This window comes from Eschrichtius robustus, chromosome 18 (genome assembly GCF_028021215.1).
Source record: "Eschrichtius robustus isolate mEscRob2 chromosome 18, mEscRob2.pri, whole genome shotgun sequence".
Classification (NCBI taxonomy): Eukaryota; Metazoa; Chordata; class Mammalia; order Artiodactyla; family Eschrichtiidae; genus Eschrichtius; species Eschrichtius robustus.
In genome coordinates, this window is record NC_090841.1 from 21,322,820 (window position 1) to 21,444,715 (window position 121,896).

Sequence of the window (121,896 nt, forward strand, 5' to 3'; positions counted from 1 at the left end):
CAAAAACACTGCCAGTCGTGTAGTAGACGCTCAATAAATATTGGTTTAATTGAATAACAGACTACAAGCAATGTGGCAATAAGCAACACAACCAGCAACCATATCTTGGTATCTCCTGAATTATCTGTTGCCCCAAAGATCAAGAAATGGAGATGATCTGTCATCACCAGGGTCTGGACTTTATTTCCAATCATTGCTCTCTCCTCTGTGTCAGTCTGCATGTCAGAGAAACTCATGCTCCTTAATGAGTGTCCAACCTGGCTTGTCATCCTTTCTCTGCCACTACCCAGCTGTGACCTTAGATATGGCTTTGAATTTCTGTGGGCCTATTCCAGCTCTAAAATGTTCTTATTCTATAACCTGGCAAAGCCAGCAGCTGCTGGCTATTTGTGTGAAGCAAGAACACCTTTCTAGAAGGAAGTAGAACAAGCACCTGCTTCTGAAAATTACTTTTTATAAGGAAGTCTGGTTTTGCCCAGTGCAGTTGATTCCATATCTGGGAGGCTCATAAATAACGTCGTTCTCTTTGAATTATTAACTTTAAACTGTTTATAAAAACACAGGTATCACTACTGCTTACCATTTGTTTGAGGTTGTGTGTTTTTCATATGATTTCATATCTGTAATCATCTCTCACACACAAAACCAGATACGATGTGCAGAAAATTGAAAATAAAACATGACTGACATAGCTTCATTCTCTTGGAAATAGTGAGATTATCATGGGCTATGGACTCAGAACTAAAATTGGCACTAGTGAAAGAAAAGATCTAGTAAAAGAAAGTCAATCAAAAGCAACATGAATGAAGATGTTCATTGCTGTATACTTTATAATAGTGAAAAACTGAAAAGTTTCATCAATAGGAGTCTGGCTAGGAACTCATGATACATTTGTACCATAAAAAGTGGTAAAATAGTTAAGGTAAAGAATATACACCCTCAACGGGACTTCCCTGGTGGCGCAGTGGTTAAGAATCCGCCTGCCAATGCAGGGGACACGGGTTCGAGTCCTGATCAGGGAAGATCCCACATGCCACGGAGCAACTAAGCCCATGCGCCACAATTACTGAGCCTGAGCTCTAGAGCCCGTGAGCCACAACTACTGAGCCCGTGTGCTGCAACTACTGAAGCCTGCGTGCCTAGAGCCCATGCTCAGCAACAAGAGGAGCTACCTCCCGCGCACCGCAACAAAGAGTAGCCTCCGCTTGCTGCAAATAGAGAAAGCCCTGACGCAGCAACGAAGACCCAACACAGCCATAAATAAATAAATAAGTAAGTAAGTAAGTAAATAAATAAATATTAAAAAAAAAAGAATATATACCTCAAGACATGTTGCTGAGAGAAAAAAAAGGTATGTTTAGAGTATGTTTACTATGATCTCATGTGTATATAAAAAAGAAAATAAGACATATCTTCTGATCTGACATATGTATGTTAATTCACAGAAAAAGGTCTGGATGGAATAAAATGGTTGACGGTGTTATTTCTGGGAAAGAAGTAGGATTGGTGGGGGCTTGGTGCAGTGACACTGCTTCACTTTTTACTCCAGGCTTCTGTGTTTTTGGCATTTTATAAAACCATAGTCATGAGTGGGTTTTTTGGTAATTATAACACTTGAAATTACTGGAGAGGAAAAGATGTGTGACAAAGAGAAATTGGGGCACAAAGTGAGATTTGAGGTCGGGAGAAGGAAGATGAAACACTTCAGGTAGTGAGTGCTGGCCGTTATCACCAAATCCTGTGATATTTTGTGACTGGTGATATGGAGCTTGTGCCGTGTTCTCAGGATGATATATATATATATATAGATGTCCTACATCACTCCAGAAACTATGATCTACAATGGAGGACCCACAAATCAAGAAAACCCAGTTTCCACATTACCTTCTTTTGGTCTATTTGCAAGCACTGGGTGAGAAAAATTTTGTACCTTTAGGAAACATTGATTCATTTCCATCCCTGGATGAGTAAGTCTGCTACCATAATAGAGCAGTTGTATCGACCACAAAAGTCTTTCCTCTACCCGTGACTTTATTTCCACTTTGTTGGATTTATTCACTCAGTCTGTAACTTTCACTGAGCCCCCATCTGCCACTCTTGGACAAGGGCCCTGCTCTCCTGGAGCTTCTAGTCAGGGGGGTAGACAGAGATGACCATAAGTATCAGGAAGTGGGAACTACTGTGATGAAAATTAAGCGAAGTGATGTGAGAAGGCGAAACCAGGGAACTACGTTAAGAGAGGTAGTTAGGAAAGACTTCTTTGAGGAAGTCATTCATAAACCCAGGCACGCATAACACAGGAAGGAGCCAGATGTGTGATCATTTGAGGGAAGAGTGGTCCAAGCAGAGAGATTACGACGGGGCACAGAGAGGGGGCAAGAGCGTGTGGGACCCAAGAGTTTGCTGCGTGGTTGGGACTTCCGGAGGTTGGACAGGCGAGAGAGGTCTGCAGGACAGGATCATGTCATGCCTGGAGGACAAGGTAAGGATTTTGGATTTTATTCCAGATTTGATGGGAAGCTATGGGGGCGGGGGTCGATTAGGGGAATGATTTAGGTTTATAAAAGATGTCTCTGAATAACTTGATTATAAATGGGTTGAGAGTGGAAGCACGGAGACCCTTGGGAAGATGGCAGGAGGTCCAGTGGGAGAAGATGCTGACTTACACTAGGGTGGTAGCTGTAGATATAAGCTTGCTGGTAGGTTAAAGATGGAGAGCCTGGGAAGGTAGGGTCAGTACTGACTCCTACATATGGGGCTTCAGCAACTAGGGGGTTGCTGAGATGGGGAAGACCAGGCAGGAGCAGATTTGGGGGGGAAAAATCAGTGTCTATTTTGGATATATCAGGTTGTGATGCCCCCTGGACAAACGTCAAATAAGCAGTAAGATACGCTAGCCCAGAGTTAGGGGAGGTCAGGAATAGAGATCCACGTGGGAGCCGCCTATATATAATGACGGTGTTTAAAGCCCTGGAACTTTATGAGGACCAAAGTCTCAGGCTCACTGCAGTGTGCCCATGGATTTCACCCTTCCTTTAGGGTCAGTGCCCAAGCAGACACCTCCATCTCTAAACCTTCCCCCTGCCAACCTTGCTTTGGCTGTTGAAGGCTGTTTGGAGCTTTACAACGTGAAGGACAGTGGGAGAACGTTAGGAAGACACATGTGCTGGGCCTGTAATTAGTGACGAGAGCGCGTTCCATTTGTGTGGCTCTCAACATTGTAATCACTACCTAATTTACTAAAGCTACAAACGGAGCTGAAAAGTGAGCGGACCATTTTAAAGACAGAGTCTAGGTTTGTAGTGTGGTCTTTAGATATTATAAGCTAATCATAAATTCGTATTGCTGTTATAATCTGAGTAAGTATTACAAACTCATGTAAAGTTATACAGAAGAAAGTTTTCAGTGCTATTGGTTGTTGTCAGTTTCACATGCCACTTGCCTACTTTGTTGAAATACAAACACAAACTAAATAAAAATAAGAAACTATGAAAATGTGTCTTTACTTCCAGATGGCATTCCCATTTTGAGTTTATTTAATTTTATTGGAATACTGCATGTATGTATTACATTTTTACCTGTTTTTTTATCAGCAGTATCCTTATACGACTTTATCCTGGTATAAAAATAATATTTTTATGCTTTGAAATCCCTTTCCTATCCCAATGTCATATCCCTTACATTTGCTTCTAGTTTTACGGCCGATTCATTTATTAATTTTTTCCTTTTAAATCCAAGCGGAATTTACTGTGTTGTATAGGGCGAAGTACAAACTTTATTTCTTGTTTCTTTGCTTCCTTAAAAGAATTTGGGGTTAAAAATATGATCGAGCCCTTGTTTATCGTGAATGATTCTTGCTCATTGCAGATAAGCTCCCCAGCCCTCTAGCTGACCAGGTGGTGAGTTCAAGGTCCTAATCCAACAGCACAAGGGAATTCATACCAGCCCTGAGCCTCGAAGATGGTGTCACAGTCTGCGGGCCGGCAGGACTCTCCTGTGGACCCCTGGGAAGGAATCAGCAATGACCCTGGTGACATTGATGGCTCGCCCGGCCTCCTGGACATGGACCACCCCTCTTGCGCATCAAACATCAGGTTTACGAGGCACAGAGCTGCCTGGATTAACCCCCAGTGTGTGCAGCAACAGGTGCAGGACTCGCCCCCCCAGGTGCCAGCAGTGGGGAGCAGAGAGAGCCATACTGCTCGGGACGCTGCCTCTCCCTTGGGCCCTTCACCGTTACCTCTTGGGGACTCCGTGGCGGAGACGTCATTGTCGAAGGGCACTGTGGACTCCATGGGCAGCTCCCCTGCCCGGGGCTCAGCTGAAAAAGGCAGTGCCTCCTCTCTTACCTCAAAGGAAGAATGGGCAGTGCTCCCAGGACGCTGTCCTTGCACGGCTCTGTTCACAAGCTCCAAGATTGATTTGGCTGCTCGCCCGTGTCGTGAGGCTGACAATGCTTTTTTCAAGCCTTCCCAGCTGACAGCTTCCACTGATGCAGGTAACTCTGGTGGGGACTGCCCTCCTTCCTGTCTGTTCTCACACCAGCTCTGCCGGGGGCTGAGGCCAGGTGTTCCTCGCGAGGGAAAAGCTCCTGGGTTTCCACTTTGCCCACCATCCAGGGCATGGACTCAGTTCATGCTGTCTTTGGCCCAGCGCAATGGGTCACGATGGGCAGAGTCAAGGATTCCCCTTCTCCTTAGACTGCAGGGAATGTCATCTTAGCTCAACTTAGTTGATAATCAGTGTCACCTGCCATCTTGGAGCAGGTGTGTGCCCTGCAGGAGAGCACCAGAAGGGCTCTGCATTCAGTGTGGTGATGGAAGGTGGTCCAGACAGAGTGGGCTCCAGTTCACACCAGTGCTGAGGTAGGAGAGGAGCTCGCCTCCCCTGTTAGATTTACCTGGACAGAGTGTGGCTAGAAAAAAAAGTAAGACTTAAAAACAGTAACCACCATTCCTCCAAACTGGACAAAACCTTTTTCTGTTAAAACCAGGGCTATGAGGTTACACACATATTCCTAAAATACTGAAATTCCTAAAATCAGATAATCTATACCAAACGCCACTCAAGAGTCAATAAATTAGCAATTCTTGTTAGAATTGGTGGCACGCTTAGTTTATTTTTAAATATTCATTATGCTATATTCACACTTTGCGTTAACGTGTATTTCTGTTGGAATTCTAGTTCAAATAGTCAATGAAGTTTTTTCTTTCAAAACAGTTTTAAAAGCTGCCTGCCTTTGTATGTGTGTGTGTGTGTGTGTGTGTGTATGTGTGTGTGTGTATTTATTTCTCACTAGCAGGAACCAGTCCTCCCCCTTTCCTAAAATACGGGGTTTATTTGTTCTATTGAAACTTTTGAAAAGTCAAAGACGGTGACAATCTTTAACATATTATTAATAGTTTAAGAAGAGCAGATTTTGGACAGTGTTTCAGTGGGCTAACTTTGAGTTAAGAACCAAATTTGAGCAAAACGGCACAGTCTGATTATAGACCTTTTTTCTCTTTTCGCTTCCCTGGCCGGATAGTTCTCAGGAAAAGAGTGACTTGTAAATTCACTGGTTGAAAAGTGAGAAATTAGTTTCCTACTAGGTTGTCTCAGGGGAGAGTGAGGAGAAAACAGAGAAAATTGAAAGCCCTCTCTCCCACAGGCCACCACCACGACAACTTATAGAGTGACGGAAGATGACCTGTAGGGCCTGGTGTACCCCTGCCCCAAATCATTTTTTGTATTCCTCTACAGGAAGTGGTTCTGCAATTTAAAAGTATCCTTTCTCCAAGAAAGAAAACAGGCACCCCAGCCGCTTTGTCCAAAAACAGTGACTCCCAGCAATCTCTCTAAGTACCTTTAAAAACCACTCTGTCTTTTGAGAGTATCTCTTAAACTTGGTAAGGGGATTCATTCCATGGGCTTAAGAAAAAGAAGTCCCGAGTGAGATGGTTCTTTCTTTCTTTGATATGGGGGCAGCAGTGGGGCGAGCAGGCATTTGCCACAAGGCCTGGAATTTTCCTGGATCTGCTGCCTCTCAAATGGCAGCAGCAGGGCCCTCAGATCCTACAATATTTACTACCTAGTCCTTTTCAGAAAAAGTTTGCCCACCCCAGATGGCTTCTGAAGCAAAGAGGTCCAAAGTTTTCCATGCAACAGTGGAGTTCTTGAGGACGAGGCAGAGGGGTTGGAGGGATCCTGCTTGCCTCTCTGTTTGCCACCTCGAGAGCTTTAAAGCCTTCAAAACATCTGTAGCATTTTGTTCTGATTCACCAGGTTGGGACAACAGCGCTTATGGCTCTCACAGAAATATTTTGCCGTACATGCTGCAATAAGATGTCCCATGACAGGCCTCATTTTTGTCTTGGTGGTGTTCATTGCCAGTAATGGAGTGGCTTAATAAGGTTGCAGAATGGATGAGTCAGCCGAATATATCCTCTGCAGCTTCTTCTTGTTTTTGACTGGAGGAAGAACGTTTTAGAGAAGCAGTGCTGACCTTTTTCAGATAGATTTTGTTTCTGTAAACAGGAAGTTTTAAGTCAAATGCAGTGAGTTGGAGGAATGATCCCACAGTTCTTAAGGCCCTGCTTCTAGACTGTTCCTTCTCACCCTCCATCTCCTGTAGGTAGATTCCATGATCCTCTTCTCTTTCTACCCTCTTTCTTCATTGGTCTCCTCCATTCCCATGGCTCTCTGGGAATCCTTCTCTGAGGATTCCTCCCAAGTTACTCTGGAGGCTTCTTGCAGAAATAATGACCCTCTGCCATCCGCAGCGTCTACCATCAGAAGGGTCTTTCTTCTTCTGTCGTCCTAATTTATTCTAGAATTGTGCTGATTTTTATTTTTTATATTTATTTATTTTATTTTTTATTTTATTTCTTTATTTATTTGGCTGCGTCGGGTCTTAGTTGCGGCATGCAGGATCTTTCCTTGCGGTGCACAGGCTCTTTGTTGCAGCGTGAGGGCTTCTCTCTAGTTGTGGCGTGTGGGTTTTCTCTCTCTAGTTGTGGCACGTGGCGCACGGGCTCCAGAGCGTGTGGGCTCCGTAGTTTGTAGCATGCGGGCTCTCTCGTTGAAGCGCGCGAGGTCAGTAGTTGTGGTACTCGGGCTTAGTTGCCCCGCGGCATGTGGGATCTTAGTTCCCTGACCAGGGATCGAACCTGCGTCCCCTGCATTGCAAGGTGGATTCTTTACCACTGGACCACCAGGGAAGACCCTGTGCTGATTTTTAAAACAGCATTTAAAAGCCACTCCCTAGAATTGTTCTTAGATAATCTTTGAACTTCTTTTTCTCTATTTTTAATAACTTGCTGTATTAGCAGGTGCTATTCAAGTCGGCGGAAGAACCGTTTCTTCAAATTCCTTCTCACCAGAGGCATTCGTGCTCCCTGTGGATGTAGAAAAGGTGAACATAGCTTATTTTTTCTTTTTAAAACCACCAAGAGTGTTAATCCCTTAGAATGTGCTGTTCTGATTTCAATCTGGAAACTTCACTGGATGAGGCATGGCAAATAAGTTTCATTTCAGCATTTGATTGGTAGTGTGTGCACTCAGCTGGGAAGTTTTCCATGATTGATGAATGATGTCTCCCACTGAGGCGCCACCAGTCTAGGGTTTCCTATCACAAGAAATTCAACTTGGGTCTTCTTTTGGTTGCAGTGGGCTAAATCTTCTGTCTCTGGAAGGTGTGGGCTGTACTTGATGTAATGACCTATGATAACGCGGTTGAGTAAACATTTATATGTCTACGCATTAACTCCACTTAAATACAACTTCTTGATTTTTCAATCTAATACACCCTCAGTGGAAAAAAAAGTTGATTATTCTTGTGAGAATTTTAACTGATCATCTTTTCTTCTGCAGGAAAATGCTCACTTTTACATTGCAGATATGATTATATCAGTCATGGAGAATATGAAGTGTAGTATTCTGAGTCAACAGCACACAGAGACCTGGAGTCCAGGAGAGGCCAGCGGGTCGCTTGGGAAAGAGCAGGCAGACTCGGAAGTGACGTTTTATAGCCACATAAAGCAGGAATCTGGCTCTTCCACTTCGGACAGTGGCTCTGAAGGCAAGTGGGGCAAATATGCGAAAGCTTCCGCTGTATTTGCCACGTGCATCCCCTCTGTCAAACCCTCTGTCTAAAGCTTCTGGAGTAACCTGTACAATGCCCACCATTTCTGCCGCTTGGCTTGGAATTGGTCACTGTGCTCCGTTCAGTTATGAAATCGATGTGCTTTTTTCTTGGGCGCCATCCTGCTTTCTCTCTTCCTCTGTCTTGTCACTCAGCATCCCTCTTCTTACACAGGCTTCCTTCCCCCCGTAGTCCTCTTTCATTCATTACGATAACAAGGAGCCCATGATGCGCTGGGTGCTGGTGCTTAAGCACAGGTTAAATATACTTAACTTTATCAGTTATGTATATTTCTGTGCCTGTACTAGGTTGCTATGTAAATTGTATGTTACTGCTGATCGTAATCGAAAGAGTGTGAGAAACACAGAGGTGGGTGACATTGCCCGCATTTAACCCATGAGGAAACCAAGCTGAGAAGTTGATTGTCCCCCAGCTAGAATGGTTTTTCAATGATCACATTTTTCAGTGAGGGTATTTCTTGAGGTAATAGCATGATTTGCAAAATCATTTCCCAATTATTTGGCATTTAGGTAGCTTTCAATATTTTAACACTTTAAAAGGACTGCAGATAGCTCCTTTGTGATCAAAACCTTCCCCTTTCACTTTTTTTTCTCTGTTTAATGACATTCTTAGGATAATTCCCCAAACTGGTATTAGGGATAGGAAAGCATAAACATATTTGTATTAGCTTCCTGGGGCTCCTGTAGCAAAATATGACAAACTGGGTGACGTAAGACAACAGAAATTTATCCTCTCACAGTCGTGGAGGCCAGAGGTCAGCCATGAAGTTGTTGGAAAGGTTGGTTCCTTCCAGAGGCTCTGGTCCACGCCTGTCTCCTGGCTTCTGGCAGTTGCCGGGGATCCTTGATGTTCTTTGATGTGCAGACGCATCCCTCCAGACTCTGCCTCCGTCTTCACAGGATGTTCTTTCTCCGAATATCTGTGTCTGTGTCCAAATCTCCCTCTTTTTATGACACCAGTCGTATTGGATCTAGGGCTCGCCCTGATCCAGTATGACCTCAGCTTAACTTGATTACAATGCAATGACCCTATTTCCAAATCAGGTCGCATTCACAGGTTCTGGGTAGACATGATTTTGGGGGACATGTTCAACCCAGTACAATGTTTGTCACCTATACTCTTTGCCTCACTGTGAAAAAGAAAAGTGTTTTTCCCCCTCTTTCATTTTGTAAAACTTTGTATTATGGAAATTTTCAAGCTTACATAAAAGCAGGCAGAATACTCCTATGGACCCCAATAGACTCAGCAGTCTGTTTCACTTAATCATGTGAATATAAGAACAACACAAAAAGAGCTCCCTGTACTTTTTAATTCTTACAGCTGAATTTTAAAATTTTTAAAAAATCAACTAGCCCTTTCATTCCCCATTTTCGATTTAGCTGGGTGTTGCAGGTTGGGCAGTCCTTTTTCTTCTTGTTGGTGAAAACTCCTTCCTTTCTTCTTCTAGGTTGTGCTGTGTTACAGGTCAGCCCAGTGGTGGAAACACCTACTCACTGTGATGTGATGAAAGAGGACTGCAAATGTGACTTGGATGAATTCGTTATCGTCGGTAAGATTAGGAAACTCATGATCTGTGACTAGATACCCCCTCCCCACATACATACTGACACTCATCACACACAGTACCGCATTACGTGGCATTCAGAGAAGCTCCTCCCAAGATCAGACAATGTCCCTGATATAAAAAATAAGATGTCTCGATATTAATCTCTCATCTCATTTGTAGATTTGAATGCAAAAGCAGGTGCTCGTTATGGTCTGATATCTGTTTGGCGCCTCAATTATATTATGATGAAATTTCACATGGGCATATTTTGAAATCCCATCTTTGGTCATTAGCTGTAGTCTCATAGTAGAAACGCAAAAGAATGTGAAGTATGGAGATGCTGAATAATTGGTCCTTTCTGAGATGCAGGCAGCTATTTCTGTGTTCTCATAAACTTGACTACGATTAAGTGAAACAGATTAAAAGACCTCACTACCCTTTCTTTGATTTTCCCACAGAACTTGGAGATTTCAGCAATGCCACAGAGACCTGTGGATGTTCCTGCAGCTCCTCTAAGAGGTATCATCTGCACACAGGCCCCCGGGCCATCACCTCTGAGGCACTGTGGACCCCAGGCCTCTGACATCTTGGGCCAAATTCAGCCAGTTCCAATAACAAGGATTACTGCTTAGAAATGAAACAATCACTACTAAAGTTCCTACAGTGTTTTTAGAGTGTTTAAAAGACTTTTGTGCACATTCTTATTAATCCTCATGGGTGGGATGGGCGGGTTTTCTTATACCCATTTCTTAAACCCATCCATTTTATGGATGCAGAAACTGAGGTTCGGACGAGATTGTGCCTCAGGACGCCGTGCTGTTAAATAGCAGAGGTTGGACTTGAACTCAGGTCTTCTGACTCTACATCTGGTGCTCTTTTCACCACCCCTCCCCACCTTGGTACCCTCAACAAATACAAGCTGCCCTGTTGAGCCTGGAGGAATTGAGTCGAGTAAGATAACCGGCGGTGGGCGGTTGACGCACGGTCTGCTGTATGACACCTCCTCTGGTTTTTGGAGAGGGAAGGATAGTTGAAAACCTGAAGCACAGGACCCTTAACACACTTCTCATGAATATAGTGTTCCATTTCTGCATCTCTTACATTTTAGTGTCATTTATGAGCCAAACTTCAATTCGGCTGAGCTAATAGCCAAAGAGTTATACCACCTATTCAAGAAGTGCTGGATGTCAGAAGTTAATTATCAGCTGGCAGGCTCCCTGAATGCAGCTGGCTCCATAGTAAGTATCAACAGAAGTTGACCTTGAATCAAAAGTTCCTAAATTCTCATTTTGCCTGCTGTTCACATCAGATGTTTCTGTCTTTCTTTGTTGCTGGGTGCTGATGAATCTGATGCTTATTGAGCGCTTGTGATGCACCAGGGCCTGTGCTCAGCAATTCATGTTTTTGTTTTTTTTTTAAATTAATTAATTAATTAATTAATTATGGCTGTGTTGGGTCTTCGTTTCTGTGCGAGGGCTTTCTCTAGTTGCGGCAAGCGGGGGCCACTCTTCATCGCGGTGCGCGGGCTTCTCACTATCGCGGCCTCTCTTGTTGCGGAGCACAGGCTCCAGACGCGCAGGCTCAGTAGTTGTGGCTCACGGGGCTAGTTGCTCCGTGGCATGTGGGATCTTCCCAGACCAGGGCTCGAACCCGTGTCCCCTGCATTGGCAGGCAGATTCTCAACCACTGTGCCACCAGGGAAACCCAGCAATTCATGTTTTAATCCTCACAAGTCTCCTATTAGGTAGATGCTATTGTTATTTTAATTTTCAAGTGTTAGTTCCAGACCCTCAGTGGGGCTGGTCAGTGGTAGAGCGGCGGGAGTCGAGCCCCAGGCTGCCTCGTTTGAAAGCCCAGGCTGGTTCCCTTCCACACTGCCCGCCGAGCAGGCCACCCACTGGGGCAGAGGACTGTGTGGCAGAGGCTAAAGTCGGGGTGGGAGAAAAGCACTCTGGAAGTGCAGGGAAGGCAGTGTTCCATTTCATCAGGGGAACTTGGGAAGGCTGATAGGCGATCTCAGAATTCAAGTTAAGCATCAGGCCCGGCAGAACTGTAGCAGGTAGGGGCACGTGAAGGGCACTCTTGGCAAAGGGCAGCCGGAGCAAAAGTCAGGGAGGTGTGGGGTGTGTTTCCCTTTTTTTTTTTTTGGCCATGCCGCAGGGCATGCGAGATCTTAGTTACCCCACCAGGGATCAAACCCGTGCCCCCTGCAGTGGAAGCTCAGAGTCTTAACCACTGGACTGCCAGGGAAGTCCCTGTGGTGTGTTTCTTTTTTTCTCTTAATATTTTTTAAAATTAATTAATTAATTAATCTTTGGCTGCATTGGGTCTTCGTTTCTTCTGGCGGGCTTTTCTCTAGTTGTGGCGAGCGGGGGCTACTCTTTGTTGCGGTGCATGGGCTTCTCATTGTGGTGGCTTCTCTTGTTGCAGAGCACGGGCTCTAGGCGCACGGGCTTCAGTAGTTGTGACACGTGGGCTCAGTAGTTGTGGCTCGCGGGCTCTAGAGAGCAGGCTCAGTAGTTGTGGCGCACGGGCTTGGTTGCTCTGCGGCATGTGGGGTCTTCCCGGACCAGGCATTGAACCCGTGTCCCCTGCATTGGCAGGCGGATTCTTTTTTTTTTTTTTTTAAATATATTTATTTATTTATTTTTGGTTGTGTTGGGTCTTCGTTTCTGTGCGAGGGCTTTCTCTAGTTGTGGCAAGTGGGGGCCACTCTTCATCGCGGTGCGCGGGCCTCTCACTGTCGCGGCCTCTCTTGTTGCGGAGCACAAGCTCCAGACGTGCAGGCTCAGTAGTTGTGGCTCACGGGCCTAGTTGCTCCGTGGCATGTGGGATCTTCCCAGACCAGGGCTCGAACCCGTGTTCCCTGCATTGGCAGGCAGATTCTCATCCACTGCGCCACCAGGGAAGCCCTGGCAGGCGGATTCTTAACCACTGCACCACCAGGGAAGTCCACATGGCGTGTTTCTTGAGCAGAGTGATTCGGTGTGGTTGGAAAACGTGTGTTTGTGTGTAGCTGGGTGTGTTTTGGGGACAGTTCATCTTAATCTTCCTTGGAAATTAAGCTCAAAAGCGACCAAACTATGGAGGGCATAGATGCTAAGTTCAGGAGTTTGGATTTTAGATGCTAAGAGGAAAGTATAATGGTTGGGAGAGGGGCCTCTGCACCTGTGTAAGCCGGGAAGTGTCTGCAGAGAGCTGCTTCTGGAAAAGTCTGACTGCGACAGGGGATTCTGATCCGCAGCATTTGTCAGCCTATTGACTAAGCAGGGTAAGGTTCTGCTGTGCACGAAAGCATTCCAGGTCACACTGACCTACTTACAGCAATTCGAAGTCTGGAAACAAAAGAACTAACTGAAAATACCAAGCAAAGTGATCTCAGCTGCGTGGTGTCTTAAGCAATTCTCCTGCAGAGGGTTTTAGACCAGGGCTCTCTGCCCAGGTCCTTTAGTTCAGATGAAAGCAGTTTTCATTTCTCAAGGTAAATTTTAATGTTGGGAACACATCTGAATGTTCTTTTATTTCAGTTCCTGAAATATGCTTGCTGCTCCTAAATCCTCTTCTGGGTCATTTATGCAGGTTGTAAATGAAGAATGTGTCCAGAAAGACTTTGAATCCAGCACGGATGTAGTACAGGAAATTAAATTGAAGTCGAGGATCAGAGAGACTGGAGACTGGGCGCCCCCTAGGTTTCAAATCATATTTAATGTTCATCCACCACTCAAGTAAGTCTGGGTTGCTGCTTGGACCCTCCAGTCACGTTAAAACAAGTGGTGATGGGTCCCACCTGACTCGTTCTGAAAATAGGTGAAGGCAAAAAATAATACACCAAGGGACAAAGAAAAATTTGTTTTACGAAGAGTAAAGTTGGGCATATTTTTTCTGAGTTAGCTTTCTTGGCACCCTGTTTATCATGGGCTTTTGGGTTCTGTAAGTTTTGACAACTTGAGAATTTAACGATGTGTCCTTAATTATGAACATTACATCACAATTGAAAAGTAAATAGGCTCATATTAAGTGGCTAATCGTGAGCCTTAAGAATTACATACAATAATTTTAAGACTAGACCACTCTATTTTCCAGTGCAATGTGAAGTAAAAATCAATGAATTACTTTTTTTTAAGGAAAATTTAATCTTGAAAAGCGCACCTATAGTTAAACAGAATGCAAATAAAAATATCTTTGTTCTCTATGAAGTAACAAAATCCTAAAAGACAAAAAAACTAAGATGGTGCAAAAAACAGGAAATAAATACATTGTATATAAATATATTTAATAATTTAAAGTAGTGTTTATTCTGAGAGTAGATGACATTGTAGACAAAGGGACGTGTAACGAAATACAGTTATTTTCATTTCTCTTGGTTGGTATTTAATACAGTGTACAAACTGCAGAGTTATGAAGGGACTGGTAAGGGTCATTGCCTTCCCTGTGGAGGTGCCTTATAGACTGTTTATTTTTTTCTTTCGAGAGAATGCCAGGAAGTTCTCTGGGGCTGCTTGGGCAGAAGAGCCCCCTCTCCGAGCCTTGTTGAGGGGTCATTTTCCTTGGTGTGGGATGTCTTTCCTCTGGGATTTCCCTGGGTCCTCTCAAAGGCACATGAGTAGGGCTCCACATATTTTTACCGTGGCCACTTTTGCTGACCCTAAACTGTATTAAAATTTTACAACTTTCTCCATATTTCCAAATCCCATGTGGAACTGTGACACTAACAGTTCAATAGCAAACACTTCAATAGACTATCTTTCAGCAAAAATGTTTGATAGCATTGTCTTCTATTACCTCTTATTCATCTAAATGTCTTTGGATCCATCTGTAAACCGCCCAAGTGCATCATGTCTAGGTGTCTCGTCCCCCTGAACTTTCTCCCACGTATTACGTGCCTCTAATTCTCCGTGGAGAGAGAATTCTGTGTATGCCCAGTGAGAAGTCTCTAAAGACCCCTTGGTGGAATAGTTACTTGTGATACTGACTTCTGCTTTGGTGGCAGCAGGGGCTTTTAAAAGACCTAGAGATTTCAACTAGAAAACTCTATTGAATAATTCTATTTCTTTCCCAAATGAAAAATGATAAAATTAAGCCCCCATGCCAAGAAAAGTATGATGATGTCAATTTCTCTTCCAATCAGTGAAAAATGCCCCCTTGGCCTTTTCTGAAATGTAACTCTTACCATTTTCTGCCCTCAGGAGGGATCTCATGGTAGCAGCCCAAAATTTTTTCTGTGCTGGCTGTGGAACTCCAATAGAACCTAGTAAGTATGGATAATGGGTTGCCTGCTTATTAGGTGATAACATTTTTTTCTTAAAACATAAGTATGGGTATATTTTTCTCTCAAATGCATACAAGCAATAATTACACAGCAACAAATCTTTTGTTCAACAATGATTTGAGTCATAAGCATGTGAATGAAATTTACATAATTTCATATCCATACCCTTGCATTTTTAAATACTGTAAGTTAAAAAGCACCCCCAAATAACCAATTCTTATATTTCCTTTTTATCCCTCTATACATCCAAAGTTGGGCGGTGCATCGTTTTTGTCAGACGTGCCTTTGATGAGAAGTTATAGGCGCTTCACGATGCTGCCCTCTCTTTCGTGAAGGGGCCACCGTGACCTACAAGGCTCTGTGACTGCCCATTACCTCTCCGACTCTTCTCTCCTAGCTTTCTCCCCGCCCGGCATTGAGCTCCAGCCACACGGTCTCCCTGTTTATCCTTGAAGGCGGCAGCCTCTCTCCTGACTCAGGGATTTGCATTTGTGTTTTTCTCTCCCTGGAATGCCCTCCCTACAACATCCCCCTGACTGGTTCCCTTCCTTCCTTCTTCTCTTCATTCACAGATCTTCCCTGGCTACCCTATCGAAACTGTCCACCTCACCACCCTCCTGGCCACAAACACACACATATACACTTTATATTCCCCTTTCTTTCTATTTTTTATTCAACCACTTATCTCCCTAAAATATTCTTTCCTATTTTACTGATTTTTCTTACTATTGTCTGTCTCCCTCAGAAGACTCTAAGTTCCATGAGGACAGATATGTGGTCTGTTTTATCCATTGCTTTATCTGTTGCTCCTACAAGCGTGCCTGGCACACAGTTGGGACTCAAAAGATATTTGTTGAATGATTGAATGGCTTACACAGGAGCTAGCCAGACTCCTCTGAGAGGGTTTGAGGGAGTGGCCCCAGGGCCTAGAAAATTAGGTTTCACCCCATCAGAAAGGCGAGTTGCTCACTTGAGACTGGGAATCACTTGTTTTGCTGTGAAGGCATCCATAGGTCTAACCTGAGAAGGCTGGGAAGAGGAGCTTTGTGGGAAAGGGTTCCTTTGATAGGCAGTCTTGGAAGGAAAAAGACTTTGAGCATCTCCACCTCAAGAAATAAAAATAGAAAGCAGAAATCTATCTGAACTTCCTTCTGCCATGTTGAATGATAACGCCTGCCATGTGTCACAGTTGTAACTAATTTTCTTTGAATGACCCTCTTCCCCGCTAGTCTAGTGGGGACCATGTCTCTTTGCTTAACCACTGTATCCTGGTGCCTCAGTAAATATTGAATGCATGACTCAGAAACTGTGAATGCGTGACTATGATTCCACCAACTTTTAAAGTACTTCCCAGAGTTTGTTCACATGTGGAGACGTAGGCCTGCACCACTGATAATAGCATGGTCCTTCCCTCATGGAGCTTGCTGACAGGAAGTCATCAGCCAAGTAAATAACAGGGTGATGCCTGCGACGAAAGAGAAAGGCAAGAGTGCTATGGGATTTACAGCCAGGGAACTTAATCTGGGCTCAGGGGGCTGGGAGTGAAAGATTTCAGAAGGAAGTGATTGTCCCCATAGCAGAGAGAGAGAGAGAGAGAGAGAGAGAGTGTGTGTGTGTGTGTGTGTGTGTGTGTGTGTGTGTGTGTACGGGTTGGGGGGGGTCACCATATGTAAAGGGCCCAAGGCTACTGCAAAGAAGTCCTGTATGACTGGAGAGTAGGAACAAGAGCAGACAACATGCTGCAGAGGTAGGCAGAGCACAGAGGGCAGAAGCGTTAGCAACCGTGGAAATCATTTTGGACTTTTCCCGTGAACTTCCTATAGTTCTTAGGATAATTTTAACTTTTCATTTCGAGATATTTTTAGACCTACAGAGGAGTTGCAAAAATAGTACAAGCACATCCCATATACCCTTCACCCACCCTTCACCTTGTAATAATCATAGTATAATTATTAAAACTGATACATTAGCATTGATACAATCCTAGTAACTAACCTACAGGGTTTATTTGGGTTTCACTAATGACCGCTATCCGTTCCAGGGTCCAATCCAGAATTCCACATTGAATTTAGTTGTCGTGTCTTCTTACTCTCCTCCAATCTCACACAAACGGAATCATTTGAAACGTAAGCAGCAGAAAGGATGGTATTTTACCCTTTAGCAGGTCCTAAAAACAAGGATGATGAACAGTTATCCCACCAAAGAAAATTCATAACGATTCTCTAATATTGTCTAATATTAGTCCAGATTCATTCGCGGTCCTCGAGCTGACGTTTATAGCTAATTTGTCCACCCAGTTTCCAACCAAGTTTCATACATTGCATTTCGTCATTATTTCTCTTTAGTCAGCTTTATTCTAGAACTGCACTGTCCAGTGTGGTAGCCACCAGCCCCTGTGGCTACTGAAAATTAAAATTAATTAAAATGAAAAATCCAGTTCCTCCAGCACACGGGTCACATTTCAAGTGCCCAGCAGCTACCTCTGGCCAGTAGTGACTGTATCGGACAGCACAGATCAAGAACCTTTCTGTCCCCACAGAAAGCTCTGTTGGACAGCGCTGTTCTAGAATTTTTCCCTCTTATTTTTTTTCTATGACACTGACTTCTCCTGAGATGAGAACAGCTGTGGTTCAGAGCAGAGTTTCTCAACCTCAGTGCTGTTGACTTTGTTATGTGTGGGGGATGGGGTGGAAGAGACTATACTGTGCATTGTTGGGAGGGGCATGGGGGAGACTACCCCGTGAGTTGTAGGAAGTTGGGCGGCATCACTAGATGCCTCTAGCAGCTCCCCAGTTGTGACAACCAAAATTGTCTCTAGACATTTCCAAATGTCCCTTAGGGGGAAAATCACTCCTGGTCGAGAACCACCCAGGTTTAGGGTGCTTTGTTTTGTTCTGTTTTAATTCAAGGACTGAGGAAACCAGAAGAGATGGACGTAATTCATTCTGTATCGACAGTATAATGCTTAGTATCTATTCAATGAAATTTGGTTAATGAGTGGCGGGATGTTGAAACGTTAGGATTTTAGATGTTAGGGAAAGATGCATTCTAACAGGAAAATGCATTGGCCCCTTCTGTCCTCCTCTGTCTTCACATCTTGCTAAGTTCGATCAGAAAAATAGAGTTTAGGGGCCAGGATATCCCTGTGTTTTTCCCGTTTAATATAAAATGTGTTGAGGCCCTATCATACGCAAAATAATACTCATTATTCTTCATATCAGAGATCTTAATAGATCTCTGGGAAATAGACACAGTACACTAGACTTCTCAAAGTTTCAAATTTGAGAGCTCAGACATAAATCATTAAGCACTTAATAAGTTCTTCACAAATAATTTGTCAACCCTAGAGAAGTGTCATGTGTTAGAGTTTGACAATAGCGTATGTACCTATGTACTTACTGTTGACCCTCATCATTCACGAATTCCGTATTTGCAAATTTGCCTACTCCCTAAAATTTACTTGTGACTCCAAAATCAGTACTCAAGGTGTTTTCACAGGCATTCACAGGTATGTGCAAAGCACAGAAAAATTGATCGCCTGAAATGTGAGTTGCCCGATGCACTTGCTCCCAGCTGAAATTGAACAAGGCAGCTCTGCCTTCGGTTTCAGCTCTCATGCTGTAAACAGGTCCTTTTCACAGTTTATTTAGTGCCATGTGTTTTTACATTTTTGCATTTTGGGGTGGTTTCAGCTGTTTAAAATGGCCCCCAAGCATAGTGCTGAAGTGCTGTCCGGTGTTCCGAAGCATAGGAAGGCTGTGATGTGCCTTAAGGAGAAAATCAGCTTCCTTCATGAATGACAAATGTCAGCCTCGGCTCGTCTTAGACCCTAGGCGTGAGGGAGGAGCACACAGGAGGCTGAACTGAACTGCCATTTTCTTTCTTAAGCCGGGTGGTGGGCACCCACGTATTGGTTGCATTAATTTCTATGCCTTTTGTTTGTCAATATGTTTTATTAACAATATTTCCAAAAGCAATGCATGTTCATTTTAGCAAATTAAAAAGTGCAAAGAGCAAAATTCCTTTCTTTCCCCCACCCTCTAGAAGTATTCAGTGCTGGCTTTTTGGTGGGCACTTTTTTGGACTGTGTGTGGTTATTTTTAAAAACAAAATACAGATCACATTATACACACCTATACCTGGACGTCCACTGCCCACACTCTTCCCTGTATTTCATAGGCCCTCGGGCATCTCACTGTTGAGTGCGTCATGCTTATTCAACCGGTTGCTTCTTAATGGATATTTAGATCGCCCCCCCCCCCATCTATTATAAATGTGCTGTAATGAATACTTTTCTCTATTGCCACACGTGCAAGTTAGCATTTCTGTCTAATGCTGCAGAATTAAGATTACTGCCTCACGTTTAAGAATTGAACTATATCACGGAAATGTCCTACAAGGTAGCCTCTCCTGTCAACCCTGTGAGTGAGTGCCCACCACTCTACACTTCACCAGCTCTGGATCTCTTAAATGTGTGACAGTCTGAGGCAAAGCCAAGTATTTCACTCATTTTATATGCATGTCTTTGTTACTGAGACTGAGTGTTTTTTACATCTTTACTGGTTGTGTTTCCTCTTCCTATGTATTCCCATCCTTTGTGCATGTTTTTATTTTTTTCCTCACTGATTTATTCAGGAACTCTTTGGGGTGCTACTTCCTAACAGTCTACATAGAGTGCGTTATCATTTCCAAAGTGTCTTTCATATGTGTGATATCACGGAATCCAGTTCTGAGTTGTTTTTGTGGCTTCAGGACAGTTAGCCTGAAGAGATTCGGGCTTGTAAGAGTCTTCCTGCCAGTAAGGGGTTGAGTCTGGACTCCCACCAAATCCCCAGACCCTGAATCACATATTCTTTTGGCCACACGTCAGTTTAAGAGGCCCATCTTCCAAATCCAAGAGTGTTTCGGGAGGGTTCTATTTCCCAACATCTGTTACACGAAAGCAAAGCTCATGAATGGCCATGACTCAAGGCCTCCGGTGTCTGCCAGAGCTTCCCCAGCGCGGCTTCAGCGTCGTGAAAACAGCGATCTGAGTCTTGCCCTTGGGTGGGACTTGGAGGTGGGGGACAGGCAAGGGTGGGTTTCCAGCGTCACGTGATCAGCGCTTATCCTCCTGTGTGTCCCACAGAGTTTATGAATCGGCTCCGGTACTGCGAATACCTGGGCAAGTATTTCTGTGACTGCTGCCACTCGTACGCGGAGTCGTGCACCCCTGCCCGGATCCTCAGGATGTGGGACTTCAGGAGGTACTATGTCAGCAATTTCTCCAAACGGCTGCTGGACAGCATATGGAACCAGCCCATCTTCAATTTGCTGCACGTCGGCCATGGCCTGTATACGAAGGCCAAGGAGCTGGACAGAGTGAGGGTGAGTAGTAGCTGCCTTTCCGGGGAAGGGAGTCCAGCGGCTGAAAGGGTCCTGTGGCTGTAAATGGACATCTCCCCCAGCTCAGGGCATCCAGACAGACCCTCTAAGGGGCAGATTTACCATCCAGCGGATGGAGCTTATGCTTCAGAGACCCTCGCCTGCTTGGGCTCTTTCCGTGGTCCCAAACCGAATTTCACATTTATGCGTAGTTTTCATTTATACCTAGCTTTTGAATTTTATTATCTTTTGAATAAAAATTGTATGTGTTTAAGGTGTACAACACGACGATTTGGTATACGTATACATGGTGAAATGATTGCTAGTCAAGCTAATTAACCTATCCATCCCCCCACACAGTTACCTGTTGGGTGTGTGTGGTAAGAACACCTGAAATTTACTCTCTCAGCAGATTTCCAGTATTTAATGTAGTCTCGTGAACGGTAGTCATCATGCTGTACATGAGGTCTCTAGACTTTTCCTACATAACTGCAACTCTGTACCCTGGACCAACATCTCTCCATTTCCCTCACTTCTTCCCCCCTAGGAACCACCCTTCTAGTCTCTGCTTTTATGTACTTGACTTTTTTAGATTCCACATATAAGTGAGATCATGCAGTCTTCGTCTTTCTGTGTCTGGCTTATCTCACTTAGCATCATGTCCTCCAGGTCATCCATGGTATCTTAAATCGCAGGACCTCCTCCTTTTGTACATAGTTTGGTGTTTTTTTTAAAGAAGTCCCCCAACATTGTATAAGCTTCAGGTTCCCCAAGACCTGGGTCCCTCCTGGACCCTCTGTAGATCTCTGGACTCAGTAATGAACCCCTGCTATAAAGACTGTGTATTTCAAAGGCTTATTTTCTAGAGTTGTAGCATTTCAAGGTTAGAAATGACATTTAATTTTGACTTATACATTTCCAGTGTTATTTTTTTTTTAAACATCTTTATTGGAGTATCATTGCTTTACAATGGTGTGTTAGTTTCTGCTGTATCACAAAGTGAATCAGCTATACGTATACATCTATCCTCCAGTGTTCTTTTATCACATTTACTTTTCCCCCTGTTTGGTTCCTCACATCAGGAAATCCAGGAGCAGCTATTTCATATCGGGAAGCTGTTGAAGACCTGCAGGTTTGCTGAAAGGTGCTACCGCTGGCTGGGACTGGCGGGCGGGCCTGTGAATGGGAGGTCTGATAACCCGTTGCACTTGCTGATGCTTTGTGCCTCCAGGCCCAGCTGCTCCAGTACATAGCCGTCACCTTGTGACTCTCCTTGGGGATGTGGACCCCCTCTTGAATGTTGCTAAGCCTTCTAACTCACTAGCAGGGAATTTAACATGTTAAGAAGAATGGACCAGTATAAGGATGAAAGAACTCTAGCCAGTGGGCTATTATTATTCTTATCATTATTTTAAATTGTGATAAAATACACATAACATAAAATGTACCATCCTAACCCTTTGTAAGTGTCCAGTTAAGGGGTTAAGTACGTTCACATTGCTGGCCAACCATCACCACCGTCCATCCACAGAACCCTTTTCATCTTGTAAAACTGAAACTCTGTACCCATTCAACACCATCTCCCCAGCCTCCATTCCCCCAGCCTGTGGGAACCACCCTTCCCTTTTCTGTCTCTATGATTTTGACTATTCCAAGTACCTCATATGAGTGGAATCAAACAGTATTTGTCATTTTGTGACTGGCTTATTTCATGTAGTATCATGTCTTTAAGCGTCACCCCACGCTGTGGCCTGTGTCAGGATTTCCTTCCTTTGTAAGGCTGAATGACATTGCATTGTATGTATATTCCACCTTTTGTGGATCCATCCATCCTTCTTGGGTTGCTTTCTTTTGCTTATCGTGACTAGTGTTGCTATACTGATAGAGAGGCATGTCAACTTTTACTGGCTGTGTAACAGTCTGTGCTATGATGTGGTATTAAGTATTGTCCTATTACTGAACGCCTCATACATTTTAAATATCTTTTGTTATTAAAAAAAAAAAAAAAGCACTAAGCTTTAGCTGAATCTCTGTCCACATCCATAGGTATGGCCTGAGGATGAACTTCTGAAGACCATGGCCATAAAGGCACAGTCATGAATTCATTTAGCAGAGATATTTTTAAGTGGAGGAAGAGTAGGTTACTCAAGGAGTTAACTCAAGGAGTTAGGATCATAGGTTTTAAAAAATTGTTGTTCTGTTTCAAAGCTGCTTTCCGTTTCTGATCTTTATTGGGTGACGCTGCATTGCTTTTGAATTACATTTCTCCTGGAGGAACTTGTTTTCTGTAGTGGTTTGTCCTTGAGCTCCACCTCATGGCGTTGGGGTGAGAGGTTCATTTCTTCTCAGGACCTCAATTTTCTCTGTAACATGTAACAACATTCACAATCTTACCATCTACGAAAATTTCTTGAATATCCACTCTGTGCTTCAGATAAACAAGCAACAGTACACATGTTAAGGGAGAGTCTGGGGAGAAAGTCGGCACAGAGACATTTGTGCCAGAATGTGTGTCCGTCACTGTGCACGTGCCCTGAGAGTGCTGGGGGCGGGCAGCATGTAGTTCATATGGGGCGAGGTGGGGAAGCGAGCAGACAAGGCTTTCTGGAGACAAAGCCTGAGCTTGAAGAGCAATTCAGAGCGAAGATGAGGGGTCAGGGATCCTTTGGCCGACGAAGTAGTGTGAGCAAGGACCCTGGGCTGGGCAGAGAATTAAACATGGTCTGGCATCCCTAGAATGTCAAGTCCAGTGTAGGCAGTGGCTGGCTTGGGAATGCAGTGCTGCTAACAGATTTAGGGTGTTCCAGAGCAGATCAGGAGGGCTCGGAGAAGATTATGTTCAGTTTTGAATGCCCTTGGGACATCCAAGTGCCTTTGACCAGCCTGCAGTTGGATGCCTGAATCTTAATCTCAGCGCTGGACCAGTGGTTTGGGAGTCATAGTAACTCTCCTGAGGCATCACTCAGTGATGCTGATGGACTTGAAATTTAGTGGAAATGAATCAAGTGGTAACTTTTATCTCAGTACACGTTTTCAGGACTGGAAACACAAAATTTCAGTTTTCTTTTGCTCAACGTGCACATGGGCAGGCTGCCAGAGACAATTTTCTTGTTCAGCTTTTTGAAATTCGGCGTTTATGGAATTTTAACTTCCTGGCTTCCGAGCAGATTTGCAAAATGTAAAGCGGGGAGTAAAGTTAACTTGTTCCCGGGGCTATTTTTTAAAAAGTTGCGTTCAAAATATTCAGTGTGAGTGCCAGGAAAAAACACCCCCCTGTTTCTGCCCTGGCCTGTGTCGGGGGTGGGGTTTGATTTCCCCTTGGTTTCCTTTCCGGCAGCACATTAAAGGAGTTTGAACAGGTGCCAGGACACTTGACTGATGAGCTTCACCTGTTCTCCCTGGAGGACCTGGTCCGGGTCAAGAAAGGGCTGCTGGCGCCCTTGCTCAAGGACATTCTGAAAGTTTCCCTCGCGCACGTGGCCAGCTGTGAGGTGAGGTTTGTCTGCCCTGGTGGGTGCATCCCTGAACTGTCCCTTCTGTGGCCAGGCCTGGGCAGGGTGTTCTGCACTTGCCTCGTTTAACCCTCACAAACTCTGAGGAAAGTGCCAGCAACACTATCTGCAGATAAGAAAAATGAGGTTCAGAGCTGTTAAGTACCAGACCAAGAGCATCCTACTGGGATGCAAGCCTGGGCCAAGCGACTGGTAGTCTGGGCACCCAGCGCTGCGTGGGACCTCCCTCGACTCCCATCTGCCCTGACGTGCCAAATGCAGCCATGTAGACTCAGGATCCAGTGGATCAGGAGCTCTGTGTCTTCACAGACTGACGAATTACAGGGGAGCTATCAGAAACAAAATGAGATCCTTTAAGAACACATGTTTAAAATCGTGATCATTCTCTGGTGCCTCAAACTGCCCTGATGTGCAATTTCTCCAGACAAAACAAATGCACATTTATTGTTCTGATTCTTCCATTGTGGCAGGATATAGCATCCCGTTCCTTCTAGAGGCTAGAATCATAGACATTTAAAAATTGGTGTTTACAGAACTCTGTCTCATTAGAACTCTTGTATAGTTAAGAGTAATTTACAGTCTTGGCTTATAGAATACCAAACTGAAATCTTTACATCATCTGCCGTAGACAAGCTTTTTACTTGTTACGTATATCCATGACATTCAGTGGCCTTGTGCAAATATGATATGTTGCTTGGGCATATCTTTTGTCCCATGCAGAATGTTTCATTTGACTTCTATGAAAATTGCAATTCACGAATTTATATAAACGTTTTAAATGCAGAAACTTGTTACTTCCACAGTCAACCTGGGGGATGCTAGAATAAAAGATTTCAATACCTGAGGGAAAAACTGGTGTTTATAAAGTTCTGTGAAAGTTGTAACTCAGCTTCTGTGTCAGGAGAAACATTACCAATGAGGACTCTCACTTTTTGACTCCTATTCCTACAGCTGTGTCAAGGAAAGGGCTTCATTTGCGAATTTTGCCGGAGTACAGCTGTCATCTTCCCATTTCAGACCGCAACGTGTAGAAGATGTTCAGGTATCATAATGCGATAATACCTTAAGCTTTATAGTAGCTTAATAACTTAAGCGCAAAGTTAAGTTTGATGACTTAAGCACAAAATTAACTTAAAACAGCTTAATAACTAGAGCACTGTGTTATTTCTTTAAAGTATAATAATGCTGGTGTGTGCTTCTATGCTGAATTGGAGCCAATAAAGTTTTGGGTGCATAGGGAGGAGTATTTGAGTGGGGCAGAGATAACGGATGATGTCTTATGGAACAGGGTTTGGAGAGAGGCGGTGGTCCCTGTTTGGCCTGTCCCCCCAATTCTTCCACATCAGGGCAAGTTACAGCTGCCCCTGTTTTGTAATTGAATCACAGTCAATCCCAAGTTCACCAGGGCACTTCTCAGGTTCAACACCTGCGAGAGTATGAAGGCAGCAGGGTTGGGCAGAGGGAGAAGTTGAACTGTGGTGGGGGTGCCATGAAGACTCAGTGCATCTCAGGGGGAGCTGGGATGGTTTTACGGCATTTTCCCAAACTGGAGACAGAGAGCCAGCCAGGCCTTTAAACCTCATATTGACCAGTCACTAGATGCGGGCTGGGGCCAGCAAGGGGGCATGACCTTGATCAAGCCAGCTCTCTTTAGTCAGGGCCATTTCCAGAGAAGGGATGCCTCCTCCTGAGCCATCAGCCACTGACACTCTTAGCACCCTGGGGGGTGGTCTTTGGACGGATCTGGGACACACTGCAGCATCCACTACATCAAGCTCTCTGAGCCTCATGTTCTACTGGCCCTCATGACCTACTGGGGACTTTATTAGTCCCTCTGAGTTTCAACCTGCCTGATTTCTCTTTGGAAGACTCTGGTTTCTGGGTTCAGGTCCCCTCTCTCCCCGGGATGGGGATGAGCGTCTGTACATATTTGAGAAAACCAGCTACCTGTTTGCTGACGGTTGTCCTCCTTGCTTGCAGCATGCAGGGCTTGCTTTCACAAGCAGTGCTTCCGGCCCTCCGAGTGCCCCCGGTGTGCAAGGATCACAGCAAGGAGAAGACTTTTGGAAAGTTTGCCTTCTGTGGCGACGTCGTGCCCTTGACTATCGTGAGAAAGACTGTGAAACACTTGTTATGATCACGTCTCCTATTGATAAGACTGTTTTATTATTGACTGTTGTCTATTAAGAAAAAAGATGGCCAATATTCTCTTTATTATATATATTTAATATTTTACAAGAATGCAGATTCTTTGTTATTAAGCGTAGGGTTGTTACTGGTGATTTTGTTTACAAATGTTCAATGTTTTTGCTGCTACTGGTTTTTTAAGGTTTTTTTTCTTTTGATACTTCTTACATTGTATTTGAATAGTTGTATTTAGCTAATGGTGGAGCCTATTTTTTATGAATTGTAACTGACAAGACAAATTACTCAGTTCCTCTTCCTGTAAAGCTTGTTTTGTGAAAGGGATTGGTACTTGCAAGGAACAAAAAGGCAACCAAAAATCTGTTTGCTCAGGCTTTTTTTTCCAACTTAAATTCCATTTTGTAATTGTATCAGTCTTACAGATTTACTTATTCCAGGGTTTGTACAGAGGGTATGTATTACTTCTGCGGTTACATCTGTGTCAAGATGAGTTTGAGATGCTTAGCGGGCATGCAGGTGCCGTTTGAAGTAGTTGCCTCTAGATGGCGCTCTTCCAGGTGGCACAACCTGTACTTGTCACCTCTGTTCCACGAAGTCAAGGGACGCATGGGTGGGTAGAACTTTATCCCTGGCCTTCAGGGTTTTGTCTCATAGGTATAAAATTGACCATAAGATATTTGAAGACTTAAATACGCTGTGGGGAAATGCTGTTAATGAACAATGTGATTCTAGTAATAACTTTAAAATCATAGACATTCCATTAACAAGGTTAAGTGAATCACTAAGCCTTTATGAATTTCTTTTTCCTAATATTTCTTATGTTTACATGCTTTTCTTCCACCTCCTATATACTTTCTCCTGCCTGAGAAAGGGCCCTGGGGCTGGGTCCCTTCTCGGCACATCTTTAGTCTGGAATGTGGTGTCATGTCCCCAGGATTCTCACACCCTAAGTAAACCTACTCAGAATGAACTTGTCAAACAGCACAGGCAAGCAATAAAGTGGGACAGGTCGTTCCCTCACCCCATCCAGTCGTGTGTGTGTGTGTATGTGTGTGTGTTTCATTCAGTGGGATGATATTGAGTACTTGCAAGAAATGAGTGTCTACTCTAAATCTGGTGTCTTCTCATCCTATCGTTTTCCCGTCCCAGATGCCTCTGCTGGAGCTGTGCCCCCATTCATTATTTAAGCTAGGCCTCTTTTATTTTTTTAAGTTTAAAAAAAAAATCTCAGTGTGTTTTAATTAATTAATTAATTAATTTGGCTGTGCTGGGTCTTGCAGCACGCGGGATCTTTGTTGCCACGTGTGGGATCTTTAGTTGTGGCATGCGGGCTCTTAGTTGTGGCATGCGAACTCTTAGTTGTGGCATGTATGCGGGATCTAGTTCCCTGACCAGGGATCAAACCTGGCCCCCCTTGCATTGGGAGCGGGGAGTCTTAACCACTGGGTACCGGGGAAGTCCACGCTAGGTCTCTTTTAAATAGAAATTCAGGCACATAGGATAAGATAAATGAGATGAAATTTAAGACACTTTCATTTTTACCCATAGCTTATATTCTGTCTTAGGAATCTAGGATCCGAGGGGCATGTTGATATTCCTCATAACAGTCCTACGAGGTTCATGTCAATAAATCCATTTTACAGGTAAGGGCACTGAGGCTTAGAGAAGAGAAGAGAAGTAACTTACCTAGGTTCCCACAAGTTATGCATGCTGCCTGCCTCCAAAGACCATGTTCCAACCCCCCACTTCTTCCGTGGTACCTTTTTTAGATTATACAAAAAAAAACACTTTAACTTCTAAGTGCTGGTCAAACCTCAGTTGGTGGCATTGGCTGAGTACTTTCTCACATTCTTCCCTTGCGTTGATTTGAGGGAGTTGCTGTGGCTTATGCATTGCTTGAAGGGCTTTGTGTTCAGGCTGCCAGGTCTGTAAGGCAGTGGTGAGTGGGTGTGTGTCTGTGTGTGTGCATGTGCGTATGGGTGTGAGACACATTTTTGATGTTGAGGAAGAGTGCACAGGAGCTACCAGGAAGTGATGCTTTTGGGGTTTTATTTTGAGGAAGAATGAGGCCATTTAAATAACCAGTCTACAGCTTTGACTGGGCTGTGGTTCCTCCCTGCCCTGGTAACAGACGCTCCTTCCCAGTAAGGTACCTGTTGGAACAGAGAAGTGGCCTCAGCCCACCCCGGAGGGACGAAATTCGTTGTCACATATATTGCTCTTTTTTTTTTTTTAATTTTTAAAAAAATTTTTTATTTATTTATTTATTTTTGGCTGTGTTGGGTCTTCGTTTCTGTGCGAGGGCTTTCTCTAGTTGCGGCGAGCGGGGGCCACCCTTCATCGCGGTGCGCGGGCCTCTCACAGTCGCGGCCTCTCTTGTTGAGGAGCACAGGCTCCAGACGCGCAGGCCCAGTAGTTGTGGCTCACGGGCCTAGTTGCTCCGCGGCATGTGGGATCTTCCCAGACCAGGGCTCGAACCCGTGTCCCCTGCATCGGCAGGCAGATTCTCAACCACTGCGCCACCAGGGAAGCCCCATATATTGCTCTTTAATGGGATTTACTCCTTGCCTGGTTTGCCCATGGCTGCTGGAAGGTAGATGAAGACCTAATGTTTCTCATCAGACCATCGCCCACCGTGAGGCACCGAGGTTCAGTCCCAGGATCTCAGGGATTGATTTTCTGCCTTTATACTCTTTACTTGGAAAATCGCAATAACATGTCCTTTACGGTTGTGATTCTCAGCTGCAAGTAGGGAGTTATCCCAGGGGACATGGGGCGAGGAGGCTGAGCCATCCCCAAGTCGTTCTGGTGTGATGACTTGGGTAAGAATCTTTGGCCAGAACTATGGACCGAATCCCAGATCTGCCACTTCCTACCTGTGTGACTTTGACCACGCTACTTAAATTATCAGCACCTGAGCTTCTGTTTGAAAACTGGGGGATAATAACGAAAGGTAGTGGATATGAGGATTTGACATGAAAATGAAGCACCCAGCAGAGGCAGGAGCATGGAGGCAGGCAAGCAGCAGGATGAAGGTCAGGAGCAGCCCTGGGAGGAGAGGTGCCTCGAGGTGCAGGCAGGGGCCTGACAAAGTGCAGAGAGAAGCACAGGATTTGCCTCAACTCTGGGGTTAATCCCTCAGATCCTTAGTCCTCTCGGCCAGGAGAGCTGTCCCTACGTGTGTGAGGAAGCGGAGAAGCGTGTTTTCTCGGTTTTAGGCTGAGGTTTTCCAGTTGTGTTTGCAGTCTGCCATCTGTGACATCACTCATGAAAGCACTATTTTAGTTTCTGGTGAAGTGAAAAAGAGAACTCTGATTCCTCTTTCCAAACCAGTTGGGGAATTATTTAAAGACAGAGATCCTTAAATGTTTGTTTTGGGGAAGCACCTTATAAAGGATGTTGACAATGAGACAGTGAGATTCTCTCCCACATCCCCCTTTGGAAATGACCTTGAGAAGTCTCGTGACGGAGGCTTCCCGTATGTGTTATCTGGTTGGCGTGAAACCAGCTGAGCCGTGGCGGCAGGGACTGAGGTTCCCAACTCCTCGCTGACGTGTCTACACTGTTCCTTTCGGCGAGAAGAGGAAGGCGGCTGCAGGGAGGCCGCCGGGATGCGTTAGGTCACCAGTCCTGGCATCCAGAGCCATGAGCCTGCAAAGCAGCCTTCCACCCACGGAGCCCTCCTGCCACACCCAGGCAGAGGCAGAGAAGCTTCTACTTGCTCATTTGGGAAGTGTCCCCTTCTGCCACCGCCCTATCCCCACTCTGTCGTTCTTGCCCTCGGTCCCATTCACTTTAAACAAGTTGCAACATTAAAAACAAATTAACGAAGCTATTCCATAGGCCATTTGTTGAGGGGGGTGCTTTCGCCAGGCACATAAAGGTACCTTTGGGAAAGGGCTAGACCCCAGACTCTAGTTACCTGGATCTGAACTCCTTGCCCTGAACTCTTCTCATTATGGACCCCACAAGTGGCAAACAAGAGCACCGTGCCTTCCCACTGAAGGCGGGAGGCCTCTGGGGACAGCTTCTCTATTAATATTGAACAGAAGATGGCTTATCAGTAGCTGGTGGGCAACCTTTATATCAAGTTAATGGACAGTGGTTCCCATGAACCATGAACCTATGAGAAAAACCAGGGAGGGGCTTCCCTGGTGGCGCAGTTGTTGAGAATCTGCCTGCCAATGCAGGGGACATGGGTTCGAGCCCTGGTCTGGGAAGATCCCACATGCCGCGGAGCAACTGGGCCCGTGAGCCACAAGTACTGAGCCTGCGCGTCTGGAGCCTGTGCTCTGCAACGAGAGAGGCCGCGATGGTGAGAGGCCCGCGCACCGCGATGAAGAGTGGCCCCCGCTCGCCGCAACTGGAGAAAGCTCTCGCACAGAAACGAAGACCCAACACAGCCGAAAATAAATAATTAATTAATTAATTAATTAAAAAAAAACAAAAAACCAGGAAGAAAGATGTGTTTACAGCTTGCAGCACGTCCGCCAATATTGCTCCTCTCTTCCTGGGCACATGGTCCTAGCCCCAGGCATCTGGCTCAGCCAATGTAGCAAAAGAGGGACCTGTGAAATTCAAGTGGAGGTGATACCCATTACTTCCGGTCTGGCCTTGAAATATCCTCTTTCCTTCCACTCTCTCATTTCTCTCTGCCCCAAGACCCCTCTCTGATGTTCAGCCTGAGAGGAGAGACCTAACCTGGAACCTGGAAACAAACAAACCTGTTTGTTTTTATAAATGTGGATTGGTGGTAGCAGTGGGGGACCCAGGGTGTGGGTAACTGTAAGGGAGAACAGGCAGGTGTGTAGGGGGAGGATGGCTGTGGACCCCGGCCTTCCCTTAGTTTAGTCCAGTTCCTTTAACGAGGTCCTCCGGTGCTCCAACTAGACCTCCCTGTTCTGAGGACCTCAGCCTCACACTGACACAAGCCAAACTCACCTTCTTATGACTATCCCCTCAGCCTTCCCAGCTATACTAACTTAGGCTAACAGGTTATTGTGTTCTCCCAGTTTTGTACCAACTTCAGAGCTGGGGGCAGGTAAGGACTTCAAACAATAATTCTTTCGCCCCCAGCTTTGTCTGTGTTAACAGCACCAGAGCCTGGGATGTCTGGAAAAAGGGAGAAAATGAATACTTACTGTGCATCTATTATGTGGTAGAGACTGAGATTTTCTATTCTAAAAATAAATGGCCAGAGAGATTCTCTCTGGGGAAATGACGTTGATTCTGAGCCTTAAATAACAAAGAGCAGAAAGACATGCAAAGATCTGTGGCCTGAGCATTCTTTGACAGGAAGAATGGCAAAGGCTAAAGACCCAAAGTACCAAGGAGCCTGCTGTGTCCAAAAACCAGAAGATCATGGCTAGAGCAACCCAGGCAGCGATCAGAGAGCAGGCAGGAGCTAGATCACGTGAGGCTGCCGAGGCCACGGGAAGGAGTCTGGATTTTGTTCTGTGTGAAGCAGAAGCCCACTGGAGGATTACGTGATTATTATGCTCTGCTCTACATTTAAAAGTGATCATCAATGTTATGTGGCAGCCCGGATGGGAGAGGAGTTTGGGGGAGAATGGGTACATGTACATGTATGGCTGAGTCCCTTTGCTTTGCTCCTGAAACTATCACAACATTGTTAATCGGCTACACTCCAATATAAAATAAAAAGGTAACTAAATAAATAAAGTGATCACCCCGGAGAAGGGCATGTTTAGGGGAAGAAATGGCGGCTGGGTGATCAGCTGGAGGCAACCCAAGTCCAGGCAAGAGCTAATGGTGCCGAAAACTGCAATGGCAGCAGTGGAGTTGAGAGAAGTTGATGGTCTGTTGTCCAGGCATCAATGCTGTGATTAAGACCTCGAAGTATACTTATGCTCAATTGTGAGAAGAAATGCAGTAACAGAATTACATCTTTGGCCATGACCGCAGCTAGGCACCCACTCAGCACTTGGGGAGATTGGTTGAGACTGATAATCTCCTCTCTCCCTCCTTTGTTTCTATGACTGTTAACATTGTTGAGGAAAGAGAAAAAAAGAAAAAAAAAAAAAATATCATCCATCTCAACAGCAGGTGGCAGCATTGCTTTGAGTTTGAGCCCAAGCAATGCAGCGTGCACACCAAGGCTACCACAATCAACAGCATTTCAAGCTCACTTTGGTGTCTCCACAGGCAAAGAAGCAGCGAATCAATCATTATCATCATCTAGAAAATCACCCTTTAGGAAGGTGGTCAATCCGTTTGTAATTGAAACATATCATTTTCCCATAAGGACAACATATCACCTTTTTATAAGGAAGAGCTGGTTTATCCTATCTTTCCAGCCATTACAAAGCACCACACTGCACCAGGAGTGATTTCCTGGTAAATCTACAGTATCTTTACCTCTTTAAAGGTGGAACTCCCAGGGCTGTTCTTAGACCTGGGGCTGGGGTGGGGGGGGTGGAGCAGGGGTGATGAGCAGAACAAAGCTTAAGAGCCTCAGGATCCAGACCACTTGAGTTTCAAGTGTCTCTTGTACTTACTAGTACTGTCCTAGTCTCTCATACTTACTAGTTCTATGACCTTGTGCAAGTTATGTAATGCTTGTGTCTCAGTTTCCTCATCTGTAAAATGTACATAACAGCAGCGTCTGCCACATGGGGTTGTTGTGAAGATTAAACGGGTTGTAAGTGTAAAGCATCAGAGCAGTACTGGCTGCACTGGGAAGCACGATACAAGTGATGGTGAATATTGTCGCTATTGCGTGTGTGCGTTTCAAGGGTGAGAACGGCTTTGCAGAGCACCAAGCACTCATCACCCCAAGCCAGGAGCAACTGGCCACAGAATACCTCCTTATTTTCCCAAGGGTAGAATCCAGGTGGTCGAAACCCCAAGTTGGAGTGGACAGAGAGGCATAAGGTGTGTCCCTGCTTCTAGAATGGGCTACACGTCAAGCCCGTGGAGAGGCAGAGTGGAACCTAAATTTGCACCTGGTCCAACCTCCCGCTCCTGTGGCGTCCTGGCCTCAGAAAGCACAGCGTGTGCTCTCCCGAAGTCAATTGACCCCCTGTCATGTACACCCTGATCCTAATTCCACATTCAAATCAGCCTCAGTAAATGGAAATCTGCCCCCCATTCCAAAGGTTTTTGAGGGAAAGAAGGTGTGAGATGCCAACTTTGGCCCCAACACTACCACTGTTAGGAAATCCACAAGGAAAAGTGGCTACTGGAGAATTCAGTAAGGAAAAGGGACTCTTTCTGAATTTGGCCTTTTTCTTCCTTTTGGTTGAAAAACAGAAATTCATTACAGTAGGACCACAGGGTCAGCCGTGAGCTGGTCTGTCCTTCAGTGAGTGTCTAAGTGCCCTGGGTCCATGAGCTGCATCAATAAGAGAGAGAAAAAAAAAAATGTGTACAGTATTTGAATATCTGTGAAGCAGCACCAGTGACAAAGATAGGGCTTCACAGAGCTGAGTGAGGGCTGTCTCCTGATCCCGCCCCCAGCCCACATTGTCAGTGTCACCCAAGAGAGGCTAGGATAGGCCTGAAGCCCAAAGGGCCAGGGTTGATTTGGAAACATAGGTCTTACACGCATCACTTAAGTTATACGACTGACATAAACAAGTCACCTCACCTCTCTGGGCCTTCATTTCCTTGCCTTTAAACTGAGCAGAAATGAACTAAATCAGTGTTTCCAGCAGTGACTTCCCTGGAACATTAGTCCTTTGAGTTGCTCCATGAAGAAAAGAGTTCTGTGGTCTAAAGCAGTCGCTTCAATCTTGCCCCTCAGGGGACATCTGGCCATGTCTGGAGACATTTTTGATGGTCACAGCTTAGGAAAGGGGGGCTGCCCTGGCTTCTAGTGGGTGGAAGCCAGGGGTGCTGCTATCTACCCTACAATGCATAGGACAGCTCCCAAGACAAAGAATTACCCCTCCCAGAGCGTTATAAGGTTGAGGAACTAAGATATAATGAGAAACCCTGGTCTAACGAGCTTGAGATTTACGGAGCGTATCCCATCACTTTCTTTCTCCACACACATTAGCATGATCACCATACGTGCTCTTTGACCCAGAGTTTCTCAGCCTCGTTTGATCATGGGACACTCTGCCTCCCTGTCCCCACCATCACAGACCCATAACTTTATTTTCCTCGTGCAGAATGACCTCCAGACAGTGGGCCCTTTGGGGAGATGCTGGCAAGATGATCTCCAAAGTGGCTTTTCCATTTTAAAAAACATTTAAAGGCATTTCCCTCTGATGAGGCAGCATAATGTCGAGTTCTGAAATATAGCTTGGAATCCTGCTTCTTGAGTGGGATCGCTCTGTGAGATGTGACTTTGGTGGATAGGTCTCTTCAGCCTGGGGTTCCTAAGTTTCATCTAAAGTGGAAGTTGTAGCATCGCCACCAGGCAGGGCTGCCACAGGGTTAACGGAGATAACGGCCAGCAGCCACAGTTACTAAGCCCTCAATTCAACGTTAACCATTATCATCTAAGTGTTTTTTGTTGGTGCTCTGATTTTGTGATTTCCTCAAGGCTCTGTGGCTGTTCGAGGTGTCAGATGTGCCCACGAGAGGGCGCCAGCCACACAGTTTTGCCTCCAAGCATTTTCAAATCCGGTTGGAAAGCCCTGCAGGCAGTTTTGCCCACGTCCTCCGTCGGATTCCTCCTGAGCTGCTGAACCACAGACGTGAGAACCGATAGAGACCCTGCAGATGACGGATTCCGACCACCGGATTTTGCAGTTACAGCCACAGGAGGCTAACTGTGGAGCTGGTGAGCATGACTTACAAAACCAACATAGTGGCAGGAAATCTACCCCAGGAACATTCTCTGTGGAGTTGGATGGCAGGACAGAAACAACCTTTCTGGAAGGAAGGACGGCATCAAATGGGTTAACAGCAGTGCCAAGCTGAGGCAGCTGCTGGTGTGTGTGTGTGTGAGAGAGAGACTGAAAAAAAAAAAGAGAGAGAAACACCGGATTCTGTACTGTTCCTTTCCTCCGGACGAGCTCGGAGGACTGCGTATTCGAGATGGCATTTGACAGGCTGAGCCTGAGAGCATTTTTCACACCCAGGGCCCCTTTAAGGGAATCTGCTCCACCCACAGTCCCTGGGGCTCGTTCACCCATATTTTGTCCTCCTCCCTCCTCTCCAGTCGCACCTGAGCCCAGGGTGTCCGGTCCTTCAACTGGCTGGACCTGTGGCTCCTCGCCCGGTGCGGTGGATGAGCTGGCTCCCCTGTTCCCTGAGATCTAAGTTATCAAAAGACAGAGGTGATGAGCTGTGGGAGTGCAGCTGGCAAGTCATGAGCAGAAAGGGGCAGGGGTGGCCTGAGTGACCACACCAAGCCGGCAGGGGAGGGGACGGGGCTGAGGTGTCACAGAGGAGTACACGCACCGCAAGGGGCGCAAGGGCCGTGGGCGGGACGAGACCGTGTGCCAGGGAAGGGCTAAAGGAGATGGGGGGTTTCTGCAGCAGCCTGTCCCCCACTTTTCTTCAAAGCAATTTGTTTGGGTCTCTAGTTTCCTACAACTAAATTCCTTAATGAAGATAAAGTTTTGAAGGCGGTGTCAGACTACAAACCTCATGGCAAAGGCAGCATTGACGGTGTGTGTTTATGGAGTGGAATCATGTTGCAGGAGAGCCTGTGGGTATGTATGTGCTCAGAGGGAATAATCCTCCTCCCCCTCCTCCCTCTCCCAGTCCTTCCTCTTCCCCCACCTCCCTCTCCCCCTCCTCCTCCCCCTCCTCCCTCTCCCAGTCCTTCCTCTTCCCCCACCTCCCTCTCCCCCTCCTTCTCCTCCTCCTTCCTCCTCCCCTCCTCCTCCTTCCCCTTCCTCCTCCTTCCCCTTCCTCCTCTTCCCCCTCCTCCTCCTTCCCCTCCTCCTCCTCCCCCTCCTCCTTCTCCCCCTCCTCCTCCTCCCCCTCCCCCTCCTCCCTCTCCCAGTCCTTCCTCCTCCCCCTCCTCCCTCTCCCCAGTCCTTCCTCCTCCCCCTCCTCCCTCTCCCAGTCCTTCCTCTTCCCCCACCTCCCTCTCCCCCTCCTTCTCCTCCTCCTTCCTCCTCCCCTCCTCCTCCTTCCCCTTCCTCCTCCTCCCCCTCCTCCTCCTCCCCCTCCTCCTCCCCCTCCTCCCTCTCCCAGTCCTTCCTCTTCCCCCACCTCCCTCTCCCCCTCCTTCTCCTCCTCCTTCCTCCTCCCCTCCTCCTCCTTCCCCTTCCTCCTCCTCCCCCTCCTCCTCCTCCCCCTCCTCCTCCCCCTCCTCCCTCTCCCAGTCCTTCCTCTTCCCCCACCTCCCTCTCCCCCTCCTCCTCCCCCTCCTCCCTCTCCCAGTCCTTCCTCTTCCCCCACCTCCCTCTCCCCCTCCTTCTCCTCCTCCTTCCTCCTCCCCTCCTCCTCCTTCCCCTTCCTCCTCCTTCCCCTTCCTCCTCTTCCCCCTCCTCCTCCTTCCCCTCCTCCTCCTCCCCCTCCTCCTTCTCCCCCTCCTCCTCCTCCCCCTCCCCCTCCCCCTCCTCCCTCTCCCAGTCCTTCCTCCTCCCCCTCCTCCCTCTCCCAGTCCTTCCTCTTCCCCCACCTCCCTCTCCCCTCCTCCTCCCCCTCCTCCTCCCCCTCCTCCCTCTCCCAGTCCTTCCTCTTCCCCCACCTCCCTCTCCCCCTCCTTCTCCTCCTCCTTCCTCCTCCCCTCCTCCTCCTTCCCCTTCCTCCTCCTTCCCCTCCTCCTCCTCCCCCTCCTCCTCCTCCCCCTCCCCCTCCTCCTCCTCCCCCTCCCCCTCCTCCTTCTCCTCCAAGGTCTCCTCCTCTTCCTCCTTCACTTTCTCTTTCTCTCCCTACTTCTCTTTCTCTTCCTTAGCTCTAATACCTTAATTTTTTAAATGTTTTTATTTTGAGATAGTTTCCAAATTACAGAAAGTTGCATTTTGCTGATCACCTGCCCTGATAGCTACAGGGCTGGTTCCCTTTGGTCATTAAAATTTGAGCTTAAACATCACCACTTTGAGACACCTGTCACTCTTAACTACTTCACCTTATTTTAATTCTTACTATCTGATATTTTCCTTTCTCACTTAAAAAAAAATACATTTATGGTCTATTTTATTCCTTCCTATACAGGGCTTGTATAGGAAGCTGCTCAATAGAGCTTTAATGAATGTTTGTTAAGTGAATGAGTGTGCTGACTTCAATTCCGTTCAGATCAGTATTTGCTGGTTAATGGTCCTAGCTTTCTTCTTGTTTGGTGTGTGTCTTGTCTTTCATATTGCTTTCAGTTTTCTCTTACATATTCTCCACTGTCTTTCTCTCCATTACTGTCCACTTATCTCTTTGTTCTCATTCTTACTAACTTCTTTCTTCTTGATGGGGTCTCTCTCTTGCTTCCATGCTTGTTGCCAGTCTTCAACCTTCAGGAGACCTTACTCATATCTTTCAAAGCCAACTTTTCAATGAATAACCCCTGTACTCAGCCCCCTCCCACCCTGTTTGACATCCCCTTGGGCCATGGTCAGTCAGAAGCAGTGTGGATTCTAGAAGACAAAGAAGAGCAGACAAAATCATCATTCATTCAAGTCATCTGCCAAGAACCCGAAGAAAGAGCCCTGCGGGTCTGTGTCTCTCGTTAGAGGTAATTTAACTCCAGAGACAAAAGGTACCTACTGTCTGGAGCTCATTTAAACTTAGCCCTCCTCACATATCCTGGCAAATTTCACAACACTGATAATGCAATAGCAGCAAAGGGGGGTAAATATACGTGGAAGATAGAGCTGTATATCACCCAACAAAGTTTTAAAGGCAAATGAGGAAAAAATATTACTTCTGTTCTGAAGCTGTGGAAGGAATCTTAATCTTTTTTTGTAATACCTTGTCTGAACTAAACTCCCCTGTTACATCTATATTGAAAATGCACTCAGAAAAATTTGGTTTTCATCGTATATTTCAAATATTGTTTTTAAAAAAATGACTGTTGTGTGCTGCATAAGCATGGCAGATTAACTACATGCTCCTTCCCACCCTCCCTCCTAGAATCTTATTAAAATGACTGTAAAGGTAGTAAAAAAAAAAAAAAAAATTACAAAAATCCAAGAGGACAAAGTGAATTGGATAGGAAACAGCATCAGATGAGAGAGATTTCAACACAATTTTGGGTGATGGAGGATTTGCAAAGAAGGGGGCAGGATGGGAAGCCAAGTGTTCCTCTTCGGACCCACAGAAAGGCTTCCCAAGGTATGCAGTCCCACAAGGCAACACGCTGAGAACGGGGATTTTCTGGAAGTCTGTCTCTGGAGCAGTTCGCCATCCTTCCCATCCTCGTGAAGTCTGGCAACTGCCCTCCCCACCCCTCAGAGTCTGGAGGCTTATTCTCTACAGAAACTGACCTTAAGAAACTCGGGAGAATCATAGTGAAGTGGGGTGGGGAGAGATGGGATACAAGCTGAAAACAAGGGAATTAAGTGAAAATCTGCCCATTGAATAGTAGGCTCTCATCCTCCACCCCACACTCCGAGGGTTCTTCTCTGAAGCCTGTGAATAAACCAAGAAAAAAGATCCCAGGCACCAACACCGGAGGACCTCCCTCCCCCCAAATGAAAACGGGAACTTGCCAATTGATCTCCCTGTGGTGACGCCCCACAAATACTCACAACTGAACTTGCAATTACTTCGTGCTTAAATGTGAAAGAATAGGCAAGATCACCAGACATTTTGTGGGTAGCTACAAAATGGAAGAGAGAGAGGCAGAAAGAGAAAGAAAAAGGAAGGAAGGAAGAAAGGGAGGGAGGGAGGGAGGCAGGAAGGAAAGAACAAACATGGAGGAAACATCATGCTGAAAACAGAAAAAAATAAATTAACATTCTATGGTGGAGGAGGGAAGGTAAGATTATAAAGGGATAGCACAGGCTGATCTTGGTGGTGATGTATCTTATGTGATAAAATAACAGAATTATACACACACATTGTACCAATGTCAGTTTCCTGGTTTTGATATTGTATTACAAGTACCTAGGATATAACCATTTGGGGAAACTGGGTAAAGGGTACTTGGGACCTCCTGGTGTTACATCTTCATACATCTTTGCAACTTCCCAACCATCTATAATTATTTCAAAATAGAAAGGTAAAAAACGAATATCCTCAGTGTGTTGAGAAGGTAGTGCATCCCAAACAACGAGATACTATAAAAATAATCAAAGGAAGACAAATTTCTTTGAGGTTAAAAAATGATACAGTTCCAAAAAATTAAAGGGCTGAAAAATAATAGTGAAAAAGTCTCACATAAAACAGAAGTGAAGGTAAAGCAATGAGAAAAGTTAAAGAGAAAAAGAAAAGAAAAGAAAAAAAAAACAAAAACTCTTGGCCGTAGGACAAGAATAAAGGGACCCACAGAGTATAGATAAGTCGTATTAAAACCAGAGCCCAAGAGTGAAGGAATGCCACATCTGCTACTCAGACCCCTAGGGTGCCTGTGGATCCAGAAACCCTCTCCAGATCCAGTCCCTGTAACAGCACGTGCTTTCAAGTTTGAAAGACAGCCCACCGTCCCTATTACTTTATTCGTATCCTTATATGAAGTCCCTTTACTTGAGTTAGCTTTAAGTCTTGGGTTGCTTGCAACCAAATGAGTCTCACCAGAACAAACATGAAATATGCTGCTGAGACTTCGTCGTTTCGATGTTCACAAAACAAAGTTTTGTCATGAGTTTCATACAAATGCAAGAGGAGAGTAAATACAAATGCATATGCAATAACTATGCTGGTACGAAGAAGGCATTGTACTAAAAGTATTGCTTTTCCCGGACAAGTGAACGGTACACGGTAGGTGTTCTCCTTCTGTATTGCTGATCTCGCGCGAGCTGGAGGGGCTTTGTGCGCAGCCGCCGCCCCGCCTCTGCAAGGCAAGCCGGCAGAGCCATGACAATGCGCATGCGCTGTGCCAGGCTCTGCGCGCCCTCAGTCTCCAGCGAGACTTGAGGGCTAATGCCTCGTGCAAATTTAACTCCTGCGGTTTCTCTCTGCCTGGAAACCTACCGGGAAGGAGATGCTGGAAGATGCCGTTTAGCTTAGCCAAGTTGACGCCTAGAACCACCATAGGTATGCCACTATTATTCTAAGTTTCCCCGGGGATTTTCTAAAGTAGCAAACTAAAAGATGGCGAATTTTGAGTTTGGAAAATGTTTGGTTTTAACAAAATCTCAGAACTGTGAAGGGAGTGGCTGGAGGATGCCAGCTCCAGTGATGAAGCTCAGGGGATGAGAACTTTCCAAACCCCAAGGCAGAGTTGAAGCTGGGATTTTGCCTAAGACAGGGAAAGGGCGGGGTTGGGGGGGGGGCAGAGTTGGCCGAAGGAGTCGGGGGTGATCCAATATGTTGCCTAACTGAGTCGTAGGGACCCTCTTCCGGGCCCCTAGCCCCACAGAGGCCCTCTGTCTCTGCAGGGGAGGGTTCTTTTTCCACTTGGGTTCAGTAGGTGAATAAGGAAACCGAAGCTGAGATAGGAGCACAGCACATGCTTTATTCAGTGGCCAAAGAATGGAGAAGCGGGAACAGAGTTCACAGATCAGCTTCTCACCTACCTGGGGAGAGTAGTTTAATTTAAACACTAAAGGCAAAGGGAGGAGGAGCGAGGGGGAGGCATATGCATTAGTCCGCTGGAGAAGGGGCAGGGCTTTTTCTGACGGGGAGGGGTGCTGCCCCCTTTTTATCCTTTTTGGGTCCTTATTCTTAGGTTTTGGCTGCAGGTGGGTGTGTTATTTTATGTGCTAATATAGTAAAATCAGCGTATAATGAGACTCAGGGTCTGTTGGAGGTCAGATTCCTCAGCATCTTGGTCCCAGCTGGTTCCCTCTGGTTTTGTTTGTTTGTAGCTTCCTTTCTTATCACTGGACCCTTTAACTTAAAGATTTATGGTACACTCTAATAAAGATGTTAAAAAATACAGAAAGAAAGAAAGAAAAAAAAACAAGAAAAAAAGTGTAACTCCCACATCAATGATACATTATTAATAATAATCCATAAAAATTAATAAAATTAAAAAAAAAAGATTTATGGTAACTACTGCTAAAGGTTGGGGAGTTGGCAGGTTTGGAGCAAGGACACTCTTGCTAAAAGTGGAGGTTGGAGGGTTGTGAGCAAAGCCCTGGAGCAGTTCTGGCAATAAATACAATATTAGAAAAATGTTGGCCACTTGCTTGAGGAAGTTGTGAGAAAATTAATCATACCTCTGGGCACGTGGGGGAAAAAGTCACCCATAAAAAATAAAAACTCTGGGCATTCACCACAAACAGGCATGACTTACCAATGTATCCTGCTTGTATGGATTGTGAAACTCAAGCCAAGAAGTGAACGTGTAAAATGATCCAGAGGCATCGAAAGCTCTAGAGTCATGGCCAAAACAAATGCAAGATTGTCTGAACCCAAGGCTCACTGGGACTCCCAGTGAAAAATTAGCTCCTAGTAAAGATGAGTACAATTAAAAAAAAAAAAATCTACTCAAAGAGGAAATCAGCGATCATGAAAGAGAGCATATATAATAAACAAGAGATTAACATGCTGAGAATTTTAAATAACAGGATAATCTGAAAGAAACTGTAAAATAAACATATTTATAGTGATCAAATTTTTAATAAGCTTAGAAATCATAATAACAGCATAGGTTCTATGAAAAAGAGAATTAAGAAAGAATCAAATAGAGTTTCTAGAAATAAGTCATTGAAAAGAAAAACTTGTATGAATTAAACAGCATATTAGGAACAGCTGAAATACTGGAAGATAAATTTGAGGAAATCATCTTGAATGCAGTACACCAAAATAAAGAGATGGAAATATACATGAGAAAAGTTCAAAGACATGGGGAACTAAATAAGAGATTTAAAAAAATTACATCTAGAAGGAAAGCATAGAGGGAAGGAGGGAGAGGCCAATGAAGAGCCAATGGCTAAGAATTTTCTAGAGAGGAACAGTATGCAGTCTCAATTTGAAGAAGCATTCTGAATTCCCAAGCATAAAAAATAAAACCAAGTCCACACTAAATATGTTAGGGTCAAACTTCAGAATATCAAAGACAGCAAGTAAATACTAAACACAATGAGAGGATCCGTAGGCTACCTACAAAAGAATAGTAGTCATGCAGAGAACAGACTTGTTACCAACAATAGATGCAAAAGATAAATGTCACAGTGCTGAAGTGAAATAGTCATCAGCCTAGAACTCTGTACTCACCTAAATTATTATATGAGAGTGAAGTGAAATAAAGGCGTTTTGTACATCAGTGCCTACCATGTAACAGAAAGTCTTCCTGTAGAAATTCTTCCTGTATTTAAAATATATATTTGTTTCTAGAAATTAGTGTTTCTCGTAATACACTTTATAAATGGTACTACTGTTGATTCAATTCCCTGGGCGGAACAAAAAAGCAGAGGAAAAAACACCAACTTTCCCAAGTTTACCTAACAAGTTAAAGACAAAAATCCTTGATCTTGGACTTGCAGCTCCAGAACTGTGAATAATAAACTTCTGTTGTTTACAAGGTACCCAGTCGGTGTTGTGTTGTTGCAGCAGCCTGAACGGACCACCAGATAGGTAACAAATAGTCTGTGGACTGACAGGGGTCCACAGAACATGCATTATGTAGCACCGTCCTGCAACACAGTGGTTTCACCCAGAGGATTCTTCGATTTTAGAATTTTAGAGCTGGAAGGAATGCTAGACCCCATCCAGGTCAAATCCTTGGTTTTACAGTTGAGGATACTGAGAACCTGAAAGTTTTAGTAAATTGCCCAGAGTCACACAGTGGGTGCAATTCAATATGAAGTCAAGGCCAAGTGTCCTAAGTCTTTCTCCTCACCAGCACTCCCTGAAATTCCCAAAGGAAGATGAATTTCCTCGGAGGTTCCTGCTGAATAGTCTTCAGGCTCCATCTGACATGGGATTTAGTAGAAGGGCCAGGGTTGCCTCCTGGATGGGGGCATGATGTGGAGGCTGAGAATGTGCTTTCAAAACAGACAGAAAGGGGTCATGTTCCAGCTGTCTCTTACTAGAAGAATGTCTTTGGGAAAATTACTTAAATTCTCAAAACCTCAGTTTCTCATATTGTAAACGTCCCACCTTGACGTTTACTGTGTGGATTAGAGATACAAAACTAAAGTCTCTGGTGTTCCCTCTTGTGGTAGGCAGAATAATGGTCCCCCAAAGATGTCTCGGTCCTAATCCTTGGAACCTGTGACTATGTCATGTCACATGGCAATGGGAGAATTTAGGTTGGCAGGTGGAGTTAAGGTGTGCTAATCAGCTGATCTTGAGATGGAGAGATTATCCTGGATCATCTGGGTGGGACCATTGTAAAGAGGATAAGAATCCTCAAAAGACGGAGAAAGAAGAGGAAAAATTAGAGATGACAGCGAGAGACAGAATCATTGCTGGCTTTGAAGATAGAAGGGTGTCATGAGCCAAGGAATGAAGGCAGCCTCTAGAAGCTGGAAAAGGCAAGAAAATGGATTCTCCCCTAGAGCCTCCGGAAGTAACACAGCCTTGCCGACACCGTGACTTAAACCCTAAACCCAGTGAGACCCATTTCAGACATAAATCCTCCAGAACTGTACGATAATGAAATTGTGTTGTTTTAAGCCACTGATTTGTGGTAATTTGTTACAATAGCTGTAGGAGACGAATATACCTTTCATCTGAGCATTATTCCTGCTTTCCTAGAGCAGGCTTTACTTAGCTTTTGGAAGACATAGCTGTTTGGAGGACATATCTCATAGTGGTATTTGGGGGCAGAATATGCTCTAACAAAGCCAGCCAGAGCAGAAAGCCAGCTTCTTTTGAGGGTGTAGCTTCTCTCCTGCTGTTTCTCAGTTGCTTTTAGCTATTTGGATTAGAAACAGTGATTTCATTTGGGAGTCATCACACTTGGGAATTCAAATGTACTCTAAAATAGCTAATAATCTGATTTTGTTTTTCTCTTGCCTGATCGTACATTTTAGTTAGAGCTGCCCTCTTGCAATGTGTCAGGCGCTGTTTGCCGGGAAAGGGTTAAGGGAGCAGCAACAGTGAGGTTCCGTGGTGCCTGGCAGTGGTGGCAGCAGGCGGTTTGTGGTCTCTGCCCCTTGCAACACCCACCATCCTGTTTGATGCAACCCTTTGATGCAGTGTGAAAGGCAGCGACTTGCTCTGTTTGACCCACTTCCTTATACTCGAGCACAGGTATTGGGATTTGCATGTTTCGTAACCGGGTACTCATTACATTGCATAAAATTCTCAGCATGTGGAGACACCATAATATGACCATTGCCAGTGATGAGTTTATATAAAAAAAGGAGAAAATGCAGCATGAGGCTCAACCTAGTTTTGACACATACTTGCCCGCTTGCTTCCAATCACATGGGTGTGTCGCCTTCAGCTTCTCTGGTGATACTGATGTTGGCGGGGACCCGCGCTGGCTGTTGAGAAGAGGAACAAACTTTTTTGTGGTTCCTCAGAGTAAAGAAGCTGTTTCTATTTCTGAAACAAGCTGTAGAAGTGTGGGATACTTCTAGCTTCCCCCTTTTCTAATTTTTTTAGAATAAAATAGCTAAGTCTGGCTCCAGGTAAAATAGTGAAGCATTTAATCCATTTCCTTAAGATTTATGGCAATCAAATTTATTTAATTTTATTACAAAATGAAACTAGTAGAAAATAGGAAATTTTAAACAGACAATTAAAATAACCACAATAAGATACCAGTTTCCCCTATCAAATGATTAAATATTTTAAATGACAATCCTCAGTGTTGTGGTGAATGTGTGGTGGAAACGGTGATGTAGATTGCTGGTGTGTATATGAGTGAGCACACAAATTTTCCAGAAAGCAGACTGGCTTTCTGTGTCAGGAGCCTTCAGCATGTTTGTATATGTAACCCTGAAATGATACTGTTCAGAATTCATCTTTTTTAAACTCATCCTTTCAGTTTCCTTATCTCTAAAATAGAGATATTAATAGAGGCTATTTCATAGGGTGATTTGAGAATTAGATAGTGGAAAACTGGCACACAATGTGTGCTAGACAAATGTTAGGCATAATTATTGATGAAAAAAATAAGAATCTTTCCAGATAAAAATTATTACAACATGGTGGCATAGGACTTTCAGATATTGGTACCCTGTGTGCTTGAACAAACCTAAAAAAATATTTTAGGAAGAGAGCTTTGGTCCACCCACTGCTCATTCAGCTCTGGAAATAGATCTCTTAAGATGTCTCAAAGTTACATAAACTGGAGCTTTCGATTTAATTCAGACATATTGTCATAAAAAGGGTTAAGGACGTCTGTGACGTAAGAAAACTACACATATAATTTCTATGGATTGCTTTTAGGGTAAACTTTGTTTTCTTTTTTTTTTTTTTTTAAGATTTTTTTGATGTGAACCATTTTTAAAGCCTGTATTGCGTTTGTTACAATGTTGCTTCCGTTTTATGTTTTGGTTTTTTTGCCATGAGGCATGTGGGATCTTAGCTTCCCAACCAGGGATCGAACCAACATCCCCTGCATTGGAAGGTGAAGTCCTAACCGCTGGACTGCCAGGGAAGTCCCTAAACTTCGTTTTCTGAGGGAACATTCTAGCGAGCACTCAGTGCCTGGAATTGTGTGTTTCATGTGGTCTGATTGAACTTTATCAGCAGCAGGTTTGTAGGGTTAGGATCTGGGTCTATTTGAAGGTTTTCAAAGGTCTTTGATGACGAGCCTTCCTGGCCCCTAAGGAACGGGAATTCAGATTGGTTTGGCTGGTAATGATTGGGCTGTAGTTTGGGTGAGCAAATCAAAGTCTGCTGTGAAAGAAAAGAGGAGAGTTCGGCTGTTTGGGAAGACAATAAAGGGAGTGTGCAACAGGAACTCACAGAAAATAGAGAAGAGAGCGCTGCAAGTAGTGTTTATGGGATGGAGAGCTAGTTACCTGGGACTTTAGAGGGGATGGTCAGAATGGGGAGGGGCTGCCCGGGGAGGGAGAGGGGGAATTGGGGAGGGGAGTAGACTGATAGGCCTGTCCTGGGTCCTTCTCATGCAGTTGGAGCCGCCTTGAATGGTGTCTCCATCACTGTCCCACAAGCGTTCACACATATAGAGATCTCCGTCCCCTCCACCGCTGAGCTGCATATAGGGTAAACCTGGGCTCCACCTGCCCTGTGCTTTGTCAGCTGAAAGATAGACCCTCAGGCTGGGACAGTGCTTAATGGCATCCCCATTACCATTATAAGGTAATATTGTTTTCCTATTTTTTAAAAACCTGTTTGTCTTTTACACAGGACATGCTATCTGCTTGTGTCCACTGTGAACTATAAATAGTTGTAATTCCATTTGCTCTGTAAAAAGGGGGTCAAGGAGATAGATCCAGTAGTCATGATAACAAACACCCTCTGTTATCATAATGGAATGAAAACAGCTGCAATCTAAATTCAGGGACGTTTGGGGGTTCTTTGAGAAATCACCAAAAGGAATACTGTACATCATTTTGGGTCTCTTTCTTGGTGTATTGCCAAGTGGACAGGGAAAATGGAATTGGACAGTTCCAGTTAAGGCAGTTCTTTCTATGACACATGATGTTACAAAAAAGTGCCCTTTCCTGGATGCTGTTTCAAGGACTGTCTATTATCGTGCTTTCTGGGCCAAGAGAATCTTCAGTTAAGGTCAATTGGAAATCTGGTGGCTGAGCAGATTTTTCCCAAATACATAATGACTTTTTGTAATTGTCTCTGTATCTGTCCTAGGCCTTGTGGAGACTATTGATCTGTGTGCTGAGCCAAGTTTTGCATTACTGTAAATTACTGGGGTAATTCTTACTTTTTAGTGCCTCGCTCCTTAAATTAAAAGTGTATGACCAAAGCAAGAGTGACTCAGGGATCAAAAAATGCAATTAGTGTGCATCTCTTTTTAGTACAGAAAACACCATTTAAAAGCTATGTGAAATTGAGCTAAAAAAAAGTAAAGGAAGAAAATCAAGCTGACTGTTATTTGTACAGTTTCAAGTAAGCCCATAGTTCTCACTGAACTTTGTAAACTTACGGTAAGTGGCTTAGCTGAGTTGCCAAGGAATATGCCACTTGTCCTCATAAAGTTTCAGCTCTGGCTTCTGCAGAATTTTCTAACATCAAATTTCTGTATTTGAAACCCAGTGGAAATTTCATTGGTTCAGGTTTTCCCAGTGATCAAACATACTCAGCAAATTGCTGTGGAAACGTTGTTAAGGCGGGTCAGACAGCGTTTCAGAACTGACGCTTTGAGGAGACTGATACTTATTCTTCTCACACTCCAGGAAACATCCTTTCCAATTTTCAGAAGCAGCCGGGGTGGAAATTCTCTCAAAAGGGACAGGTGGTCCCAGTGTCCTGCACTCGTGCATTGTCCTTGGGCCACGAGGGCCCGATGGCGAGGGGGCTGCAGCTGCCTTTTTGAGCGAGTGGGGCCCAGTGAGGGCGGAGGCCGTTGTCGGGAAGGGGGCGGCAGCGAGTAACTTGACCCTTTCTCTGCACAGCCCTTTATATCCACGTCCAAGGGCTGGTTCTTTCCCTGCCCCTGCATGGAATTTCTGCTGGATCCCAAAGTCCTCCTGCCCTCTGTGTCCTATGCAGTATCATTTCAGTACCAAAGCAGCCAGTCCAGTAAGGTAATCACACTCTGAACTCTTCAGCAAGTAAGAACATATAGGGTCAGGCCTGGAACCCATGGAGGGGAGGGGCTGTGACCCACTGCATCTGGCACCCCTCACCACCCTCCCCCACCTTGCTCTCCGATTGCTTAGCTACAGTTCCTGACCTTTCAGAGAGGTGCCCCAGCGGGGAGGGGATTAGGAGAAAAGGACACAGTCTCGTGTCGCTGCCATGATCTGGCATTGTGCCATGTGGGCTTGATGGATGCTCGAAGCCCGCTCTTTCTGGCAGTTTTGTGGGTTTCTTGGTGAGTCCGCCATGCCCAGGAATCCCCCATTGCGGCTCCCACTATTCAGGCAATGCTTCCTTCAGTTGCCGCTTCCATCTCCCTCAAGCCCTGTCCCTCCAGCAGTAGATCCCCCTGCAGAATCATTTGGCTCCACACCCCGGTAAAGCTCCCAGAGAGAGAACCCTTTCACAATGACCCCAGGCCTGATTCTCCCCCTGGTCACGTGACTCAAAGGGAAAATCCTGCATCCCTGCCCCTGAGTGTGGTCCTGCCGCTCGTGCCCAGGCTGTCCTGTCTCTTTTATCTTTGCTTGGCCACCTCAGGCCGGTAGCCACAGTCTCTTCCCTTTAGAATTCTCTGTGCGTGTCCTTCACCAGTGCCTTGTGTTCGTGAAGTTCCAGTGAACGTAAAACTCATCAAGCAGGCCCTAGAAACCTCTCCCAGTTGCCTGAAGGCCAGGGGGAAGCTACCTACCTCCACGATTTCTTTTGGGTAGCTGGAGGATACCTGTCTGTCTGCTTGTCCGTGACTATCACAAATCTAGTTTTGTCCACCTTATTTCCAAGCTCTATATAACGTTTTGACTTGAAATGTTATGTATAACACCTCAATTTGGAAACTTATTTTAAGCATTCAGGCCCCCGCAAAACAGAAACACCAAGAGTCCCACTTTAGCATCCTGTTACAGTTGCTAACCAGTATCAAACAATAGCTTAGAAACCAAGAAGTGATATCAAATGCATTTATAAGGTGCTAACACGTAAACAAAGAAAAGCTTAGTCTGGCAAGTTATACTGACAAGGATTCAGAGGCAGGTCAGGACCTAGCAGGTGTGAGTGTTAGGATTGATTAGTAATGTCTTCAGGGAGCTGGGGAATATGATGATGCGGGGCTAGGTGTCTGCCGTCCCAGAAGATGTTGGGGTCTCAGTAGCAAAGCAGATCTTACATGCTGTTCCCAGCCTATCTTGGTTTGCTATTTAGAAGATTTTTTTTCTTTGAAGAGGTGTACAGAGGTACAAAAAGGAAAGTAATTGGACCAGGAGTGGTTGCTTTCTTCATTGCCAGTAAGCCAGATAGACCAGTGTCTGGTGAGGTGAAAGACACGGGTCCCCTGCCCTACCCCACAAGTGGGATCACAGCAAATCAGTTTGCTTAACCTTGTTCCCAGCCTAACATATAAACCTAAGTGATATCAGGTTTAAAAGAGCAGCTTCAAGGGAAAAATAAGTGAGCTCAAGACAGATGACTTTAGCAGGGGGAATATTACTCTTTGCTGGTATCGTTGATTGGAGTCACACAACAAGCTATATTTGTTAGGGTTAGGTTTGGCTGGAGATAACAGCAAATGCAAAATATCAGTGGCTAAACCAAGCTAGAAATTAATTTCTCTCTCATATACAAGATTTGCAATACCAGGTCTGATATTGTGGTTTATGGTGTCATCAGATACCTGGGATCCTACTTTCTATTCTCACGGTCACCTCATGGCCCAAAATGGCTCCAGTCGTCTCGTTTTCATCCTAGGCTGGAGGAAAGAGGAAAGGGCAGAAAGGGTCTTCTCTTGGATCAATCTGGTCCCTTTAAACAGACTTCCTGGAGCCCTGTGGAAACTTTCATGTCTCATTGGCCATAATTTCATCATCAAATCTAGCCTCAAGGGAGCCTGGGAAATTGAGTATCTTATACTGGGAGGCAGTGTGCCTAGCTAAAAATCAAGATTCTGGTCCTAACGAGGAAAAGGAGAAAGGAAATGCTGTGGGTTATCAGTCTTCTGTGCCACACAGGTAATACTAGAAAAGCAATGGATTTAAAATCCCTCCATTCTTTTGGTATATGAAAATGCTTTGCAAATTATAAAATATTTAGGCAATGTAATCTGGTTTCTAATGGGTTGTAAGAGTTTGAAGTGATGCAAAGACAGGGCACTATTTGGTGAGAGATTAAATGAGCAAATTAGGAGTATTCAAATCGTAGTGTCTTTTTCTCCTGATAAATAACTTAAACATTGTGACCATATATCTGAATTTTTTTTTTTTAAATGAGAATGTATAGTCTGGCATCTCATCTGAGTCTGGCAATAGATCAGAATATTGTGAAGTCATTTTGCAACATGTTATTAGACTCACTTTCTGTTCTGTTGAGAAATTATTCAATTGAATAAAAACGTAGAAGGTGCCTGCTATGTGTAAGGCATTGTCGTAGAAAATACCTGAAAAACTAGCAGAAGGGAAAATGGCATACCCTATTTTTAAGAAGGCCAGTCCATTAGAATGTAAATTTCATGAGGACAGGAACTTTTGTCACTTTCATTCACTGCTATAACTGAAGGGTCTAGGACAGTGTCTGGCATACAATAGGAGCCCAATAAATATTTGTTAATTGAATGAATGACTGAATGCATCCTAGAAAATATTGACCTGTCTCCTACTCTAAAAAAACAAAACATTAATCAACTTGAAAGTATGTATATGTATGTTTTTCTTTTTTTTTTTTAGGCCACGTCATGCGGCATGCGGGAACCAGGGATCGAACCCATGCCCTCTGCATTGGGAGCACGAAGTCTTAACCACTGGACTGCCAGGGAAGTCCTTATATATGTATGGTTTTATAAAATACATATGTTTCTGAGGAGTGATATATTAAATCATACTTAGAGCTAATAATTTAAAGATGCCATATAAAGATTTTCAAAGAATGCTTTTATAAAGAGAATAATCACCCTTATTTTGTTTGTTTGACAAATCTAGATTTTTTTAATATGTGACACTTGCATAAAGTGGCCTCAACTCCACTTCAGTGCCCAGAAGAGAACAGAATATGACTTAAAACTAACATAGTTTTAAAATATCATATCAGCTCTATAAAACTAATTTTTTCCTATGACAAAGTTATAGGCTTGGTGAGTTAATGAATGAAATAAAGATTTTTTTCATACTTCTTCCTCCTATTAAGTATAAATCAAGGGAATCATTCTAGAGACTTCCCTCCCTCCATCATGTTCAACATCTACTAATTTTATATTTTTAAAATATTTCTATATATTTTATTTTATTTTATATTTATGTATTTATTTATATTAATATTGATTTATATTTTATTTATATTTTATTTATATTTTATTTTTTTATTTTTTATACTTTATATTCTAAATATTTCTTGAAAATTCTCCTCTCTGCTATTACTCTTGTGGCTAGGTAGAAACCTTAGCACCTTCTCTGGATTTTTTAATCTATTTCCATATTTGATCATGTTATTCTTCTGTTAAAATCTTTCAGTGACTGTTCAGCAGTTAGTGACCCTCCTTAGCATGGCATGGGAGTCTTATGACCCCACTCTGTTTATTTCTCTAGCCTTATCTCCCATAATGCTCTGCTATACACTTTACAACAGTAACCCTTTTCATTTGGTTCAACTAATGTGTCCTCAGGAAGTCTTCCTTGAATCCCCAGAATTGGCCTTGTGTGACCTCACTGTGCTCCTGTGGCATACGGGACACACCTCTGTCATAGTACATGCCACATTACACTTTATCCAAAGGACATATACTTCATGGTACCTGTCATCTAGTAGGTACTCAATAAATCACTGGTGAATTGAACTCAGCTGGAAAAAATTTGATCTCCAGAAAACATTAGTTTGAAAGTTTTATTTAAATAATAGTTAATGTGATTATTATTTATTTTCTTCTCCCATTACAAAACTACTAATCTTCAGGTCTCACCAGAAGTATGCAGCAGGACACTCTGAACCCTTTGGCCTCCCACAAATAATATGTTCCCCAACAACTATTTTCTGGTGAAACATATAACATTTCTTATTGGTGAAAAATAAGACTTCCTAATATGTTAGAGAAAGTGGTTAGATAGTCAAAATGGTTTGGCACTCCTGATTTGTTGGAGGTATGGATTTCTGAGATTAATTGCATTGGGAACATTTGTATTGCTGGCCTAGCCAAAGGAATCCTATTCAAAGATTAGAAGTGCTTAACTAAGTGCAACTTGGAGAAAATAGAAAGAAGAATCAATTTTTTGTCATTAATCTCTACATCATCCCCCCCCCCAAATGTAATGAAAACAACAAATAAGAATAATCAGAGGGGCTTCCCTGTTGGCGCAGTGGTTAAGAGTCTGCCTGCCAATGCAGGGGACACGGGTTCAAGCCCTGGTCCGGGAGGATCCCACATGCCGCAGAGCAAATAAGCCTGCGTGCCACAACTACTGAGCCTGCACTCTAGAGCCCGTGAGTCACAACTACTGAAGCCCACGTGCCGCAACTACTAAAGCCCACGTGCCTAGAGCCTGTGCTCCGCAACAAGAGAAGCCACAGCAATAAGAAGCCCGTGCGCCACAACGAAGAGTAGCCCCTGCTACTCTTCACTAGTGGCCCCGCTCGCCACAACTAGAGAAAGCCTGTGCCTAGCAATGAAGACCCAACACAGCCAAAAATAAAAATAAAAAAAAAATAATAAAAAGAATAATCAGAGATCCTCAACTGACATTCAATCAACTGGAAACGTCATTGTGTCAAGAATTTAAAAAAAGAAGAAATTGGAGAAATGTGTGTTTAAAATCCATTAAAAAAACAAACAAACCATAACGCCCTTGAAGGCAACCATCATGGTACAGGAGGAGGGAGAACTGGGCTGGGCCTGAGGAGACACATTCTGATGTTAAAAATAAGAGCTACCCTTTTCTGAGCCCCTATTCTGTGCCAGGTCCTGTACTAGGTCCCTTATCAGTACTGTACTGAGCCGAGAAGCCTTGGGCCTCTCAACTTTTCTTGGACCTATTGGAAGTAAGGACTCTGAATCTGGACTTTGGGAAGGAATCAACTCCCATCCCCGCACATCCTGCCCACGTGGCAGGGGCTGCTGACAAGAACAACTCCACACACATATGCCACCCTCACTGCGCCTTTCCAACTGGGTGTCAACCTTCACTGCTGGGAAGTGGGAGGAGAGAGAGGTTTGGGAGGGATGGAGCATTAGCGGAGGAGGGTGGTTGGGCTGTAGAAAGCCTATTCGCTCCAGGACACTTGTCTGCCCTTCGTGAGCAAGTCAGGAAGGACCTGGCCTCCCGAGCCTGCAGGAAGCAGAGGCCCTGGGTGGTACCACCTGGAACGCTCACTGCAGCTGCATCAACTTGGGCTGGAGGAGGCCCCGGGGAAGCCGTGGTGGAGGACTGGTGCTTCCCCATGCCTCCCTCTGCGATCTCTGGCAGACAGTGATACCATAGAGTATCTTCAAATTGTCGCTCATGGGGTGTTGTAGGAAAGGCAGTTTATGGGAGTCAGATTATCAAGAGTCCAGACTCAGGATGTATGATGGCGGGTATATGAAACTAAAGCTCTGCCTCCATGTGCAGGTTATGGTTAAAGAGTGACACCAGTGAGTGACCTCTGAGCGTCCGCTGCCCAGGAGATGTCACATGCTTCTACCTCCTTAGATTCCAAGCAGGAAATGACAATGTCCAGTAAAAGGGGCTTAGAAGGCCCTACTTGCCTATCCCCACCCCCTGCCTTTCGCCATAGCTGGCGAAAGCAGACTGATTCCACTTGTGGCTGAGAGAACAAAGCAGAGAGCAAGCAGAGCTGGCATCCAGTTTTTCAGAGCAAGGTATAGTATTCCTTGGAGCTATATTGATCAAAACACTGAGCTTGAAAATAATATTTTTTGAATAAGTGCATAAGCACTTATATCTATGATTAACTCCCAAATAAGATGCAGACATTTTATCATAAACAGTATGGGTCACACAGAAACAAATGCCCCAATAACTGAATTATTACGCTTATTATTACATGAATGAAGTCACAGTGTATGTTTCTGAATGGGGGAGACTCTGTATTGTGTGGATATCAGTTTTCTTCAAATTCGAACTGAAATCCAAAATTGTTTCTTTGGTGAGGGGGAGAAGAAATAAAACAAAATAATTTTTAAAATTATAATAATTTTAAAAAATATAATTATACAAAACAAAATAATTTTAAAAATTAATAATACTTTTCAAAAATATAATAGTTATTATACCTTTGTGTAAAAACAAAGGTATAAGAATAACTAAAAAGTATTGAATAAGGATAACGAGTGGGAACTTGATAAATGAAATATTAAGATGTGGTTTCAGTTAAAACAACTAAAGCAGTATGGTGCTGGCATCACAGAAGCAAATGAAAGGAACAGAATAGAAGGTACAAAAAAAGTGGGCCTAACTATGTAAGAATTTCATATATCACAAAGACAGCATTTCATATTGATTGGGTAAAGATTCAGTAGGTAATGAAAGAGAACACAACTTTGCAGCATTCTAGAAAGACTTGAATTTTGGAACCATACCCCAGTTAATGATTCTAAAGTAATTTCGAGATGGATCAAAGATTAAAATGTAAAATATGTAAAATATAGATCAATATTTATGTAAATTTGGGAATAAGGAAGGACTTGTTAAGTTTAGCAATAAAAAATAAAAACATAAAAGAATAGATTGATTTGGACCAACATCTCCCTGTTTTCCCAACCCTTTCCTCCCACACCCCCGCCATCCCTGGTAAATACCATTCTACTCTGCTTCTATGAATTCAATTTTTTTAGATTCCACATATATGTGAGATCATACAGTATTTTTCTTTCTGTGACCAGCTCATTTCACTTAACATAATGTCCTCCAGGTTCATCCATGGTTTTACAACCTAAAATATAAAAATCTTCACATCAAAAAAAAAAACCACTTCATATAAAAATAAAAGGCAGGCAGTAAGCTAAAAAAATATTTTCATCATACAGGACAGAGGGTTAATGTTCTCAATACATATAAACCTTTATAAATCAGTAAACTAGACATACCAATAGAAACATCAGAAAAAGATGTAAATGGAAAGTCAGAAAAGATGATAAAATCATGACTATTTAACATGGACCCAAAATCAACTTTATGAGTAGTAAAAGAAAGTAAACGAATCATGTATACTTTTTGTCTAATTGGCAAATGAATATACTAGTTAATTAATTCACTAAAATCAGTGATGTTGTGGGTTTGAGGAAAAGGGCATTTCATAAATTGGTGAAAAGGTAAACTGATATGAAGGAGCACACTTTCTAAGAATAAAGACTTAAACTTATGCAGATGTCTGCAGTTTTTAAGTCAGAAAATTATATTAAAACCATATAAAAGCAAGTATAACTTCTGGAAAATATTTAGCTTTATAAATTTTTATTAACTTGTTGCTTATAATTGATAAAAACTGAAGACAATTTATTTAACAAGAGAATATTAGACGAGTAAGTTAGGGTACTTCCATGATGACTTATCAATATTGGATATACTAACATAGAAAAATGTTTATATGTATGTTTATATATATATATGATATATATATATATGATTGAGGGGAGAAAGACCCACAAAATGTCACCATTAGTAGATCCCACGAACGGGGCTACTCTTTGTTGCGGTGCACAGGCTTCTCACTGTGGTGGCTTCTGTTGTTTCAGAGCGCTGGCTCTAGGTGCGCGGGCTTCAGTAGTTGTGGCTCGCAAGCTCTAGAGCACAGGCTCAGTAGTTGTGGCGCACGGGCTTAGTTGCTCCAAGGCATGAGGGGTATTCCCAGCCCAGGGCTCGAACCCGTGTCCCCTGCAGTGGCAGGCAGATTCTTAACCGCTGCGCCACTAGGGAAGCGCCCATACTGATTGATTTTTGAAGGTTAAACCAGTCCTGCATTCCTGGGATGATTTTTATAGATGGGATCTCAAGGATGACAGTGTATGGCTGAGGTGGAATGAGAAGACATTAAAGTATTCTACACCAAAATCTGCATCTCTTATTTAATCAGCATCTGTCTGTGAGCCTTCTGGCCTCTGGAGACCAGTGATTCCCAGCTTCAGTGAGCCTTTGAACAACCTGGAGAGATAGTAGTTATGAAGATTCCTGGATACCATCCCCAGAGATTCTGATCTAGTAGGTTTGGGGTGGATCTGAGAATCTACATTTCCAAGAAGCTTACAAATGATGCTAATATAGAATATAATGCAAAAAAATGTTTTTTAAGCCTACTGGAATAAGGGAGGTTCTCCTATATACAAATGCATGCTTTTATGTGCTTATAATTTCTCTGGAGCTGGTAGCATTGTTTGCCTCTGAAAACTGGCTTCTGAAAAAAATTCATATGAGGCACACTTACTTTTCACTCTCACCTAAATCTTTTTTGAACTGGGTATTATATGCTACTATTAATACATTCAAAAGTAAGTAAAACAAATATATATTCCCCCCAATTCCCTATTAAATATAAATGCACATACCTTTTGAACCAGCACTTTCACTTCTAGGGATATATCCCACAGCTATATCTAAACGTGCAAATGACAAGGTTATTCACTGAAACATTTTTTTTCGTAGCAACAGTTTACAAAAATTTGAAAGTTCACTACTAAAGTGAACTGGTAAACTATATACAGTGCTCAGCGGAATAATATGCAACCATTAAAAATAATATAAGCTAATAATATGCTGATGTGAAACTATCTCTGTGACATAATATTAAATGGAAGGGAGCAGAAAGGAGCATGTATTGTTTTAATATTTTATAAATAGTAGGAAATATATATATTTATTAGCTTACATGTACATGAAATATCCTGGAAGAATATAAAAGGCTTGATATCGTTGGTTGTCTCTGAGAAGGGAAATGAATGACAGGGCACTGGGGTTAAAGAATTTTTAAGATATACTCTTTTGTATCTTTTAAATTTTGAGTTACGTGATTTTAATACCTGGTAAATATTTCTCTAACAATACTTGGTAGATATCTTTCCATGTCAGGCATAACAAAGCTATCTAATTTTTTAAGTGGCTGAATGATATTACCTTGTTGGATTTACCATATTTAACCAATTCTCCACTGATGAAAACTTAGAATGTTTCTAATTTTTCACTATTGTAAGTATCATTGCAGTGAATGTCTTTTGATATATTTTTGTACACATGTACAAGTTTTCTTTTTTTAATTATTTTTTAATTTTTGGCTGTGTTGGGTCTTCGTTGCTGGGCACGGGCTTTCTCTAGTCGCGGTGAGCAGGGCCTACTCTTAGTTGCGGTGCGTGGGCTTCTCATTGTGGTGGCTTCTCCTGTTGCGGAGCACGGACTCTAGAGCGCAGGCTCAATAGTTGTGGCACACGCACGGGCTTAGTTGCTCTGCGGCATGTGGGATCTTCCCGGACCAGAGCTCGAACCCGTGTCTCCTGCATTGGCAGGTGGATTCTTAACCACTGCGTCACTAGGGAAGTCCTGTGCAAGTATTTTTGAGCAATAACTTCTTAACAGTTATTAGGATAAAAAATACACATACTAAATTTTGATTGTTATAGCTATTTAAATATTTAGTTCATCTTTTTGTTGTTATTTGTAAAAAGTCTCTGATAGCTCTAGATTTTAGCTGCCCAAAACATTTTTCCTTTCCCCAATTTTCAGTTCCAGAACTCTTCTTCCTTGTAAAGAATCTATTTCATGTGTTTGGGGAGGGGCTAATTTCCCTTTTCCCAGTTACAAAAATGGGCATGTGACTCAGCCAATCAGAGTATTCCATTCATGCACCTAGAATGATTTGTTCACATATGGACATGTGAGAACCATGTTGAACCAGTGAAAATCATCCCTAATATGTTTTACAGTAACAGTGGAGATAGATAGTGCCCTTTTCTCTGAGGTTCCTGACATTCCAGTACACGAACCTGGAATCATCAGTGGTCATCCTTGCTACCTAGAAATGAGACAGACTTACAGAAAGGTGTTGCTAAGAGGTAGATGATAGATAGATAGATAGATAGATAGATAGATAGATAGATAGATAGATAGATAGAAAGAAAAATAGATAATGCCTTGATGACACAGTTTGAACTGAATTTGCTGTGCCTGAAGACTCATGCACAAATGACTACTAATACATTTCCTTTTGTTGCTTCCACTGGTTCTAGTGGGTTTCTGTCATTTACAATCAAGATTCCTGGGTGAATAGTCTAGTTCTCTGTCGGTCGTATGTATTACAGATGTTTTCTCCAGTATGCTGCCTTGTCTTTTGACTTTATTTGTGGTGGTTTTGGCTATACAGGAATTTTTAAAAATTTTACACAGTGAATCTGTTCATCTTTTCTCTTGGGTTTCATTTCCTACTTAAAAAGATCCTTCTCATTCTGATTTTTTATTAAGACCCTATTTATCTCTTTATATTTTCAATTTTGACCTTTAGGAATCTGGAAATTGTTGTGTGTGGTGTGAGGCAGATACATAATCCCGTTTTTTTAAGTAGAGTAATGCATTATTTCAGTGTGTACATATACACGTAAACCTGTCAAAATGATTATCTCTTTTTCATTGGGTGTTGGCATTACAGCAGAGATTTTATTTTCCTCTTAGGTTTAGTTTTATTTTCAAATATTTCTATAATGTATGCCTTTTAAAAAAATTTATTTATTTTTGGCTGCATTGGATCTTCGTTGCTGCACGCTAGCTTCCTCTAGTTGCAGCGAGCGGGGGCTACTCTTGTTGCGGAGCACGTGCTCCAGGGCGCACGGGCTTCAGTAGTTATGGCGCGCGGGCTCAGTAGTTGTGGCTTGCAGGCTCTAGAGCGCAGGCTCAGTAGTTGTGGTGCATGGGCTTAGTTGCTCCGCAGCATGTGGGATCTTCCCAGACCAGGGCTCGAACCCATGCCCCCTGCATTGGCAGGCGGATTCTTAACCACTGCGCCACCAGGGAAGCCCCTCTATAATGTATGTCTTACTTTCATATTTAAAAAACACACTGTAAGTTATTTTTTTAAAGATCTATAAGAGATCACTTAGATTCTAGGTTTGTACTAACCATGAAGAAATAGCAAGATTGAGCTCTAAGTATGTTTCATGTTTGTCCAAATGTCTAGGTATATTTGTGTCTCTGCAGTGTCTCTAAGATATTGTAATTTCCCATGAACCCTATTCTTTCCTGTTTATTCTTATTCCAGTATGACACCACCCAACCAAGAAACAACATTTTTTTAAATAAAAAATAAATATACTTTTCCTCCAAGAAATATTTCAGGGACAAGTGTAAACATGAGTAGGCTGTATGCCACTAGGATTTAGTGAATTAGGATTTATTTTTTTAAATCTTGTTTCATAATTATGGGCATATTACATTTTTAATGAATTTATTATCATGCTATAAATATCCCCTTCTGGATTACATGTGTGATATGATAGTTACTTCTCCTACATTAATAATTTTATTCTTTTGCTGGAGAATACCTTGTATACTTCTCAGGCAAGGTTTTCCTATTTCCGCTTAAAATTGAATTAATTCTCAAGGAGAAGAATACAGGCATCCCAATTTATTGAATTCATTAGTCAGAAAAATTATTTTGCCTGGCTTATTTTTTTTATTTAAATGATATTACTACATGATATGCACAAACTGACATAGAATGTATTTTCTGACATTCTCTAATGATAACGATAGTTGTATAAATTTAAATCGTTTCATTTCATCAGGTTTCATTAGCAATGACATTTTAGATTTAAGTTAACTGCACATAAAAGATATGCCATAAGTGAAACAATTCTATGCCTTTCTAAAATTGTTATCTCAAAATGCTCTTTTACCTTCCTCTTACCAAATACTAATTCTTAAAGCCTCAAGTTCTACTGTATCCATATGTTGCTTTGCAATGTAATTTTGTACGTTTTACTTTATTTTCTTGCCAGGCTATCACTGAAAGCCTACTGAATGCTGGCACTAGCGTATGGCACTAGCTTTATGAGATGGCGGTGAAGATAACTGAAAGATTGTACCAGTTTTCTTAGAGCCTGGGTAATGAATTCAAACAACTAAGTATAGTACTGGAATTAATCTTTTATTCCCCAAAGCAATCCACAGTTGAGATTGGTGGCACTGGACAGATTTCCACAGAAATGCACAAATATTGAGTACTTGGGTACATGACTTTGAATCCATATGAGGCCCAAACCCCACTGATGACTTTGATTACTATCTTATCCCTGAGAATGGATGCATAAAAAGGCCAATTGTAAGATAAATACTTTTTGCAAAGGATTCTAACATTTTTCTTTTTATAGTAAACATGCTCTGAAAGAAATTTTCTAGATCTTCTTTGAAGTCCCCGAAGACTTTTTACTAATCATTCTTAAGTAAATAGTCTGCAAAGATTCCCTAACAATCGCAGACTTTCATTAGGAGCTAGGATTACAAAGAGGATTCACATGAGAAGACGCTTATCTTCCCCACAGAACCTGTGCTCTCAGAGACATGAATGATTATATACGTAAACTTTAATGGCTTTTAAAGTGGGACTCATAAATCACTGTATGATACATCAACTAGGAATTTAGAGATATTCTTTTACCAGGAACATTATCGAAAACAAAATTGCTTTCCTTTACTTTTCTGTAGCAGGAAGAGGAACAGACATAAAATATAACAGGAAACTGTGTTACTCCAAAAATATTGCAGGATCGGATGATGCGAAAACCTTCACCGAACATTGGACCACGACACCATTCACATCGGGATGTGCTGCAATGAAGGAAACATCAAATCTACTAAAGGAAAGACATTTTGTTTGATGCTATGTAAGACTCAAAGTAGTATAAAATATGGCCTTTCTCATTATCAATCTTACCATCTCATTGAGGAGCTAAGACATACGCAAGTGAAAAACTAAATGCTAAAAAAATAAATATATGTGTATAAAATAATCCTAGTTCTCTAAAACAAAAAAAGTATAGATTCATAGTAAGAAAACACCCTAAGGACAAATCCCAAATGGAAGACAGTAATTATCTTTGGACCTATTCTCCTATGTGATCACAGGGAATTTTAAATTTCTTCATAATGTTTTTCTGTATTTCCCAAATTTTCTATAATAAATACATATTATTTTTATAACTCAAAATAAATATATCATTTTAAAAATAAAGGGACTGTTGTAACCTAGTGTAGGATTAGTGTCCATGTATATTTTTAAATGCTCACAAATCAGTTAAAAAAAGACATCAGCCCATTAGTATATTAAGAGTAGCACATGAATGGACTATTCACAGAAGAAGAAACTTGAACATCCAGAGAACATTGAAAAGTAAAGCTTCTTAACTTCATTAGTAATCAGGGAATACAAAACAAAATAACAAAAGAATACCATTTCATAAATCATCAGATAGGCAAAATGTAAAAGTCTGATAGTGCAAAGTTTGGTGAGGATACGTATAAATTGGTGGAGTATAAATTGGTGTAATCACTTTGGAACAATTTGGCAATTTCTACTCAGGTTGAAGATGCACATACTCATAGGAAGAGTAGAGTGATGGTTGCCAGGGGCTGGGGGAAGAGGGAAATGGAGACGTGTAGGTCAAAGGGTACAAACTTTCAGTTATAAGATGAATACATTCTAAGGATCTAATGTACAACATGGTGACTATAGTTAATGTGGTATTATATACTTGAAATTTGGTAAAAGTAAACCTTGAATATTCTCACCTCATAAAACAAGAGTTAACTATATGAGGCAATGGATGTGTTAATTAACATTATCTTTGTAATCATTTCAGGATGCGTATGTATATCAAATAATCCTATTGTACAATTTAAATATATACAGTTTTGTAAAAAAAAAAAAAAAAAAAAAAAAAAAAGACAAAAAACAAAGACAAGAAACAAGCCTCCTCTGGCTGGGAATTGTAAGGGAGGAAAAATATCTTTTCCTCTACACATCTTAGGTTCATTGGCTGGGGCTCTGGAAATAAAATTTGTCAGTTTAAACTTGTCAAACAGATTAGCAAGAGAAAAAAACAGTTTAATTATGTACACGTACATGGGACTTTCTCAAAGAAATGAGACTCAAAGAAGCAGCCAAATGATTGAGGCCTATATACCATCTTAGGCTAAACAAAGGAAAAGGGGATTTGGGCTTCTGGGCTGAGAAGCCCAGTTATGGGAAGGTAAAGGGTGGAAATATATGGTAAATAAGGGTTGTCTTGTTATACAGCTAAGAGTCTCTCAGGTGATAAGATTCGTCTCCTGAAGTAGTTCTCTTCCTGGTGTGAAAACATTTTACAAATGGAAATTTCCAAAAGGGGAAATTTATATTCTATTTTAAGGTAGTTACTGGGAGGTAAAGAGCTTTTCCTGCATCTGCTAGATCTCAGTTGCCTTAAGCTCAAAATAATACCTATGTCAAAGAAGCATATTTTGTGCAGGAAAAAAAAAAAAAAGAAGCATATTTTGGGGTGGCATATTCTGGTAGCCTTAAGAAAGTGGAAGAATTCAGAAGGTCCAATATTTGCTATAGTCCCAGAAAGAGCACAGAAAAATAGAAGATAGAATTTTCAAAGTAATAGTATAAGAAAATTTCTCAGAAAATACATGAGTTTCCAGATTGAAAGGATACATCAAGTGCTGAACACATTGAATTAAAAAAAAAAATCTCACAAAGGCACATCATCATGAAAATTTTAAACAACTAGCAAAAAAAAGAGAAGATTCAAAAAGCTTCCCCTTCCAAAAAAATGGTATAGGTTATATATAAAAGATAAGGAATAAGAAAGCTGTAGATCTCAAATAAAAAATAGAAAAGTAGAAGATGATGAAGCAATGTCTCCAAAATCCTGAAGAAAATGATTGAACCCAGAGTTTTATACCCAGCCAAATTATCAATCAAGTCTGAGTGCAGAATAAAGGCATACTCAAATATGCATGGTCTTAAATTTTTACTTCCATGCATTCTTTTGCAGGGAGACACTGGAGGGCTGGCTTCACCAAAATGTGGAGGTAAACAAAGAACAAGGTATCCAGTGTGACTATAGTAAAGGAAATTCCAAGATAATAGTGAAGGGAAGTCTTGGAATAACAGTTGTGCACCAGATCTAGACAGCAACATTTCTAGATTAGGGCAGAAAGACACAGGGCTCCAGGATGATGTATTAAAAAAAATTAATAGGACTGATAGCCATATCTGATACATTCATACTGATAAAGATTTAAATAACTCTATTAGAATTTTCATGGCAGAATTAATGATAAACACATAAAGCAAAGTAAATGAATAAAAGTCAGTTACTCTTTCTAGGAAAAACAAAAAGTTGTACAGTAAAAGAAATATATCCATAGTACACTGTGTAGCCTAACTATGCATTACTTAGATTTTATAATTAAATAATAATTATTGATTTAACTTAAAATCATTATTTTACTCGAGAAGTATTAATCATTTATTATGTCGCCAGAACTATCCTAGGTACTGGAGATAACATTAATGAACAAAACTATCATGTATTCTTCTTTTCATGGAGTTTACATACTAGAGGACCAGCCTGATATTAAATAAAATAATTAGATAAAATATAAAATGAGGTGATGGTAAGTGCTACAGAGAAAAATTAAAGCAAGGAAGGGGGAGGAATAAGGAATGCCAGTAGTGTGAGGCATAGGATGCTTGAAATTTTAAACATTTTGTAAATAACTATACTGTGAGGTTGGAGGAAGAAGACAGGTATATATAAGGGCTGATAAGAGTCCTAATACCTATCTTGCTTAGTAGGAAATTTAGAGATAATAGCTAAAATTGAAAACACAAGAAGAATGACTCAAGGATGCTATTTAGAAATATAGAGGCAACTCCAAAATAAATCCTCATATATATGGTCAAATGATTTTCAGTAAGGGTGCCAAGACAATTCAGTGGGGAAAGGACAGTCTTTTCAACAAATGGTCCTGGGAAAACTGAATATCCACACATAAAAAAAATGAAGTTGGACCCTCACACCATATCCAAAAATTTACTCAAACTGGATCAAAAACCTAACTGTAAGAGCTAAAACTATGAAACTCTTAGAAAACAATATAGGGGAGGGACTTCCAGGTGGGGCAGTGGTTAAGAATCAGCCTGCTAATGCAGGGGACACAGGTTTGAGCCCTGGTCCGGGAGGATCCCACATGCCGTGGAGCAGCTAAGCCCATGCGCCACAACTACTGAGCCTGCACTCTAGAGCCTGCCAGCCACAACTACTGAAGCCCGCACGTCTAGAGCCCTGTGCTCTGCAACAAGAGAAGCCACCGTAATGAGAAGCCTGCGCACCGCAACAAAAAAACAAAGCAGCCAAAAATAAATAAATTAATTTAAAAAATATATATATATATATGGGGAAAAGCTTCATGACATTAGATTTGGTAATAATTTCTTGTAAATGACACCAAAAGCACAGGAAACAAAAGAAAAAATAGATTTAAGTTGTACTTCAGCAAAATTAAAAACTTTTGTTCATTAAAGGACACCATCAACAGTGTGAAAAGGCAACTGACTGAATGGGGGAAAATGTTTGTAAATTGTATTTTTAAAAGGGGTTAATATCCAAAATATATAAGCAACTACAACTTGACAAGAGAAAACCCAAACAATCCAATTTAAAAATAGGCAAAGGACCTGAATAGACATTTCTTCAAAGAAGATACACAGATGGCCAAAAAGCACATGAAAGGATACTCAACATCACTAATAATTAGAGAAGTGCAATGAGAACCACAGTGAGATACCACCTCTCACCCATTAGGATGGCCAATATAAACAAAAACAGAAGCAAAACAGAACATAAGTGTTGGAGAGGATGTGAAGAAATTGGAACCCTGTGCACTGCTGGTGGGAATGTAGAATGGTGCAGCCTCTATAAAAAGCAGTGTTGCTGTTCCTCAGAAAACGAAAAATTCAATTACCATTTAATGCAGCAATTTCACTTCTGGAAATAGAAGAAAAATGGAAAGCAGGTATTTGTACAACCATGTTCATAGCAGTATTCACAACAGCCAAAAGGTGGCAGCAATGCAAATGTCCTTCAGCAGATGAATGGATAAACAAAATGTGGTGTATCCATACAATGGAATATTATTCAACTTTTAAAAGGAAGGAAATTCTGACACATGCTACAGCGTGGATGAACCTTGAGGACATCATGTTAAGTGAAATAAGCTCATCACAAAAACAGACTAATATCGCATGATTCCACTTCTATGGGGGGTTTCTGGAGTCGTCAAACTCAGAGAGACAGAAAGTAGAAGGCTGTTTTCCAAGGGCTAGGGGGAGGGGGAAGTGGGGAGTTGTTCTCTTATGGGTATAAAGACCGATTCCAGTTTTGCAAGTTGAAAAGACTTCTGGAGATTGGATGCACAGAAATAAAAATGTGCTGATTGCTAAACAGTACACTTTAAAATGATCAAGATGGTAAATTCTGTGTTATGTGTATTTTACCACAATTGAAAATAAAATTTAAAAAATATGAGAGCAAACACCCAGAGGAGGACTGCAAAAAGAGTTTGGCAATAGGTGACTCTGGAGGTAAAGAGTGAAGGGGGATAGAGATGCGGGCAGGGGTGATTTTCATGATAAGCCCCGTAGTAAACATTTGATCTTTTAAACTAAATACTTGTGTTGATAAAAGATAAAATTATTTTAAAGAGAAGAAAATTTGGTTGAGCAAGTCACGTAAACTCTTGAGGAATGTCATCGTCAGAATAAGGGAGTTTAGTGGCCTGAGTTGTTATTTCCTTATTTCCTCTAACTAAATAGTTCTATTACTGTCCCCAAGTAAGTGATATATACTTGAGAAAATACGCTGGTACTAATAAAATCACATGGAAAATTAAAATTGCAATATTTAATATAATAATTTTATCAAAAAATTCAAAGACTTTTGCACAATAATGAAAAATGGAAGGCTATAAAGATGTTAAAAAACATACTGAGTTATCTCTAGTAAAGATGACTTCCAAGTATTAAGTATGATCAAGGCTTTACAGTTTAGTGGAACTGAATACTACTTCTGAAACTTTAGTCTATATCTCTAAGTAAACATTTCTATCATTCTCGTGCGCAAGGAAGTTAAGGTAAAATCCTATGGAACGTGAGTCTTCTGACCCAACTCTCAACAAAGGCAGATTCTCTGTCTGATTGAGGTGATAGAATGCAGGTAGAGACACAGGGAGGCAAAATGCAAAGAGAAGTTGTAGGGGTCAAAAAAGAAGCTCACAGCTGCTAATGGGTAGGGCCCAAGTCGCTGGGGTGGCGGCAGAAGCTGGGCTTGGGGCAGCCTAGGTGCAGGCGTTGTACAGAGCCCAGAGCTGAGTCACCATCCAGACTCAGCAAACGTAGTACTTGGGACGGAGGTTGGAAATTAAGAATCAAAGCCAAGAGTAGACATTAGAGGATGAGGGTGGGGTTGGGTGACAAACGCCTCCTTCGTTGTTTCTACATTTATTAATATCACGACAGTTGTCCTTGATGAGATTGAACCCCTCATCGTTTTTACTCCTCCCTCTCTTACTTGCCTCACATATTCAGGCAGCCGTTGAGTTCATTTTACCTTCATAATTTGTCTTGTGTCATTTCCTACCCATTTACTCCTATACCTATTACTTTGGTTTAATCCCCCCTTACCAGTTACAAGAGCGCTTTGAGTGAGCTCCACCCAGCCTTCCGCTACTCTAGTCCATCTTTGACACTACTGCCAGGTCTGCTGCTGTCACCTGCAATGGCTCCCATGGCCTAAAGAAGAAACCCCATCAGTGGTCTTCATAAGCTAGCTCCAGCCTTCCTTTTTAAACTGACTTTTTGCTACTCTTCGTAGATGTTTTGTTCTGGCTGGACGTTCACTTTTCTCTTTGCCCACGTTCCTATTTTTACTCAACTTTGGTTCATTTCCCCATTCAGTTCCCTCTTCCTGGAATGTCTCTTCAATACAACACATATTTCCAAATATATAAATTTTACCTGTTCTTCGAAGACTCTTTTCAAACACCATTTCATTCCTAAATCTTTTCCCTATTTTCCCAGCTGTAGTTGTAATCTTTCCTTCTGTAGCCCCTTTTGTTTGTAATCCACTTGTCACTTTTTATTTACGTGAAAACCCATCCTTGTAAAATTTCCAAAAAATATAGAAGCATACAGGAAAAAAAGCACAGAATTTCCCCTTTATTCCTCCCTTAAATCACTCTAACTCCCCTTTGCAGAATAACTAAAGCTCATGTTTGGTGATGTTCCCTCTAGCTCCGAGACACATGACTATTTTCTACATAAATGGAATCTCTATTGTGTATGTGTTCTCTCTGTATGTATGTGTCTGTACATACAGCTTGCTTTTCTAATTTAACAAAATGCTTTGGACAGCTTTCTATGTCAATACATTTTGTTTTACTTCATTCTTATTAACAGCACCATAATGTTCCAAAATATGGATACACCATTTTATCTTACCACTTTTTTATTGATGCACACTTAGTCTGCAGTTTTCATCCCTCTGCCTAACTGTGTGTTCACATATAACTATTTCTATAAGACATATTACTAAAATTTAAATTTCTGTTTTAAGGAATATGTAAGATACTGTCAAATTACCTTCCACAAAACTTTCACCAAATTGACAGTGCCACCAATGGTGCATGCTAATCCTGTTTCTGGGCATGCAAGGGCAACACTTAATATCAATCTTTTTAATTTTGGTAAAACAGGTAGGTAAAAAACCCTATTGTTGCTATTTTACATTGCAGTTCCTTGGTTACTAGAGAGATTTAACATTCTTTATGTTTATCATCTATCTATATATCGTCTTCCATGAATTGCATATTCCTATCATTTAACCACTTTCCTATGGGTTATATCTTATTGATATGTGGGAGATATATGTTTAAACAGTTATAAGCATTGCAATATCTTCTTTCAGTTAATAGTTTGCCTCTTAATATTATTGATGGTTATAATATTATGTAGAAACATCTTTTGTCAAATTTATGAAACTTTGCTTTACTGTTTATATTTTTCAGGTTTGTTTAAGGTATCTTTCTCTACCTTGAAGTCATACAGATAGTCTCCTATACTTGCTTGTTAAGGCTTAAAAATTTTGCTTTTCATATTTAAGTCATTAATCCAATTGGAAATGATTTTGTAAATGATGGTAACATATACACAGCAGAAACATAGTTATATACTTCTTACTTATAGATGATCAGATGTTTCAGTGTCATTTATTGAAAAGTCTATCCTTTCCCTACTGATCCACAGTGCTATTTTTGTCCAACATCAAGTTTCACATGTACATGAGAACAAAACTGGGCTATGTATTCTTCATTGGTTAGATTGTCTTTCCTTGCGTGTAATATCAACTGTATTTCTCTACTTTTATAAGTCTTTATATCTGATAGGCAAGTCCCTAATATTAGGCTCCTTTTTCAGGCTTGCTTTGGCTATTTTGGAGTCTCTGCTTTTCTATACACATTTTAAAATCAGCTTATCCAGTTTCTCAGAAAATTCTGTTCAGATTTTGACCAGAATTGCATTGAATCTATAGTTCTATTTGGGGAGAACTGATATATTTTTGGTATTAAATCTTATTATACCTGAGTGTGTGTATCCCTCCCATTTAATTCAGCCTTCTTTACCTTTTTGTAAAGTTTTAATCTTTTTCTCCATAAATATCTTGGACATACTTCACTTGATATATTCCTAGGTACATTATGTTTTTTATTGCTATCATAAAAGGTATCTTTTTAAAATCACATTTCTAACTGTTTGATGTCTGATTTTAGTTACATCTTCTTTTTAACACCACACCATAAACTTTGTTGTTACTATTACTTTATAGATCGTAGAGATCGTATTTGTTTCCCTCATATTTTCTAATTTCTTTTCCCTCCATCCCTTCTTACATCTCAGGCATACTTCTGGAGTTATCTTCCTTCTTTCTGATGCACATTCTTTGCAAGTTTCATTTCACTAAAGTGAAAATCTGGGGGGAATAAATTCTCTGTTTTATTATCTGAAAATCCATTTTTCTCCCTTGTTCTTGAAAGTTAGTTTTGCTGGGCTAAATAACATTTCTTCAGTTATTGTTCCACTGTTGCTAGCAGTTTATTTGTTGTTCTTTGTAAGTGACTTTTTTTCCAGCTGATTTCTAAGTCTTTGTCTTTGGTGTTCTTCACTTTCACCACAAGGTGTTTTACTTGGCTTGTGTAGAGTGTTCAATATCTGTGAATTCACTCCTTTCATCACTTCTGAGAATATACAGACACTACCTCATTGAACAATGACTCCCAACATTCTCTGGGACTCTAAGGATATGTTCAATTTTCTCCTTTTACTGTCCATGTCTCTTTGCCTCCTGTCCACATATACGCAATAATTTCTCCAGATTTCTCTTCATATGTGGATAATTGTCTGTTAAACCCACGCACCAATTTCAACTATTACACTTTTAGTCTCTAGAATTTAATTGCGTTTAAATTTCTTTCTCATATTTGCCTGGTCATATTTATGGTCTTTTATTCCTTAACCATTTAAAAAATTATATCTTACTTCTTTAAACTCTTAAAGTAGGTAATTCATATTCTGTCAACAATTCTAATATCTTAGATCCTTGGAGATTCATATCTGTTGATTGTGCTAATTTTTACTCTTGGTGGTTTATTTCCTCATGTATTTGAAAATTTTAATTTTGAGATAATATTCATTTGAAATTAATTTTCTGGAATCTTTAATGTCTAAATTGAGGATGTTTCTCTCAAAAACATTTGTTCTGCTGAAAGAGAAGTATTCACTGCTCTGGGACCACCAGCCACTTTGGCGGTACAGATTTCACTCAGGAATACCATGTTCAGCTTCCCTACTTTGTGGTGAATTCAAATCTCTTGGTCCCATATATGTTTACAGTCACTAGTTAGGTTTTAATTCTTTTTAAATGTTTTTGTCCTTGGTGATTTTCTTACTTTCTCATGTGCATTCAAATCTCATGAACATTGACATAGTGCATTAAAATCGAAAACTTTGGCACCTGGTTCCTTTTTTTATTGATAGATTTTTAATTACTTTTTCAGTTTCTCCAATGGTTACTAGTCTGTTCAGGTTTTCTGTCTTTTATTCAATCAATATTGGTGATTAATATACTCCTGGAAAACCATTTTACTTAGGCATACAACAAATATTTTTTATATCAGGGAATTCCCTGGTGGTCCAGTGGTTAGGACTCAGCACTCTCACTGCTGTGGCCTGGGTTCAATCCCTGGTCAGGGAACTAAGATCCCACAAGCCATGCAGCACGGCCAAAAAAGAAAAAAAAAAAAAGTTATATCAGTAACACAAGCACTGATGATCTGTAGTGCAGTAAAAAATAGTTTTACACCATCTAAAAGGAAATAAGAGGTGAGCCTGAGTGGACTCATAGTGTGTGGGCCTTAAGAATCCTAGTCCTGAGATAGGCAATAATTCCCACACTGGCTGTCGACCCCTGAGGAAGAGAAGTTGCCCTGTGTGTGTCTGCTCTATTCCTGGTCTCTATGAAGTTAGAGTAGAATAAAGCATTTCCCTTCATAGTGTGCCTGGCACTAAAGAATCTTTTTTTGGAAGAATCCCCTTTGTCCTTAGTGGTTCATAGAAAAGACTTATACTACAACCGTATAGATATTGCCAGCTACACCTCAGCAATCTGTACCTCACATTGGATTTAAGTAATAACTTGAGAAGGTGGGCTGAATTCAGACTACAAAATTATGCCTGAAGAGCTAGAAGGAGCAATCTGAAAGATTGCATATGTTTTGGTGTGTGGTGGGGTGTGTGTGTGTGTGTGTGTGTGTGTACAGTAAAACTATCATCTGGCCCTGTAATAAAGAATATTTTAAATATTCATTTAAATGCTTAAAAGTGTGTTTTGGTAAAAAGAGCTTCAGTGTTTGCTCACCATTTTAGTAACTTTTGAATTTCCACTGGGATCACATTATAATATTTATGTAGATTATTCTTTAAAAAGAACAAAGAAGTAAGTTGAGTAAGACGTTGTGGACTATTCGTAGAATTCTCTTTCCAAAAACTAGGATGAGTGAAATTATTCTCAAATAGGATTTTTTTCAAATTAAGCTTCAAAATTGCATGTGGAAAACTAGTCAGTTCATTTCCATCAACGATCAGTTTTTCAAGTGATCTGCAAATAAAGGAAACCATATTTTAAAAGATAGAAGAAGAAATCTGTCCCAATGTTCCCCAAAAATGGTATAAAACTTAGTAGTAATAAAATACGTGTTAAGTATTTCCTTAAAATCAAGAGAATTAACTAAAAAGCAACCAAACCAATATATTATCATGGAAATAAGTGCATTTGTGTAAATAGTAGAGTTAAAGCACATATTTTGGGTCTTTGCAACAAGTCATCACTATGGAAAAAGAAATAATCACAAACAGAAGAATGAATGTTATACTACATAAAATATAATATAGTATAGTGATACAAAGAAAGAATTTATTTTCATAGACAAATTAAACATTAACACGTACTTTTTTTCATTCAGGTAAAGGTCTCAACTATTGGTGGAAGGCAGCAGTGGGGAAACAGACCATCATGCTGGGGAAGTTTTATCTTGCTTTTATAAAATATTAAAGAAAAATATGTTTATGAATTTTGGGGAAGGAAAGATAGCCTGTAATAGACTCAGAAAGTTCAATGGAGTTCCAAAATTAACAAGGGAGAAAAAAAAGAGAACAGATAGAATCCTGAAAAAAAATCTCCCCCCCCCCCAAAAAAAGAAATATGAAAAGGAGAAAGTGAATAAATAGTAAATACAAAGTAAAACAGAAGGTAAAAAATTAAATATATCATAACAAATGTGAACAGGCTGAATTCTATTAAAATACAAAGATTATTACACAGGAAATTAAATAATTGGTATAAATATTAGAAAAGCAGAAACAAAATGATCTCATTTTACTGAAGATAAGATAATGCTCCTAGAAACCAAATAAAATGTAGTAAAACTCAATCAGAACTAAGGTAATTTTTTACATAGTTTGATTTTAAAATGTAAAGAAGTAAATAGTTCTTCTCTATTCTGTTGTACTCTTTATTTCTCTATTCTGACTGGCGATAGTCAACTAGAAATAGGAATTACAGAAAATATTACATTCATAGTAGCAACACAATTGTATGTTTTTGGGGGGAGGAGGGGCTTATAATGATACTAAATGATCTTAAAGATGATAATCTAAAGAGACTAGTTGAGACTATTATTGAAAAACAAATCTCCATACTAGTTATTAAAATTATTCTAAAGTCATAATCAAAATAGTATGGTACTGACCTAGAAGGTCAGAGATCAACTTCAGAGACTTTTTAGAAATTAGTACAAGAAAAAATCAGAGCTTAGTGTTAAAGCACTGTGTATTACTAGCATTTTGTGTATATGTATTTCCTTACAAAAAAATCAACTGATAAGAATTACAGGTGCACACACGGATAAATGGACAAAAGCAGCTTGTCATTCTGTTAAGGTGGTCATCAATATTAGCTTTTAAATAATTACTGAAAATGTTATGTCTTAAAAATACTAAACAGTCATTCAATTTACATTATGGTAAACCTTATGCTTCACATATTATGTTTTATGGCTATTGAATAAATGAAAGGACTCAATTTTATCCATCACAATCATCACCTAATATATCCTTAAGGGGCATATGTCGTATGGGTACTTATTACTTCCAAAATACCTGAGTTTCTGGATTTCATTTGGAATAAAAGCAATACTATTGTAGGAAATATCAAGTTCCTCAAGACTAAACAAGCAAAATAACCTTAAATAGAAAGAGAAAATGATTATATGTTTACCATTACTGGGCATTAATAAAGAATTTAATTCTTCAGTAAATAGAAGCATAGAGAAACTGTATTTTTCTAAGATTTTTCTACTTATAGACTTTTAAAAATTATAGATGGTATAATTACAATGAAATTTCCTAAAAATGATTCATCTATCCCTTAAGACTGGTTTGAAATGTTTAGAGTTGGTAAAACCCCATCTAGAAAAAACCACCTCTATTAGTTCCCTAGGGCTGACGTAACAATTACCACAAACTGGGTGGCTTAAAGCAACAGAAATTTATTCTCTCACAGTACAGGAGGCCAGAAGTCTGAAACAAAGGGGTCGGCAGAGTTGGTTCCTCTGGAGGCTCTGAGGGAGAGACTGTCCCTTGCCCCTCTCCTAGTTTCTGGTGGTTGCCAGCCATCCTTGGTGTTCCTTGGTTTGTGGCAGCATAACTCCAATCTCTACCTTTGTCTTCACATGGCCTTCTTATAAGGACACCATTTATTGGTTTTGGAACCCACCCTTATCCCACCCTAATCCAGTATGACCTCATGTTAACTAGTTACATCTGCAAAGATCCTATTTCCAAATAAGGTCACATTCTAAGGTTCTGCATGGACATCAATTTTTGAAGGGCACCATTCAACCCAGTGCAGTTGCATTAAGATTTTCCTGGTGAAATATCTTTGGTCTTTCTTTCCATTAAACAAAGTACTTAAAAGTAAGAACCAAAGAACACAAAGGCTAACGCAGAGAGTCCTGTCTCCTGGGGGGTGGGAGTGGGAGTTGCTTCTTGGAGACTGGAATTGAAGTATGACATTTACCAAAATCCCTAGTAAATATTCCCCTCTTTGTGAATGCTCTTCTCAAATACCTTCCTGTTTTCCTTAAAGGATGAAAAATTACTTGCATGATTATTAACTAAAGCATCATGAGCACAATATTTCATTAACTTCCTACTATTTTAGTGTGGATTATAATGGTCCTCATGATCTGTCCCCAGACTACTCATCCAACTCACCTCTCACACTACCCCGCATTCACCTCAGGCCCAGAATTTATTTGCTGAATTTCCCTGAATTAGCCCAGTTCTCACATATCTCCACTTCCCCCAAATTTGACTCTTTGATCAGTGTCTTCCATTTTTTAAGCCTTGGCTTAGACGTCACCTCTTCCAAGGAACTCTTCCTGCATCTTTCAGAACGGGTGAGCTGCCTCTTCTGTACTTCTCTGCTTACCACTATCATAGAATTTATCACACTGTGTAATAAATGTCTGTCTTCTAAACTATGACATTCTGGAGGCCAAGGATTCTATTTTACATTTCTGTATATGCAGTGCTTTGGCCAGTGCCTAGCACATCAAAAGTGCTTACGAAATCACAATTGAATAAAAGGTATGGTGACCCCAGTTAATATAAAATCATTTGCTCTGAGAAATTAATGAGATTGAATAGAAAAGCAAAAAAAAAAAAAACTTTTCAGTTCAGTGTTCATCTCAGACTTTTTTCCACCTCTGTAAAGAAAATGTTAATACCATCTGTTCCATTTTTTTAATTCAAAATTATGTTATTTCATTTTCTTGCCTCAGGCAGTTTCTAGAGTCATTTTGTCTTCCCTTATTACTTCAGTACAAGCAAACTAGTCTGGTTCTAGGCTTTCACTGTTGATGATAAATTCCTGTTGATTGTGATGTTTAATTGGGCTTGTAGACAGCACTGAGAAAGCTAATTAAGAAATTTCATAGGCTCTAGAGTTGAAATTTATCTCATCTATATATGATTTTAGAGAGCAAATCTGTTTAGACAGCCTCAGTTTGGTTTGATACTCTATACCCCACTAGCAACAAATCTATCACAATTTTCAGGGTGTATAGAATGTTTTACATTTATTTCATTGTTTTATTTATCAGCACATCATTGAGCAATGAGATGCTTAAACTAGAGCCTTGCTGTTGGCTTGGAAGATTGTGCTAGCATTAATATTTGCATGTCATAACATTAATCACCACGACAGCAACATAAATATTATTTATTGGGAGCCTACTATGTGTTTGTGGCAGTTTAGAGTGGTCTTTCACTGGATCACAGCAATATTGTTAATATTATTTACAGATATAAAAAATGGAAGCTACCTTGATTCCTTGCAATGGTAAATGGGAGTGTTCAAAAAGAATAAAATACCTAGGAATAAACCTACCTAAGGAGGGAAAAGATCTGTATGCAGAAAACTGTAAGACACTGATGAAAGAAATCAAAGATGATACAAACAGATGGAAAGATATACCATGTCCTTGGATTGGAAGAATCAACACTGTGAAAATGACTATACTACCCAAAGCAATCTACAGATTCAGTGCAATCCCTGTCAAATTGCCAGTGGCATTTTTCACAGAACTAGAACAAAGAATTTTACAGTTTGTATGGAAACACAAAAGACCCCAACTAGCCAAAGCAAACTTGAGAAAGAAAAACAGAGCTGGAGGAATCAGGCTCCCCGACTTCAGACTATACTACAAAGCTACAGTAATCAAGACAGTATGGTACTGGCACAAAAACAGAAATATAGATCAATGGAACAGGATAGAAAGCCCAGAGATAAACCCACACACATACGGTCACCTTGTCTTTGACAAAGGAGGCAAGAATATACAATGGGGAAAAGATAGCCTCTTCAATAAGTGGAGCTGGGAAAACTGGACAGCTACATGTAAGAGAATGAAATTAGAACACTTCCTAACACCATACACAAAAATAAACTCAAAATGGATTAAAGACCTAAATATAAGGCCAGACGCTATAAAACTCTTAGAGGAAAACATAGGCAGAACACTCTTTGACATAAATCACAGCAAGATCTTTTTTGACCCACCTCCTAGAGTAATGGAAATAAAAACAAAAATAAACAAATGGGACCTAATGAAACTTAAAAGCTTTTGCACAGCAAAGGAACCCATAAACAAGATGAAAATACACCCTCAGAATGGGAGAAAATATTTGCAAATGAAGCAACTGACAAAGGATTAATCTCCAAAATATACAAATAGCACATGCAGCTCAATAACAACAACAACAAAAAAACCCAATCCAAAAACGGGTGGAAGACCTAAATAGACATTTCTCCAAAGACATACAGATTGCCAACAAACACGTGAGAAGATGCTCAACATCACTAATTATTAGAGAAATGCAAATCAAAACTACAATGAAGTATCACCTCACACCAGTCAGAATGACCATCATCAAAAAAATCTAGAAACAATAAATGCTGGAGAGGATGTGGAGAAAAGGGAACCCTCTTGCACTGTTGGTGGGAATGTAAATTGGTGCAGCCACTATGGAGAACAGTATGGAGGTTCCTTAAAAAACTAAAAATAGAACTACCATATGACCCAGCAGTCCCACTACTGGGCATATACCCTGAGAAAACCATAATTCAAAAAGAGACATGTGCCACAATGTTCATTGCAGCACTATTTGCCATAGCCAGGACATGGAAGCAACCTAAGTGTCCATCGACAGATGAAAGGATAAAGAAGATGTGGCACATATATACAATGGAATATGACTCAGCCATAAAAAGGAACGAAATTGAGTTATTTGTAGTGAGGTGGATGGACCTAGAGTCTGTCATACAGAGTGAAGTAAGTCAGAAAGAGAAAAACAAATACCGTATGCTAACACACGTGTATGGAATCTAAAAAAACGGTACTGATGAACCTAGTGGCAGGGCAGGGATAAAGACACAGTCGTAGAAAATGGGTGGGGGGGGGGGTGGGGGGAAGGGGAAGCTGGGACAAAGTGAGAGAGTAGCATTGACGTATATACACAACCAAATGTAGAATGGACGGCTAGTGGGAAGCTGCCGCATAGCACAGGGAGATCAGCTCGGTGCTTTGTGACCACCTAGAGGGGTGGGATGGGGAGGATGGGAGGGAGGCTCAAGAGGGAAGGGCTATGGGGATATATGTATACTTATAGCTGATTCACTTTGTTGTACAACAGAAACTAACACAACATTGTAAAGCAATTATACTCCAATAAAGATATATTTAAAAAAAGAACTGTAAAAAAAAAAAAGAAAAAATGGAAGCTATAAGAAGTTAAGTGGTTTATCCAAGTCAGTATGAAATCAAATTAGTACTCCCCGTTCTTCAGGTCTATGGATACAAAGTAATTCAATCCCTATCTTTAATCAATAGCAATATGGGAAAATAAATTTGTGCATTTCCAGAATCAGCTCTTACTTCAGGGTTCACAAGTATGTTCTTAGGTTCTTTATTCCAAACAGCTTCTCTTTGCCAAAGAACATGCTGGCTAATTAAATCAAACTGAACCAAAACAAGGCAAAACTTTGATTCTGTTAGTTAAAAGTAGTAATTTTCTATGTCATTTTCCTCCTGGTATCCACTGAGAAAAAGATAAGAACTTTTTTTTTTTTAACTTTTGTTACAGTTACGGCTTCATAACTTCAGGGAGTGAGGTGTGTGTACATATATGTATGTGTGTGTGTGTGTATACACAGAAACAATTATAGATATGTGTGTACACACAGATTAGTATACATACATAAGTTACCTATCTCTGTCCACTGAGAGTGTCTAGAAGCAATATCATCCCAATAGCAGTGGGAATATCCAGCACCCAGATCTTGTTTTTTAAATACCATCCTCCAATAGAAAGTAAATAGGGTTTCCTAAGAGAAATGGCTGATTCTAGTGTCAAGGCAGGGAATCAAGACAGTACAGTTTATGTTACTGTGGAAAGATAGATGAGTCAAACAAAAATAAAACTCATAATGCAATATCTTTACTTCCTTAGTATTTATTCTTTCCTTTTAAATACATTTTATGTGTAATGTGTGATGTGTATATAAGCGTTTTTACACAGAAATGATATAATTTTTACATACTTTTTAATTTTTCAAAATGAATAGTTTTACAGTGTATTAATGTAGATCTTGGATTGTTAATTACAAACAATGCTGGATGAACAGTTTTATAAATGAATTTTGATGCACTTTCTTAATTAATATAAGAACCTTCTTTTGCAAAATGTTATTCAACTATTTAAGAGTCCCTGTGCTCTTTTAACTTTTTGCCCTTAACCTACATTCAATTTGTTAAAATCTAACTGGAAGAGATATCTTGTTTTGGCATTTGGTTAAGGTTTTGGTTCAAAACTTTCATTAAGACTTAAATAATTACCAGTCCGTATGTGGGGAAAAAATCCATCTCTTTTATACCTGGGTATCAACATTCCTATTAGAGTTTAAAGGATCTTAGACATCATACAGGTAATTTATTAGTTCATAGATTAGGAAATTGAGGCCTAGAATGGTTGTGTCTTTCTCCAGATCAAATAGGTAATTCTCAACTTTGAAGTTAAAAGTCTAGAATTCTTTTTTTATCTCGATCTTTTTTTTAAAAATAAATTTATTTATTTATTTTTGGCTGCATTGGGTCTTCACTGCTGCGTGCAGGCTTTCACTAGTTGTGTTAAGCAGGGGCTACTCTTTGTTGTGGTGCGTGGGCTTCTCATTGCAGTGGCTTCTCTTGTTGCGGAGCACGGGCTCTAGGCACACGTGCTTCAGTAGTTGTGGCTCGCGGGCTCTAGAGCGCAGGCTCAGTAGTTGTGGCGCACGGGCTTAGTTGCTCCACGGCATGTGGGATCTTCCCAGACCAGGGCCCAAACCCATGTCCCCTGCATTGGCAGGCGGATTCTTAACCGCTGCGCCACCAGGGAAGTCCAAAGGCTAGAATTCTTAATTCCAGGTTCAGAGTTCTTTCGATACCCAAAAAGGCTACCAAGGGATAGGTGTAAGTTTCTCACCTGAGCTTCTTTATATGATTTAATCCATACTCAGATAATGGATGTCTAGATATGTATTTACTAGCCCCAGATTAAGTGCCATCTATGTAGCTGGTAGGTTTTCTTTTTTTTTTTAACACAATAATTAGAAGCAAATCAGCTAATTGGAACTGAATAAAAATTATCAAATGGCTAAAAAGTAGCTAGCTGCTTTCAGAAGGGAAAGTGATCCTTTTCTAAATTATATGCTCTTTATTTTCTGTGTTTATAATCTCAGACTATCAGCCTTACCCAGGTGGAAGCGTAGTAATCAAATTAAAGGCGATGTTGAAAGTTCTAAGGAACTTAAGTTGTCGAATTGTAGAAGGGATTTTTTTGATAGGATTATTTCTCAGATTCAGTATTTGTAAATTTTTAAGACAAAATATCTGAAGAATGGAAAAGAGAAATAAGCATGAGTAGAATACTAAAGTATGCGAATCCTTATTTTTTACATTTTATAAACCCTTTGAACTAATGCAGTCAAATCAGTATGGTAACACTAATTGGCTGTGTCATATATCTCAATAAATACCTTTGGTAAGCCTTGAAAGTAACTAACCAGCATTCATATGTATGATATGGTAAGATAGTGCAACTACTGTACTCATATACCCTTGACTCAAGAATGTTCCTTTTCTAAATGGGAAAATCATCCTGTTTGATCAAGCTCACGGTTTCATAAGAGGCAACCATGTCAAGAATGAGGAATGTAGGAGATACCTGCAGAATCAAGAAAATAAGTGGAATTAACCTTAGCAATCAGTGGGGTGTCTGATATCATAGCCAGCTTGATTCACTCTGATATCACAGAAATTTGTAAATACTGATTTTTCATATGAAATTTAAAAATAGAGTATGCCATTTAAATCCACAATCTTTGCTTGATTTATATATTTCTTGCTCTCTAATGAATCTTAACAAGCTTTTACATTAGCTCTCTTTAACATTAAATTAAAACTTTTTATATCATGAAGATTTAAAATTGGTGGAGTAGAGCATGCTTATTCTTGCCATCAGAAAGGTTAAGTCCTCCAAGTTTGTTTTTTCTTTTCAAGATTGTTTTGGCTATTTGGAATCCCTTGCAATTCCATATGAACTTTAGGATCAGCCTGTCAAATTCTGAAAAAAAGGCAAGTTGTAATTTTCATAGAGAGTGCAGTGAATCTGTAGATCAATTTGCAAGTATTGCCATCTTAACAATGTTAAGTTTTCAGATCCATGAACATGGGATGTCTTGTCATATAATTATGTCTTCTTTAATTTCTTTTAACAATGCTCTGTAGTTTTCACAGTATAAGTTTTGTGCTTTTGTTAAACTTACTCCTAAGTATTTTCTTCTTTTTTGTGTAAGTAGATTTGCTTTATTAATTTTATTGTCAGAATTGTTTGTTGCTAGTATGTAGAAATACAATAGATTTTTGTATATTGATCTTGTACACTGCACCCTTGATTAACTCACTCATTAGTTCTAATAGTCTTTAGTGAATGCCTTAGGATTTCTATATATAAGACCATATCAGCTACAACAAAAGATAGTTTAAACTCCTTCCTTTTTAATGCAAATGCCTTTTACTTCTTTTTCTTATCTAATTATCTTGGCTAGAAACTCCAGTACAATACACAGTGACAGGAGTAGACATCTTCATCTTGTTCCTGATCTTAGGAAGAAAATTTTCAGTTTTTCACCATTAAGTATGGTATTGGCTGTGGGTTTTTTGTAGATGCCCTTTATCAAGTTGAGGATGCCCCCCTTCTATTCATAGATGTTGAATTTTTTGTCATGAAAGGATGTTGGATTTTGTAAAATGATTTTTCTGTCTCTGTTGATATAATTGTATAGTTTTTTTAAACCCTTCACTATATTAATGTGGAATCACATTGATTGATTTTTGTATGTTTAACCAACCTTGCATTCCTGGAACAGATCTCACTTGGTTATGGTGGAAAATCCTCTTTGTATGTTGCTGAATTTGGTTTACTAGCATTTTGTTGAGGATTATTGCATCTATATTCCTGAGCTATTGTTCTGTAGTTTGCTTTTCTTTCCATATCTTTGTCTAGTTTTGGTATCAGGGTATTACTCGTTTAATAGTTTGAATGAGAACGTTTTCTCCGATTTTTCGTAAGAGTTTGTAAAGGATTGGTGTTAATTCTTTTTAAGACATCTGGCAGAATTCGCCAATGGAGCTATCTGATCCTGGACTTTCCTTTGAGGAAAGTTTTAAAATTACTACTGAAACTCTTTCTTTTTTTATAGAACCATTCAGGTTTTCTATTTATTCTTGACTCCATTCTTGTGTCTTCCTAAATATGTGTCCACTTCATCTACATTATCTAGGTGGCTGGTATACAGTTATTTGTAGTATTCTCTTAAAATCTTTTAAAAAAATTTCTGTAAGGTTGGTGTGATATCCCATCCTTCACTCCTAATATTAGTAACTTGAATCTTCATTTTTTCTTGGTCAGTTTATGTCAGGTTAGTCAATTTTGTTGATCTTTTCAAAGTAACAGTTTTAGGTTTTGCTGATTTTTCTTCATTGTTTTTCTATTCCCTGTTTCACTAATTTTTATTATGTCCTTCCTTATTCTTTCTTTAGATTTATTTAGCTCTTTTTCTCTTGTGGCTTAAGATGGAATGTTAAGTTTCAATTTTTTCCTTTTTAATATAGTAAATGATAGCTATAAATTTCCCTCTGAGTACTGATGTAGATGCATCCCATAAGTTTTGGATTGTTGTGTTTTGCTTTTTATTTATTTCAAAGTAATTTTTAATTTCCCTTTTGATTTCTTCATTGACTCATTGGTTATTTAAGAGTGTGTTGCTTGATTTCCATTTATTTCCAAATTTCTTTCAGCTACTGATTTCTAATTACATTTCATTGTGGCCCAAAAATATACTTTCTGTGACTTTCAATTTTTTAAAATTTATTTATTTTAAATTTTTTGTAGACTAACCTATGGTCTCTTCTGGAAAATGTTCCACGTGAATTTGAGAATTATGTATTCTGCTACTTTTGGTTGGAGTGTCCCATAAATGTCTGTTAGGTCTTATTGGTTTGTAATGTTGTTCATGTCTTCCATTTCACTTTTCATTTTCTGTCTAGTTGATCTGTGTGTTATTGAAAGTGGGGTATTGAAGTGTCCAACTATTATTTTTGAATTCTCTATTTCTTCCCTCAGTTCTTTCAGTTTTTGCTTCATGTACTCTGAGGCTCTGTTGTTAAGTACCTAAATGTTTACAGTTGTTACAGCATCCTGAAAGATTGACAAAATGTCCCTCTTTATCTCTAGTGACATTTTTTGTTTTAAAATTTATTTTGTCTGATATTGGTATAGTCACTCCAGCTTTCTTATGATTGCTATTTGCATGATATATCTTTTCCTATACTTTTACTTTTAACCTCTTTGTATCTTTCACTCTTAAGTGTATCTCCTTTAGACAGACTATCACTGAGGCTGACAAACTGTATTTTTTTATTGGATTGTTTCATGTATTAACATTTAATGTTATTATTGACATGGTTGGATTTACATCACAATTTTACTTATAGTTTTCTAAATGTTATGTCATTTTTGTTCCTCCTTTACTGGCTTCTTTTGCATCAACTGGATATTTTCTAGTATAACATTTTAATTACTTTAATGATTTTTTTCCCACTGTATTCTCTTCAGTTATTTTCTTAGTGATTGCTTTAGGGGTTGTAATATACACCTTGACTTACCAGAATCTACTTCAGATTTACACTAACTTAATTCCAGTGAGATATGGAGATGTTGTTCCTAGATAGCTCTATTCCCTCTTCCTTTTTTGTACTATAATTGTTATACATATTACATCTGTATATGTTTCAAACCTAACAATACATTATTATAATTAATTACTATTGTACATGATTTTGTGTCTTTTAAAGAAGCTAAGAGAAGAAAGGAGACCAAGTATATATTTATATGGTTTGTTACATTTACCATTTCTGCTTCTACCTTTTCCTGTCCTAAACTATTTCAGTAGGCTCTGTCTCTGCCAGAGTCTACCATCTTGAATTTTCCATGAAACTTGTCCAATCACCACATGTATGCCAGCCTCTAGTCTTCTATTCATTTCACTTACACTATGCTAATAACTTGGCATCATTTGCCTACCCCTAGTATGGCCCTTCCAAGCCTGGATATTGCCATTTTCATTGGAACATTTTATCTATAGCTGTACAACACTGATCTGCATTTTAATGGCAAGCTCTGCTTATTTCTATCACTTTAAAAATGAGCGCTTTATATTTTACACCTGAAAATCTCCTATATGGTTATACATTCTGCTTGAGTGGTTAGAGTATTCTTTGGCAGATGCACAAGTCTCATGTATGACTGTTTAGAAGAAAGGTTAAAATTAATGTGAAGAACTAAGATCCCTATATTCCTTGGGAATTCTTGTCAATTTGTCTTAGTCAAATTAATAAAAGTAGTGTGATATACTAGAAAAGAACAAATAACTCTTCTAGTGAAAATAAAAACAGAATATTATAGAAATTATGGAAAATATATGTTTCCAATACTACATGTTTGAAATAGAAAGCAAGTCAATTTGCTAGAAATCAATTCACTAAAAGTTAATACTCTGGAAATCAATTCACAAAACAACAAAACACCCCGTGACCAATGAAACAATGACTAAAGACACTGAAAACATAATCTGTCCTAATTACTTATAATGACTTGTTTATATAATGACATTGAATCATCTCATCCCATATCTGATTATCCTTGGTATGCTTTATTAAGCAGAATATCCTATTTCAGCCTATTGTAATTAAAACTTGTTACAACATCATATTACCTTGTCACTAAACATTGCCTTTAAAGCTTCCAATTAACGTGGATAAAGTATATCTTACGTTTTATTCAGAATCAGAAAAATAAAAAATCTTATATACATTGTACAATTATGAGAACATATTTGAGAGCCTGATCATAACACAGTCTTTGAGGATTGTGTCATGGGACTTGCTAAGAAAAATGTACTATACTTTTGGTACTTCTAAAAATAAGCCTTTTAGGATGCAATCCAAAATATATTTATTTATAGTAACTCCAGGGTATCATAAGTGTCTATTTTTAAATTATAATTATTATTAATAATAAGAAATTATGACAATATATACAATAATAAAAATGGACTCACTTCTGTGGGAAAGTAACAGATGTTATTATATGATAAATTAAGATATATCAATTGGAAAGCCAAAGGTGTTAGGTCTGGACAATTCAGGAGAAAAAAGCCCTAAAAGAAAGTGACAAGAGATAAGAATTAATTATTTACCATGCACAAAATATTTTATACAAGTGTTTAAAAAAAGAGCACATAATCTAAATGACAATGTTTGACCTAATAACAAGCCTATAATAATCTTCCATTCATTTATTTTAGTCTTTCATGATAATAATTTCTTAAATATGTAAAGAAACAAAATAGAAAAACTAAGTATTTACATATGTAATAAATATAGTGTTACATGTGTGAAAGGCATTATTTCAGTTAATAACAAGCAAACATTTATTGACTGTCCACTACATGCTGAAATAAGTAATTAAATATATTTTATATTTATACCCCCTCTTTTTTTCATGTCTCTACTTCTATTTCTCTGTTATCTTTCTATTAATCTAACATCTTCTTAAAATTTCTTGCTTAAATATGCCAATTTCTGATTGAGGAAAACATATGCCTTTGTTATGGACTAAATGTTCGTGTTCCCCCAAAATTCATTTGTTGAAGCTCTAATCCCCAACATGATGGCATTTAGAAGTGAAGTCTTTGGGAAGTAATTTGGGTTAGATGAACTCTTAAGGGTGGAGCCCTCATGATGGAATCGGTGTCCTTATAAGAAGAACAGTGGACCAGAGACTCTTTCTCTCCACATGTGAGGATACAGCAAAAAGTCAGCTGTGAAAAAGAGAGCGCTCACCAGGAACCAAATTGGCTGACACCTCAGTCTCAGACTTCCCAGCCACCAGAACTGTGACAAATAAATGTCCGTTGTTTAAGCCACTCTATGGCATTTTGTCATAGCAGCCCAAATTGAGCAAGACATGCATAGTGCCCCCAGTATCTTTAATGCTCCAGGAAAGTTGGTACATTTGTTTCTTAAGGATCATAGAATCAGTAGTGTTCAACTGAATGAACCAAGGAACTCTAATGCTGAAGGATCATACCTCAGCTTATAGGGAAGGGAGGCATTGCTACCAATGCATTAGGTTATGGCATGCACTGTATGAGAGAGATAAGGTTCATGGCTAAAGAATCTTAGCATTGACAGTACTGGTTTCAAGACTGACCTCTTATTAAAGTATCAATATTTGTAAATGTCTAGATGTTGGTAGACATAAACACCTATAGAAGAGTAGGTGTTCTTTCTTCCTGTCACTAAACATTCATCTCTTCTCGGCATAACTAGTAGTACACTAAATTATGTAGCAGGAAAGTGTCTGTCACAGTCTGTAATCATTCCACTAAGTGTGCTCAGATAACTAGCGCCTTTACATTTTCTTCTGCCTAGAAAGCTCTTCCCCCGTCTATTCCCATGAAGTATCTTCTCACTTCATTCACAGCTTGCTTATAGGCAGCTGTCTGCTCATAAGTCATCACATCCTATCACAAATAGCAACCTCTCAAACCAATGCCCCATTGATGGCTCTCTGTCCCCTCCACTTGCTTTATTTTTCTTCATAACTCTTATCACCAGAGGACAGACTATATATAACTGTATGTATGTATGTATGTATGATCTCATCCCACTAAAGTATAAGCTGCATGAAATAGGTTTTTTTTTTTCTGTTTTGCACACTGATACATAATGAGATACATAGTTTACCACTGGGTACATAGTGGGTTATTAATAAATATTGGCTGAATGAGTGACTATCCAGGACCTTCTTATTGCCTCATGGAATCCCAGGGACCTTCACTGTGGATATACTATGAGGTCTTCCCAGCATAGGTACGCTGGATCTCTCTTTTACCATGCCATCATAGAACCTGTTTGCTGCAGTTACCATGATAAGGATGTGAAGAATTAGACAACACCAAGAAAGTGGAGGCTTTCTCAATCTCTTGAATTGCTCTAGCAACCTTTAAGCATTGATGCACTGAGTCTGTATTAAATTAATCAGTACATTTGTTTTGTGTAAATTCTATTCATGTAAAATCTGTTTCCTTAATAAGTCCATGAGATAGATTAGAAATTATGACTTTTAATTCTTTTATATCACCCCCACAGAGCTCAGGATTCTACTCTGGAGTCAAATATTCTTTTAAAATAATATTGATGACTGTGTAAGTAGATGTTTCTCTTGACTAGCTCCATTTAACTCTTTAGAAGATATACTCTTCCTCGATTTAAAGCAGGAATCAGTGAGCTACAGTCTGCCACCTGTTTCTCTAAATAAAGTTTTATTGGAACACAGCCACGCTCTAAGTTTGGGTGTTGTAATATGGCTGTTCTTGTACTACACAACAGAGTTGAGTAGTTGTGACAGAGACCATGTAGACCTCAAAGTCTAAAATTTTACTTATCTGTCCCTTTACAGAAAAACCTTGCCAACCTCTGATTTAAAGTAATTCACTTTGGGACTCAACACTATTTTTCTCCAAAAGTCATTTGCCTAATCCAAAGCTGTGGTGGTGAACTATAGCCAGTCTCACAGGGCTAGGGAGACAAAAATTGGAATTCAGGGCTTCCCAAGGAGAAGGGACTTCAGACTTGATATGAGGTGGCTAAAAGGCTACAGCCTTAGGAAAGAAGTTTAACAGGAAATCTCTACAAAAATTGAAGTCCAGCACTAAACCAGCTGATTTTGATTAGATTAAGATGAACATCCCCTAGCCTCTTTGCCTGTCAGAAGCAACAATAAAACATTTTTGGAAGAAGATAACATTATCTAGGGCCTCAAATTATTTCTACACAACATCTATCATGCAATCAAAAATAAAAAGACATGCAAAAAGATAATACTTGGACAAAAATCAAGACAAATGATAGACAATAGAAATAGGCCCACGGAAGGTCCATATTTTGGATACATCAGATGTGTTTAAAAAAAAAAGTTAACTGTGATTAATAGGCTCGAAAAATCAAATTATAAGATAAAGAATTTAAAGTTCAAAGAAATTAGATTATAAAATAAAACAACCAAAATTAAGGACTTGATAAAGGGTTTAATAGCAGATTTCACAAAGCTGAAAAGAGAATGAATGAACCAGAATTTAGGTAAGAAGAAAATGCTCAGAATAAAGCACAGAGAGTAAAAAGGATACAGGAAGAGAGTAAGGGATATATGGGACAGGATGAAAAGGCCTAAGGTACATGCAGCTGGAGACTGATAAGAAGAGGACAAAAGGAATGAGACAGGAGCAATATCTGAAGAGATAGTAGGAGAGTTACACAAGCATCAAAAAATGAGTTAGCAAGTGTTCTTCCTCGTCTGATTTCTGAAGGAGTTAGCCTAAACTGATATTATTTCCTTCTTCATTGTTTGATAGAATCACCAGTGAGGCTGTTTGTGCCTGGAGCTTTCTCTGTGTGAAGGCTCTTAATTAAAATTTCAATTAGGTTTTTACAGGTGCAAGACTATTCTGATGTTCTAGTCCTTGTTGTGCCTGTTTCAGCAAGTTGTGTTTTTCAAAAAATTTTTCCGTTTCATCACAGTTGTTGCATTTATTGGGAAAATGTTGTTCTTATTATTTCATTATTTTCTATTTTAATGTCTGTAGGAAATGTGATTTCCCCTTTTTAAACTTTGAATTTGGTATTTAGAGTTTCTTTTTTTCTTAATCATATCATGGATTTAGCAATTTTATTAATTAATTAACAAAGGATATTGATCTGTAGTTTTCCTGTGGTGTCTTTATCTTCCCTTGATATCTGGGTTATACTGATAGCATAAAATGTGTTATATGTTGTTGATATTTTTACTTGTTAAAAAATATATTTGGCCATCTGAATGACCAAAATATATTTCTCATATATAGTTGGACTTTATCCATGGTTCCTCACTACCAGCTCCCAAAACCCTTGGAATTTCCAGAACAATAAGAGCAATGGGAGCATCTTTTGTCATAATACTTATTCTCTTATCTTCAGTTCCTGAAATTGCTTCAGAACCATAAAGGCGAAATGGGTGTCTTGTTATTCATAACAAACCCCTTTCCACCACAACTGGATTTATGTTGGTGAGGTGACTTTTGAAAAAGCTCCTTAGAATGGGGGCTGGGTGTCAGAAGAACCAACCATGTGATTAGAAGGTTGGAACTTTCAATCCCCTCACCTCTGAAGAGGGAAAGGGATTGAAGACTGAGCTCAATCCGCAGTGGCCAATGATTTAATCAATTATACTATTAATGAGACCTCCATAAAAACCAGAAGGACAGGATTTGGAGAGCTTCCAGGTCGGTGAACACGTGGAGATTTGGGGAGAGTAGCACCTGGAGAGGGTGTGGGATCTCCACACCCTTTCCTCATACCATGTCCTATGTTTTTCTTCATCTAACTGTTGATTCACATCCCTTAATATCCTTTGCAATAAACCAGTAATCAAGTAAGTAAATAGCTTTCCTGAGTGCTGTGAGCCACTCTAGCGAATTAATCAGGAGGGGGTCGTGGGAATTTCTGATTTATAGCCAGTCGATCAGAAGTATAGGTAACAACTTGTGATTGGCATCCTGAGTTGGAGGGGGTCCTTGGTACCTCCATTCTGTAGCTGGTTGGTCAGAATCACAGGTAACCACCTGGGCTTGTGATTGGCGTCTGAAGTGTAGAGCAGTCTTATGGGACTGAGCACTTTACCTGTGGAATCTGATGTTATCTCTGGGTAGATAGTGTCAGAATTGAGTTGAATTGTAGAACACCCAGCTGGTGTCCAAGAACTGTTGGGTGATGTGGGATTCCCCCCGCTCCACCAGCACAACAGTGGAATTGGGTGGTGTTCCTTCCTCTTTTATTTTCTGGAAGATTTAGAGAAGTATATATGTTCCTTTTTCTTTAAACGATTAGCAGAACTCACCCATGAAGCTATCTGGTCCTGCACTGTTCTTTGTTGGGAGGTTTTGATTATTTATTCAATCTCTTTACTTTTTATAGGTCTGCTCAAATTTCTATTTGTTGTTTAGTCAGTTTTGGTAATTTATGTTTTTCTAGAAAATGTTTCATTTCATCTAGGATATTTAATTTGGAGGCATGCAGTTGTTCATAGTATTCTCTTATAATCCTTTCTGCTTCTGTGAAGCCAGTAGTAATGTTTCCATTTTCATTTCTGATTTTATTTATTTGTATCTTCTCTCTTTTTTTTCTTAGTCTACCTAAAGGTTAACTTTGTCAATCTTTTCAAAGAACTAACTTTTGGTTTCATTGATTCTCTCTATTGCTTTTCTATCCTCTGTTTCATTTATCTCTGTTCTAATCTTTATTTCCTTCTTTCTGCTAATTTTGGGTGTAGTTTGCTCTTCTATTCAAGTTCCTTAAAGTGCAAAGTTAGGTTACTGATTTGAGACCTTTCTTTTCCACATACCCCTTCCCCACACATACCCAGTACATCTCCTGACATCAACATCTCACACACCAGTATATTTGTCACAATCAATGGACTAACATTAGCACATCATTATCAACATAAATCCGTAATTTATGTTAGAGTTCAGACTTTGTGTTGTATATTCTATGGGTCTTGATAGATGTATAATGAAATGTATCCATTATGACAGTATCATACAGAATAATTTCACTGCCCTAAAAATCCCCTGTGCTCCTCCTATTCATCCTTCCCTCCCTCCCTCCAAAATCCCTTACAACCACTGATATATTTACTGTCACCATAGTTTTGCCTTTTCTGGAATTTTTGTTGTTGTTGTTATTCCTCGTTTACTACATTACTGCCTCCTTGGTGTTTAATTTTTTGTAATCTGTCATGTTGATTCCTTTCTCATTCCCTTTTGTGTACATTTTTAAGATAGTTTCTTAGGAGTGGTTACCATGGAGATTACGATCGGCATCCTAAATTTAAAACATCTAGTTTGGATTGATACCAAGTTAACTTCAATAGCACACAAAAGTTTTGTTACTATACAACTCCATCACTCCCTCAACCACCACCACTTTATGTTGTTCCTTCAATACCATGGAGAATAACCTAAGTTAGGAAACCTAAAACAAAAATGACCGATAATACAACAGGAAATTGCCATTGAGAAGATGTAGTATACCTTAAGATTAAGTGCATTTCTTCCATGAATTTGACAGTTTACTATGGCCAGGTTGGTCATGGCTGTTACTGTTTCATAGCATGTTGCCACAACAGTCTTAAAACCTTCACCGTGTACGATATGTGCCACTGAGGTTTCTATTTTTCTAGATTTAATGCTACCTAAATAAACAAAACAAGACAGGAAACGTAAATGTGTCACCACTTAGAGTGAAAGTTAAAAGGTATTCATGTTATGATAACAGTAAGTCATCATAAATAGGTTACCTGGATGCCTCCTTTGGAAGAGATTCCCCATAACTTTCACCCACCCAACCTCATGCTGGAGATTCCCCATAACCTCCATCCACCCAACCTCAGTTGGTTCTGTTGGCCAAACTTTTTAATATTAGATAGCAGACTAATATTAGATAGCAAACTTTTCTTTCCAAAAGAAAACCATAAGCTCATAGATTTCTACCTCAATAATTTAGATTCCATCAGTCTGAGTCTTGTTGTAATATATGTAAAAACATCTTATTTTACGATGAATTACATAAACAACTTCTCGCTTCACAAAATGAATAAAGGACATCATATAAGCATATCTCAGATAGAGATCACAGCCCAAGGAGCAATCTTGCTTTTTGCCTTAATATCGCATTGATGCATGATTCAAATACCCTATGTAACTCAGCTCTTCCCTCAGTTTAAAGACCTCACACGAGAAAGGGGGGAAAAAAAAAAAGCAGGCAACTCAGGAGTAGCCAAACAGCGACCACCTACATTTACTTTATCACAACCCTTGTGGGTTTCACCTTTTGTCAAAAATGGCCTATTCAAGCACACACCCAGGTGTGGCAGGAAAATATTTTGAAATATATTTTACACTCCCAGCCATTCTTGCTGTATTACTTGCTGCAACATATTTTATCATCTCAGTAATTCTTATACCATTGCTTCAATGAGAAGAAACGAGGCATCCTAGACCAAAGAAAACAATGTTCAGTTGTTAATTTCTAAAACAGGCCTGTGTGCCCATTTCAGGTCAATCGATGTGAAAGTTACCACAGAATAAAGAAAGATGTATAATGTGATATCGAGATTCCTTGTCTTGTGGGAGGGAATGGAGCAAGAGGAATGGAGAATGAGTTAAGAATTAAGTCTGTGGCCTGCTTCCTGCCCACCCACACTTATGGGCTAAGCTCAAGCAGTTGATTTTTGAGTGAAAAGGAGGTGCAGAGGTGGTTAGAAATTCCCTGACAGATCTCTGAAGGATCTCAGGATGCTTAAACTCACCTGGGAACTTTTCAAAGAGGGAAATACCAGAGTGGAATAAACTCCCTAAGTCAGAAATGATAACATGACTTGTTTAGGCCTATGACGTGGAGGAGACCCGTGGTTAATTTATGTCACAGACAGGGATAGGGAACTGCTGGAAGGGTAGTGTGCTCAGAAAGTCTTATGGTTGCTGTAGTTAATGATACTACAGCGTATATTTGAAAGTTTCTGAGAGAGTGAAGCTTAAAATTTCTTGTCGCAAGAAAAAGTTGTCAGGTGATGGGTATTAACTGAATTTATTGTGGTAATCATTTCACCATACTGTATATTCATGTATCAAATCATTATGTTGTATACCTTAACTTTATACAGAGTTGCATGTGAACTGTATCTCAACACAACTGGGAAAAAAAGAGAAAGTTTTATGGCTGGAGTGTTCTTCTGTGTATAATCTCCTACTAAACACATCTGTGAATCATTAATTTGTTATATTACTTTTTCTGTTCTAAAATTTTATATGACTCTAATTTTTAAAAACAGAAAGTCCAGTTCTCTGATAAAATTCTCCAACTTTTTATTTTCTTCAACATAGTAATCATAGTTATTTTAAAATCCTTGTTTGAAAACTCCAATATCTGATCCTATGGTTCTCATTCTTTTGCCTCTTTTTACTGGTTTCCAGACCTTTTATCCTGTTTTTAGGATGCCTTGTGATTTTTAAGTTTAATGCTGGACATTGTGGATGAAAATTTTAAAGGTTCTGGATAATATTATCTGTCTCTAATAAGTGTTAGGTTTCTTCTTCAACTAGGCAGGAAGTACCACTTTGATTTATCAAGGATTGGTTTTGAGTTTTGTAGGGGATAACCTATTTTAGTTTTGTCCTTTCTCCTAGAGCATCATTCTTATTCCCAAGGCATAGGTCTTCTGGGTCTGCAACTGAAAGCCCAGTGTGTTTACCAAGGCCCCTTCATTTCAGCAGAGCTTGAACTCCAATTATTGTCTTCTGTGCAACTGTCAAAATCTAGGCTCACTTCCTTAGCATCTCAGCTGATGTTTTCTGCTGTGTTTCTTAGTGTATTGCCCTGTACATGCCCAGCTTAGAAATCAGCCAACACTCTTAAGGGAGTTTGTATGCAGATATTTGAATTCAGTTCTCTCCTCTCTGTTATATTACCCCTCTATCCCAGCTATCTTGTCAACTCTGAAGTCTGACTGCTATCTCCTCAATCCAGTAAAACTATCACCTTCTTTCTACCTGTGCCCTGTTCTCCAACACCACAAAGCCCCTCAGGCAAAAGCCAAGGTAAATGTACAGCTAATTCAGCTTATTTCAAAGATGGTAACCACTCAAGTCATGCTTGCAAGGGTTACTCTCCAGTAACTTCAATGGTTATTTTATATATTTGGGGGCAGCTTTAATAACTGATTTTGGTGGGAGGGTTTGTCCAATGCAAGCTACTCAATCTTGGCTAGAACCAAAGTCATTAGGTTATTTAAAAAACTGAATCTGATCATTCTAATAGCTGGAACTCCTGTGGGTGTGTTTCTACTGCTTACTATTTCTGCTGGTTTTCATTCATTTTGTTTTTCTTTGTGTACCTGATAATTGTAAATTGTTTACCACACACTGTATTTGTGAAATTGTTTATAGAAATAGTGTGAGATGTAGGATGATGTAATCTTTCTTTAAAGATGATTTTTCATTTGTTTCTGCTAGGTAACTAAGGTCAAAGCACTTAAAACAGTGCTGGCACATGGCAAGCAGTTAACTGTCATGATTGCATGTCTATCTTCCCCATCCAGATTAAGAATACTCCATCTTTTATGTTCCCAACATCAGTACAAAGTTGGGTTTATAGTCAACACTCTAAAAATAGTTGCTGAGTAAATAGCTTAAGGAATGGAAAATGAGGTGGGACATATGTGTGAATCACACACATATACACAAACACACAAAATCACAAATACTTTTATGGAGAGATAATCATATATACAATTTTTAAAAGAATGATATAAACCTAGCATTTACCTTCACATACGCTCAGCATGCTTTGCTTTGGGACACTTTCTGCATGTTCATATTCTGTTACACGACTTTCTAGGAAAAAAATTAAAAATAGGATAATGTTTAAATTCGTGTGAAAATTCATGTTGAGGGTATTATGACTTCATTATAATTGTTCATCTTTTAATGAATTGAGGTTATCCATGGAAAAGTGCCCATGAAGGCATCCATCAGCACTGGCATTCTGCTTCTAGAGTTCATCTAGACCACCTTACGGATGACTGTTCATTCATACTGCTCCTTTATATGAGCTTTTCTGATCCTTTGAACTGCTTTATCTGGTTCCCATCACCACCATCTGGGTGGAGTTCCCAGTTTGCCCTTGGCAGACCTGCAAAGTCAGGATTTCTGCTACTGCATTCTGCCCCATATATTAAATGTACAGGTGAAAAGGGATCCCACCATCCCATTCTGCAGACCCAAGGGGGAACCACCATATGCTTGGATGCCTTCTCTCCCTTTTGCTCTACTTGGCCCCATTATTACAGACCATGTTCAGACTGGATTTACCTATCACAGACTGTCTTAGAGGTTTCCTTGGTAAAACTGGCATCGGTATGAAAATGGGACCTGGAAAATCATTAATATTTAGCGTCACCGTACGACATTGTAAACGGTCAGACTGCTGACTTTCAGCTTTAACAGGTATAGTCCTCGGTACAGGGATTGGCACTGTTGCACTTAAATGTAACAGGGGCTGCTTAAAAGTATAGGTACTGCTCTTTTGTAAAAACTGGTCAGAATGAACTTCCTTGAGTTTGGGAGTGGGCACTGAAGAAGGGACACTTGGAAGTTTGGAGAACTCTGAGGAGAGAATCAGAATCTCTTTTAAAATGTTAGCATAAATATTTGTTATTTTTAATGGCTCTTCTGATTTTCTGGAACTTTCCATCTTGCTTGTTACTTTCCCAAAAAGTCGACTTGAAGCTGAACGACACTTGGGAAAAAATATGGAACCAGTAGCAGTCTCTGGAATGTGCCAATAGACATGCTTAGAAGATGTTTTGGTTGTTGAAATAGTAGTCACTCTTTTTTGTACACGATGATCAAGAAAGAGATTTTGAATATTGACAGGGGGTTGTGACTGATCTCTTGGAACATCAGGAAAACTAGTTTTATCTCTTTCAAATGAAGCGGTTTTATCTGGAATGAACCGTACACGTGGTAGCTTAGTTTCACCAGTCTTTCCTAAACCAGAAAAAGAAAAAATAAAGCAGAATTAGATTATGTTTATCAAGGTGTCAGGGGCAGAACTATTAATGTCTCAGCATTCATAGCTTTTCTTTTTTCTTTTTTTTTTTTTTTTTAAGAAAGTAGAAGCCTAGTGCTTTTTTAAAAATTTATTAGTTAATTAATTAATTTATTTATGGCTGTGTTGGGTCTTCGTTTCTGTGCGGGGGCTTTCTCTAGTTGCGGCAAGCGGGGGCCACTCTTCATCGCGGTGCGCGGGTCTCTCACTATCGTGGCCTCTCTTGTTGCAGAGCACAGGCTCCAGACGCGCAGGCTCAGTAGTTGTGGCTGACGGGCCTAGTTGCTCCGCAGCATGTGGGATCTTCCCAGACCAGGGCTCGAACCCGTGTCCCCTGCATTGGCAGGCAGATTCTCAACCACTGCACCACCACGGAAGCCCCACATAGCTTTTCTTTATCCACTCACCCTCTCTCACCTTATAAAAACGTTTCTGTATACACTGACTCAGCTATCAGGACTTTTGCTTACCTTACTGGGATAAAGTTTGCATGAACAATTGGAGAATCAGGAAGGCTAAATTGTATTAGATTTAGAAAGAGTAGGGAGCTACTCCTGGAAGAACAGAATGGATGAAGAAGAGTAGGACATAAAGGGAGATTTTTGAGCAGTTGCCACTAAAAACTCTGGCAATATGGAGAGGTAAAAATGACTCAGTGAAGTTTGGCTATTTATCATTTATCATTATCGCTTCCTCATTTGAAACTTCTTTGAGCAAAGATTTTACATTTCTTTTCTTTTTTACATTTCCTCTACCTTCTGGCATTTCAGGGGGGTACAGAGACTGATGACTGATTCTCACCTTCACTCTTAACTCCTTAACTCTTTCCCACTCCTAGCCACACCTATGAAGATACCAGAAACTATGAGTTGGGGAAGAGAAGTAAAAGAACAAGGTGGAAGAATCTATCATGCCCCTGTTTCCCTTGGCTTGTCTAAAAATTAGCAGACCTAGTCTGAGTTGGGAGAAAGGGCAAGGTTTAATTGCATGCTAGATGAAAGTGTTGATTTAGATTGGACTTGTTTAATATCTAAAAATGAGACAAGGCTAATAGATGAAAGTGACTAGAAAAGCCTTGGTAGAGAGATGTGTGCCATGTGAGTTTAAAGGGCAGTAGTAGGAGAAGGATAATGTTTGCTTCCTGCTTATATGGAACTTATCAAAGCTAGCTCATTCCATAAAATGGTTACAGCACCATCTTCAACTTTCCTTTCTCTCTCTCTCATATTAAAACAAAACATGATAACATGAGCAAAATCTAGGTGATGTTAGGTGTGGCAATGACTTTTTTTCTTAATTTTTTTATTGGAGTATAGTTGATTTACAATGGTGTGTTAGTTTCTGCTGTACAGCAAAGTGAGTCAGTTATACATACACATCTATCCACTTTTTTTTTTAGATTATTTTCCCATATAGGTCATTACAGAGTATTGAATAGAGTTCCCTGTGCTATTCAGAATGACTTTTTAGATATGACACCAAAACAACAATCCATGAAAGAAAAAATGGTTAAGTTGGACTTCATTAAAATTAAAAACTTCTACTCTGTGAAAGACATTCTTAAAAGAATAAAAAGACAAGCCATGCACTGAGAGAAAATATTTGCAAAACGCACATCTGATAAAGGACTTGCATCCAAAATAAAGAGCTCTTCAACTCAACAATAAGAAAAAAGCCAATGAACATAGCTACTCCAGCTTTTTTTTTTTTTTTACATCTTTATTGGAGTATACTTGCTTTACAATGTTGTGTTAGTTTCTGCTGTATAACAAAGTAAATCAGCTATACGTATACATATATCGCCATATCCCCTCCCTCTTGCGTCTCCCTCCCACCCTCCCTATCCCACCCATCTAGGTCACAAAGCACCGAGCTGATCTCCCTGTGCTATGCGGCTGCTTCCCACTAGCTAGCTATTTTACAGATTGCCAACAAACACATGAGAGGATGCTCAACATCAGTAATCATTAGAGAAATGCAAATCAAAACTACAATGAGGTATCACCTCACACCAGTCAGAATGGCCACCATCAAAAAATCTACAAACAATAAATGCTGGAGAGGGTGTGGAGAAAAAGGAACCCTCTTGCACTGTTGGTGGGAATGTAAATTGATACAGCCACGATGGAGAACAGTATGGAGGTTCCTTAAAACACTAAAATAGAACTACCATGTGACCCAGCAATCCCACTACTGGGCATATACCCTGAGAAAACCGTAATTCAAAAAGAGTCATGTACCACAGTGTTCATTGCAGCAATATTTACAATAGCCAGGACACGGAAGCAACCTAAGTGTCCATCGACAGATGAATGGATAAAGAAGATGTGGCACATATATACAATGGAATATTACTCAGCCATAAAAAGAAACGAAATTGAGTTATTTGTAGTGAGGTGGATGGACCTAGAGTCTGTCATATAGAGTGAAGAAGTCAGAAAGAGATATTACTGTATGTTAACACATGTATATGGAATCTAAAAACAAAAATAGTTCTGATGAACCTAAGGGCAGGACAGGAATAAAGACGCAGACGTAGAGAATGGACTTGAGGACACGGTGGCGGGGGTGGAGGGCGGCGGATGGGAAGCTGGGACGAAGTGAGAGAGTAGCATCGACATATATACACTTCCAGCTTTCTTTTGATTAGTGTTAGTATGATGTATCTTTCTCTATCCCTTTACATTTAATCTATCTGTGTTTTTATATTTAAAGGAAGTTTCTTGCAGACAATACATAATTAGCTCTTGTCTTTTATCTACTCTGACAATTTCTATCATTTAACTGGCACACTTAGACCATTCACGTTTTAACGAATTACTGACATTGTTGGCTTAACATCTACCACATTTGTAAAGTTTTCTATTCATTGCAGTTGTTTTACTTCTTTGTCTTTTTGAAATCTTCTGTTCTCTTTCTGTCTTTTCTGGTTTTAGGTGAGAATTTTATGAGTCAGTTTCTCTCCTTCAGTTTCATTCCTTTCTTAGCATATCAATTATACTTAGAAAAATTTTTTTAAAGTGGTTGCCCTAGAGTTTGCAATATACATTTACAGCGAATCTGTCTACTTTCAATAAACACTACACCGCCTAATGGGTATGGCAAGTATCTTTTAACAGAGTAGTCCCAATTCTCTCCATTCCTTATAACACCGCCATCATTCGTTCCATTTATCCTTGTGCTATAATCACCCAGTACATCGTTGCTATTCTTGCTTAGAACAGAGACTTACCTATTAGATCAAATGAGATCACTTATCCTTCTCTGACACTCTTCTTTTTTTAGGTAGACCTGAGTTTCTTTTGTTGCTCACACGGTGTGGAATACTTTCTCTTACTAACCAATTTAAATCATTTTCCTTTTCCAAAGTCTACCTTAAACCTTATACAATCCATCCTTCTTGATTAACACAACCCATACTTACTGTTCTCATTACTTAATTCAACAAACATTTAACACCTCCCATGTGCTAGCTGTACACATAGTGCTGAGGGTACAATCACACAGCACAAACCTTACTACCATCAAAGATCTCATGATTTAATATAGAAACTAGGCAGGTAAACAGTTACACTAGAGAATAAGAGCTCAGTAAGGGGGTAGATAGGGGATACTCTGGGACCATAAAGGTAAGCACTCTGACTGGGTGTAGAGAGAAGAGGTGCTTAGGGAAATCTACCCAATGAAGATGATATCTGTCTTCTCAATTTAGACTTCCCTATTTTCTGATACATTTCCCCATCCCCATGATTTTTTTTCTTTTTCTTCTAGTACGTTAAAATTCCACCTTTCCAATAGACTCCTCTGCCATCAAAAACTACACGGGTCTCCTCTATAATTAAACATATTTCATTTCACTTTCACTAATTCCTCAAGTCTTAGTTCACACCCCATTCCTGCCCCAGGGTTACTCACATTTATGAAGTACTACTGTCTGTACCATTAATTGGGCATAAATTCTATGCTCTTTGTATTGTTATTTAAGGTTCTTACTGTATGTGTATCTCATCTTTAGAGTTTAACTAAAGTTCTTGAAAGGTCCTGAAAGGCAGGGACCAGATCAATTGTGTCATTCATTCCCTACAGCATTTAGCATTGTACTGCAAACTGCAGGTATTTATTTCAGGTTTTTATTTCAGTGTTTGAATATTCATTTTTATAAATTGTATTTTGGTCATTTTAAGTATTCATTCATTTATTCAACGAGTATTTTGAACATCTACTATATGCAAAGCACTCTGCCAAGAACCTTTGGAGACACAGGATTACTAATAGTTAAGGTCATTGAATCTCCAAGTTGCCAAAAGCAGGAAAGCCCCCCACAAAAAAGAATTATCCAGCCCAAAATAGCAAGAGTGAAAAACTCTGTACTAGAGGATAAACTTCAACTAAAAGATAAACGGAAAAATTACAACCAAAGAACTGGTAGTGAGCAGTATATCTACATAACTGTGGGTGTTATTATTACAGAAAAGATTGTAAATTCAGAAATGTAGAACATTATAGAAATGTAGAAATGATATAACAGAAGTTGGTAGGGAAAGTGAGAGAGGAAATTGGATGTAACATAGGTATGCTGATTCACACATCTTTAATAGCCATGGATCAAAAGGTAATGATTTAGCATTGTAAATCAGTTACAGACTAGGCACATTTTAACAGTATAAATGTCGACACTAAAATAATTAATATAATCAACTAAAATCAGGGGGTAGAGGAGACTGAAAAGGGGAAAGAAGAGGAAATATGCTAATTTTACCATTGCTTATAAGTAAGGAGTCAATAAATACCATATACAGAAATAGAGGATTAAGGGTATTATATAAAGTTATAATCATAAAAGTGGCCCATCTTTACTTCATAGCACTTATCACAGTGTAATTTTACCTTTAGTTGTATGATTATTGGATCCCACCAGAGAGTAACTAAAAAAGAGGATTGGCAGAGTTGGTTTTGCTCACTATTATATCTCCAGTTCTTAGCACTGTACTTATAAATACACTCAGTTCTCATGCTTTGTGGCAGTTCTGTTCTACAGTCTCAGTGAGCACTGAGTTATCCAACACTGAACCATTACTTCTTGGGAAAATACGGGGTGAGGTTCCTGCAAGCCTCTGGTCTCAACATTATCAGCAGCCAATCAATACATAACCTTGTTTTATATGTGCTTCTATTTAAAGACACTTTATTTAATATAGATTGTTCATTCATTAACATTGAACTCTCAGCCAACAACACTGTAACTCAGGCCTGAAGGAAGCTTCTCTAAGGCATATATTTTCTCCATAAGGCACATCACAGCCTTCTTGTACTATACCTAGGGGCTATTTTAGACTGTTAAATCACCAACAAAAGGTACAGAATTCAGAAAACATGGCACTAACTAGACCAGGAAAAGGGCAGTTATTTATAATACGAGAGCTAAAACAGGAAGGCACAGCCGTATCTTTCTTTGACCTCAGCTGGGAATATGTGTGTTTTCAATGCCCTGCATGTGTCCGAGAATTATCATGTATACCCCCCTCCTGCACAGTTTCACTATTATAAAAGGAGTGAGAAAGAGCTCTATATACTGCTCCAAAGTGTTCTTCATGATATATTTTGGGGCTAAAAAGACAAAATATAGTACAGTGTACTGATTGGGGGGTTATAAATAGATTCTAGCAGTTAGGTAAATTCACTCCTACAGAATCCACAAATGATGATCAACTGTACTTGTAGAAATGAATTGGATGTTACCATCTTACCACAAACATTTGTAAGTTGCTGGTTATTGGTGAGTGTCTTTAACTATTGTGATTCTGAGCTGTGCAGGTTGAGAAACTTCTGTAAAAAATAAACATCTGAGTAATGCACATACCTGCGCGGGCTTTCTTCTGACATAAAGACAGCTTAGGGAGATTTGGAGGTAAGGGTCTTCTAAGAAGTTGTGGGTGGTTTTGCATTTTACTAATAAGCACTGTTTTTCACAGCTGTTGATTGAGAATTGAAAAGTTTTTGAATATGTTTGAATTGTTGCTGAAAAATAATTCATTCGAATCCAGATTACATCCTAATGAAACTTGTTCTGCACTAATACTATACTGGGTCCAAGCAGAATTCCTATAAAAGGAAAAGAGGGTAAGAAAATAATTTCTTAAAACTTCTAGAAAGAATCTAAATAAAATTTAGGCTTATAATTAATACAGACTTTAAAAATACATATACCATTACCAATCAGGATCATTCTAAAATTTCACATGTTAGCAAAAAGTTCAGTCAGTGTTATTTCAGCTAGTAAATACTGATTTTCCAGAACAGTAGAAATGACACTCATTTTTTTTCTACCTCCAAAATATTATCAGTTTATAAATTTGGAAAGAGTTTTTGGTCAAAAAGGTGAGGAAGTCCTTCCATGGCCTCTGAAGACCCACAATACCTAACTCTTCACAAATAAGTTGTTTCCTTTCTGTAATAATGACTTATTTTAAATTTCAACCACTACACTTGGGCCATAACTATTTAACCCAAAAATAAAATGGTCTTCAATATAATGAGATTTTCTAGGATCGCGGTCCCAATTAGTACTGTTTTAGAAATGATGCCAGAAGATAGAACCAAATATATGTGCTTAGTCGGGACAATATCAAAGTGCCTGGGACATCACTATTCCGTTGACAGTCTAGACGGGTACGCTCTGGAGCTGCACAAATGGGCCGCTTTATCCCCCCAGGATGACTTGCACAGAAGCACTCAAGGTACGCTTCCTGGTAGTACGTCCCACTTGATGCCTGTAATTTTCCGTTATTATTGGAAGAGGTGCTTGGAAACGTTGGACTCGTACGCTTTCCTTTAGGGCAATCAGCTGCTTCTCAAAACAATCAGCTTTTCCTTTTTTTATCTCCTCTTCCTGGGAATTTAGGCAGGTTAAGGTCAAGTGAGGTCGCAGGTCTTCCCGCGGTATATGCTGTCCGGAAAGAAAGCACCCAGGCCACCCTCACCCACCGGCCAGGTGCGACCCGAGGCCAAGCAGACAGCCCTAGCAACCGGAAACCCATAAACCCGTCCCGGCCGCCGGATGCGCAGGCGCAGGGGGGAGGGCGGGGCCGGGCGGGGAGCGCACCCGCCCGCGGAGCAGTGCGCAGCCGGTCCCGCCCCACCGGGCGGCGTGCGCCGAGCCCACTCGCCTTGCCCAGCCGCTGTGCCGGGCTGCAGGAGAAGCCCGCTCCACGTGCACCTGCTGTACGGAACTCCGTGGTGACAATCGTTATTACTGTTTTTATTCTTAATGACAATGACCACTATTATGTATTTACTTTCCTCGCTTGCAAGGTGCTTAACTCGGGTGTCTAGGATCCAGGCTGGCATTCTTTCATGCTGCACTTGCGCAGCCGGGTCCCGGGGCTGATTTTACAGGGCCCACGAATAGCGAACATTCTGTTTTGTTTCTCTTCCTTTAATGCAACCTGTTTTGTCTTTCTGATCCTTTAAAGTTACTGGATGAATAGGAAATGTGTAGGCATAGGGGCATTAAGGATCCAAGAGAGCTTTAAAAGAAACCCATTTCTCACTGTCCTAGTTATTTGTTCTGACTATCGTGTTGTGACTTGTGTCCTGTGTCATGTTGTTGATGAACCTGTACGTACAGTGATCGATACATCGTGTGTGTTTGCATGTATGCGCATGTGTTTCTCTGGAGATTTGATGGAGAAAGTGCGAGAGAGAAAACTCATTAGGTAGGTGTGTAAATCCCAGCTCAGAAAGTGAAGTAGATGGAGCTATCTTCCAGTCTTGTGTTTTGTTTTGTTTTGCTTTATTTTGTAAGTACAAGTGTAGGAACTTTAGTACAGTTGTTGGAAGATGAGACTTGTGTGTAAATCTTTGTAACTTTGGCGATCTTTCAAGATTTACTCCCTAACCAAGTCTTCCTTTTTCTCCTTAGGAACAAGCATATATTTTTAAACAGTCAGTGAAAAAAGTGGAAAAGTAAAAAAGTATTTCATCAGACTCTGGGAAATATTCTGCACCTTGTTTTCCTTTGTATGTGGTTTCTTTTCCTTGTAAGATAACTATGTCCCAATTAAGCTGCTGCCCAACACCATGAATTTATTCCACTTTTAATCCACCGCATAGATTAATTAGCTTCTCAGAAAGCTAAGAAAGTTGACAGTAGGCAGATCTGTTTGCTAGGTTTTGTCTCAAGTAATATTTGTTGTGCATATTTTGTAAGTGTGAAAAATGTTTATATTTTTAACCATGAAAAATATTTATGTTCCAATAGATAAACTGAGTCAGGTTCCTATCCTCTTAAAAGTTGTTTGAACCGTGAGAACTGCTGGGATTCAGTTTTACTGACCAATGCTTGGCCTTTAAAATTTATGCTTAGTATTGCATAGTCAAAATCAAAGCGATGCACTTATCAGTAGTTTTTTTTTTTAATGCTTTGTCACACATGGAATCAGGAATCAGGCTTCATTCCCTGCAGATTTCTTCTAGCAAATAGCAGGCAGAAACTAGGGCTGTTTAATATGTAACCTCCTTAGGTGTGAATATTTTGTCTTCCACTACTTACTACTTCTGTTACTTAGCACCAAACATTCAGGTAAATGAGATCGTGATTATGAAAATTAAATTCATGGCTTGTTGTGTTTTCTATGCATATATCAGTTTTTCTAACACAGATTACATGCTTCATCTATGGAAATGATGTACAAGTGCAGGCCGGATTTAGAAAGTACACATCACATTCAATTTGGATTCTTTTATTATTTTTATTTAACTTATTAATTTTTAAATTTTGGGGGGAAATATTGCTACCTCAATCTCCTTTTCTTTTTTAAAAATAATCATGTCTCTTTAAATAATACAACTCCCTCTGATTTTAAGGGTCTCCACCTGATATACAGTACAGTCAGCCTTTTTGTTTGTCGCATTAGCTGTGTGATGAAGCTTGTCAAAGTGAACCACAGCACTTGTAGCAGACTGTATTAAGGATGCCACAGTAATGGTGAGCGCCAAGGTTGTGTACATTCTGCGGTTTTTTTTTGTTTTTTTTTTAATGTTGCTAAAATGAGATAAAAGCCTTATGCACAAGCAACCCTACCCACCCTGCAGGTAATGCTATTGATTTTCCTAACGAGTGGGGAGTACTTGGGGAATCTCAGATTTGCTATTGGTGAAAGGACACAGCTCTGTTGGAATGGTGTAGAAACTGTTGCTGGAAATCTTCACTCTTTTCTATATACCACTCTGTTTGTTTTCCTTTTAAACAGGATGGAGGTTTACAAAATAGTTTGGTCAGTGTAGATTTAATTTAGCATTTTACTTTATGGAAATAACTGCAGTGATCTGTATTTTTGTGCTCATATTAGTTTTTAGAAGTTCTTTTAAAAAAATAGTTATTTTTGAGAGCACATTGAATAAACTGTTGAGTCCCCAGGGTAAACCAAGGCACGAAAAGCTTTTGAGAAAGAGGTATTTTCTTGATCTGAGTTTACCTGTTTTCTTATATATATACTGAGAAATGTCTTTACTCTTCACCAGTCACAGCGGCTTAAATGTATACTTTTATTTCATGTGTTTTCATGCTGCTGCATAGAGAACAATTTTATATTTCCTTGAATGTTAATAAAGATATTTTGAAGAAGCTGCTTTTCTTTTTACCTCTCCTATCTCATTGCAAAGACAAAAACTTCGTTTCTGTTCTTAATTATTTTGGGGCCGGTTATTTAGTTTTTTCTTTTTGTCTTTCAGGATGATAGTCCTGGGATTTTTTTCAGAAAAATCATTGTTAATAAGGAAAGGTCATGCAACGTGCATCGTAGAATTAAGAAAAATTCCCAAACATAGTGAAAGAACAATGTCTACCTGTTATAAAAGCATATTCATGAATTCAGCCATTCATTCCAGAATGATTTATTGGAACCTGTGTGTAAGGCTCTATGCTAGGTGCTAAACTTTAAACTTTATTAGAACAACATGTAATGATTCATTTGAGGCTTTATAATTTTAGACATTAAAATGAAATTTTAAGTCTTTTCAAAGTCTTTATCTATAATTATGGCTACTTGAGGTTTTTAAATTTTTTAACATTTTTTACTATGTTGCGTGGGTAGAATACTGTTATTTATTCACACTACCCCGAATACTTAGGAACAGTTCTGTATTTCCTTAGTTTCAGTGATTGTTTTAGACTGTCTGCGCCCAGCTGATACTAGATATCTGTGTATATTGTATGATTGTGTCCTTCACCAAAAAAGGGTAAATAATACTTGTTTCCTTAATGTTAGGTTGACTAAGCAACATTGCCTTTCATGCTGTGAGTGATGCAATGTCAATGGTGGTTACTTACCATGTGGAAGGCACTGGTCTAAGTGTTAATTTTATGTTTTATCTTACTCCACAGTTCTCATGTTAACTGAAAATTCTATTACCTGCATGATATGTCAATCAAAGGCAGCATAGCTCAGCTCGGCTGGGTTCAAATCCCTGGCCGCTACTTGATAGCTCTGTGCCCTTGGACCAGCTACTCAACCTACTAAAGCCCCTGTGGTTTCTTCACCTGTAAAACTGGGGTAAAATGGTACCTGACTCAGGATGTTGTCAGGATTTAGAGAGAGAATCTAGGTCAAGGACTTAGGTTCATGCTGGGTACAGATGAGTCCTCATTAGATGCTAGCTGTTTAAAAACAAATAGCTCCGATTTCCTATCTGCGTTGTCCCTGCTTTATGTGATTATAGTTGATGTTAACCAAAGTATTTGGAGGGTTGAAGGGTGAATTCTGGGCATTTATCCATAAAGTATCACACTTGGTTTGCTAACGTCTCTGGTATGTTGGTGAAAGAGGTCTGCACCTCTCAGATTGTGAACAGATGCCGCGCGTGCTCCAGGGCAGGTCCCTACATTCTGTCACTGGTCCTTATACCCCTCTGGGCCGCAGGGGAGCCATGGGACAGCTCATGCCTGAAAATGTCCAAGTGCAGTGATGTGAGTAAAGAGACCTTGACCTGTGTCATTCACGTGAGTTGAGTCCGTGAGCTGCTGTGAGCATTGATTGAGCTGGACCGAATCCATGATGAATGTCAGCCTGTGGCCCAAGGATGAAAGCTGCCTTGTTCTCAGTGTCCTCCAGGCCAGCTGGTGAGCCAAACAAAAGTGGAAAAGGCCAAAAGGCTGCAGTGTGACCCTCCTCGGAATTGCTAGAGGGAAAGATGTTCTGAAAGCGTATAATTTTTCTCAGGTTTTTTCTAAAGTGCTCACTGGACTTTGGGAGAATAATCTAGTGAGTCCTTGGGACCGGCTAGGATTTAGTCCTAAACTTACAAGGAGCATGTGCCATACCCATGAGGTGTAGGGGCTGCATGCCCTCTGTTCAGTCCTCAAAAACGACCTCTACCATTTAGAACCATAGGTGAGCAGAAATGCTTTGTAATGACTTACTCTTCATTCTAAGGCAAATAGCAATTTATGATCTTAAACAGTAAATATGGTGGATTTGCTTTTCAAACTTATTCTGCTTTATTCTTACAGTCCTAAGTGTAATGAGGCTGAAATGGTGCCTCAGGATGGCAGGTGGGGAAGAGCACAGGTTGCCCACCCATGTCATGGTGCTTTATATTCTCCGTGTTGGTGAAGAACTCACATTTCTTACACCACAACCGGACTAACAGAACCATCACTTTTGTTTCAGTGTCACACAGTGAGTTTAGTATGCTTTTGACAGTTCTTCAAGAGTTACAACAATCTCAATCCCCCCACCCTTATGTTTTGATGTTGGAGATTATATCAGGATTGAACTTAGTCAATCCCAGGACACTGTTTCTTTTCTCACCCTGTTCCTTCATTTCCTCTGCCAGTTATTCCAGGTGAAGTAGTACCCTCCAATGGAAGAGATAATGGTGTCCAGCTCTGTTCAGGAGCCATGGGGAAGACAGATTATGGGGCTTTGCTCTTCCCTCCACCACAATTCCAAGCAGAGCAACTACCCTTTTATCTGTTTGACATATTAATATGGCTCTGCTTAAGACTTGCTTTAAAGAAGAGGTTCGGTAACTACAAGAGATTTGCATGCAAACCACCAAATAGCATGAGAGTAAGTCTGTGCTCCTGCTTTTCTTCAGATGGTACCTCGTCCTGAATCATGGAGACTTCGCATGCCATTGCTGGTGGGGTACCTTCCTTGCACCCACGAACCCCACACTACCCACCCACCCGAATCAGACCCATAAGGAGATACCTCTAGTCACCCCTTCTTTCAGTAGGAGCTAAGGAAATAAGACCATCCCCTTCTTCCCCAACACCCACTTCCCAAACCCAGACTCCTGGCATTGAAAAGGATTTGCATCCAGAGGATTTGTACCTTCTCGTATCACTTTGCCCAGGTGATCCCTTTTGGGAGGAGAAAAAGCATCTCACCCTCACACTCACTCTCTGCTTCTTCTCAGTACATGGTTGTGAGGCACTTGATGTCCCCAGTGAATGGAAAAGGGACTTATAGGGTCAGTGAGCAGCTAAACTGTTAGACCACAGTGACTGAAAGTGGAACCACAAGTATAACAAATCCGGCTTGTCACCATTTGCTTAGTAGGAATTATTTAGTTAGGAACCAGAACGGCCGGTTTTGCTAATCTTGTAGTGTAAGACGAGCTGTAATGAATTAGAGCAGCTGTGATTTTCAGACCCACACCTGAGGACCAGACTTGATCCAGAGTGGGTTTTTTAAAATATCCTCAAGGTTTTTACTTATTTATTTATTTTTGGCTGCATTGGGTCTTCGTTGCTGCGTGTGGGCTTTCTCTAGTTGCGGCGAGTGGGGTCTACTCTTCGTTGCGGTGCGTGGGCTTCTTATTGTGGTGGCTTCTCTTGTTGTGAAGCACGGGCTCTAGGCGCGTGGGCTTCAGTAGTTGTGGCACATGGGCTCAGTAGCTGTGGCTTGCGGGCTCTAGAGCGCAGGCTCAGTAGTTGTGGCGCACGGGCTCAGTTGCTGCGCGGCATGTGGGATCTTCCCGGACCAGGGCTCGAATCCGTGTCCCCTGCATTGGCAGGTGGATTCTTAACCACTGTGCCACCAGGGAAGTCCCCCTATTTTTCTTCTAGAAATCCTGATTTAAACACCTATCAGCTGTGTGTAAGAGTGTTTATTTCCCTTCATTCTAACTGATCCTGGGAATTAGTCAATTTTTTAAGCTTTGCTATAAATCTAATAGTGAAAAATAACATCTTATTTTAATTAGCATTTGATTATTAATGAGCTTAAACATCTTTTCCTCTGTTTATTACTGAATGTTTTCTATTATAAATGACTTATTCTAGTCTCTTGCCTATTTTTACATTTTAGTATTTATTATTCCCCCTGGTGATTTTGAAGGGAATCTTTGTATAGTATAGATACCTAATGTACCCAGTTTGTCTACCTCAGCTATTTAAGATGAGACATAAAGTGGTTACATATTTGGGCCCTAAAACCAAACAGGCATGGTTTGAGTACTGTCTCCACCATTTACTAGTTGTAAGACTTTGGTCAAGTTTCTCAACCCTCTAACTATTAATGTCCACATCTGTAAAATTGGGACAGTAATGGTGCTTATGCTACATAGAATTGTTGTGAAAATTAAATGAGAATGTCCTCAAAGTGCTTTAAGACAGTGCTTGGAGTATTGAAAATGCTCAATGAATGTCAACTATCATTTTTTCCCAATGATAATTCCAGAATCTAATAGTATAAAGAAAAGGCTACACTCCTGACCATTATTATTATAATTACATATAACAGTGACTTTCTTTGTTGCTAAATTAAACTGAAATGGAACTTGTGCCCTTCCCAAAAATTATATACATATATATATATATTCATAAAGTTATTTTATGCTTGAGCATGTGTAGTTTGTTTAGTTGGTTAGAAATCGGTGCTAGGACTTTCAGTCTATGTGGCTATTAGTGCTGATGTGGACAGCCTTCTACCCACCTCAAATACATAGAAGTGTAAGATAAAATATGTATGAGATGAACAGAAAGGGAGATCCCAGGTGTTGATACAAAAAAATTTAATGGCAGTGAAGTAAGGTCGAGGTGAAGCCATGGTACTCCACGGGGGTATCCGACGTGGAGTTTTAGGGGCCAGGCACTGGGATTGTACCGCTGACACAGGAAGTAAAGATGAGCTCTCTAGTCTGCAGTGGGCAGAGAACTGAATCAAAACACCCTGAATAAAGTTGAGAGCCTCAAAACTGAGACCCATCCTCTGGAGCTAGAAAATCTACACCTTAGCCAGTGAAGTGTCAAGGAAGTTGACCATAAGGCTGGGCAAGAAATATACAAATATTGGACAAAGTAGGCTCTCATGGACTTATTTTTTAAGGATGCAAGGAAATGATTCATCAAGATGACATGCCAACATGAGACTGTCTGCACCTAACAACGTAACTTCTAAATACATGAAACAAAAATGGACAAAATTACAAGGAGATGTTATTGATACATTCATTTCTAAAATGGGGATTTTTTAAAAACACGTCTCTCAGTAACTAAGAGATCAAGCAAACAAAATATTACTAAGGATATAGAAAAGTTGAATAACCCAATTGATAAGTTTGATCTGATAGATGTATATAGATAACTGTATCCAATAACCAGAGAACACACATTCTCTTCAGTACACAAGAAATATTGACCAAGATTGATGCTTACTTGGCCATAAAGAAAATCTCAGCAAATTCTAAAAGAATATTTTGCAAGTGTCTTTGTCTGTTCTGGCTGCTATAATAAAATTACCATAGACTGGTGCCTAATAAACATTTATTTCTCACAGTTCTGGGAGCTGGGAAGTCTAAGTTCAAGGCACCAGCAGATTCGATGTCTGGTGAGGCCCGTTTCCTGTTCCATAGATGGCTGTCTTCTGCTGTGTCCTTACATGATGGAAGGGGAAAGGGAGCTCTCTGGGATCTCTTTTAAAAGGGCACTAATCCCATTCATGAGAGCTCCACCCAAAGGCCTCACCTCCAGATACCATCACCCTGGGGATTAGGTTTTAACATATGAGTTTTGAAGGGACACAGACAGTCTATGGCAAAAGGTATCTTAGTTCGACTAGAGAGAAGATGGGTAGGTAAGGCTGCAAATGTAAGTCTGGGAGAGACTTAAACGTCAGGATTTTGACAGGCAGAGAGCTACTGAAAGATTTGGAGCTGGGAATCCACGGGGATCTGCATTAAGAGATGTATCTAGAATTGAGGCCAACTTCCTCCCTTAATTTTCAAGAGCTAATGAAAAAGAACCAGCTCCAAGTAATTCATGAGTTCATGCAAAGTGAAGGCCAAATGATGTCACTGAAGCCTGCAGTTTTTCAAAGAAAGCAAAGTGGGAGAACTGAGCAGAACACAGTAGACAACATGGGCAGTGGACACAGAAGAACTCGCACGATGGGGGATCAGCGCCATGTTCACGAGGCGATTTAATTCCAGAAAATCACCAGTATCCTCATTAAAATAACTTAATTTGGTTTTGTTGTTATTGTTGTTTTGAATTTAACCTGATTTTGGACTTATACTTAGGCTCTGATGGCATTAGAAGTTTATTCCAAGTTTTATGTTTGCTCATGTAATAGAAATAGAGACAACTTTGGACATTTGGGATAATTTTTCCAGATATTTATTCATGTTCGAGAAATTCTGGTCTAGCTGATGCCCCTCATTTTACAGTTATGTAAAACGAAGCACAGAATGGTGACTAATAATAATAGTAACTATAATAAAAATTATTAAATATGATTACTTTTGGTTCATATCTTGTATATTGGTCATTATGCTAAGTGCTCTCCATGCATCACTTCCTGTATGCCTTGTAACTATGCTAGGCTGTGAGTGCTGTTTACTTTTCCCGTTGTGATGAAAAAACAGGCTTACAGGGATTCAGAAGCTTGTCCAAAGGCACAAAGACAATAAACCTAGGAACCAAGTTAGGAACCCAGACCTTTGTAACTCCAGAGCATGTGCTCTTAGTCACCTAGCTATACCGGCTTCATCTGGCCGCACAAGTTGAAACAGCCAAATTTCGATCCAGGATCTCTTGACTTGTGGTCTGGTATATTTTCCACCTCACCCCAGGCCTCCATTTCTTTGAGAGTATATAGGTGAAGCCACAGAGTAGTTCAAGATCCTATTGCAAGAAAAATGTTTAATTAGGCGTATCTACTGTGTCAGAAGTTTAGAGTATTTAATCATATTTTTAATTTCATTTGGGAAAATCTTTGACTTTTCATGGAGCCTCTGGAATGTTTTAATCAGATATTTGACACATCTTTTGTTTTCTCTATCACCTGTAGCACAAACCAAGTATTCAGGTTTTGGACCAGATATTGGTCTAATAAGTATTTGTTGGATGGATGGATGAAAATCTAGAAACTCTTTTCTACTTATGAACAGGTTAGATTTCAGAAGGCTGTTTTCAAGTACACTTGTATATAAGTCTATAATGACAAAAGTGGATTGAAGAAGTATTTCCCAAAAGTCCCCAGAAGTATTTCCAGTAAAGCTGGGTGTAAATCAACCAGTCCTGGAAAACTTTAAAATCAGGTCTATTTATCTCCTTTGATAATCTATCAAATATCTTTTCTATAACTGATTGTCTTGGTCTACTTTGAAAATCTTTTGAGGCAGTTAACCCTTCTCTTTGATATCTACAACTGTTTTAGTTATACCTTGGTTGAGGTCCTCACTTGATAAACCACAATATTAAGTCAACCCTCCACTTACTCAGTACCTGCACCAGTGGAGATGAATGGGGTGGGGGAATAACCATACGGAATGCTTGTATTTTAAAATCCATGATCACTGTATTATTAATTATAAAGGAAATAGTACCTTTACAGAGGAGGACCCTGGCAGAGATCACGTGCCCCATGATGTGATGCACTAAAAACAACACATTTGTGATATTCTTGCCAAAAATATGAACCTGATTTAAATTGTGAGGAAACAGACAAGCCCAAACTGAGGGACATTCTATGACTAGGCTTTTCTAAGGTGTCAAGGTAATGAAAGACAGACTGAAGAACTGTCCCAGATTACAGGAGACTAAGAAGACAACACAACTAAATAGAATATGGGATCATGGATTGGATGAAAAGAAAAAGAACATTCATAGGACAGTTGGCTAAATTTGAAAAAGGTCTAGTTTAGTGAAGAGTGGTGGATCAGTGATAACATTCTGATGGGGACAGTTAAACTGTGATTATATAAGATGTTAACATTTGGGGAAGTTGAGTGAAGTGCACATGGGAATTCTTTGAACTATTTTTGCGTCTTTTTGTAGTTCTGAAATGATTTCAAGATGAAAAGTTAAGAAATGAAAAGAAAAATATTTTAAAAATGTAATCACTAGCCTTGGATGTTGCTCAGCCATCATACCCTCTGCCCCTAAAGCATTCACTCTTCCAACCTCCTCAACAGTTATTTCATACACTCTCCTTTCTCTTTAGCCCTTCCATATCTTCCCCCAAATCCTTCACTGTGAATATAGAGGCAATCAGAAGAATTTCCACAGCCCCACCTCCCAGCACCTGTGACCATTTACTCAGCTCTCTGTCCTGTCTTTGTGGATGAACCGTCCCTGCTCCTAGCCAAGGCTGAGCCCTCTACTGTTCACTAGAGCTGATCTTCTCTTATCCATACGAGAAAATTGTCCCAGCTAATCTTCCCCCTGTCTCTTGCATTACTTTTATCTTTCTCTCTGCCGGATAATTCCTGGAATCATAGAAACATACTGTTATTTCTCCTGTCTTAAAAAAAAAAATCTCTTGAGCCCACTTCCCCCTTGAACAAGCTTCCACAACATTTCTCTTCTTCCCTTTATCATAAATCTTTTGAAATTTGTTTATAGTTGCTATCTCCAATTTCTTCCCTCCCATTCTTTTAGGGAAGCCTTCCAATGGGACTTTTGCCCCACTGCTCCACCAGACTGCTCTTACATGACTGCTAACGGCCTCCATGTTTCTGTATCCAGTGGTCAGTAGCTGTCCATCCTTAAATGACCACCAGTGGCTTTTCAGAGGTTGAGCCTTCCCCCCAACGTGAGATCTATCTTCCCTAGGCCTCCAAGTCATTACCATCACCTGATTTATCTCCTACCTCACTGTGAGTTCCTTCTTAGTATGCTTTGCTGGTCCCTCTTCATTTTCCTAACCTTTTTATGTTGGAGTGTCCCCAAAGCTCAGAGCTTGGTCCATTTCTCTTCTTTATCTGTATTCACCCTCTAGGTGGTCTCATCCAGTCTCACAGTTTTAAATACTAAATATATGTTGATGACTTCAAATTTAAACCTACAGTGTGGACCTCCAGACACTATATCCAACTGCCTACTCCGCATCTCCTGATTGGATCCCCAGTAGGCTTAATGGGTCTAAAACTGAACTCTTGCTGTTCTCCACCCCCAAGCCTGCTTTCATCTAGTCTTCTCCACGTCAATTAATGCCAGCTTCATCCTTCCAGTGGCTCAGGCCAAAGACCTTGGAGTCGTCCTTGCCTCTTCATTTTCTCATATGCCGCAAAGAATGTCAGCAAATCCTTCCAGCGCTACAATAAAAATATACACAGAATCTGATGCCTTCTTGCTGTCTCCATTGCCAAGACCTTAGTCCAAGCCATCATTGTCTCTCACCTAGATTATTGAAACTGCCTCCCAACTGGTCTCACTGCCCCTGGCTTTGCTCTCTTTTGGTTCAATCATAACAGCAGTCAGAGGATCCTTTTAAAACATATGTCAAATCCTGTAACTCCTTTGATTAGACCACCTTCCCTGCAATGACTTCCAGTACCACTGATGGTAAAAGCCAGCCCTCTGTGTGATCAGGCCGCCCTGACCTCATCTGCTACTGCTCTGCCCCTAGTTCTTGGATTTATCATGTTGCTCTTGAAAGTGACACATGCACCTTTCCCTCGGGACCTTTGCACTTGTTCCTTCTGCCTGGACTTTTCTTACCCCAGATATCTCACGGCTTGCTCCACTTCCACTCCCTCACTGTCAGCCCTCACCTCCCTCTTGTGTCTATGCAAATGTTTCTTTCTTAGTAAGGCCTTTCCTGGTCCCCTTATTTAGAATTTCAAATCCTCTTCACCCTTCTCCCTGCAAAAGGATGCGCACATACTACACAAAAACAAACTTCTATTCCCCTTTCCTGATTTAATTTTTCCCCCTAAGACTTATCAGTATGTAATATAGAATATACTTATTTATATTGTATATTGTCTGTCTCTCTTAACTGGAATGTCAACTCCAAAAGGTCAGGAACTTTTGTCTGATTCATGCACTATTGTATCTCCAGTGCCTCTGATGGTACCTGGCACATAGTAAGTGCTCAATAAATATTTGTTGAATGAATGGATGGATGCATGAATCTGTACTGGAACCTCTACACAAGCCTTAGTGAAACAGGCTTTGGAACCAATAGACTTATCCACGCCTTGCAACAACTTTGAGCAGTAATTTGCCACAGTATGTTATTACTCAAATTCTTAGCTTTCTTCCTCTAAATTAACATTAGACATCCAACATTTATCACACCAAAGATTTTTCCCTAGTTTCTTGCAGATGATGATGATGATGATGATGATGATGATGATAATGATTACATAGGTAAAGCCTGTTTCAACATTTTGCATGATTTGTTATCAACCTTTCAGTATCATCTTTACTGTCAAATCCAATTGACAGTATGCAGTCATCCAATATGCACTAGTAATGGTCATTATTTTCTCATTATTCTTAAGTTTTAAATTTTTCTCTTCTTTCATTTCAATTATAATTGCATGCTTCTTCCTTTAGGTTATTTCAGCATTCTTAAGTCTTTTGCACTGATTGCATGTGCTAAGGTTAATCATGTTTGTAAACCTGTGATGAGTTCCATGTTTCTGCGCAAACACAGCAAACTTACCATAGACCAGAGGTTGTAAATTAATGACCTCTGGATGAATCAGTTACAGAGTAACCAATATGACAGTTAATATTTTTAAATTCATTGCCAATATTTTAAAAAATCAGATGATTTCCAAAAAAATCAGATTTTTGGTTTCCCTTGAACAATCAAATTTGCCTTCCTTCTGCTACTACCTTTAGACAAGACATACATTTTCCAGTGTGTGTCAGTTCCTGCCACCTACACTTGGCCCATTTAGCCCAGTTTAGTTACCTGCCTGGTCCCTGGAGGTATTTGAGATGGACTCAAACCATAGGCAGGGAAATGGCTTAGAGATTAAAACAACCCTGTGTGCTCACTGTTGCCACCTGCTACAGTAGGCAGAGTTGTATACTTACTCTGAAGCTTTGCTTCCTCCCTCTGAACACTTACAAAATGAAAATTTATAAATTCAGTAGCTTCAGTGAATCTACCACTGGAAGTAGTTTTGGAGAAGTTCATTCATTCTGGTACTTATTTCTTTTTTTATTCTTAATTTTAAAATATATATATTTTTGTTTATCTTTCATTTACCCTTCATTTCTTTTGATTTACGTGGGAAGGAGCAATGAGATGAGAAAGATGAGATGGCAAAGGTTTCTTCTCCCTCCCATGTTCTCATTCCTCTGACTGGAGTCATAAAGGACTAGGAGGCCTCTGTAAGGCCCAAACCTCACTGTGTTGACAACTGACACAGCCCTCTGGAGTGGTAACAGGAACCACAAGTTCCTGTTAAACTACTCAGGTTAAAATGTGTAACCACTGGGGCATATATTTGTCACATTTTCTGGCTACTCTATAATTCATTTAAAAGAAGACTTCTACTTGCTGGTTAACAAACACTCAGCCTTCATCTGTAAAAAGTACGTGGCCAGGGACTTCCCTGGTGGCGCAGTGGTTAAGAATCCACCTGCCAATGCAGGGGACACAGGTTCGATCCCTGGTCCAGGAAGATCCCACATGCTGTGGAGCAACTGAGCCCGTGTGCCACAACTACTGAGCCTACACTCTAGAGCCTGTGAGCCACAACTACTGAGCCCGCGTGCCACAACTACTGAAGCCCACGCACCTAGAGCCTGTGGCCCACGCACCACAATGAGAAGCCCACGCACCTAGAGCCTGTGGCCCATGCACCACAATGAGAAGCCCGCGCACCGCAACAAAGAATAGCCCCCGCTCACCCCAACTAGAGAAAGCCTGCGCGCAGCAATGAAGACCCAACGCAGCCAAAAATAAATAAGTAAAATAAATAAATTTTTAAAAATAAAGAAGAAGAAGTACGTGGCCAAAGGACAATGGGAAAAGTCACTGAAGTTCAATGCTGATTGCTTTGGATTAGAAGCAAAGAGGCAGGATATGAATTGTTGTGGACTAGACTATGAACTACACAAGAACAGAGAGTGTGTCCATCTTATCCACCACTGTCCTCTCAGTGTCTGGCTGAGCACCTTGCAGAAAGTAGGATGAATGAGGAAAATAGTGAATGAATTTGGATGTTGGGATCACTGAAGGCAGAAGCTGGGCACTTTCAGGGTCTTGCTGATGGAAACAGATCTTACACGTTGGTGTAAATGGAAATGGATTCTAAATATTCCTATTTGGTTGAAGGGACTTCATTTTCAGCCATGATTTCCTTTCCCTGAATATGATTCTTCTCAAAATGGACAGAATTGAAAGTGTATGTGCCTTCCCTTTTGTTGATACTTAACCTTTACTGGGCACAGAAAAACAGGAATAAAATATAGTCCTTTATTAGCTCATCTAATTTAAAATAATATGAATGCTAAAGTAATATTATCTAAATATATTCCAGTACATGCCAAAAATTGATCAAATTGGCTCTTCTTCTTTCTCCCTCTCTTAATGTTAGATGTCAGTCCTTGAACTTCTGCTCACATGCTTCTAAGCACTTCCGCCTCCTAGAGAGTTGACTCCATCCCATGGTTTTAGTTATCTCCATGGTGATGAGGCTCAAATCTGTATCTTCTGCCTTGATCTAGCCTCACACTCCAGTTACACAGCTTGCATTTTGCACAGCTGAGCTCTCCTGAGCCTTTTCCATATGGCCCTAATCTCATTGTGGTCAGGTGGAGTTCATCCTTGTCCTCCCTAAATGCCACATTTCCATCCAGGAGATCACTCTTCCCTCAGCTGACTGACCTCAAAGTCATCCTTGACTCATCTTCTCATTTATTTTCTATAGACAGTTAGCCTCAGAAACATCTCTTAGGTTTGTCTCTTGCCCCGATGCCCACTGCCACCATCTAGACCCGACAGTTATTGCCTCATACCTTGTCAGTAACCATGGCTTCCTAACCCTTCTCCCTGTTGCCAGTCATTTCCCATCCGTCCCATTTCTCTGCCACCAGACTAATCTAAAATCATCTGTTTCATTGTTTTACTTTCTATTGTGTATGTTTCCTAAGATGCTCTTTACCTGGGTCTGTTTTGTGTCTTCCTTGGCACGTCATTGTACACAGTAAATACTTGCTTAATAAGTGAGTGATTGAAATCTGGAAACTGTGTCATATGAATTCACTGAAACTCTGCTGACTGTCCTTTGGCCTAATACGCAGAGAATTAACCGGTGATTCATATCTCTATTTAAAGAATGGAGAACTTGACCAGAAATATTTTCATATTGCAGCTGCAGATAAACAGAAAAGACAAAAACTTTTCATCTGGGCCTCAGTTTCTTTACTTTAGAATAGAGTAAATGCCACTTATATCATGGGTTTGTTGGAGGTATTCAATGTGATGCAATACAGCCCCCAGCTGAGGGCAGTAGTAGATGTAAAATCAATTCCAATTGAATCTTACTAAAAAACAAGATTGATTGATGGAATGAATTTGAATCAATATAATGAAATATTTAGGTATTTTATATAAATCACAATTTAAAAATTCAGATTCACCTAAAATTTGGCACTAACTAGGACCACGGTGTTGGGTGTGTTAGCACATATTATCTCGTTTAATTTTCAAAGTAACCCTATGATATAGGTGGTATTTTCTCAAATGTACATGTAAGTTCAGCTAAGGAAAGGGAAAATGCCTCACTCAGCATCTGTTAGTGTATGCTGGAATCAGGATTTGTCTCTAAAATTTTTAATTTCAGGTCTTTTGCTTTTCCTGTGTACCATCCTCAAAGAGTTTTCTTATTAGTTTTTAAATTTTTATTATTTATAGGTTTGCATTGTTAAAAGGCTCATGACTTTCCATTTTAATACTTGATTCACACTCTTTTTCTTTTATTGTTTTCTATATGCTTATTTAAAAATCCTTGGCCTTGTATTTGTATTCTTGGTGGTTGGGAGTGTCTCAAACATGGTCTCAGCTGCAGCAGCAGCATATCTATTTACAAAAGTTGAGAAAATATTGTATTTCCAGTGTAAGTTGAATGTAAGTAGCGTACATGTGAAGTTGAATGTAAGTAGCGTACATTTTAGCCTGCATCTGTTTTAATGACTCTGTTAGTGCAAATGGGTTATTAAATGTCAGTGAATATCTAGGGAGTTGTTATAAACCAAAGATGTGCAGATGCTCTACTTCCGAAATGGTCATAGACCACATACTGTGCTGGATTCAACTTTTTAATACTTAGAAATATTGCAGAGATAACATTTTTATGTACTTGACATTTTGTGAAAATAAAATTTGCAGCTATGAACAGCCCTCTTCCTTTTATAATCTACCTGGCAATAATAGCTATAATTAGCTTTCATTGCACCATTATCAGAAAGGGAAAGTAAAATTAGCATTAAACATGTGTGAAAGTCGGTCTTTATATGGCAGCTGCATATATAAATTCTCTGGGAGAACTATCATGCTTAGAGAGTGCATTTTAGAGGTATATTTAAAACATCTAATTACTTTTGCTCTTTGGTTTAACCTTTAAATGCCATATTGTTCATAGAATCGATTTGCCTTCTCAACTAACCAAATATTTATTGAATTTGTACTTTGAGCAATGAATTGTGTTAGGTGCTAGGAGAGGGTGCAATTCCTGTCCTCCAGAAGCTGACATTTTAGTTGGGAGATGCCCACACTGTACATATCTGAAATGCCCTTTATCACTCTCTCTCCCTTCCTTTGCCTGACCAGCTTCTAAGCATTTTGGAGGTTCAGCTACACATCTTCTAAGACGCCTTCCTGCCTGCTTCCCCATTCCCCTGTCATTGGTACACTGGGCATCTCTCTATCACAGTGTTTGTCACAGGGGATGATAATTGTTAGTGTGTTTGGTAACCTCCCAGATTGTGAACTCCTCGAGTTTATGAGACTGAATCTTTTGGGTTTGTTTTCTGAGGGCTTGGAACATAGTATGTTCCTAATAAGAGCTTGATGAATGAACAGAGATGCCGCAAACACATAGATAGCTAGTCATAGAGATTAATTGACAAAGAAAGGTAGCATGCAGTCAATGTAAAGGAGAGCTTATAAACAAACACTGTAGGTTTTAGGAAGAGAAGAAAGACTAGATTGATGGTCAAGGAAGGATTCTTGACTGGGGGCTCCTCCGTGGGCGTGTGGCATTTGCCACGCGGGGCCCTGTGCTCAGAAGGGCTCTGCACTTGGCTTAATGTTCTGCTGTCAGGGTCTGAAAATTCTTAATCATTTTTGAACAAAGAATCCCATTTTTTCATTTTGCCAGCAACCACCAGAAGCTGGGAGAAGGGCATGGAACAGATTGTCCCTCACAGCCCTCAGAAGGAACCAACCCTGCTGCCATCTTGATTTCGGACTTCTAGCCTCCAGAACCATGAGATCATACGTTTCTGTTATTTTAAACTACCCAATCTCTGGCACTTTGTTACAGTAGCCCTAGAGCACTAATACAGACCCTAAAAGAGCTCCCCATTACTTGCTGGGTAGAGCCCAAAGTGCTTAACACAGCTAGAAGACCCACCACCATCTGGTCTCTGCTGCATTCTCCAGCCTTTCCTCTTTCTTTGCATCCTCCCCCACCCCACCCCCACCCCCAGCTGCCTTGCACTCTTGACTGCAGGAGTGCTCGGCTGTATCGGGTTCTAGATGTTCCTTGCTTTCTGTCACCTACGATCTTCTGCACATGCCAGTCCCTTGTGGTCAGAGTACATTTCTGCCTTTCCATTCCATCTCATCCTTCAAGTCTCAGCTTAGTCCTCTTCATTTATTTATTCAACAAGTCTTTTCAAAATGCCAGGTATAGTATTTAGAAGTTAACAAAACAAACACAGCCCTTGGCCTCATGGGATTCCCAGTCTCTCAGGAGAGACCAGTGTCAAATGAGGCAACCGTGGACGAGCAACGCCTGCAGAATGTTGGAGGCCATTGAATAGGTGGACTGTGGAAAGTGCCCAAGCACACACGACAGAGCTGGACCCCAAACCTGTAATGAGGGAAGGCAACACGCAGCAATTCAAAGCCCACCATAGACTCTCAGCAAAGCTCAGACCTCTGAGATACCACGTATCTTTGAAGGCAGTGGTGCAGGATAGAGCAATCAAACAGAAGCGTTGGTAGAAAGCTTATATAAGGAGCACAAGACGTTCCTAACCCCATCCTGACCCCTACCTTGCTATAAAAGAGGGAGATTCATAGAAAAAGAAAGAGCTTTGGGTTATTTTAAAAAATGATAAAAGAAATAAAATGTTCAATAGAAGTTTTGAAGAAAAGGTTAAAAATCTTCCTTGACAGTAGGACAGGAAGGTCAAGAGGCAGAAAATTAGAAGATCAATTCGGGAAGCCCAACATCCCAATAAATCTAATCTCAAGGAAAAAGAACATTTAAAAAAATAAGGAAAGGAAATAAGAGAGAAAAACGGAGAGAAAACTTACCAGAACTGAAATATTTGAATTTCCAAATTAAGAGACCACTGAGTCCCTAGCACAGTGGATGGAAACAGGCCCACTTTAAGACATATCATAAAATTTTGGAATGTCAGGCATATAGTAAAAACCCTAAATATTTCCAGAAAGAAAAAGTGACATGCAAGGGACCATAAGTCAGGACCATAGGTCAGCAGATCTCTCAACAACAACACTGGAACAATTTCTTCAGAATTTTTAAAGAAAATGATTGTGTGGACTTCCAAGAATGAAGGTAGACTATGTATGTTTTCAGCTATAAAATGTCTCAAGAAGCTTCTGTCCCATGCAGTCTTTCTCAGGAATCTACTGGAGGATATGCTTGTTAAGACAAGGAAGTAGACCAAGAAAGTGGAAGGTCTGTGGTCCAGAAACAGAAGATCCAACCCACAGGGAGAAGGGGATTCCTAGGATGATGGTGAAGGGAAGCTTCTAGATGGCAGCTGGAAAGCAGGACCAGGCAGCAGGATGGAGGACTCTGGGAAGGACCTCTCCAGGAGGAAAAGAGAGGAATGGATTCATTTCCTGTTTTTTCAAATTGCATTTTAGCTCTGTTGGAGAGTTTGGTACAGAATTAGTAATATGCACGTAGAAACCTAACAAATGAAGAAAGCAAGATACGAAAAAGGAAGTATAAACATTGTGCTCTGCATAACTCAGCTATGAATATTTACATAGTCATTGTCAAAACTGCACGTTGGTTTAAAGGTATTATAACCTGTTTTAGAGGATGGTACACACTGGGGAAGGGAGAGGGTCAAATCTTCACCTCCCAAGTAAGAAGTTAAAAAAAAATTGAACCTGAACAATCAAGACATAGTATAAGCATAGCCTCTAGAAATATGAAGTAGCAGAAGAAATAGCTAAACTGTTGAAAATAATTGTTTCTGGGGAATGGGAATCAGAGGTAGAGAAGGAGTGTGTCAGGAGACTGGTGTTTCATTATAAACCCGGAGGTAACGTTTGGCTTCTAAAACGATGCACTAAAACGATGCACGTGTATTACTTTATTAAAAAATTCAAATGTGTGTCCACACAAAGTGTGTGCACAAATGTCCATAGCAACATTATTCATAATATCCAAATGGTGGAAACAACTCAGATGTTTATCAGTTAATGAATGGATAAATAAAATGTGGTGTATCTGTAGAGTGGCTATTATTCTCCCATAGGAAGGAATGAAGTACTCATACATGTTACAACATTAATGAGCCTTAAAAACATTCTGCTAAGTAAAAGAAGCTAGACACTAAAGACCACATATTGTACAGTTCCATTCATATGATATGTCCATAACAAGAAATCTGTAGGGACAAAAAATGCAATAGTGGCTGAGGGTTTGGGAGGTTGGGGGTCAAATGGAGAGTAACTGCTGGTGCTTTCTTTTGGGGGGTGATGAAAGTGTTCTGGAATTACATAGTATGATGGTTGCCCAACTCTGTCAGTATACTAAAAGCACTAAATTTCACTTTTAAAAGGTGAATTTTATGGTATGTGTATCATATCTCAATAAAGCCGTTATTAAAAAAATAAAGGGGAAATGGGTTGCCAGAGGATAGAGTTGGAAGATAATATTTTTATGAAATAATTCATTGCATCTTTTGAATTTTGAGCCACGTGCATATATTATTAATCAAGAAATTAATTTTTAAATTTAAATGAGTATTATTTAAAACATGATGAAAGGGAATATCATAATCAACACTCATGTATCCAACACTTATTTTTGCCAAATCTCAACATTTTGCTGTGGACATAGTTGAATTCTTCTGTCTACCTTCCCACTACCTCCCTAACTTGCCAGAGTAACTGTGTTCTTGAATTGGTATTTATCATTTCTCAGACATATTTTTATTATAAACACACACATGTACAGACATATCCATAAACCACACTATAATAGTTCTTTAAAATGTATACAAATATACTAGTATTATTCTGCAACTTTTGCTT

The 121,896-nt window shown here is 40.3% G+C and overlaps 2 protein-coding genes and 1 non-coding gene across 3 annotated transcripts; 2 read left to right on the forward strand and 1 right to left on the reverse strand.

Annotated features, from left to right (window-relative positions):
• The first annotated feature begins 1,220 nt into the window (after window positions 1-1,220).
• Window positions 1,221-26,031, forward strand: RUBCNL (rubicon like autophagy enhancer). Its single transcript, XM_068526705.1, has 14 exons — window positions 1,221-1,272; window positions 3,868-4,498; window positions 7,311-7,393; window positions 7,852-8,059; window positions 9,591-9,692; window positions 10,148-10,208; window positions 10,798-10,927; window positions 13,269-13,414; window positions 14,876-14,940; window positions 20,087-20,325; window positions 21,405-21,466; window positions 23,660-23,813; window positions 24,786-24,876; window positions 25,815-26,031. Exons 2-14 carry the CDS (start codon window positions 3,961-3,963, stop codon window positions 25,934-25,936), a joined length of 2,001 nt encoding a protein of 666 aa, XP_068382806.1. The 5' UTR covers window positions 1,221-1,272; window positions 3,868-3,960; the 3' UTR covers window positions 25,937-26,031.
• Window positions 26,032-60,210: 34,179 nt separating this feature from the next.
• On the reverse strand, window positions 60,211-100,113 carry LRRC63 (leucine rich repeat containing 63). Its single transcript, XM_068526512.1, has 9 exons — window positions 100,029-100,113; window positions 93,430-94,107; window positions 92,884-92,952; window positions 89,593-89,753; window positions 83,521-83,619; window positions 78,594-78,730; window positions 72,399-72,482; window positions 70,600-70,839; window positions 60,211-60,406 (listed from the first exon to the last, which is right to left on the reverse strand). Exons 1-9 carry the CDS (start codon window positions 100,111-100,113, stop codon window positions 60,211-60,213), a joined length of 1,749 nt encoding a protein of 582 aa, XP_068382613.1.
• On the forward strand, window positions 69,865-69,936 carry TRNAE-CUC (transfer RNA glutamic acid (anticodon CUC)). The gene has a single exon. It is a non-coding gene; the product is annotated as a tRNA-Glu (tRNA).
• Window positions 100,114-121,896: the final 21,783 nt, after the last annotated feature.

Coding starts and splice junctions, on each gene's coding strand:
- RUBCNL (XM_068526705.1), top strand. CDS start 3,961: ATGGTGTCACAGTCTGCGGGCCGGCAGGACTCTCCTGTGGACCCCTGG. Junction 7,394..7,851: donor TCCCTGTGGATGTAGAAAAG/GTGAACATAGCT, acceptor TTTCTTCTGCAG/GAAAATGCTCACTTTTACAT. Junction 23,814..24,785: donor CGCACGTGGCCAGCTGTGAG/GTGAGGTTTGTC, acceptor CTATTCCTACAG/CTGTGTCAAGGAAAGGGCTT.
- LRRC63 (XM_068526512.1), bottom strand. CDS start 100,113: ATGCAAAACCACCCACAACTTCTTAGAAGACCCTTACCTCCAAATCTC. Junction 70,840..72,398: donor AATGAAATCCAGAAACTCAG/GTATTTTGGAAG, acceptor CTTTATTTGCAG/ATCACTTGAAAAACTGATCG. Junction 60,407..70,599: donor ATTCAAAAGTTACTAAAATG/GTGAGCAAACAC, acceptor CCTTCATTGCAG/CACATCCCGATGTGAATGGT.